The 144,179-nt window shown below is 37.0% G+C and overlaps 1 protein-coding gene across 15 annotated transcripts; it reads right to left on the bottom strand.

Annotated features, from left to right (window-relative positions):
* Positions 1 to 31,872: 31,872 nt before the first annotated feature.
* Positions 31,873 to 96,437, bottom strand: LOC131151654 (uncharacterized). 15 transcript variants are annotated; one of them, XR_009135744.1, is made up of 10 exons: positions 95,637 to 96,409; positions 94,896 to 95,300; positions 94,670 to 94,801; positions 94,254 to 94,435; positions 94,033 to 94,144; positions 59,744 to 59,887; positions 34,014 to 34,123; positions 33,031 to 33,291; positions 32,717 to 32,907; positions 32,377 to 32,607 (listed from the first exon to the last, which is right to left on the bottom strand). XR_009135744.1 is itself a non-coding variant. In XM_058102942.1 (9 exons), the coding sequence occupies exons 1-8, from the start codon at positions 96,258 to 96,260 to the stop codon at positions 33,407 to 33,409; spliced, it is 1,749 nt and encodes a 582-aa protein (XP_057958925.1). In that variant the 5' UTR covers positions 96,261 to 96,409; the 3' UTR covers positions 32,624 to 32,910. The 15 variants fall into 15 exon arrangements, 9 of the variants coding, with proteins under 9 accessions (XP_057958929.1, XP_057958928.1, XP_057958923.1 ...); XR_009135739.1 differs by having other exon boundaries at positions 32,377 to 32,907; positions 33,031 to 33,446; XR_009135743.1 differs by having other exon boundaries at positions 32,377 to 32,907.
* Between the last annotated feature and the right edge of the window lie 47,742 nt (positions 96,438 to 144,179).

Below are 144,179 nucleotides of genomic sequence, written 5' to 3'. Positions count from 1 at the left end.
AACTGTAAAATTGGCTTAACATAATGCGATATGCGTAAAATAATATTCATGTCACACAATACTAAATAAAGTTATATATTCTGTTCAGAAATCATATTTCCTGACATTTCATATTAAAATATACATTCCTGTATAACAGCAGTATTTTCCCAAATATACATTTTCTTAATAATACTCATATATAATACATGCTTTTTGAACATAAATCTGCTAATAAATAATAATATTTTTCATGGAAAATTTTTGCTTTAGTTTACTTCCTTACCTAATTACTGAACAACCCCTACACCCCTGAACAAAACCTCAGTATTTCTTGGAGTACTACATTTTATACAACTGTAGGAAAGGCAAATACTAAATAAAGAACCTTACCTTGAATTTGGGATGAAGTCCAAGTTAACCTCATTGACGATCCACTTTTGCAGACTTGAAGAGAACTTTCCCAAGAGTGTTGTGGTAGCCTCGGATCATTGAACCGGTGAGAATTTGGCTCGAAATCTTTGAGAGAAGGGGGAAGGTATAACGTCCCAACCCCCTATGTGTGCCCGGAGTGCTACTAATCCATTCATTTACCTGATAATCCACATTCTAATATCATTTATCTAGTGGAAAACATAACTATAATCTTCCAACAAAAATAATACCAGAGTTTTCTAAATTTATCTACACACCATAATAAACCATGCTTCCACCTGTATTCATATATATACATATCTTTAAAACAAAACCTACACTTCCAATATTTACAAACACTAGTATGTTTCACAACTACCCATTTCTCCGAAGACTTTAAACATGAAATATAAAACATAAAATATTTACATCCCAAAATATTATCAAAATTATACCATTTTCCTCAAAAGTGATATAACAGCTTGAGCTCTCTAAGCTTAATCTCGTGGAGGTCCTGAAAAAGATTAGTTCGTATTTGGGTGAGACACATTTTAGTAAGGGAAGAAACAATATATTAAAACATTGTGTGGTCAACACGAGGTTTGTGTATACCATATTATTCATCATTTACAAATCATTGACATAATTTCTAAAATCATTTTTTGATCCTATTCAAACACATGCAAGGTATTTTGCTCACGAGATTACCTAAGGATAGGGGTGATTACCCGGCCATACAAGACTCTGATACATTAGGCAACCCAAAGATCATAGTTAAAGTATATTAGAGCACTCACCTTACTCAGTAAGCCCTCAAGTGATAGATTAATCTCGTACTCACATAGTTCATACAAAATTTTACCGGCAAAGGCTCCCAAGAATAGGGAATTCTACCCGCCCATACAAGTAGTTTTCCTTTGCCTTAGCACGTTATGCAGCCTACTGTTACACCTGATACAACTAGGGCACTTGCCTTTCTCAACAAGCCCTCGGGCGAAGAGTTTGTGTTGAATTAGGTGTATTCCCAATAGGGAGGTGAATTGGGTATTTTAAAAATTCTTTGAATCTATCTACCACTTAATCCCTACTTGTATATTTGGCAAACCAATCTTAGGGATTTATAACAAACAACATATTCAATTTACCAATGAGTTCTTATTAGGCAATTAATTGTGTGCAATGTTATTCAACTTATACATGCAATATGAATAGTTTAAATGTAGTGCTGAAAGTAAAGAGTAAAGGAAGAGAGAAGAAAAATGCAGTTTTTATAAGGTTCAACCAACTCAGCCTACGTTTTCGCCTTGAGCAACCACTCAATGATTTCATTAAAATCTCTGCTCCTTAAATTGGGATGGAGCTTCCCTTACAATCCGCTGCTTACACGAGGTGCAGCTCCCTCCTACTCCGCTACTTACAAGAGGTACAACTCCCTTCTACTCTGCTACTTACAAGAGATACAGCTCTCTTCTCAAACACCGGTTCACACACCGAACCATGTATACAATAGAATCTGTAAAAACACTCAAAAATGCTTCCAAACAAAAGCTTGTGAGTACAATTCAAATTCCTAATACATTTAACATATGATATAACTTGAAGCTCATAATGTATGAAATGATACAATCGTTTATGTATGATATGCTTCGACACACAATTTTCTTTTTATCAAATCTCCAAAAATGTTTGTATGAATCAATACTTTGGAGAAACTTAGGTTAAATCTTTGAATACAAAAATAGTTTTGAAGATTGCAAAGATTTGACACATACTTTTTCAAAAATAATATTTCTCTCAAGAGTTCAATCTCAATGTGATCTTGGTAATATTTGACTTAAAGTATATATCTATATATCTATATGATGAGAATACCAAAGATCAACAAACTTAATATTTGATTTTCAGAAACTATCCTTCAATATATATAGAAAGTTACAAACATAAATGATCTTCAAATAAGTAGATTTGTTATATTGAAATATCAACTCTTTGAATGAAATCTCACTTGAATCAAAAGTGTTTATTCAATACCTAAAGCTCTTCTCAAGTGGTAATCTTCTTAATGAAATGATTTGTTATATGCACACACAAGATCAACTTCTTAACAAGAATTTAAAAGTAGATTTTGCAATGATATGCTCTATGAAAAAATGGATATCAACAAGTAGATAAGCTTTTATAAGAAGAACTCTATCCAACTAACTCTTTAAAAAAAAATATGATTTATCAAACCTCAATAATATAATGAAGAACTAGAAGAGTAACTGAGTTCCACTTAGATATTCTGAGGTAGATTTGCCCAAAGTAGATGAATGTAGAGTGAAGAGCAGGCAATCGTATATCAATTAGCTCAAGTCTTTTCAACGAGATGTGTTCTACGCTTTACATTGATCTTCTTCTTGTTTTCTCTCGTACTAGGGTTTAGATATGAAGTATAAATAGTGTCTTACCCTTAAAATTGATCTCAACCATTGGATCAATGAGATAGCTCGCGTGTTTGATCAATAAAAATTACACTTTTAATCTTTCCCGCAAGTTCAGATGACTGAGGTCAAGAGCCCAGACGACTGAAGTCATTTTATCTTTCGAAAAAATAGCCTGGACACAGGGTCATATGACCGAGGTCAGGGTTCAGTCATCTAAGGTGCTTCTTCCAATTTCTGTTTTTCACCCATAATCTTTAGACAACTAAGCTTATTCTTCAAGCGTCTGAGGAAATTCTTCAGTTAACCGAACTTAAGGTTCAGTCATCCGAAGTTCCCAACTTTTGCAAATTAATTTTCCAGTTCAAAAATATGTTTTGCTTTCTTTCTTGGCTCTTTTATAAAAACATTTTTCAGGGTTTTGACATTAATTCTAAGTCCATGAATGTCCCCTAATGATGTTCATGAAATGCATGATTCCTAAAGTCATTCTAAGGTATATGTTGAGCCTTAAATTAAATCATACGATAATGTAAATACATGATATCTAAGTACCCATTCCCAAGATGTTCTTGAACTTTGCCGCTTGTATCTTGATTCTCGTACTCTTTGAGTTCCTTGGATCTTGCCAAGATATGTATGTTTTACTTTAAGGCTTTCATGACTCGTTATTCTTCCGTGCATGCCTAATATAAGTCATGTTCACAAACTTAATGCACAAATCAAATACTAAGTGATTTGTCATTATCAAAACCGGATTAGACTCGTAGAGTCAACAATCTCCCTTTTTTTTATGATGACAAATGCACTAGCAAAAATATATATAATGGCTTACACCAAATAAGGCTCCCCCTCAATTAATGCATCAAATATTCAATGAATGACAATATGCTCATGATGTTTTAACAATTTTTGTTATTATACTTCTCACCCTTTTACACAACTAGTTTTGCCAATAGTTTTTGCTCCTAATATGTCTCCCCAATAAAAAGTTTTAATTTTTGCTCCAAACAAAAAATTTCTCTTATTTATGCTTTTTCTCCTAATTTCTATTATTTTTGCTCCCAATTTTATCCCCTTTTTTGACATCAACAAAAAGGTGTAAAATAATAAAACATGAGTAGACGTACCCTTATGTTTTTCGCCCCTTAGAAATCTTAAGGTTTTAAACGTGTTCAACCATTAGGTAAAAAAAAAAAAATCCTTCTCATGCTTTTTGACATCAACTATCCCCCTTACTAATGCATAAATTTCAAAGATTACATAAGGATACCAAATGTTGATTAAATGTTATGTCAAATTTTTTATACCAATTGTGGATTAATGTAATACCGAAAATTTGATAAATATGATACCAAGTGATTACATTATAAGTGACGTTGCTCCCCCTGAATTATATCATCTAACATAATTCTAGGCAACCTCTCGACTATGCATGAGACCTAATTCACGCCTAATTTGGATAAACCTATCATTCGTAAGTGGTTTCGTGAATATATCTACCCATTGTTCATCCGTGCATACAAAATCTAGTGTCATATCCCCTTTTTATACATGATCACGAAGAAAGTGATGTCGTATTTCTATGTGCTTAGTTCGTGAATGTAATATGAGATTCTTTGAAATATTTATTGCACTCGCATTGTCATATCTAATAGGGATTGTTTCATAACTTAATCCAAAATCCTTTAGTTGTTACTTCATGTAAAGCGATTGAGCACAAAAACTACCTGCCGCTATGTATTCAGCCTCAGCTGTGGAAAAAGCAACTGAATTTTGCTTCTTGGGAAACCAAGAGACTAAGGAATTTCCTAAGAAATGACAAGTACCACTCGTGCTCTTCCTATCCACTTTGCTACCCGCAAAATATGCATCTGAATAGTTGAGAATCTCAAAAGATGTGTACTTAGGATACCATAATCCAATTTCCACAGTTCCTATAAGGTATCTAAGTATTCGTTTAATGACTAACAAATGTGACTCTTTTGGTGCAAACTGAAATCTTGCGCACAAACATACGCTAAACATTATATCAGGTCTACTAGCAGTCAGGTATAATAAGCTACCAATCATTCCACGATAAAGTTTGACATCTACTGGTATACCTTGTTCATCTTTGTCTAATTTCAATGAAGTGCTCATAGGTGTACCTAGTATTTTTCCATCTTCCATATTAAAATTTTTGAGCAGTTCTCTAATATACTTTGATTGATTTATGAATATTCTAAGTTTTGCTTGTTTGATATGAAGTCCTAGGAAGAAATTTAGTTCACTCATCATGCTCATCTCAAATTCATTTTGCATGGTATTGGCAAATTCATCACACAGTTCTTTATTTGAAGCGCCAACTATGATGTCATCAACATATACTTGCACTAGGAGAATATCATCTTTCTTGGACTTAATGAACACGGTTGTATCTATCTTTCCTCTTATAAATCCATTTTCTAATAGAAAATCGCTTAGCCTTTCATACCAAGCTCTAGGAACTTGCTTTAAACCGTGATCAACTCTAGCCACCGCCTCTGCCTCATATTCAACTCCTTCTGCATGAAAAAATACCTGAGGCTCTTATGGTCGGTGAAGATCTCACACTACACCCCGTACAAATAGTGTCGCTAGATCTTCAGTGCATATACCACAGCAGCCAATTCCATATCATATGTTGGGTAATTCTTCTCGTACTCTTTCAATTACCGAGAAGCATACGCCACTACCTTTCCTTGCTGCATAAGCACACATCCCAGACCTTTCAGAGACGCGTTGCTATAAATTACAAACCCCCCATCCCCCGAAGGAATGGTCAACACTGGAGCAGTAACCAACCGGTGCTTCCTAAAAGCATTGCTCGCAATCACTAGTCCACTCAAACTGAACTCCCTTCCTGGTCAACCGTGTCAGAGGTCCAGACAGTTTAGAGAAACCCTCTATGAACCGATGATAATAATCTGCCAGTCCTAGAAAACTCCGAACCTCCTGCACATTCTTCGGCCTCACCCAGTCAACCACAACTTCAATCTTGCGAAAATAAACTGATATACCATCCCCAGTAGCCACGTGGCCTAAGAATGCAATCTGACTCAACCAGAATTCACATTTTTTCAACTTAGCATACAACTTCTTCTCCTGCAGAATCTGTAACACTAACCTCAAATGTTCCACGTGCTCTTCCATACTCCTTGAGTATACCAGAATGTCGTCAATGAATACCACCACGAATCGATCCAGGTACTCATGGAAAACCCTATTCATTAGATCCATGAACACTGTCGGAGCATTCGTCAACCCAAATGGCATGTCCAAGAACTCGTAGTGGCCATATCTGGTTCGGAAAGTAGTCTTCGCTACATCCTCCACTCTAACCCTCACCTGATGATATCCTGACCGCAAGTCGATCTTCTAAAAGACCCGCGTTCCCTGCAATTGGTCAAAGAGATCATCTATACGAGGTAAAGGATAGAGATTTTTCACAGTCACCTTGTTAATCTCAAGGTAATCAATGCACATCCGCATCGACTCGTCCTTCTTCTTCACAAAAAATATTGGAGCTCCATAGGGCGAAACACTAGGTCAAATGAAACCTTTGTCCAGTAATTCCTGCAATTACTCCTTCAACTCCCAAAGTTCCACTGGAGCCATCCGGTACGGAGCTTTAGAGATTGGTGCCTTACCAGGCAGCAACTCTATCACCAACTCCATCTCACGATCTGGAGGTAAACTAGGTAAATCATCTAGAAACACATCCGGGAACTCACTGACTACCCGAATATCCTCGAGCCTCAACTCATCCCGCGGCAGTTCCTTCATACAAGCTAGGTACCCCTGACATCCGTCCAAGAGTAGCGTCTTCGCCTACAATGCCGATAGAATCTGTGGCGTCGAACGCACACACGATCCCACGAATTCATATTCCTGCTCCCTAGGTGGTCTAAACACTACTACCTTCGTACAACAGTCGATCACCGTGTAATTGGAGAACAACCAATCCATCCCCAGAATGATATCGAACCCCGACATGTCGTATACCACAAGGTCCGCCGGTAGCAATTTTCCCTAAATCACCGCTGGGTAGTCTTCCAACATCTTCCTACAGAATGATACACTCCCAGATGGCGTAGTAACAGATAACACCTCGTTCATGACTCGGGTCTCAAACCCACACCATCCCGCAAAATTCATTGATACAAAATAATGGGTCGCACCTGAATTAAACAAAACAGAAGCCTTATTTGAAAGCAATAATAAGGTACCTGTCACCATATTCCCTGCATGCTCAGCGTCCGTTGGAGTAAGAGAATATACTCTGGCCGGAGTTGTATTCATTGGAACGGTTCCCCAAGGTATCTGATTGCTCCTTTGGTTCCCACTGAGTGCAGGCACAACTCGCTTCGATGCACGACAATCACGAGCCATGTGACCAGGTCAACCACAGTTGTAGCAGTTACCTTCAAAAGACCAACACTCACCCTCGTGCCATCTGAGGCACCTGGTACAACGACCACTGGTCTGGTTCCCCTGAGAATCCTAGTGCTCGAAATTCTGGTGGTAGCCCGAGCCCTTGTTCCTCTTCTTCCACAATCCCTGACGAGATCCTGTCTGAGAACCAGAAAGTAATTTCCTCTTCCTTGATTCTTGATCCACCTTGTCCTGATACCAGTTTCAATCACTGTGGCTTTATCCACCAACACCGAGAACTCACGGATCTAAAGCATACCCACTAGTCTGTAGATATCCTTCCTTAAGCTCTTCTCGAACCTCCGAGTCTTCTTATACTCGCTCGAGATCAAACATGGTGCAAAGCGAGATAGCTCTATGTACCGATCCGCATACCCCTACACCGTCATACTCCCCTGAGTCAGAGCAGAAAACTCATTTGCCTTCGCATCACATATAGAAGCTGGGAAGTATCTGTCGAAAAACACCTCCTTGAAATGGCTCCACGTCATCTCCTTTGAACCAGCTCTCTGCTTGTCCAGCAGACCCACCATAGTCCACCATCGCCCCGCCTCCCCAGACAGCTGGAAAGTAGCATAGGGAACTCGCTGCCTATACGTGCAGTGCAGGACTTCCAAAATCCTCTTAGTGTTCTCCATCTAGTCCTCTCAGTGTTCTCCATCTAACCTGTCCCTGTATCCATTAAAACATCCAAAGATACAGTACAGAGGATGAGGGTCTGACCTCATGGGGTTCCCAAGCACCCTAAACACATCCAACATAACAGAATATACGCAGTGGAAGAATTCATTCTATATATATATAGTGCCATACCAGAGTCTATACAAGAGCAAAACACGGCTCTATAAAAAACGTACAAACGGGTGCCTAAATACATCTCAAAATGGCAACCCACCAAAAATACAGTCCTAGCACTTACCCAAACACTAACCGCAGTACGCCGGCCGCTACGCTCCCTACACTAGGACGCTAGTTCCGGTTACTCGAAGGACCTGTAAAAATGTATGTACAACAGGGGTGAGACACCTCTTAGTAAGGAAGAACATATGTTGTATCAGTGTGTGGCATTTGAGTGTTATCATGATGCAACATACACGCAGTTAAATGCAGTCCAGTACTAGTTCACACAGTGCATACACGCACACATACACATGATCAGCAATCCTGGTGTCGTCACATCCTTCGGCCTGAAGCCGGCCCATGACATACGGCGTTGGCTCGTAGCCAACCCGCGAACATGGCTCCCCCGGCACATGGCTAGTCCCCGACTCTCATGGCATCGTATCGGCGCTAACTGGTGGATCCACACCCTTCGTCCTAATCTGCCGGTATAGGCTAGCGCCCTTGGATATAGAGCCGAAAACTCTCAGTACCTGGAACAATTTGGAACCTCGTTCCTACTAGCATTTCAATAGTCACACACACATGCATGCTCATATAACCAAACAAACCACACCCATTTGGTAATCTAAATCATGGTTTTCCAAACAAATACAGTTTAAACAAGTTAAGGCACGACCATCCCAATAACACAGTATAAATGTAGCGACCTGCTTAATAAATTGATTTTTTTTCCACTGAAGTAATTAACATACTCTGATACCATAGTATTAACCTAAGCAGCAAGAAGTAGAATCATATAAACATAACCATAACCATTACATACAATACCAGAGTTCTGAAATGTTTTCCAATATCTATAAACATAACTACATTCCCAAAATATCCTCAATTGGTGAGGGCTATACAAAACGTTCCCAAAAATGATACTCACTCTCTGACAGGGCACTACAGACGCCCCTCTATTTGCGAGCCTGATCTGTTCGCCTACCTGGATCACCTGAAAAATGTTTCAACACTGGGATGAGCCAACATTCAGTAAGAAGAAATATGCTATTACTAGTGTGTGGCAAATGAGCTACTATATATCATGAAATCTGTGTTCATATAAACATGAATAACTGAATGTAAAAGTGCAATATAAATGCTTGAATACACCACCCCTTCTCATGTTGCTTAACATAGTAGTATTTTAGGTTATAATTCAAAATACTTCTAGTGTACATAAGTAGGGTCCTTGTTTCTGTAAATTTGTTCGTATGTACTAGTAACTGAAACTGTTTCTTGTGGCTATCTGTGTCATGACATGCCCCTCATGACGAGGTTGTGCAGCTCATAGGCTGGATTTACCTTGGCTGGCCAACTAGGAATAAATCACTGAACTCCGTCAGTCAACCTGCCCACCTCAACCCATATCTAGATGGGGAGCCTAACCTCTTCAAGGGCTTAGGTGGTCGACTTTACCACGTATTATCTAAATAGGTGGTTGCACTGATAATGTAACATAGTATCTGTAGCAACGGTACCGTGCTTTGTAGATGCAAGTCCAACAGGGTCTGATATCGTATAATATATTTCTATATACATGTCTATATGATTTACCATGATTTTGAAGTACTGAAATAACCATGATGCTGCATAACGTACTGAAATCTGAATAATCAAAACATGGAACTGCATATTCGTAATACTGGAATTCGTATAATCATGGTACTGAGATTCGTATAATCATGGTACTAAAATCCGTAAAATCATGGTACTGAAGTTCACATAATCATAGTACGTAAATCCGTAAAATCATGGTATTGAAATTCATAAAAATCATGAAACTAGCATTTGTAAAACATATCCCCGTACTACATACATATTCACAAGCCACACCATACTTTAATACATAATTTTCATAAATAAATAAACTGTATAATATTTAAAAATATCCTAGCATAGCATATTTCCCTTACCATATCTCTGAAAAGCCCCTCCTGTACTCTAGCCTGATACCTGTAGGGCCTCCTACAAAACACCCTGAAACCAACATATGCCAGAACTAAACATCAGTATTTTTCTGTCTATATCATTTCCTATAACTACCACAAGGCAAAAAGGATACTAAAAGGCCTTACCCTGAATTTCAGATGAAATTCAACTCTATTTTCTTGATGATCCGCTCTGGCAGACTTGTGGAGAACTCCGCCAGGAGCGTCGTGGTAGCTTCGGATTGTTGATCTGGCGACTGGTGGGGCCAAAAATTAAGAGAGAAGGGAGAGAGAGTCATAGGAGAAAGAGAGAGGAGAGAGAGAGAGGCGCGGTGAAAATGAAAAATATCACGATTTTTCTCCTTATATACTGCCAGATTCATCGACGAGGCCCGACACTTCGTCGACGAATCCTTCAGTAAATTTGTTGACGAAGCCCTATATTCATCGATAAAATTTAGACCGCCCCCAAACCCTCTCTCGGTATTTTCTTGTCGACGAAGACCTGTGTTCGTCAACGAAATTCTGAAGACCTTCGTCGACGAAGCTTGACAATTTTATGAAATTTTGATTATTTGATATTATCTTCAAAATGCAATGTCGTCGACGAACGCTACGGCCTCCTTCTGTTTCTGTATCTATTTTCTCTCCCCTTTATCATAAAAATGCTATTATTCTTTAGGACATTACATTCTCCCCTCCTTATAAAATTTCGTCCTCAAAATTTACTATCTGAATCTCTATCTTTACTCTTCATCATCCAATAAAGAAAAAGGGTCTTCTTATTTTATTACCTGCCCTCACTTATGGCGAAGGAATACCGTGGTTACATGAGTAGTTCTAAGAGATTACAACCATAAAAGAAAATATCTCCCAAAACCAAAATACTATCTACTAACCATAATCAGTACATGTACCTGCAAAAGAAAAACTTATCTAACCATTATACTTTACCTGAATATCTCTATACCTCTTGGAACAACTGTGGGTATCTCTGTATAATCTGCTCCTCAAGCTCCCAAGAAGCTTCCTCTATGTCGTGATTCCTCCACAAAACTTTAACTAATTGTATCTCTTTAGTGCGTAAAATTTGTACTAGAGCTTCCTCATATGCCAATGAATCCTTGAGCTCTATCTCTGCATAGCTCATGATGTGGGATGGGTCTGGGACGTATTTTCGTAACATGGCAACATGAAACATGTCATGAATATGAGCCAAAGCTGGCAGCAAAGCTAGCCTGTAGGCAACTGACCCAATTCTCTCAAGTATCTCAAAAGGACCAATATACCTAGGGTTCAACTTGCCCTTTTTTCCAAACCTCATAACTCTTTTCAGAGGAGCTATTCTCAGAAAAACATGATCGCCTACTTCAAATTCTAGTTCCCGGTGGCGAGTATCTACATAACTTTTTTGCCGACTCTGTGCTGCACTGATCCTGTCTCGAATAAGTTGAACTTTATCACATGCTTGCTGAATTATTTCCGGACCCAAAACTCGCCTTTCGCCAACCTCATCCCAAAAAAGAGGAGATTTACATCTCCTACCATACAATGCCTCATAGGGTGCCATGCCGATGCTAGCCTGATAACTTTTATTATAAGCAAATTCAACTAGTGACAAAAACTGAATCCAGCTACCCCCAAAATCGAAAACACACGCTCGTAACATATCCTCAAGTACTTGAATGGTCCTCTCTGTCTGACCGTCAGTCTGAGGGTGAAAAGCCGTGCTGAATGCTAGCTGTGTCCCTAGTGCCTCCTGCAAACTCCTCCAGAACCGCGATGTAAAACGTGGATCACGGTCTGAGACTATGGATACTGGCACTCCAAGGGATCGAACAATCTCCTGTATATATATCTCTACTAACCTATTCATAGGGTAGCTGACCTTAATAGGTAGAAAATGCGTTGTCTTCGTCAATCTATCAACTATCACCCAGATGACATTATGTCCATGCAACGCTGGTGGCAGCCCAGTAACAAAATCCATAGATGTATGGTCCCACTTCCACTCGGGAATGAAAAGTGGCTGCAATTGACCAGCCGGTCTCTGGTGCTCAGCCTTAACCTGCTGGCACGTCAAACACTGTCGCACAAACTCTGTTATTTCCCTCTTCATGCCACTCCACCAGAAAGAATCTCGTAGATCCCTATACATTTTCGTACTGTTAGGATGAACAGTGTATAGAGATCTGTGTGCCTCCTCTAAAATCGTCCTCTTGAGGCTATCATCTGCAGGCATACACAATTTGGTGCGAAATCTCAAAGCCCCATCATTAGAAATACTGAACTCCTCCCCTTGACCATCTTGAACTCTGGCTATCACCTCCACTAACTCTAGATCATCTCTCTAAGCAGCTTTAATCTTCTCATATAATGTGGGTTGTACAACTAAAGTGGCCATAAATGCCTGAGGATCATCCTCCACTAACTCTACACCAAGTCTCTCTAAGTCCATCTGAATCGGATGCTGAACTATCACTGCTAACTGTGTTGTGTCTCCTGATTTACGGTTCAGAGCATCAGCCACCACATTTGCTTTACCTGGGTGGTAACTGATGGTGCAGTCATAATCCTTAATGAGTTCCAACCATCTCCTCTGTCGCATGTTCAGCTCTTTCTGAGTAAAAATGTACTTTAAGCTCTTATGATTAGAGAATATTTCACATCTTTCACCATAAAGATAATGCCTCTAGATCTTCAATGCATGTACCACCGCAGCCAACTCTAGATCATGAGTAGGGTAGTTCTTCTCATATTCTTTCAACTGTTGGGACGCATATGCTACCACCCTACCGTGTTGCATCAGCACACAACCGAACCCTTTCAAGAACGCATCACTGTAAATAACGTAACCATCGCCTCCCGATGGAATCGTCAAAACTGGTGCAGTGACGAGCAGCTGCTTTAGTTCCTGGAAGCTCTGTTCACATTCCTCATCCCACATAAATCTGGCATTTTTCCTGGTCAACTATGTAAGAGGACCTGACAAGGTTGAAAACCCCTCAACAAAATGACGGTAATAACCTGCCAGTCCTTGGAAACTCCTGACTTCCTGTACATTTCTAGGCCTAGCCCAATTTACCACTGCGTCAATATTGCTGGGATCCACTGGAATACCGTCCCTTAAGATCACATGGCCTAAAAATGCCACCTTCTTCAGCCAGAACTCACACTTGCTAAATTTAGCATAAAGCTTCTCCTCCCTAAGAGTTTGCAACACCTGCCTCAAATGCACCTCATGATCCTCAAAACTCCTCGAGCACACCAGTATATCATCAATGAAAACTACTACAAACTGATCTAGATACTGGTGAAAAACTCTGTTCATCAAGTCCATAAACACGGCTGGGGCATTCGTCAAACCAAAAGGCATAACGAGAAATTCATAGTGCCCATACTTGGTCTTGAAGGCTATTTTCGCGACGTCCTCCGCTTTTACTCTCACTTGATGATACCCGGATCTGAGGTCGATCTTGGAATATACTCGTGTACCCTGTAGCTGATCAAACAAATCATCTATACGGGATAGAGGATATTTATTTTTAATAGTAACTTTGTTGATTTCCCTGTAATCAATGCACATCCTCATGGAAAATGAGCATATGGTATTTTTCCGTAAAGTTATTATGCTATAAATGTTAGATAAATTGTGTGGCATTTGAGTAATATTAAATATATTATGAATATTAGATGAAAATTGTGTGGCACATAACATGTATTGAAAAATGTGAAATATAACGATGGGTATTTTTTGAGAAAATATTGAAATGAGAATGATTCATGTGATTCGTGGAAAATAATGAAATGTGGTATTTATATGTGAGTAGAAATTATTTGCATGAAAAATGAGATTTTACAAATTACTGATTTGAGCATTTTAGGAAATGTGGAAATACGTGAAATATAGTATGTACTATTATGAGATGATGGAATGTGCACAGAAAATGATGAGAACATTTATATTTAAATAAATTGAGATATAGTGATATGTGACTAATGATGTATATTGATATGGAAATAATGAAATGTGGAAATGGGAAATATGAATACTGCGATATGGAATTGAAATATGATTGATGAAATGACAATACTGCAAAATGATTGCGGGTATGTGGTAGTGAACCCTGATGGATGGTTGTGATATTGAGCACGGTACTGTTGCTAGTGGTGTAGTGCAACCACACGGACTCTTAGAGCAGTGGCGTGACAGTCAACTAAGCCATTTTGTAGGGTTGATGGGCCCCCAGAGTCTGGATCAAGGCTATAGATCGGCCAATCGTACTACAGACACGATATGTGATATGATATTTTGATCTAAGTGGGTCGGCCAACCGCAGTTAGATCCTGCCTTCGGGGCGCACAACCTTGACCATGGGGGGAAGCATGGCTTGAAAGAAAGGTCCTGAGGGTAGCCATTAGTTACAGATGCGATGTTGGTGCTAGGTACCAAGGATACTCATGAGTTGGATAGTAAAATGGAAATGGAAAGTGAAAAATGATAAAATTGGCTAAAATGAGAAATGAAAGAAATAATGGTAATTGAGAAATAGAGAATGGTAAAATTGAGAAATGGAACTATGTGAGTTAATAACATAAATAATTGAGGCGAAATGAAACTCTCCACCTGAGGGCTTACTGAGTAAGGTGAGTGCCCTTATAGGTATCAGATGTGACCATACCTGGCTGCATAACGTGCTAGGGAAAAGGGAAGCTACCTGTATGGGCGGGTAATCTTCCCTATTCTCAAGAACTTCGCAGGTAAATATGTGTTGGAAATCATTGAATTTGAGCAATGATTTTAAAGCTTATAAAAGCTTGTGTTGTATATCTATATGATTATGAGAGTATGTATATCAACATATTTTCTCAGATGAAATGATGATTTGAAAAGTAAGGTGTATTATAACTGAACTCTTATGGCCACACACTATAAATAATTTATTCCTTCTTATTAAGGTGTGTCTCAGGCAAATTATCTAAAATTTTCAGGAAACAGGGATAGGCCAGGTGATAGAACTCCAAGACCATAGGGAGCTGGGACCCTGACACACAGGGTGAGTTTTTGGACTAGGGGAGGTGTAATTCCCCTAGAGTTAAGTTGTTTTTGAGTATGGGGTGGTGATGTTTATACATATGTATGTTGATGCTCTGGGTATTGTATTCTGACTGATATATATATATACTGTCTTCTGCTGTTAGGTTGTATAATGAAATAACTTTTAAACCGATACCCAATGCGGGTCGAGTCATATGAATGGTAATAGGGTGGTTGACATGGTTGATTTGTGGATGTTGTCGATGATGTGTAATAATTTATTTATTATTGTAAAAAAATAATTGTACAAAAATCGGGGCATCACATCTATACGGGGTAGAGGATATTTGTTCTTAATAGTTACCTTATTTATCTCCCTATAATCAATACACATCCTCATAGTCCCGTTTTCTTCTTAACAAACAATACTGGAGCTCCCCACCACCATACACTGGGTCAAATAAATCCCTTATTCAGCAAGTCTTGCAACTAATCATTTATTTCTTTAGATTCAATTGGAGTCATACGGTAAGGAACCTTAGATATTGGCACTGCTCCTGGAGGTAAATTTATAGAAAAATCTATCTCGCGATTTAGAGGTAACCTAGGCAAATCTTCTAGAAAAACCTTCGTAAATTACCTTACTACCAGTGTACTGTGAAGTTTTAATTCATTTTCTGACACCTCCTTTAGAAAAGCCATAAACCCTCGACTTCCGTCTAAGAGCAATCTGCTCGCCTGCACGGCTGACACTAATAGTGATGAAGTAGGAACACGTGAACCAACGAATCTGTATTCTTGCTCACCAGGGGGTCTAAAAATTACTTCCTTCTAATGACAATCAATACTTGCGTGATTAACTGCCAACCAATCCATACCCAGTACTACATCAAATCCATACATATCTAATACGATCAGGTCAGCTAGTAACACCCTCCCCTGAATTTCTATTGGATAATCCCTGAGCACTCTTTGTTACCTCATCAGTGACCCCGACGATGTAGCTACTAACAATTCTACTTCGAATAACTGGGTCTCATTTCCAGACAATTTGACATAGGTCGCAGAGATAAAGGAATGAGTAGCACCTGAATCAAATAAAACAATAACTTGATATGGTAGAACAGTAAAAGTACCTGTCACTACATTTGCAGCAGTCTCAGCATCACTTGGCGTCAAGGCATAAACCCTCTCTGGGGCTACATTCCTCTGATGGCCTCCACGAGGCGCCTGATAACCTCCTCGATAGGGTCTGGGACCTGGGACTTGGATCGGCGGTCTTGGGTGTAATGACCCGAAATTTAAAATAATTAGGAAATATAATAAATGAAATGGGTTAATGGGTAATAAGGGAAAAATGATGGATTTTAGAAGGAAAAGCAGGTCTTGTCGACGAATGTCGTGTCTTCGTCGACGAGTATCCTTCTAAAGCTCGTCGATGAATCCAGTTCGTCGTTGACGAAGGAATCCCGAGAGAGTATATTTTGAAACTCTGAATTTTGGCGATGAAGTCTCTACCGTGCCTCATCGACGAACCCACATGTCTCATCGATGAAGCCCTACCTATAAAAAGAGTTTTCTTCATTTTCAGCGTGAAATTTACGAACCTTCTTCACTCTCTCTCTATAAAAACGGTATCCCAGCCTTCTCTCTTCAATTTCGGGCCAGATTTGACCCGATTTAACGACCTGGAACCAGCACGAGGTTCATAGGATCGTTCTTTATAAGGTTGTGGGAGTTGATCGTTGGTTTGAGAGGTTGGGAAACATCCCAAAATCAGGGTAAGTGAGTTATTTTGAAATTTTCTTAAGGAATAATGTTATTTGGAGCCTAGGAAGTAGTAAATAGGTGTTTTTCTTTAGATCTGAGTTAATTGGAATTTATTTAATTAAATAGGATTTTTGGATTCAGGGTCTAAGTGAACGCTGTGGGTATCGGTTTGGGGATCCTATTAGCATGGTTCGAAACTCAGGTAAGGGGGAAATTTATGTATTAAATCAGATTTTTCATGAATTAAAATGGATTATGTTTTATTTAAGTATATATATGTTTCCATGTGGGTATAAATTGCCAACCATATAAAAATATGTTTTCTAAGCTCAGGAATGTTTATATAGCTATGTATATGTGAAAGTAAACGAATGAAAGTGATAGGTATTTTTTGAGGAATTATGTAAGAAATGAAATGTATTTTCAGTATGTAAATGTTAAATGTGGGTTGGCCTACTTTATATGAATATGTATGAATTTACTGTTAAATTGTGTGGCATGAGATTCTTTGTAAATATGTGTTAAATGTATGAGATGTAGGCTAAGCAAGTAAAGTATTGAGAATAAAATATGATATGGACAATGTTGTTTGTGTATGTTAAACGCAATCATGTAAATGTAAGATAACTGAAAGACATCCATGTTAGCAAATTCTAGCGCATTTCTATGTGGACTAACAAATGATGGCTAAAGAGCAGTTGTAGTACGAAGAAATAAAATGAAAATGTTATGCAATGAAATTACAATGGAATGACCATGGAATGAAATGACAAATGTGAACGATACAAATGAGAAAGAGTCACTTAAAGAGAAATGAAATGCACTGTTTAAAGTTATAAACATGAATTGATGTGTATGAATGAATAATGACAGAAAGAAATAAAATATTATGTTATTAGAAGTATTTATGTATGTAGAACATGTTACGATTAGGCAAGGCGAACTCTTCGCCTCAGGGTTTGTTGAGAAAGACGAGTGTACTAGTAGCTTCAGATGTGGTAGTAGTTGCATAACGTACTAGGGCAGAGGGAAACTACTTGTTTGGGCGGGTAGAATTTCCTATCCTTAGGGCCTTTGTCGGTAAACTATTGTTGAACGCGTGAGAGCGAGATCAAGTTAACACTTGAGGGTTTACTTAGTAAGGTGAGCACCCTGATATGCTTTAGTCGTGGCCTTAGGGTTACCTAAGTATCAAAGCAGAGGGGTGCTACTTGTATAGGCCGGTAATCACCCCAATCCTTGGGCAATCTCGTGGGCTAAATCTCTGCATGTGTTTTATTAGGCTTAGAAAATGATTTCAGAGTTATGTTAATGATTTGGAAATGTATTAAAATGATATCTTTATACCTCATGTTAGCTATACACTATTTTAATATATATGTTTCTTCCCTTACTGAGATGTGTCTCACCCGAATATGAATATTTCTTTCTTAGGACATCCTCGAGGTCGGTCTTAGGGAGCTCGAGGGTACTTAGTTTTGAGGAATATTAAGAAATAGGGTATAGTTGATACTATTTTGGGGATGTTAATATTTATGTTTTATGTTTTATTTTGTTATGATTTAAGGATGTTGTGAGAGAAATGGTTGTGAATATACTGAAATGTGTTGGAGATGTATGTATCTATGGAAAATGCAGGTGATGGATAAATTTTATGGATTTATAGTTAGGATATAGCAAACTATGGTATTATGGAATGTTGGTATTATAAAACTATGTTTATGGAGATTATGTTTATGTTTTCCGCTACATATGTATTGAATTATGGATTATCAGGATTTTATCAGGTATAACGCACCGAACCTGGGTTTAATGGTTCGGGGCATTACATTGGGCATGCTCGTGCCATGTGGCCAGGTCTCCCACAGCGATAGCAAACATCTCTCCCTACTCGGCACTCCCCCAAATGTTGTCTCCCACACGTCTGCCACATTGGGTAGGTCTGCATACCCTGATTCTCACGAGGTCCCATCATCTATCTCTGATATCCCCTATAACGGTCTCCTCTCTATGGATCCCAACTGGAACCTACTTGAAACCCTAAGGCGTGGGCCTCTTTCTCCGATTCTGAGCTGCGATGTCTTTTTGCATGCCACTCTCAATAATCGCAGCCCTATCTACGACCTTTGCAAATGTCTGAGTTTGGAAACCGATAACATGCTCAAACAAGTTCAGCCTTAAGCCTTCTTCAAACTTCCTTGCCTTTTTCTCTTCATCTGGTGCCAAATGTGGGGCAAACCGAGACAACTTAATGAATTGAGCTGCATACTAAGATACTATCATTTTCCCCTGAGCTAAGTGCATAAACTCTGCTGCCTTTGCGCTTTGAATGATAGCAGGGAAATATCGCTCGAAGAACAGCTCCTTGAATCGAGTGCATGTCACCGACACTGGATCCGGTCTCTACTCCTTAATCAGTTGCGCTGATCTCCATCAGCGCTTTACCTCTCTTATCAATTTAAAGGTCGCAAATACCACCTTCTGCTCATCCGTACATGGAAGTACTGCCAATGTCTCCTCAATTTCTTGGACCTAATTTTTAGCCATAATCAGGTTGGCTCCTCCAGCCAAAGATGGGGACTTCATCCGCGTATACTGCTCAATCATGCAGCTACGCTCCCTTGAGTTCTTGGCCTTTTCCGTCATTACCTGCTGGGTAACACTACCCAATACTGCATCAGTATCTGCACCTCCTATACTGGAAGGTCCTGCTCCATCTCCCTCAGTGTTCGTACCACTGCTTCCCTAGTCCATCCTGAAAAAAACAAAAGAACACACTTTAAAGACCCTATCTCCCGTGCAAACCTATTCTATTTCATTCAACTGAAATCTCATATTCACACTTAAGTATTCACCTGTTCTAAATTCAAAATCAAATCCTATAATCCTGACACACGACCCAATAATAGTTTACTATGGCTTTCCTGAAATCGTCACCCCAAGAAAGACAGAGAAACCACCCCATAAATCCTGTACCCAGACTACATAATTGGAACGACCTACTTATTTTCCATATATATATTTTTTATATCATAGTATAATAAAACCAATATCACACAATCAGCAGATCATAATCAACCTGAACCCGTGGGTACTAGGGATACACTAAAAGTACAGTACGGAAGCCTAAGCAGTAGGAAACATAAAATTATATACATTCCATCATACTATTTAACACAATATCAGAGTTACTATAACCATCATATACATCTCAATACTCAAAAACCAGTCTTAGGGTCATCGCCCAAATTCCATCTGACCCTATCAAAACACTTACCCTTTAGAAAGGGTAGATCAGTTGTATCTATCTCAACGGCGCTTTATTCGCTCTCCTATCAGGGCTCCTGAAATGTTCACATAACTTTGGGGTGAGACACCTCTCAGTAAGGGAAATAAATTAATACTCGTGTGTGGCAACATAAGTTTTTCTGTGATATACATATAATCAAATACATAAGCATAACCAGTAAAACTGTATGAATCACTTATGGGAAAAACAGGTATAATCATAGCATATAGTGAAATTGTGATACATGGATATTTCATACTATTAATTTCCAAATCAATATCATCACATCATTTCATATATATATATATATATATATACATCATGAAAATCATCGGACCATATGCCAGCATTTCATATTTTACCATAGCTCAGTCCATACGCCGGCAAAATATATCCGTAGCTCAACTCGTACGCCGGTAAAACATATCCATAACTCGGCCTGTATGCAAGCAAATCATATCCATAGCTCGGCCTATACGCCGGCAAATCATATCCATAGCTCGGCCCGTACGCTAGCAAATCATACACATAGCTCGCCCTGTATGCCGGCAAAACATATAAAACCCTTGGCCCATATGTCGGTTTTCCATTATAAAAATCCATAATATTATCATGTTCCTAGAAAACGGTAATTTTATCATAAAGTCTACTCATGCCACACAAAAATAGGTATTATATATATATATCCAGAACATATCATCATTTTCAGCAGTATTTCCCAACATAATATTCATATATATATATATATATATATTTATATACATATATTTTCCTGAAATCAAATGCTATACAATTCTACTTATAATTTTCATAAAACAACTAGTTTAGTTTATCCCCTTACCTGATTCCTGAGAAGCCCCTAAAATAAATAGTCCAACACCCTGCACCCGCAGGGTTTCCTGTTCAACATCCTGAAAATAATATTTTTTAGAACTAAATTTTAGTATTTCTATGCGTACTACACTTTCTACAACTGCCAAGAAGTCAAATAGTGAGTAGAAAGCCTTACCTGAATCTGGGATGGATTCTGAACCAGCCTCATCAATGATCCACTCTAGTAGATATGCAGAGAACTTTCCCAGGAGTGTCGTGGTGGCTTTGGATCGTCGATCCGGCGGTGAACGGACCCAGAAACTAAGAGAGAAGAGAGAGAAACCGAAATAAATAACACCTACTAATTAAACTATTACATGTACCTGCAAAAGAAATATTAGAATACCTAATTAAATTAATTAGAATACCATGGTTGTCCTGGGAGATTACATAAATAAAATTCTCCCAAACCTGAAATATCACCTTCTAATTAAACTATTACATGTACCTGCAAAAGAAATATTACCTAATTATTTACATTTTACTTGTCAAATCTTTTATAATAACTGCAGATATTTCTGTTTCATCTCCTCCTCGGACTCCCAAGAAGCTTCTTCCATTGCATGATTCCTCCACAAAACTTTTACCAAAGGAATCTTCTTGTTACGTAACTCCTGCACTTTCTTATCTAGAATTTGTACTGGCACCTCCTCATACACAAGTGAATCACTAAGCTTTAATTCACCATAACTGATAATATGAGAAGGGTTTGGGACGTATTTCCTCAACATGGAAACGTGGAATACGTCGCGCATCTTGGATAATGTAGGTGGCAAAGCTAACCTGTAGGCAACCGATCCCACTTTCTTTAGAATCTCAAACGGACTGATAAACTTAGGGCTAAGTTTACCCTTCCTTCTAAACCTCATAACCCCTTTTAACGAAACTATCTTCAAAAATATATGGTCACCAGCATCAAATTCCAAATTCCTGCGGCGATTATCGGCATAACTCTTTTGTTGGCTCTAAGCTGCAATAATTCTATCCCCGATGAGCCGAATCTTATCGTACGCCTGCTGCACAAGCTCTGGTCCCACTACTTGCCGCTCACCCACTTTATCCCAAAATAAAGGAGAAGGACATCTCCTACCATATAGAGCCTCAAACGGTGCCGTGCCAATGCTGGTTTGATAACTGTTATTATGTGCAAATTCTACCAGCAGCATGAACTGAGTCCAACTACCCCCAAAATCTAATACGCACGCTCGAAGCATATCTTCCAATATCATGTCAAATATTTTGTAAATGGCTGAATAAATTGACCTTGAGTTCTGTATATTATATATAGACTTTACAAGAATGCTATACATGGAAAGTAAATAAGGTCTAACATGATTCTAGCTTTATACAAGTAAACTATAATTTGTCAAGTCCTATACATGTAAAATAAATATATGCAACAGTACAAAATAATGAATTGAAATATAAGGAAATAAATATGGGCTGAAGCAAGGAAAGAAATCTTTTGCTTTGCTGTTTCAGTGACAACATCATCTTTTTAATAAAACATGGTGCCATAGTCCCATATTGGATGTGTACTAGGGAGATCTTAGGCCTATAAGTTTGGCTTGGGTTCTAACTACGTGAGGCGCCTTTTATAGGACAAATCTGTGAGACCAGTGGGCCAAAGTGTACAATACCTCACGGAGCTAGGTCTGGGACTGCTACATTTGGTATTAGAGCCACCTCTTAGGGTACTATCATGTGGGTGGATCTTACATAGAGGTATAAGTCTACTCTGATGAGGACGTCAGAGATCGGATGGGACATCCTGTTATGGTCTCACATCGGATGTGTACAAGCAATATTTTAAGCTTATAAGGTTGGTTTGAGTTTCAACTATGTGAGGCGTCTTTTATAGGACAAACCCGGGACGCTAGTGTGCCAAGCAGACAATACCCCACTGGAGTTGGGCCCAGGACCGTTACTTATGACTTTTACAATTTAAGCCTTGAGGTAAGGAATGAATTGAAAAATGATTATGATAAAATATCTATCTACTCAAATTTCACTCCATTAGATTCGAAATTACAAAATATCTAGTATTAAGAACACAATTCTAATATACATAGCACTAACAGAGAGTGCTTTATATTACAGTTGTGGCTTTATCATTGTTGTTATATGACTTTCAATATTGAAGGCAAAAACGCACATACTCATATTATTTAATTTGTATTTTTTTGGATCCAACATTGTTCATATTTTGTTGAAAGTTTTGCTTTTAATTCTATTAATCAAAAGCAGCAACCAAATTATATAGTGAATTTACTTGAATTTTTTTCTTCTTTTGTCTATCAGGTATAATTGAGTTTTGATTGTATACATGCAAGATGGCTCTATAGTCATCCATTTGCACGAGGCTCTTTAGGCTGAAGATATGATGAAGATTTGTGCGCATATATATATATATATATATATATATATATATTTGGGCCCAAATCATATTTTGACATTTTTATGTTTTTGGAGATTACGTATAAACAGATTTGAGTTGTTAATATTAGTTGGGATTGAGTTATGAATTTGTACATTTTTTGGGCTTTGGATCGCAAGGAAACAGATGTGATGTGCAACATTTTGATGATTTTATTGATTTTGTGCATGTTTTTTTATTCGGATTATCCACAGACAGACACACACACACATTTTTACAGGCCACTAGTGAATCGAATTGCTGGGTGGTTTAAGGGGTGGCCTTGCAACACCCTTACTTATGCTGGCAGATTTGAAATAATCAATTCGATTGTCCAAGGCTTTGAATGTTTTTGGCTTGCTATTTTCCCTATTCCACTGAATGTCCTAGACCATATAATTAAACTTTGTAGAGTATTTTTGTGGGGTGGTAGGAGGAAGCCTTTGGTTGCCTGGAGTGAAGTCTGTAAACCAAAAGATGAAGGAGGTTTAGGAGTTTTTGACCTCAAGTCTTGGAACAGAGCACTTTTGACAAAAGCATTATGGAATATACAAGCTAAGAAGGATAGTCTTTGGACAAAATGGATTCACCAATGTTACTTGAAGGATACTGGAATTTGGTATGCTGAAACCAAAAAAGAAGACTCTCCCCTCTTCAAAAGATTAGTTGAAATTAAAGATCAACTTGTCCAAAGAGCTGGAAGTGTGGCTGTAGCTATTGAAAAGATGCAAAAAATGGGGAATTAACGAGTTTTGGAGGGAGACGAGCCATAAAATGCCTTGGATAAAATCTGTATGGCTGAATGGAATTACCCCGAAGTACGCTTTCTGTTTGTGGCTGGGTTGGAAAGGAAGACTTCCAACATGTGACAAGGTGTATGGTGATGGGATTGACTCAAGATGCACATTCTGTAATAGGGACATGGAGACATTGGATCATATCTTCTTTGGCTGTAAATACTCGGCGGAAGTTTGGGATAATATAAGGAATTGGCTTGGAATTAAAAGGGCTATGACAATAATCAAGGTAGCGGTTAAATGGCCACATAAAGAAGCAAAAGGATTTGGAATGCACTCTGGTGGAAAGAAAATTGGATTGACCACTACTGTTTATCTCATTTGGCATTCTAGAAATAGGAAAAGATTTGAAAATCATATAATCCCTCCTATAGATCTATGTAAATTCATACAAAGACATATCTATAGGGTGATGTTTGATAAATTTGATATGTTCTTAACTTGAATTTTGTAATGCTTGGCTTATTGACTATTTGAGTCAATGAGGGTGGCTTTTTGGATTTGGCCCCAGGTATGCCTGGTTTTTGATGTATTTCCTTTGGTATCCTGGGTATGCCCAATGTTGCTGTATATATTCAGTTGATCAATATATTTACCCAATTGATCCAACAAAAAAAAAAGCACGAGGTTCCTAGTCCAATATAGGATTTACTAGCAAGTTTTATGGTTTTTACTAGCTGTTATGCAACCACGACTAAAGGTAGATTTGCTATTATGGTTTTTGAAATTGCAGGTATATTGGGGATGTGACTTATTTTCAGAGTGGGTCACATATACCGGAGATAGTTACATGACGTGAGGGACAAAGGGACAGAAGCAAGGTGTTTTATTCTACCCCAAACCGTTGACGATTTTCGTTGGCGCAGATTACGTATTTGAATTCGGGGGCTTGTAGATTGGGCTTATCTGGAAGATTTTCCACCAGGGGATAGCAATAGATGTAGTTTAGGTTTATTAGAACTCTTCTATAGACATTAGATGGTTATATAAATAATATTTGTAACCCAAAAGTGTGAGCTTTGACATTGATCATAGTGAAAACTCAAGTGTTGCTCCCGTGGACATAGGCTATTGCTGAACCACGTAAATCTTGTGTATTCTAGTTGTGTTTTTGATTCTTCTTATTATTGTTTGCTTGCTTATTCAGTATATTTCACAATCGAGTGATTGCATTAGTGGAAGTTGATTGTTTCGTGTGTGATTGTGTGCTTTTGCTATGTGTGTTCAAGTTGAACGAACGTCAACAAGTTGTATCAGAGCCATTGGTTCAACAATGGCTGGAGTCTCTTCGATTAAGTTTGATGTGAACAAGTTTGATGAAACTGTAATTTCGGGCGTTGGCAACAAAGGGTGAAGAACTTGCTAGTGCAGCAAGGGATGGTGAAGGCATTTTATGGAAAAAGCGGGACGACATGAATGATGCAAGTTGGAAGGAGCTTGAAGCAAAGGCGGTTTCCACAATTAGGTTATGTCTGGTCGATGACGCGTTATATAACGTCATGGATGAGGACTCGTCAATGACGGTTTCGTTGAAGCTGGAGCGTCGATACATGTTCAAGTCAATTTCGAACAAGCTGTATCTTAAGTAAAAACTTTATTGACTTAAGATGACAAAAACTTCGAACTTGACTCAACACATCAACATATTTAATCAAATCATTAGTGATTTGGGGCGAGTTGATGTGAAGTTTGAGGAGGAGGACAAAGCGTTGATGCTGCTAAATTCCATTCCTATGTCGCCCACATATGAGAATTTGGTTAGGACACTGACTTGGGGGAAAGAAACCTTAGAGTTAGAGGACATCACAAGTGCATTGCTAGGGTTCCACCAAAGGAAGAAGGCCAGTAATGAGGGTTCACATGGTCAAGGGCTCTTGGCAAAGGGTAATCAACATCGTGGGAGAGACAAGTCTTGAAGTGGATCGAGTGGTGATAAAACTCAGTGCAAGAGAAAGAAGGATGTTTGCTGTTTTAAGTGCGAGAAAGTGGGGTACATAAAATCGAAATGTCAGGAGTGGGAGAAGGGAAAGGCAAAAGCTTAAGAGGGTTTGTCAAAATCTGCAAATATAGTGGAATGAAGGGACTTAGGGAGCAGTGATAGTGAGATACTTTCTGTTTCATCAGGTTCAAAACGCCTGACGGGTTCTTGGATCCTAGACACGGGGTGTTCTTTTCACATGACGCCCAACAAAGTCTGGTTCACCACTTACAGATTGGTGAGTCTTGGTTTCGTTCTGATGGGAAATGGTGTTGTTTTCAAAGTTATCAGAATGAGGGATATCATGATCAAGATGTATGACGGTGTGGCAAGGACGTTATATGGGGTAAGGCATGTACCCGATCTATGGAATAATGTGATATTATTGGGTGCTTTGGATTGTGAAGGGTATAATTACAAGTCCACAGGCGGGACGATGATGGTGTGTGATGGTGTATTGATGGTGATAAGGGACAACGGATAGTAGGGAATCTCTATGCACTACAGGGTAACACAGTTGTAGGTGGAGCTGCAATTAAGAGTTCTGAGTTAGGAAATACCGTTTTGTGTAATGTAACAACACATAAAACGGTGGCTATTCTTAACTACATTGGTACGGATGTTTGGGGATCAGCGAGGGTAGCATCACGGATTGGACATAGGTATTTCGTGAGGTTCTCATGAAAAGTCTAGGGGTATCTCATGCGGCAAAAGTTGGAGTTGTTTGTTAGGTGTAACTTGTGGTTGAGATGGAGTACCAGACCAGGAGAGAGTTCCTCAGGTCATATATTGTTGCCGAGTACGCTGGTATTCAAGGAGTTTTGTGAGTAAGGCATGGTGTATACAGGGTTTGCAAGGGACTTCTTGGTGAAGTTCACGAGTATGACATGTTTCTCAGTTAATCGATCGCTAAAGGAATCACTAGATGGAAGAGTTGAAGGAGAGGTTTGGACTGGTTATGTGGTAGACTTTGGAGGTCCAGCTATGCACGTTTCTAGTGAGATTATATCTAGGCTTGGTGTTATGTCTGGACAGTACATCTTTCTCGTATATAAGAAAGATGTGTTCAAGTTGGGTGATCCAATGACAAACATGGTGGCGATTGGTGGAAACATGATTTTAGGTGTTAAAACTATAGGACAACGTATTTAGGTAGATGAAGAGAAATGGGTGCCAGAAAGCTGCAGTAGCAGCAATGAGCATGTTGTGCAGGTGGAGTTAGACTTAGGGCAGGAGTACATGGAGTTCTAACTCAAGAGACTTGTAGTATCACAGGATAAATTGGAACATAAAGGAGATTGTAATGCAGGTGGAGTTTCAGACTTAAGGTAGAGATGATGTTGGTCATAATGCAGGGAGTTCGAGTTCGGGAGACCAGCAGGTTCACAATGGGCTAAAAGACACTATCAGGCCACCACTCAGGTGTGATATGATGTCTTATGCAACCATTATTACCAAGAAGGATCCTACTACCCTTTAGGAGGTAGTGCACGATCAAGAGAAGGGTAGGTGGACAGGTGTCATGGTGGAGGAGATGAATGTATTATATAAGAATCAGACTAGGGGGGTTACTGGAGCTCCCAGAGGGGGAGAGGGAGATAAGATGCAAGTGGGTAATAATTTTGTGGTTTTATGTAAGTGGCATGCCGATTGCTGGAAAGGTTCTGACTAAGGTAAATCAGTCCGAGACTTTCTTAAGAATGGAAGTTGACATGAAGGTTTTGAGTGCTGCCAAAAGTGTTCTTCAGTAGGAGATTTGCAAGGTTAAAGTTACAATAAGATTGAGATTATCTTATGGTGACTTTGTAGCTGCGGGGAGATTTGTGTTATCTCAGGGCGGCTCTGTGGACAAAACTACATGGAGATTGTGGTTATCTCAAGGTGGTTTTGGGGATCAGGTGTTGGTGAGGTTTAGCATGGTTAGTGTTAAATTGATTACCGGTACACTGTTGGCGAATCTAAGTAAATAGTCTACCGCTCAGTACTCAGGGACGGACAGTGATGTTCGGGTTATGTCAAAGGGTTCTTACGCCAGTACAATTGGGTACTTTGGCGGGCAATAAAGGGTTTCGTCAGTTGTGAGGTTCGTAAAGGGAGACTACACATGAGGGTTTGGATGGCAGGAGGCTTGCAACAGGGTACGTTGTGGGAAGGCCTAATTGTTGGAAGTCCAGGATACAATCTCAGGGTGCGTTGGCTACAATTGGATTGGAGTTCTTGGCAGTGAGTAAGGCTGCCAAGGTAGTATTGTGGTTCGGAGGATCGTTCAAGGAGCTGGATATTCAGTTAGGTGGAATTCTTGTTACCACGATCAAGTTCAAGAGTGGCTTGGACTTGGTTTACGTCTTCAAATGTTAAAGGGGAGGCAGGACCCAATCTACAGGCCCAAGTGGAGCAACGATTATGCTTTCAGATTTACAAGGTGGTAAATATTCGTCAAGGTGGAGATTATTGTGGATGTGGCTCATATTTAGAGTGAAACACATGTACTGGAGAAAGTTACGTGACGCGAGGGACAAAGGGACAGAAGCAAGGTGTTTTATTCTACCCCAAACAGTCGATGGTTTCCGTTAGCACAGATGACGTAATTTGAATTCAGAGGCTTGTAGATTGGGCTTATCTAGAGGATTTTCCTATAGGGGATAGTTATAGATGTAGTTTAGGTTTACTAGAACTCTTCTATAGGCATTAGATGGTTATATAAACAATATTTGTGACCCAAAAGTGTGAGCTTTGACATTTATCATAGTGAAAACTCAAGTGTTGTTCCCATGGACATAGGCTATTGCTAAATCACGTAAATCTTGTGTATTCTAGTAGTGTTTTTGATTCTTCTTATTATTGTTTGCTTGTTTATTCAGTATATTTCATCATTGAGTGATTACATTAGTAATTGTTGATTGTTTCGTGTGTGATTGTGTGCTTCTACTGCACGTGTTCAAGTTGAATGAATGTCAACAAGGTACAAGTATTTAGTGGTGGTAGGCTAGTGATTGCTATACCTTTACCAACAATTATCGTAACCATTAGTATAGTCTATACCTATGGTTTGATTTGAGTTCCCTATACCATCAATTATGACCATTGGTAAATCCCTTATTTTTTGCAGTGAAAGGAATGACAAAGTTAATACATCAACTTACATTTGTAATTGCTTAAACCACTTTTGATAACACATGTTTTTAAATATATATGTTTAAAATTTTAAAAATTTTAGATTACATTACATTCACCATAGCATGTAATCATTTTGCCCAAATTGCTTTGCACCTAAAAGCGGGAGTCTAAAATTCCTAGTTCTCTTAGTTTTTTTTTTTGGATGTTTTAGCTATTTTTTTGCCAATTTTAATTGCATTGGGTGACCTAGTATAGTCTAAAATGGTAAGGAGGGGCTCAATAGTGATTTTGACCTTGTATATAAAAATTGAGGTACAATCCCTATCATCTTGAGATTTTTTGCAGTCTTTTTGTAAATTCTGATTACATTGAGTGATTTGGAAGAGTCTGAAATGGTAAGGAGGGGTTTGATGGTGATTTGACCTAATGAATGGGAATTGAGACAAAATCCCTCTCATCCCAAGCTTTTTGATTATCTTTTTGCCAATTCTTGCTAGATTAAGTGATTGGGGCAATCCAAAATGGTATGGGGGAGTTTGACAATAATTTTGACATTGTGCATGAAAATCAAGGTGAAATTCCTATCATTTCTTACAACTATATTGTTTGTCAATTTTAAATGCACCGGGTGATATGAGATAATTTAAAATGTTAAGGGTATGATAGTGATTTTAATCTCGTGTACGAAAATTGAGAAAATCCCTATCATCCAAGGCTTTTTGACTCTTTTTTTGTCAGGTCTAATTGCACTGGGTGATATAGGATAATTTGAAATGGTGAGGAGGAGTTTGACATTGATTTTGACCTCATGCATGAAAATCAAGGTAAAACCCTTATTATTTTTGACTTTTTAGATTTGTTTTTTAGCCAAATCTTGTCACATTGGGTGATTTGAGGTAGTTCGAAATGGCAAAGAGGGGCTTGACAGAGATTTTAGCCGTTTGCATAAAAATCGAGGCAAAATCTATCTTTTCTGTATTTTTTTTTTTGTTATTTATACACTTCAAAAATTTTTGACAATTTTTGGTAGGCCCCACTTACCATTATCTTTATTTTAATAAAATATTTTTTTCAAATAAGAATAATATAATAATATAATATTATTTATTTAAATAAAATAAATATATTAAATATTCAAAAAAAATTAAAAATTAAAAATTTTAAAAAATAGGCTATCACATGTATGCTCATTGGGCATGTTTGAAATGACGCTGTTTTGATTTTTAAATTAAAAATATAAAAAAATATATTTAAGAAGACAAAGGTGTGGATGCATGTGCCCGTGCATGGGGACCATGTTCTTGCCCTTTAGTGGAAGGGCGATACTTTCACTTTTTTTTTTTTTTTTTTTTTTTTTTTTTATAAAAAAAAACATACTTAAATGACAGGTGTTTTCGCTCTGTCTTCTTTCTCAAGAATCCAGCAGATCTCTGGTGTTGGAGACCACCACTAACGTCAATGAGACTTCTTTTCTCTCCCTTTATTCTTGTCAGGTTAACAATCTTTGGAATCTATAAACTTTAAAATAAATAGAAATAAGATGGAATATATGAAACGTAATTTCAACAATGACAAGAGAAATATTGGAGATAAAATTAAACTTGATAATGAAGAAATAAATAACACTTGTAAATTTTGATACGTTGAATCTATTGTGCAAGATAGAGAAGAAATTGAAGACAATATAATTCATAAAGTTAAAGCAGGTTGGGTAAAATAGAGAAGTGTTTCAAATGTACTTTGTGATCTAAGAATACCCTTAAAATTAAAAGGGAAGTTTTATAAAATGACTATAATGTTATATGAATCAAAATATTGGGCCATGAAGAAACAAAATATCCTAAAAGTAAAAGTTGCCGAGATGAGAATGCTTAAATGGATGAGTGGTGTAACACTGAAAGTTAAATTAAAGAATGAACATATTCGTGGTAGGTAAGGTATAACTTCTATAGAAGATAAGGAAGGAATGACTAAGATGGTATGGATACTTGTAATGCAGCCCACATAATGAACTAGTGAGGAAGAATGAGTTAATTATTGTGGGAGGTAATAGAAATGATAGGAATAGACCTAAAATAACTTGAAAGAAAATAGTGAGTAATAATTTAATAGCCCTGAATTTGCCAAAAAAAATAATACATGATCACATAAATTGGAGGAAAAGGAATCACATAACCAACCCCATCTAGTGAAACTTAAAGCTTAAATTTTTTTTTTGTTGTGTTTATTTCAAGAATAATGAGAAAAAAAATAGATTTAAGTATTTCCTCTTTTAAATAATAAGTTTAGGTATTTTAGAAACAATGAGAAAAAATAGATTGAGAAGTATTTTCTCCTTTTTGAATTAATAAGAGGTAATAAAATTATTTGACTAAAATTTTCTCTTCCATCCATCACAAATACGAAGTTATGGAGGTTCATGGTCATGGGTTTACATTTTTATTATTAGCAAAGATTAAAAATTCAAAATAAAGAATCAGTCTCCACAACTATAAAAATACTGTATTGAGAGCTCTGTGCACTGCACATAACCATTTTATTATTACTGTTGTTTTTATTATTTACAAAGAAAAGGTAATATTCCTTTCGTGCAGTGTGCAGTTTGCGTACGCACCACAAACATGTTGAGAAGGACAAGGTGAGTCGTCGAAATTACAAACTCAGATATGTATAAAGCTGGTATTGTTAAAGTTCTCCACCAAATAAAAAACCAATAGTTAATTTCATATCGAATGTGCTACATACTAAAACGAAGAGTTGATATTGCTTATTTTTGTTTTTTAATGAGAACTTAAAAGGATGTGTACAACACTTTGTCTAAGTGAGATGCGATGGAATGTCATGATGACAAGTTTGTTTCTGCTTCTTGCCAAGGTTCATGTGTCACCTGCCATGGACTACAAGCATAAGTCACGAGTCCCAAAATGGGGAGGCAATGTCTCAACTAACATAGTAGCAAACAATCATGAGCGCACATAAAAAATACAAATTATAAAACACAGTAAGCACCATGATATAATGAAATATGAATTAGACATGATAGAAGAAATACACGCATGTATGATAAAGGATCATAGGTGGAACGGGGCAACAATAAATCCACGTGTTTGAGAAATCATATTACAATGTAAAATTTGAGCTAGCACACAGAATTTGACTCTCTCCTTGAGCAGCTAATTCAGATGGTTACTTCATATAAACCTCCTCTTTAAGATCACCATTCAAAAAGACATTCTTCACATCTAATTGATGCAAAAACCAATGACAAATAGTAGCCAAGGAAATAAACAAATGTACATATATAAGTTTGGTAATTGAGAAAAAAAAATTGGAATAATCCAAGTAGTACACCTGAGTATACCCCTTAGCACTGCCTTCAGATGAGTCAGAGGACCATCAGGATTGACTTTCACAATGTTTACCCAACGACAACCAATCATAGACTTGTCAGAAAGAAGAGATACCAAGGTCCCAATTATCATTGTCTTGTAAAACATTCATCTCTTCAATCATAACATTCCTCCACCCAGAGTGGGCTAAGGCTTCTGAAACAAATTTAGAAAGGGTAGCAGATAATAGAATAGTAACAAAACAATAATAGGAGGGTGATGTGAAGTCATAGAAAACATAGTTGGAGATGGGATGTCTCATACATGTGCATTTACCTTTGTGGACAGCAATGAGGAAACCAAAAAAACTTTGCTTCTCTAGATATTCATAATTATCAATCAGCATATCATCAAATATAGTTCTCACGCTGCATTCGTGAGCATTGATTTCAGTCTTGAATTTAGATTGGGATGGATTTGGATAAATTACAATACAATTTTATATTGCATCTCATCCAAATCCAAATCTAAAACCTCTCCAAGCGTAGGGTCAGAATTTCTAAGAATATGCTTCAAATGTTCCAGTATATGTATCCACTGAAAAGTAAAGAAGATAAATCTTTGTCTCACCGCCCATAACAAAAAATAATAGAAGGAAGCTGGAAAGAGAGGCAAATATCTAAGACAGATAATATTCCAGCAAATGCCGCACCTAGAGAACCCCTCCCACCTGGTCCAGATTCTTCCTGCTCCTGGTTCAAAGGAATCAAAATTATGGGCAGGAGGAATATGCAAACAGTATGCTCTCAAATTTGGAATTGTGTGAAATTTGATAAAATTTAATGCAACTACACAATCCCAACCTAGAACTCAAGCTTCGTGCTCTCAAATAAATCATTTTGGATTTTTTTGTTTTTTGTTTTTGTTTTCTCTAATCTACCATTACAACCCATGAATCACTGCATTTTTAAAAATTTTTATTTTTTGTTATCTCAACTTTCAAGCTACCCATGTTCATCTTGAAGTTTCACAACATTTAATGTGCATTTTTCTTCTTTTTTGGGGAAAAGTAAATGAAACACCTAAAACAACCCTAAGTAGACAAAAAATCCTAGAATCTCCAAATTTCCAAGCAAAAAATCCCTAATTGCTAAATCTTAAGTAGAATATGGTTGCCTGGAATCATCCATCAAACTCACTCAGTTTCATGAAAGTTGACCCTGAGTTTTGTAAGAGATTAGAAAGCTACAATTAAGGCCTAACTGCAGATCCTTGAACAGCCTCAGGTGGAAGTAGAAAAGCCACATAACGCAACTTACAAAGATGGTATGCCATCCAACAATGGTCCAGACACCACGAGGTGTCCTGGAAGGCGCTGCTTTATCTCCTTAAAAGCACACAAAGTTTCTGGATCAAACCCCCCGGCAAACTGCAGACAACACATTGCAGGGAACCAAATTAGAATTTAAGAAAAAGCATAAGCAGAATTTATCAGTAAGTGAATGACAAGCCTCAATAAGTAGATGTTGCTGGAAGCTATTAATGGTTGTCAGATCATTATACTTGAAATCATCGAACATTTAAACCAAAAACAAGATTAGACTATACTAATTTCATTCTTTGCCTTCATGTAAACTGTTGAGATTTTGATTAATGAATGACCTAACTCAAAGATAGGTCTCTCCCTCTATTTATAGTATAAATCAAATACATGCTAATGACCATAATATTTTTATGAAATCATCAAACATTTAAACCAAAAGAAAGATTAGAATATACTAATTTCATTCTTTGCCTTCATGTAAACTATTGAGATTTTGATTAATGAATGGCCTAACTCAAAAGATAGATCTCTCCATCTATTTATAATATAAATCAAATACATTCTAATGATCATAATAGTAATACCCTTACAAACTCGCACTAACAAACATAATAATAATACAAAAAAACTAGAATAATCATTAACACTCTCCCTTAAGCTGGAGCATAAATATCATATGCTCCTATCTTGTTACAAAGAAACTTAACACAAGCACTCCCAAAGCTTTGGTAACAAATTAGGAAGCAATATATCGGACTTCTCATAAGTGGTAGCAATGAGCGCACAAGTTTCTCCCAAACAAAATGACAATCAAGTTCAATGTGTTTCGTTCACTCATGGAAGGCTGGGTTGAAGGCAACATGAAGAGCAACTTGATTATCACACATCAACCCCAACATGTTCTTCAACCAAAGAAGTTCACTAGTAGTGTGAGCCATAGTTCTATACTCTGACTCAACACTGGACTTGGCCACCACAGTTTGCTTCGTACTCTTCCAAGAAACAAAATTACCACCAACCAAGATATAGCACCCAGTTGTTGATCTTCATTTTGGAAGGCAACCCGATCCAATCTGGATCTGTATATACTTGAATATAAGTATGACACTGATCTTGATATAAAATACCTCTCCCTGGTGCACCTTTAAGATATCTCAAGATGCCAATTACTACGTCGCTTTTAGAGGTTATATGTATCTTTTAGTACTATTATTATTATTGTCGAGTGTGTTAGTATGTTAATTAATGAGAGTTAGTGAGGGTACTATTGTCATTAGAATGTATTTAATTTGTATTATAAATTGAGGGAGAGACCTAGCTTCAAGTTAGGTCATTCATTTTAATCAAATCTTAACATGGTATCAAATCGTGATCGACCCTAAACCCTATTCCCCCTAGCCATTGCTGGAAAACACCATTCCTGTAGCTGTTCTTTCAAGATCCACCTCCATCACATATTATTTCATACATCCAACCATATACCCATAAACAGACCCACCCCCCCCCCCCCCCCAACCGACAACCCACCCCACAAAACCCCATCGCCAGAGGACACTCCACGCATCCTCATGCGTTGGCCAAATGTTGGCAGTGCTGGAACGTAGGCACGTGAGTGAAGTTCTGGCCACTTTTTTCTTCTTTTTTCCTTTGCCATGCTCTGATTCCTTCTTTAGGCTATATTATCAAGCTGTTAGACCAGCTTATTGCTAAAAAATTCAACCTTTTTCGACCATGCACTCGCAGTGTTCCGTTCATTTCTGTTCAGGGTTTGTGAAGATTTCTTTGTGAGTTTTTTGGAGCCGTGGCAGCGTTCGTATGTTCAGTTGAGAGGCTGTGGCAGTCCTATATCCGTCAATAAGTTGTTCACCTGGTCAGTGGTTGTGTTGGTGCTTCACATAGTTTGTGATTGTCCTAATTATTGATTGTTCTTCTTGTTTTTGGTGTGGTTGCTGATTTGTGAGTGCTGTGGCAGTGCTATATCCGTCAGTGAGTTATTCACCTCGTCTGTTGTGTCAATGCTTCAGATAGTTTGGGATTATCCCGATTAGTTTTGATTGTTCTTCTTGTTTTTGGTGTGATTGCTGATTTGCGAGTGTTGGGATGGAATCTATGAATCCCAAAAATTTGTTTCCTACATAGCTGCCACAAATAATGACTCAAAAATTGGATGGAAAGAACTATGTTCAATGGTCTAAAGCTGTTTGAATTTATTTAGGAGGATTAGAGAAATCTGACCACTTGCTCCAATATGATTCTTCCCATGAGAAGAGAAAAGACTTGTGGGTACAGGAAGATGCCATGATTGTTTCTCTTCTATGGAATTCAATGGAGCCACATATTGCACGGATGTGTATGCATCTAGATACGTGCAAGGAGATTTGGGATTATGTCAAACTTCTATACTCCAGTAACATTACAAGTATGTATGATTTATCCCAGGAATACTACCAGTTACAACAAGAAGATAGGACTATTGCAGATTATTTTGGAGAGATGAAACGTATTCATGAGGAACTTAACGTCGTGCAACCTATAACTGCTAACGTTCGTGAGATGCAGAAGCAAAGGGAGCAAATGATGGTTCTTCGTGTTCTAGCAGGCTTGAGACTTGAGTTTGAGGCAGTTTGGTTTTAGATACTTAGTAGTGCTGAGCTGCCATAATTTGCTGATGTTTATTCTCCTGTTCTTCGTGCTTCCTTTAGCACGCATTTTCCTACTCTTGCATCTGGCTTTGAAAGGACAGCCTTTGCTACATAGGGCGATTCTAGTTTTCTACCAAATAACCTCAAAAGTTATCATGGTGGTTCGAATGGCCGTAGTGGTAGAGACATACGAGGTAGAGGTGCTCCTAGCAAGTGCACTCATTGTGGACGGAATAATCATACCATTAAGTAGTGTTGGGATCTTCACGGCAAACCTTCACATGTTGCCAATGCAGCCACCACCGACTCCTCACCCTCGGGGTCGAGTTGGGGGGCAACATATTGTATCTATCTCAGAGGAAGAGTATTCCAAGTTCCAGCAGTATCGAGCGTCACAATAGGCTTCTGTTCATCTCTTGCCCAAATAGGTAATCACACAGTATGCCTGTCGTCTAGTACTTCTTATTCTAGTCCTTGGGTCACAGACTTTGTTGCCACTAATCATAAAACAGGCATACCTAGCTTTTTTTTTTTTCACTCTTCATTATCCTACAAATTTACCTTGTGTTACTATTGCTAATGGATCCACTACTACAGTCAAGGGAATTGGTACTGTAAATCCCACTTCTTCTACTTCTCTTCCTTCGGTTTTACATATTCCCAAATTTCCTTTCAACCTTATGTTCATTAGCAGAATTACTAAATCCATGAATTTTTCAAAGACATTAATCCTTAATTCTCTGGTTATTCACGATTGGAAGAAGAGGAAGACGATTGGCGGAGGGCGTGAAGCTAGTGGACTCTCACTTTGAGCTGCTATCTCCTTCTACCGCTTGCACTACTGTTGCCACATATTTTCAAATTCATTGTCGCTTGGATCATCCTTTAGTGGAAAAGTTAAAGAATCTTGTTCCTAGTTTGAGTTATGTTTCTAGCCTCACTTGTGAATCTTGTCAGTTAGGAAAATACCGTCGTGTTTCTTTCACTTCCCAAGTCAATAAATAGGTAGCAAGCCCTTTTATGTTAGTTCATTTAGATATCTGGGGTCCTAGTAGGGTCTTGTCCAAGTTGGGTTTCTGATACTTTGTAACTTTTGACTCGGTTATATTTAATAAACAGTTGTTCTAAGTTAATTCATGCATTTTGTGCCTTTTGTTATGAAATAAAGACTCAATTTGGTTTGCCAGTAGAATGCTTTGAAGCAATATTGCTAAAGACCTTTTCAGTGCACAATTCACTACTTATATGACTTAGTTTGGTATTGTTCATCAATCATCTTGTGCCCACACTTCTCAATAAAATGGGGTTGCGGAGCAAAAAAAATAGACATCTTCTTGAAATCACTCGCACCTTACTTTATCAAATGCATGTATCTAAAGTGTTTTAGAGTGATGCTGCACTTATTGCTTGTTATCTGATCAACAAAATGCCATCCTCTGTTTTTAGTGGCAAAATTCCCAACTCCATTCTCTTTCCTAATTCACCTTTATTTTCGCTTCCTCTTTGTATATTTGGGTGTGTCATATGTTCATCAACCAACTCTTGAGGTGGATAAGTTGGATCCTCCTGCTATAAAATGCGTCTTTTTAGGCTACTCATATACTCAAAAGGGTTACCATTGTTACAATCTTGTGCTACATCGCTTCTTTCTTTCTGCCGATGTTACCTTCTTTGAGTCTACATCTTACTACACCCAGTCACTGAGCTTCTGAGCTCAATGAGTATTTTCCTTTGCTTAATCTTCCAGATTCTACGTTGCTGTCCTTGCCCAACCAACCATCTGAGTCTCCATGTAGTTTGAATCCTTTTCATTGTCTTGATCATCCTAATTTGCAGGTGTATTCACAATGGCGGCTCCAAGGAGGAGAGTCCCCTTTAGCTTCTACTACAACACCTTTGGTTTTCTTGTCTGATGGTCATACTTCCCATGATGTTGATCCTCCTATTGCTGTTTGGAAAGGTAAAAACACATGTACTCAACACCCCATTTCCAACTATGTTTCTTATGACTCCTTATCACCCTTTTATTATTGTTTTGTTATTGCTCTATCATCTACTACCCTTCCTAAATTTGTTTTGGAAGCCTTAGCCCATTCTAGGTGGAGGGATGCTATGGTTGAAGAGATGAACGCTTTACATGACAATGGTACTTAGGTCTTGGTATCTCTTCCTCTTGACAAGTCCATGGTTGGTTGTTGGTGGGTTTACATTGTAAAAGTCAACCCTGATGGTTCTATAGCTCGTCTAAAGGCCTGTCTTGTTGGTAAGGGATACATTCAAGTGTATGTTTTGGAATATTTTCAAACTTTTTCTCCGGTTGCCAAAATTACATCAGTACGTCTATTTATCTCCTTGGCTATTACTTGTCACTGGCCTCTGCATCAGCTAGATGTGAAAAATGCTTTCTTGCATGGTGACCTCGAGGAGGAGGTTTATATGAAGCAACCACCTCGGTTTGTTGCTCAGGGGGATTCAAGCTTAGTGTGTCAGTTCAAGAAGGCTTTATATGGTTCAAAACAATCTCCCAAAGTATGGTTTGGTCATTTCAGTGATGTAGTACTTGAATTTGGTCTTTGATAGTGTGTTGTGGATCATTCCATGTTTTATCATCGTACTTCGTCAAGTAGAATCCTTCTTGTTGTTTATGTGGATGATATTGTTATTATAGGTGATGATGATAAAGCCTATGAAGTTGAGGTGTGATAATCAAGCAATTCTTCATATTGCCACCAACCCGGTCTTACACGAGTGGTGAAGCACATAGGAGCTCATTACAACCGCTTATGTGAAGTCGGACAAACAACTTGTTGATTTGTTTACTAAAGTGTTGTGGGGTGCTCAGGTTAAATTTATTTGTAACAAGCTAGAAGCATATGACATTTATGGTCCAGCTTGAGGGGGAGAGTTTGAGGTTATATATGTCTTTTAGTATTATTTTTATGGATTGTGTTAGTATGTTAATTAGTGAGAGTTAGTAAGGGTATTATTGTCATTAGAATGTATTTAATTTGTATTATAAATTATTGAAAAGTTTCAAAAATTTATCCAGTCAACTCTCCTTGATTATAGGAGAAATTTCTGTAATTATGTAAATAATCTTAGGAGATATTCTAGGATATATTTTTAGGAGATATTCTAGGAGATTTGTTAGCAATTTTCATTCCTTCCTTTTTTCTATTCTTTCCTTTATTATTCTTTCCTTTAAGATTATCCTTGTAGTCTATAAGATAGTCAGATTGTACCTAATTTTATAATAAGAAGAAACACTATTTCAATTCTTCTCCACTTCTAGATAGTATCAGAGCCTGGTTTTCTTTTCCTTTCGGCAGTCATAGCCTCTAAAACCTAGGCCTCACTGCCTTAACTCTGTTCTGCCTCCATTATGTCTGAAATTTCTGAAACTTCCACCATGGCTAGACCTGAACCTGTGGTCAACACCAAAACTGAAACCAAGGTAGCCCATACTGAACCCCATTCAGTCCAAATCACAAATATCCGTATCAATGAAGCCAACTTCTTGAGATGGTCTCAATCAGTTCGAATGTATATCCGTGGGAGAGGTAAGATTGGGTACCTTACTGGTGAAACCAAGGCCCCTGACAGAGCAGACCCATCATATGCTATATGGGATGCTAAAAATTCCATGATTATGACTTGGCTTGTGAATGCAACAGATGAAGATATTAGTGCTAATTACATGTGTTATCTTACTGCAAAAGAACTCTAGGATAATGTTAGTCAAATGCATTCTAACCTTGGAAATTATTCCCAAATTTATGAATTGCAGCAAAAAATTGGCAAGACCCAACAAGGGGAGGATAGTGTGACAAAGTATTTCAATGTCCTTAAGGGACTGTGGCAGGTTTTGGATCTATTCAATGATTATGAATGGAAGAGCCTTGATGATTGCAACTACAACAAGAAGATGGTGGAAAATGCAAGAATTTTTAAATTCTCGGCTGGACTCTATGATGAGTTTGACGAGGTCAGGGGAAGGATTCTTGGTAGACAGCCTCTGCCTCCAATCGGAGAGGTATTTTCTGAAGTGAGACGTGAAGATTGTTGCTGGAATGCTATGCTAAAGAAAAAAGGGGCTGATGGAACAGTTGAGAACTCAACTGTGGTTGCTACTAATCCTACTGTTTTGGCTGCTACTAATGCCTCCGTACAATGGTCATATCCTAATCAAAAATCTTGAGTATGGTGTGACTATTGTAATAAGCCACGCCATACCTGAGAAACCTGTTGGAAACTACATGGAAAAGCAGCAAATTGGAAGAGTAGCAAACCTGGACGTGGAAACAACCAAGTGATTCCTAGAGCAAATGAAGCCCGGACCAATGTTCTAAGTTCAAAGCAGATGGATTAGCTTCTTCAATTGCTGAAATCCAATCTGATATCTGGTACATCTATTGATTCCTTGGCCCAAACAAGTAATATGTCGAGCGCCTATTCCAACTCTTTAGCCTTTGCACCATGGATTATTGATTTAGGTGCATCCGACCATATGACTAGTATATCTCAATTGTTTTAATCTTATTATCCTTGTCTGGGTAATAAAAAGGTTAGGATTGCAGATGGGAGTCTTTCATCCATTGTAGGAGCAAGTTCAATTAGATTTTTTGGGAAAATAGAATTAAAATTTGTCCTTCATGTTCCTAAACTTACTTGCAATCTTCTGTTTGTTAGTAGATTATCCCATGATTCTAACTGTCGTATCATATTCTTTGATTCTCATTATGAATTTCAGGACAAGAACTCGGGGGCGATGATTGGCAGTGCTAGGATGATCGATGGCCTTTATTATTTTGATGATACCCTATTCAGCAATAAACAAGCTCAAGGCTTGAGTGGTAGTATTAGTTCAATCCTTGTGCGTGATCAAATAATGCTTTGGCATCTTAGATTAGGGCATCCTAGTTTTTCTTATTTAAAATATTTGTTGACTAATCTGTTTAAAATTTGAATTGTACTTCTCTTCATTGTGACGTGCGCCATTTATCAAAAAATCATCGAGTTTCTTATATTTCAAAAAGTTACCGTGCATCAAAACCTTTTTATTTGATTCATAGTGATGTTTGGGGTCCCTCTAAGGTTACTACCTTATACGGAAAAAAATGGTTTGTGACTTTTATAGATGATCATACTCAGATTTGTTGGGTATATTTTATGAATGGAAAATCTGAAGTTGAAATATTATTCAAGAATTTTTATAGTATGATCGAAAACCAATTTCACACAAAAACAAGCATACTTTGTATGGATTATGGTACATAATATTTCAACCAAGTTTTGGGAAATTTTTTGAAAGATATAGGGATTCAACATCAATCCACTTGTCGTGACACGCCACAACAAAATGGCATCGTTAAAAGAAAAAATCGTTATTTACTTGAGGTTGCATGGGCTATAATGTTTTCAATGCATATTCCAAAATATTTGTGGGGGGATGCTATTCTAACTGCTTGTTACCTTATTAATAGAATGCCTACCCGTGTGCTGCATTATATCACTCCTTTGGCATGCCTGAAAAAATCCTTTCCTGATAATAGGATAATTTCTGATCTGCCTCTAAAAGTATTTGGATGCACTGTTTTTGTTCATATTCCAGCTCACCTTAGATCTAAACTTGATCCTAGGGCTGAAAAATGTGTGTTTCTTGGATATGCTCCCAATAAGAGAGGGTATAAATGTTTGAATCCAGAAACAAAAAAAATTCACATCAGTATGGATGTCGTTTTTGTTGAAAATCAGTCTTACTTTAACCAAACTTGTCTTCAGGAGGAGAAAGAGAGTAGTGAAGATCAGTTTTGGCAAACTTCTATACCAATGCCTATCGTTTTCCTAGGCATTGACACCCCTATACAAAACATTCAAGGAACTGAAATTTTAAATAATAAAAAAAATGGAAATCCCAATCTGCCTATACAAAGCATAAGGGAATCACAAACAGGGGGAGAATTGCTACAGAATAATCCCTCTTCTGAGCTTATTGTTTATACTAGAGGTAGGTAGCGTTCTAATACTAAGGATCATCCCACAATTTCATTGTATGGGCTCAAGCAATCTCCGAGAGCTTGGTTTGAACACTTTGGGAAGGCTGTAATGGGTCATGGTTACAGCCAACGTCAAGCTGATCACAGCATGTTCTATAAGCACTCAAGTGAAGGGAAGGTTGCTATTCTAATTGTCTATGTTGACGAAATTATTTTGACAGGCAATGACAGCAAGAAACCTGAGAAATTAAAAAAGATTCTTGTTAATGAATTTGAGATTAAAGACTTGGGTGACATGAAGTATTTTCTTGGTATGGAATTTGCAAGGTTAAGAAAAGGTATTTTTGTTTCACAAAGAAAATATGTGCTTGACTTGCTTGGCGAAACAGGTTTACTAGGGTGTAAAGCAGCTGAGACACCTATAGAGACTAATCTTAAACTACAACCTGACAAGCCTGAGGAAGTAACCAATAGAGACTAGTACCAAAGATTGGTAAGAAGGCTACTTTATCTATCACATACACGTCCTGACAGAGCCTTTGCTGTCAATATGGTAAGCCAATTCATGTACTCACCAGGGCCTGACCACTTTGATGCAGTTTATAGGATCCTGAGATGTTTAAAGGGAACTCCAGGAAAAGGTCTATTGTTTGAAGACCATAGACATCTACAAGTTTAGGTATACACTGATGCAGATTGGGCTGGGAGTATAACCGATCGAAGATCAACTTCTGGTTATTGTGCCTTTGTTGGTGGAAATTTGGTTACATGACGAAAAGAAAAAAAAAATGTGGTAGCTAGGAGTGCAGAGGCAGAATTTAGAGCAGTTGCTCATGGAGTGTGTGAAGTGTAGTGGATTAAAAAATTATTGGAAGAATTGAAAGTCACTAATCCGCTACCTATGCGACTGTATTGCGATAACAAATCTGCCATAGCCATTGCTCACAATCCAAGTGCTTTATGATAGAACAAAACATGTTGAGGTCAACAAGCATTTTATAAAGGAGAAGCTGGACAGTGGATTGATTTGTTTACCCTATATCTTTACTACTGAACAAGTAGTAGATATACTTACAAAAGGACTATCAAAGAAGCAATTTGAAAATTTGATCGACAAGCTGACTATGGAAGAAATCTTCAAACCAGCTTGAGGGGGAGTGTTGGAAAGTTTCAAAAATTTATCCAGTCAACTCTCCTTGATTATAGGAGAAATTTCTGTAATTATGTAAATAATCTTAGGAGATATTCTAGGAGATTTGTTAGCAATTGTCCTTCTAGATTATCCTTGTAGTCTATAAGACATTCAGATTGTACCTAATTTTATAATAAGAAGAAATACTATTTCAATTCTTCTCCACTTCTAGATAAATAGAAAAAGAGACCTATCTTCAAGTTAGGTCATTCATTTTAATCAAATCTTAACACAGTGACTTGTCCCCGAAGAATCCACAAATTGACTCACAACACTTGTTACAAAAGATATGTTTGGCCGAGTGACTGTGAGATAAATCAACTTTCCAACTAGTCTCCGGTATAGTACATGATTACGCAATAAATCACCCATATCTAACACTAACTTGCTGTCAGGAGCAATGGGCGTATCAACCGATTTAGACTCAAACAACATAGTCTCATCCAATAGATCAAGAATATACTTCCTTAGTGACAAAAAGTTCCCATACGATATTTGGATACTTCTATATCCAAGAAGTATTTCAATGGTCCCAAATCTTTAGTTTGAAACTTAGTTTATAAAAAAATGTTAGGCCTTGAACATCATCACCTGTAATTACAATATCATCTACATACACAATAAGAAGGATCCTACCTAATGAATTATGATGATAAAATACAAAGTGATCCACTGCACAATGTCAAAGGCCAAACTCAAGCACTACAACACTGAATCGACCAAGCCATGCTCTTGGAGACTGTTTTACTCCACATAGTGCCTTTTTGAGCCGACACACTAAGTCTGACTTCTCCTAAACAAAAAAACCAAATAGTTGCTCCATACAGACCTCCTCTCAAGATCACCATGCAAGAAGGAATTCTTCACATCTAATTGATGCAGAGGTTAGTGACACGTGGTAACTAAAGGGATGAATAGACGTACTAGTGTAAGTTTGGCAACTAGGGAAAAAGTGTCAAAATAATCCAAACCATAAACCTGAGTATACCCATGAGCAACAAGATGTGCCTTCAGATGAGCCACAAAACCATCAAGGTTGACTTTCACAGTGTATACCAAATGACAACCAATCACAGACTCTTCAGGAAGAAGAGATGCAAAGTTCCAAGTATCATTGTCTTGTAAAACATTCATCTCTTCAACCATGACATTCCTCTAACCAGAGTGAGCTACAGCTTCCAAAACAGATTTAGGAAGGGTAGCAAATGATAGAATAGTAACTAAACGATAATAGGAGGGCGATTAGAAGTCGTAGCAAACACAATTGGTGAAGGGATGTTGTGCACATTTGCATCTACCTTTCTGAATAGCAATGGGAGAATCAACATCATGGAAAATATGATCATCAGAAGAGGAAATCAAAAGAGTGGTAGTAAAAGCTAGAGGGGGCTCTCTTCCTTTGAGCTGTTACCATGAATACATCTACAAATTAGGACAATCGAGAAAGAAACGCATCGAGATCAGAAACACTTAGCGACTGAGTGTAGTAAGGTGTAGACTCAAAGAAGGTAACATCTATAGAAAAATGAAGCGATGCAACATGGACTAGTAGCCGAGAAGGACACATTTTATAGCACAAGGATCCAACTTATTCACCTCGGGAGTGAGTCAATGAATAAAGGACACACACCTGAATATATGAGGAGGTAGAGAGAATAGAGGTGAATTATGAAAGAGAACGGAATAAAGAATTTTTCTACTAAGAATAGAGGATGTCATCCTATTGATAAGATAGCACGTAGTAAGTACAACATCACTCCAAAATACTTTAGGTACATGCATTTGATAAAGTAAGGTGTGATTGATTTCAAGGATATATCTATTTTTCCTCTTTGCAACCCCATTTTGTTGAGTGTGGGCATAGGATGTTTAATGAACAATAACAAACTGAGTCATATATGGAGTGAATTGAGTACTGAAATACTCTTTAGCATTATCACTCCAAAGGATTCAATAGGCAAACCAAATTGAGTATTTATTAAATAACAAAAGGCACAAAATATATGAAATAACTTGGAACTATCACAAAATATATGAAATAACTTGGAACTATCTTTTATTAAATATAGCCAAGTCATCCTTGAATAATCATCGACAAAGGTAATAAAGTACCAGAAACCCAACTTGGACACAACATTACTAGAACCCCAAACATTAGAATGGACTAACATTAAGGGCTTGCATTCCGTTTATTGACTCAGAAAGCAAAAGTGACATGATGATGCTTCATCAACTACAAGATTCACAATCAAGACTAAACACAGATCTTAAATCACGAACTAGACGTTTGAACTTTTCGAATGAAGGATGACAAAAGAGACAATGGAATTGAGAGGTGTGGCACCGGTACTACAGATAGTAGAAGGAGACAGCACTTTAAAGTGATAAAGCCCACCAACTTCACCAACTCTGCCAATCGTCTTCCTCATCTTCAAATCCTAAATAACCACAAAATCAAGGAATAATGCTACTGAACAATTAATGGATTTGGTAATCTTGCTAATAGACATAATATTGGAAGGAAACTTGGAAATATACAAAATTGAAGGAAGAGAAATAATGAAGTGGGAATTATAGTCCTAATTCCCTTAACAACAGTGGTGGATCCATCAGCAAGAGTAACAAAGGTAAGTTTTCAGGATACTGAAGAGTAGAGAAGAAATTAAGTATACCTATAATATGATTAGTGACAACAAAATCTATAAACCAAGAACTAGATGACAAGCATGCTGTGGGATTACCTATTTGGGCAAGAGATGCAATGGGAAGAGAAGCTTGTTGTGACGCTTGATACTACTGGAACTTGGAATACTCTTCCTTTGACATAGATACATTATGTTGCCCCCCATTTGGCCCCAAAGGTCTGGAATCAGTAGTCGCTGCATGGGCTACTCCCAAAAATGTGTGGTCGATGGTGGCTACATTGCTAACACGTGAAGGTTTTCTGTGGAGATTCTAACACTACTCAATAGTATGATTACCTCATCCACAATGAACGCACTTGCGAGGAGTGCCTCAACCTCGTCCATCTCTACCACCACGACTGCTCAAACCACATTGATAGCTTCTGTGATTGTTTGATAGAGAACTAGAATTACCATACATGGAAAAGACTATTGTCTCAGAATTAGATGCAAAATCAAGAGAATGTGTGCTAAAGGAAGCACAAAATACATGAGAAAAAACATAAGCAAATGATGGCAACTCTGCACTACTAAGTATCTAGGATTGGACTGCTTCAAACTCTGGTTTCAAACCCACTAAAACCTGAAGACCAACATCTGCTCCTTTTGCTTCTGCATCTCACAAACATTGGGGTTTACCACAAGTGCATGGTCGAAAAAGGTTGGATCTTTGCACAAAAAAAATGCCTAATAGCTTTATAATATGTTCTAGGGAAGGAATCAGAACATGCTGGAGGAAAAATTTAGAAAAAGGTAGCCAAAATCACTCTCACACACCGGTATGTGAGGTTGATACTGCCAGCGGGTGGCTAGTGCATGCGGAGGTTTTCGACAACGAGATTTTGTGCTTATGAACTTGAAACCCTAACTTCCACAAACCAAACCACAATATTTCCCTTACCACCAAAATCAAGCACCCTCGAAACACCCCCAATTGAAGTTTCATCGTTGTCCGACCACCGAAGAAGCCTCATGCTTCACTTGAAAATTTTCCAGCCTACTCCCCTCTCTAAATCCCCAATTTCTTGAAGCTTCCTTGATACACTACCACCCCACTGGTCTACCCAGCCCCTGATCTGCCTCCATCTAGAAAATCATCATTAGAGAAGCCCTACCAGCGATGCATGCACCCCAGCTTTCTTGTTTCCCTTTTTAAAAAATAAAAAAAAATCTACCCTGTGTCAAAGTCCCCTATTAACTCATCATTACATGTTCATACCTATACCTAGTTTATTCCTTTTTGCCATGTCAAGTGAGACTACATCCATTCATATGCATTATGTTCCTTAGCTTCATGTGTGTGCATTATAGTAATTTAGGATTCATATCATTTGTAGTCAAGTTTAGTCTTCCTCGGCATCATGCACCACATTGAATTCACCATGGTTACCAACAAAGATATCGACCGCAATCCCACTAAACTTGCACCAAATGACACCCAATCCTTGTCTATGCGAGTAGACACTCTTCAAGAGTCCGTGGACCAAAAGTTTGAGCACCTCACACAACAGTAGTCTTGAAGATGTTACGTGAATGCCCTGTTGTAGATGGCTCTGTCAGTTACACACCCTAACAAGTCCCTATATTCAGTAGGGTCAGTCTAGGGTATCCTTACTACTCCAGTGGTTCCTCTAGCACCTAACAATATGAGTCAGGCTCCAAAATAGACTAGTAAGCCAGTTCAGCCCCTCCAGCCTTAGGCCAATCTAGAGTCAAGGTTTGAGAAAGGTAACCTTGAGGAGTTTAATGATGTAAGGAACCAACCTAGCCCTAGGCATGCTCCACATTCCCCTAGGCAAGGTTGGAGGATTGTGCAGATGTTACGAAAGGTGTCAACGTGGATGTGCGTGCTTATGATGGGAAACTAGACCCAAGCTCCTTTTTGGACTGGGTATTAGAGATGGACGATCTCTTTAATTGGGAAATTAGACCCAAGATGAAACTTGTAGGACCAGCAAACAAGTAATGAAAAACTATGCAACAAATCCTGGAACAATTGGGTGAACCTCCTATTACCTAGTGGTAAGCGATGAGACAATGGTTCAAAGAAAAATGCATCCTTCCTTCTTTTAAGAGCCAATTATTTAGTGAGCTTTTAAACCATAAACAACATACCACCACTATAGCCAGCTACATTGATCAATTTGATAAGCTAATGCTTAGGAGTGATATTAGGTCACACACCCCACTATGGCTAGGTTTGTGGATGGTATTATGGAGGATGTTAAGCAAGAGGTTGAGTTGTTTCTCTCCAGTCTCTTTAGAGACTGTTCATTAGAAAGCTCTTGCCATTGAAAAGTACCTCAAGAGCTATCGTAGGTCTTCGTTTCCAGTGACTGAGTCACGTTACTCCAAATCCTTTCCTTATCCTAGGCCTACCATCCATTCCTCAAGCTAATACCTCATTTGTGCAGTGTCATCATTGCCACTAGAGGTCATATCACGGCCTATTGTCCCGAACAAACCTTAACTTTAGACCATGAGACTGATGATTTGCCTGATTGTGAGGATTAGGTCGTAGATTTTGTTGCCCACTCGGGAAATGAGGGTGAGCTTGTAGATGATTTTGTGGAGGATGACCACCATGTTAGTGTGGTTAGGTGTGTCTTGTCCACTATCATGGATAGTGAGAAGTGGAAAAGGACCACTAGTTTCCACACTTTCATTTGTTGTGGACGTAGAACATGTAAGCTAGTTATTGATGGGAGTAGTAAAGCATGAATGCGATCTCCAACGCTTCTCTAGGAAGATTGAACCTTAAGGGAAAGCCACACCCTCAACCTTTTAGGGTGAATTTGGAAAATATGCCAAATCTACCAGTTACCGAGAAGTCTCTTGTACCCATCTAAATGGGAGATTGTAAGGATAGGGTCTATGGCATTGTACTCTCGATGGATGTGGCCCATGTCCTATTAGGGCAATCATGGTTATTTGATCATGGTGTAACCAATTATGACAGGAAAAACACTTATGTGTTTAGGCACAAAGAATAAGAATATCATTTTAACCACAACCAAGTCCACTCCCAAAGATCCTTAGTTAAGGGAACAAGGTAGTTTGTCAAGTCACGGTCCAAAGAAACATTCACTTGCTTGATCACAAGGCTTTTGAGCAAGAAAGCTAAGAAAATAGGGGCATTCTAGCAATTATTGCTCAAGAAGTTCCTTATGAGGATCGAGAATTTTCATGTGAGTACCCACTTGAGGTAGGAGAGTCGCTAGTTGAGTTCTCTGATGTAGTGCTTAGAGAGTTACCTAGCGAGCTACCACCTACACGAGACATTCAGCATGCCATAAATCTCATTCTAGGTTCATATTACCTAACTTGCCACATTATAGGATGAACCCTAAAGAGCGTGTTGAATTGAATAAGCAGGTAGAACTCCTTGACAAGGGCTTGTAATACATATCCTTAGTCCATGTTAGGGGTTTAATCGGGTCAAATCAGTTTGGTTTTGGACAAAACCAGTAATTGAACCCAAAAAAAATTAGTCTTTTAAAACCTCAAACTAAAACCAAACCATACACGATGGTCTAGATTAACCATAAATCAAATTTTTACGGCTTAATTCAGTTTTGTCTTGATTTTTAATACAATATTTTTTATTTTTTAAAAAATATTAAAAGACTAGGCCACAACCAGTTTAAAATATTCAAATGCAAAGGGTTTGCAAGCCCAAAAGAGCGCAAGCTAGAAAAAGCCCATTTGAAATGCAGACCAGCTTGGCCCATCAATATAGATGATTGAAGGGGCTAATTGATGAAGGAGACAGATGATCCAAACAGACTATTATAAGAGGGGAAGAGACCCTCAATTCTTCCTCCAGGCGATGTGGGACAAAAAAACTGGGATCTTATATTCTCCACTCCTCTCTTGTCCCACATCACTAAGTTAAAGAATCTTAGGGGCCTTGCTTCTTATAAAACCCCTTCCTAGTCCTCCTTTCTCATCCTAGAACAAGTTAAATGAAAATTCAAATTTAATAAGACAAAAAAATAATTAATAAAACCAAATGTGAAATGTTTTTAATTACTTAATTAAATAAATTTTACATATATATATATATATATATATATATATACAATTTAAAAATAAGCATTTTATATTAATAATTGGTTTTTAGAGTTTTCCAGTTCGATTTTTTAGTGAAATTGAACCCGAAACAACAACAAAAAAACCAAGCCTTAGTCCCACTAGGTGGGGTCGGCTAAATGAATAATTTTCTGCCAATTTAGGCGATCATGAACCATTTCTTTTGATAGATTCAAGGATATTAAATCCTTACTCACTATCAAATCGAACCCAAAACTGAAATTCAATTTTTATGAAATTCAAAACTACCAAAATAGTGAATCAAAGTATCAAATGGTTCGATTTCAATCCGATTTTCGATTTTCAATAAATTTGGTACACCCCTAGTCAATGTGTTGTACAAGTTCTCTATGAAAAAAAGGATAGATCTTGGAGTATGTGTGTGAATAGTAGAACCATCAACAAAATCACCATCAAGTATAGGTTCCTTATCCCTAGACTTGAGGATATGCTTGACATGCTAGCTAGGTCCAGTTGGTGGTCCAAGATAAATTTATGTAGTGGGTATCACCAAATTAGAATTAGACCAGGAGATGAGTGGAAAACAACCTTTTAAGACTTTTAAGTGGTTGGTCATGCCCCTTGGACTTTCTAATGCCCCTAGCACTTTTATGAGGGTCATGACACATGTTTTGCAGCCATTCATAAAGAAGTTCCTAGTGGTCTACTTTGATGATGTATTCATCTGTAGTAAGTTTAGGGAGGAGCACTTGATACATCTTTATGAGGTATTTGTCACCTTGAGGGAAGTGAAGTTGTTTGCTTACCTGAAAAAGTACAGCTTGTGCAACTTCTTATAGTCTAGTGTGCTCTCTCTTCGTTTTATGATCTCCGAGTAGGGAATAGCCACTGATCCAAAAAAGTTAGAACTATTAGAGAGTGGCTTGTACCTAGGACTATTATTGAGGTTCATAAATTTCATGGCTTCGCTATTTTCTATAGATGATTCATATGGCATTTGGCACCATCATGGCTCCTATCATTTAGAGTTTGAACTTTGAAGAAAGGAGAGTTTCATTGGACCCCACCAACTGCTAGAGCTTTTATAGAGGTCAAATAGAAATGGCTGAAGCACCTATACTTAGGTATCTAGACTTTAGTAGTTTTTGAGGTGGCTTGTGATGCCTTTAGGATAAGTATAGGTAGGGTCTTGAGTCAAGAGGGACATCGTCTAGCATTTTTCAATGAAAAACTCTCAAATTCCAAACAAAGATATAGCACCAATTGCTAGAGCTTTTAGAGAGGTCAAATAGAAATGACTGAAGCACCTATACTTAGGTATCTAGACTTTACTAGTTTTTGAGGTGGCTTGTGATGCCTTTAGGATAAGTATAGGTAGGGTCTTGAGTCAAGAGGGACATCGTCTAGCATTGTTCAATGAAAAACTCTCAAATTCCAAACAAAGATATAGCACATATGATTAAGAAATTTATGTTGTAGTGAGATCTCTCCAACATTGAACATACCACTTGTTACCCCAAGAGTTTGTCCTCTTCTCTGACCACTTTGCTTTGCGATATTTGAGCTTGCAAAAGAAGTTGAGTGCAAAGCATGCCATTTTGGTAGAATTCCTCAACGAGTATACTTTTGTCCTTAAGCACTGTTTCGATGTTGAGAATAAAGTGGTTGATGGCCCTAGTAGGGTAGCAACTATTCTCCATATCTTGAGAGCCGAGGTCATTACATTTGATCATTTGAAGGACGAGTACTCCACTTATCCTAATTTTGGGATTTTCTTTTAGGAGGTGAGTGAGGGCCACTATAGGGATTTTGTAGATTTCATCATCCAGGAGGGATACCTCTTTAGAGGAACTAGGTTATTCATTCCCTGTACTTCCTTTAGAGATCTTTTAGTTTGGGAATTGTATGCCAGAAGGTTAGCTAGTCACCTTCGGTTTGGTTATTAGTAAAACCAAACACCCAACCAGAATTTTCAGTTTTAAAATTTCATCAACCGATACCAAATCGTAAACTGCCGGTTTATAAAAAACTAAACTGCCAGTTTTCCTGTTCAGTTCAGTTAAATTTCGGTTTTTAAAATTTTAAATTATAATAAACTTTGCATCGGCCCAATGGCCCAAATGAGAACCATTTCTGGACTATGTGGACTTAGCATCAGCCAACTAAGGACTGAAGACGTCATTGGCCTACATGGACCTGCAGCCCAAGCCCAACATATGGGCTCAATTTGTAAAGCTGAAGCCTGAAGAAAAAGTGGGGTGGAGTTGGTATTTATAGTAAGGGAAACTAATTCCCTTCCTATGTGCAACCGATGTGGGAAAAGAGATGGTGTAGCCGTGTAGGATTCTGGAACTGGAAGGCAAGGCGGGCGGGCAGCCTTTTCAATTTGCTTGAGAAATTTGATTGCCCCACATTGGCAATCTTACAAATGGGGTTGGGGCAGCCTCATATATAATCCCACATTGCCATCCCAAGATTCTTATACTAACAATTATAAACTCGCGGTGCTGAAGTATTACATTAGTAAGGGTATTAGCCATTTTGATTTGTAATTAAAATATTAAATAATAAATATGAGTAATGAGTGTACGACACCTCTAAATATTAGTATTATGTAAAATTATACAACTTTAACTTATTAATTCGGTTCTTGGTTTTTGGTCAGTTTTGTACCAAAACTGAAACCGAAACCGAAATTTTTTATCTTTAAAAATTGAAACCGAAACTGCAAACTGAAAGACCGAACTGAGATGTGTTTCGGTTAAGTTTTCTATTTTTCGGTAATTTTTGTACACCCCTACTTGGGGAGGGATAAAACCATTGCCTTTAGTTGAGGATAGGTTTTATTGGCCTTCCTTAAAAGAGGGATGTTGCTATGATAGTGTCTCAATATCGCACCTATCAATTAGCCTAACCCAAGAGACCCAACATTGGCCTTTATACCCCTTTGCCATTGCCACACATGCCTTGGCGAGACCTAAGTATGGATTTTGTTCTTGGACTCCCCAAAATAGCCCAAGGACATGATTCCATATTTGTTGTTGTTGATAGATTCTCCAAGATGGCACATTTCATTCCATGTAATAAGACTTCTAATGTCTTTAAAGAGATCGTCAAATTGCATGGGTTGCCAACCTCCATAGCGTTTAATAGGGATACCAAGTTCTCCAACTATTTTTGGAAGACACTTTGGAAAATGTGTCAGACTTGCTGTTTTCTTTCATTTGCCACCCCCAAATTGATGGACATACTAAGGTTGTGAATCATTGTCTTGGTGACCACTTGTCATAGGGTCTAAGCTCACTGCACACAACTTGACACTATAATGGTACCAAGTGACACGCTTGGTTAAGCCAATGTGTCACACATACACAAATTCTTTGGTCAAGCCCTGCAAGTGTATAATTGTTGAAACAACATTCACAAGGCAACAAGATTTACAGGAACCACACCTCCCAACCTTTTTCTCTTATTCAAAGACAAGGAATACACTCTAACATGTGTAGGAACACACACAACTCATCCCTCAATGTCACATGCCACCCACATGTTAAATTGATACACAGTTAACGCCCCCAACTACCTAGGGTCTGCAACTCCCAACTATGTAGGTTGTGTTGGACATAACCAACAATTGCCAACAAGGCTAAAACTAGTTATGCTTACAAGTAAATGCCTAAAAACATGCCCAAATGTCAACCCACGAGTTTACCCACAAGCAAATGACATTGACACTATATACTCCCGCGAGTCAACACTAGGGTCTAGCATGGTTTTCCCTTAACCATGACTTCTTTGACGTCCCAACAACAACAAATGTCATAGAGGCACTTGGTGTAACCAAGCTAACCATTCAACCATGTCAATTGAAACCAACCACCAAAAGCAACCTTGTCAAGGACCATAGCCCTAACCATGACCATCCTTAACCATGCCAAATAGGCAACTCACATTGATGTGTCCCCCCTTTAGAAACATAGATTAACCAACCAACAAGTATCAAGACAACCGATGACAGGCCATCTTACGTTGCTGCCTTGGCACATGGTTTGCCCATGCGGTGTGCCTTGACAATGTCAAGCTACTCAAGGGAACCTAAATGTAATAGTCTTGAGCCCAACTTCAGTGAGGTATTGTCCGCTTTAGCACATTAGTCTCATGAGTTTGTATTATAAAAGGCGCCTCACATAGCTTAGCCCAAACCATCCTTATAATTCCAAGATTTCCCTAGTACACATCTGATGTGGGATTATGACATTCTCCCCTATCTAATCCCTGACGTCCTAGTTAGAGTGCCTCCAAGCAATGTCCCACATGATAGCACCCCTAGGGTGGCTTTGATACCAAATATAATAGTTTTGGGCCTAGCTCCAGTGATTTATTGACCACTTTGGCCCACTGTATCATAGGTTTGTCTTCTAAAAGGCGCCTCATATAGTTGAACCCAAACCATCCTTATCAGCCCAATATTTCCCTAATATATATCCAATGCGGGACTGACACCTACTTAGGTGTGTTGTGGGAGAAGAACAGAGCAAATGGGACTTGGTGTTACCTATTGTTGAGTTTTCTTATAACAATTCTGTGAATAGGTCCATGGATTAGAGTACTTTTGAGTGTGTATTCAGTTACAAATCCCATGCACCCATTGATCATGTTCCTTTGCCACCAAATGCATGTATTTCTAAGTCTCCTAAGTCTTTTGCCCATCATATTCATGAGTTGCATGCTGAGGTTAGGAGAAACCTTGCTATAAGTAATATGGATTATAAACTTGCCACAAATGTGCATCATAGAGCTACAGATTTTAATGCAAGTGATAGTGTCATGGTTCGCGTAAGACCTTAACACTACCCTAGAAAGTCATTTAAAAAGCTCCATGCTCCAGCCATTGGCCCTTTCTTCATCTAAGAAACTTGGACCTAATGTATATTTATTTGATTTACCTACTCATAGGACCATTAGTCCAATTTTTAATGCAGAGGATTTGACACCTTACCGAGGCACTTTTGAGCCTCTTGGTTTGCATTTGAAAGTCATGTAGGTTCAGCAGCTCCTAAGCTCCCTCTATTTCTCAACCACAGCAAACAGTGTAGTCTATCTTGGATGATGAGTTTGTGACATCTCCTAATAGTAATAACAGTTTTCATCGCTGCTTGGTTCAGAAGCTACATGGCTTGCCGAGGATGATGTGACACCTTACCAAGGCACTTTGGAGCCTCTTGGTTTGCATTTGATAGTCAAGCAGGTTCAGCAGCTCCTACGCCTCCCTCCCTCTATTTCCCAACCCATGAAACAGTGTAGTTTCTTCTTCTCTAAATTCTAATAGTGTCCTACATCAAAGAGTACAATTTCCAAATGGAAAATCCAAAAGAGAAAAATACGGTGTATATTGAAGTGATATGCAGCTAAAAATATGTTCAAGAAATGGGATATTGTATTAGCTTTAATTCTTTGAAAATGCATTCCTTTGAATAAGAATATTCATCTTAATTGGCTCTGGTCAAGTTTTACTGCCATTTTGACATGGTTTATTAAATGGCTATTTTTTGGTCTTCCAAATACTTCTTTGTCTTGTATTCCAAATTGTCTAGTAAGGCCACGTTTCTCACTTGTCCCAACTTACCTCACTTCATAAATATGACTAACTTGTATATTATCAGTTTTTGGATACCTATTGCTGCTTTAGTACATTTCTGTTCATTAAGACAGGCTTTGTTGGCCATGATAAATTTTATTTACATTTGTTCTGAATAAAATTATGTTCAATATGTTATGGTGCAGCATTATTTATTTTTATAGCAAAAGAAAATTTTATTCATAGGAAGAGAATTTACACAAGGGAGAATAAGACATCTCCCAAAAAAAGACCTGGAATTATTCAGTAAAAAGAAGCTTAAAAATACCAAAAAATAATAAATCAGCATTCCAAAATGCTCCTCCAATATCTATGTAACTTGTGGAAACTAACTCTGAAAAAAATCTAAACCAGCGCACCACAATGAGGCCAAATATTGAATTGCTCCCCAAACCAGCACCCTCTTTAATTTCTTCCCATTGATTATCCTTGCATTACGCTCCAACATAATCCCCATAAAACTGCGAGTATTCCACACTTCCATAGGACTGCCTTGTAGCATTATTATTACTGTTATCTTCTGATGCAGAAGGTTGGTCATCTTCAGAACTAAACAGGTTATCTGATTCTGAACATTTTTCAGATCATCACAATTTGTCCCTTTTATTGACGGAAAAATTATACAGCAGAAAAGAGCCAAGTTGTGTAAGTTTTATTCATTCCCCTTTTCAGCTCACCACGCTTCAGATTTCAGAATACACATGTTTCCTCTTCCTTGATTATTGATGGGGAATGTATTTCCTGGAATTTCCACTTTTACAGGAATCTTAATCAAAGGGAGGCCAATGATACTTCCTTTGCTTCTTAGTTTGTTGAACTCTCACCAGCCTTCTTCTAGAAAGGGATTTTGGGAATATTGACTTTGGATGATTCCCTGTGTTCTCTCGTAAATCTTTTCATTCTCATTTGATTCATTCCTCTAATCCCTTCCCTCTTGCCAAACACTTATGGAAAGCAAAGGTACTTCTAAGGTTGAGCCTTTTGTGTGGTTATCTTTAAAGAGTCGACACCAACAATCTGCTGCAGTCTTCCGATTAGGGGACCATACAAGCTTTGTCTCCTGACTTCTGTGTGATGTGTTATGCCAGTGATAGTCTCATGCTCACTTGTTTTCACATTGCTTTGAAGGTATGGAATAATCTTCTTGGTTTATTTGGTGAATGTTGGGTGTGCTTGAGCTCCTCGAAGGCTTTCTTGTTGATATCTTTTAAAGGTTTTCGGAAGTGTAAGGATGCGACAAGGTTGTGATTGTAGCCATTTTTCAGTGTTTTGAGTCATTTGATTGGAGAGAAATGCTCGTACTTTTCATTATTAATGTTTGCTTAAGCTTACGGTTTGGATATGGTCATTTTCTTTGCTTTTTTGTGGACATTAACTTCTGGCTGTTTTAGCAGTTTTTGTTCTCTGATCTTCAACGTGTTTGAATGACACTGCTAGCTTGATTATTTGGTTGTAACTAGCATCACATTTTTCTCCTAATTTTTTATTTGTTTCTTCTTAGGAGGATATTTTATCATCCTCCTTGCACATTGTTCTTTCTCTTCACAAGGTTTCTTTTACTATAAATAAATAAATTGATAATTTCAGGGTAAGTGAAACCAGTTTAACACCATTCAGATTAGCTTCCAAATGGAGTGTTAATTTTTAGTATCTTCCAATACAATTAATTAGCATCTTCGTGCGGTTTGCGTGAAGGGGACCCCATCTGGTTATAGAAGTTTTGAGCCATATGTTAGCCAAACCAACGAAGGTGGCCTGCTTAATGGGCTCAGCATCAGAAGGAATGGCGAGATGTTTGTGGTCTCCCACCTGCTTTTTGCAAATGATACTACAATTTTTTGCGATGATGACCATGTTCAAATCCTTGACCTCAGATGCATTCTTCTTGGTTTTGAGGTAGTTACAGGTCTAAAGGTGATTTTGGGAAGATAAAAATCATCCCAATGGGGCCTAGCGAGAGTGTACCTTTTCTTGCAAGCATCTTATTGTAATCTTGGGAGCTTTCCCATTTCTTACCTAGGCCTCTCCCTGGGTGCCAGATTCAAAGACGTTTGGGATCCCATAATTGGCAGATTTGAAAGAAAACTGGCAGGATGGACAAGGAATTCGGTTGCAAACTCACGCTCATCAAAGCACCCTTAGCGAATCTCCCAGTCTACTTTATGTCTTTGTTCCCCATCCCTAGATTTGTTGCCAAAAGACTGGAAGGGATTCAAAGAAGATTCCTTTGGGGGCACACAGGAGAGAAGTTCAGGTATCATCTCGTAAAATGGGGGCTTGTCAAAACAAGCTATGCAAAACGGAGGGCCCAGCCTTAGATCCCTCCTCACCTTCAACAAGGCTCTTTTTTCGGAAAATGGTTGTGGAGGTTCATGTCCAAGAGAAATTATTTCTGGAGGGATGTTATGGCAACTAAATATGGCCTTCATCACAACAGTTGGATTTCTTAAGAGGTTACTGAAGGCTATGGCACAGGTGTTTGGAAATTCATTCATAGAGAGGGTGGGAGAATTTCTTCTCTAACATACACTTTTGTGTTGGTAATGGGGAGGATATATTTTTTTGGCATGACATTTTGTGTGGCATATCCCAGCTTAGCTCTTCCTTCCCTACCATTTATAGGCTTACCTGCAATAAAAAGGTCCTCATTTGCCACCATTGGGAAAGCACTAATAATGGGACCTTCTAGAGCATTCCCATGATCAGGAATATTTATGATTGGGAGACCTACAGCAGCTTTTTTATCATGTTTAGTTCAGGCCTCTTCCAATGAGTCCATTTGTTTCCTGAGCAAGAAGAGTAATTTTATGGTCAAGTCTTATTATAATCACCTTTGCAAGCTGGCGTAGTGTGTGACCAGATTTCCTTCGAAGCTTGTTTGGAAACTAGCAGCCCCTGTAGCTTTTTTTCACTTGGGAGGCTGCACAGGGGCCTTACCTTAGATAATCTCCAAAAGAAAGGCTTAACTACTGTGAATAGATGTTATTTGTGCCTTGAAGAAGTGGAATTGGTGAACCAAATCCTTCTCCACTGCTCTTGGACCAGGAATCTCTGGAGCTAAGCCCTTTCCATGGTCAAGCAGAAATGGGACATGGCAGCTTCGGTTGAGGATGAGATTTGGACTTGGAAAGGGATCTGCTCCAACAAGTCCAGTAGGAAGGATATTTCCCTTACAGGTCTATTTTTTGGGCTATTTGGAAAGAGAGGAATAGGAGGGTTTTCGAGGAAAGGTTTCTTCTATGTAGACCGTCTTGGATAGCTGGATATTTTTTATCTTTATTTGGCACAATGGGTCGCCTGGGGCAGACTTGTCTGTAATTCTTGATTTCCTTGATGTACTCCTTTGATTGGGGTTATTTCTGTTCCTTTTCTGTTCTCTCTATATTGTTCGGCCTCCCCTTGATGCCCTGTTTTCTCTAATAAAATCCCTTTTCTTCGCCAATTTTTTTTTTTAAAGATAATTAATTTTATCACACAATCATTGACGTGACAGTAACAGCCACCTCAAATTATCAACCACCTGGTGAGCCCTGTATGCAAAATGCACACCCTGAAGCAGCAGAGCTTCCTGTACTGATTCCTTTTCTGAATTATGAAATGATCCAAGCTCCATCATCACTCTATTCATGTACATCTTGGCCAGCTTCATAGCAGCCAGCTTTATCTGCACAAAATTATAAGTAAGTCTTAGTTCACAATAATCAAGATGAGATGGGGATGTGGGAAAATAGCCATCATTATAATGTTAAGATGAAAAAATCCATGATATTAAGAACTTCATGGTGCTTATAGTTATTCAGGTATTATCAGTTATCAAAGACCAATTTAGAAATTATAGAAAAAGAAAGTTATTACACCACTTTTTCATTCTTGCTTGGAAAGTCTAAAACCAATATTCCACAGTACCATGGCAGCCTTGGTAATGCTAGAGTACTATGAGAAGTTGCATAGTATTACATATGCCAAGGCATGATATATATTGTTGGCCCACCACCTAACAACTTAGCTTTTAAGGAAGGTGGTAATCTAACATGGTATCAAAGTCATGGTTGCCAGGAGGTCCTGGGTTCAAGTCTTGTTGCCCACATATAACGTAAGTTTGTGAAAAATATATCTTCCTCGATATGGGCATTATTCATCATTTGTTTATCTCTCCATGTGCAATCAGGCTACACGTGAGTGTTGAGGCTTGATATACTTTGTTGGCCCACAACCTATTATAGTGGTTGTTTAACAACTTATATTTTCAATTTCCACAACATCCTAAGAACAAGGCTTTTGTACTAGCTTGCAAAGTCTGTGAGTTCAAGCGGATTGAGTTTACACACACGCTTGGTGGTATCCAAACCATTTTCTACATAGAATTGAGCAAAATGTGTAGCCGCAGAAATCAAGGATCGGAATTGCCCAATGATCACGTGAAGTTCTTTTTATACCAATTAGAAGTCAGAGAAAAAAAAAAAACCCACTAATGCCTGATACATCACTGAAGGATAGATGGCTGAAAGCTCTAACTGGTTTAGTGGCTTGTATATGTTAGATATTTTTCCTATTTTGGACCTTTTGGATACTATACATTATTGGTGATTCATGTTTTGTTTTTGTTGTTGTTGTCGATCATTTTTAACCTTCCAAAATAAAGGCCAATTTGAGTGTACAAAAGGTTAAGGCAAAGTAACAGCAACAACAACAAAACCAAGCCTCAAGTCCCACTAGGTGGGGTCGGCTATATGAATCTTTTTCCGCCAATTTATGCGATCATGGACCATTTCTTTTGACATATTCAGGACTATTAAATCCTTCCTCACTATCTCCTTCCAAATTATTTTAGGTCTAACCCTAACCCTTCTACTGCCCCCCACAGTAACTAACTCACTCTTCCTCATTAGCGCATTATGTGGCCTACGTTGCAAGTGTCCAAACCATCTGAGTCGTCCCTACTTTATCTTATCTTCTATAAGAGCTACACCTAACTTCTTATCTTCTATAAGAGCTACACCTAACTTACCGCAAATATGTTAATTCCTTAATTTATCTTTCAGTGTTATATCACTCATCCATCTAAGCATTTTTATCTCAGCAACTTTTACTTTTTGGATATACTGTTTCTTTGTCACCCAACATTCTGATCCATATAGCATATCTAGTCTTATAGCTGTCCTATAAAACTATCCTTTTAATTTTAAGGGTATTCTACGATCACAAAACAAACTTGAAGCACTTCTCCATTTTACCCAACTTGCTTTAACTCTATGCATTACATCATCTTCAACTTCTCCTTCAACTTGCCTAATAGATCCAAGGTATCGAAATCTACAAGTGCTATTTATTTCTTCATCATCAAGTTTAACTTTGTCTCTAATATTATTCCTACCATTACTGAAATTACATTTCATATATTCTGTCTTATTTCTACTTATCCTAAAGCCTCTAGATTCCAAAGCTTATTTCCATAATTCTAACTTATCCTCTACTTCGTCCCTAGTTTCATCAATTGATACAATATCATCTACAAACAACATACACCATGGAACCTCATTTTGAATACTCTTAGTCAGTTGGTCTATCACTAAAGCAAAAAGATAGGGGCTCAAAGTAGATCCTTGATGTACACCTATGGTGATTGGAAATTCTCTAGTTTTTCCATTTATTGTCCTTACACTAGTCATTACTCCATCGTATATATCCGTAATGACCTTAGTATACCTACTACATACACCTTTTTTTTTTTCTAAAACCCACCATAGAACTTCCCTAGGTATCCTATCATATGCTTTCTCTAGGTCAATAAATACCATATGCAAGTCCCACTTCTTTTCCCTTAACTTTTCCATTTATCTTCTTAAAAGATATATAGCTTCTGTGGTAGATATCCCAGGCATAAAACCAAATTGATTTTCTAAGACCTTCGTTCCTAACCTTAATCTCTGTTCAACTACCCTTTCCCATAGTTTCATCTTATGACTAATAAGTTTAATTCCACGATAGTTATTACAATTTTGAATATCTCCTTTATTTTTGTATATAGGTAAGTGTTTTTCCTCCATTCATCTGAATTTTTCTTAGTTTTTATAATTATATTAAATAAATTAGTTAACCATATAATTACGTTATCACCTAAGCATTTCCAAACTTCAATTGGAATGTTATCCAGTCCTATAGCTTTCCCATTTTTCATCTTTTTAAGTGCAAACTTAACTTCATTAACTCTAATTTCACGAATAAATATCATTTTTTTTAGTCTTTTCCTCATTTGACAATTCTAAGTTTAAGCCTTCTATTTGGTTTTCATTAAACAACTTACTAAAGTAACATTGCCATCTTTATTTAATGTCTTTGTCCTTAACCAAGACAATATCATCCTCACTTTTTATACATTTTACATTTCCTAAGTCCTTACTCTTCCTTTCTCTAGCTTTAGCAAGTTTAAATATATCTCTTTCCACTTCTTTTGTATCTAATCTATCATATAAACTAGTAAATGATCTGTATTTAGCTTCACTAACGGTCTTTTTTACATCTTTTCTCGCCTCCTTATACTTTTTAAAGTTATCCATGTTTCTAAAATTTTTGCCACGTTTTATACCAAATTCTTTTTGTCTTTACGGCTTTTTGGACATCTTTATCCCACCACCAACTTTCTTTACTATTCGAGAATCTTCCCCTTGATTCACCTAAAATCTCTTTTGCTATATTTTTAATAGAGCGAGCTAATCTACTCCAAAGAGTATTTGTATTTATCCCATCCTCTATAGTCCAATCCCCATCTTTGATAATTTTTTCTTTAAATTTTATTATATTTTCTCCCTTTAGGTTCCACCACCTAATTCTCTTATACTAGTTTATTTTCTCATTTTTCTTCCATTTTTTAATACATAAATCCAACACTAAGACTCTATGTTGTGTGGTTAAGGCAAAATTAAAAAAATTAAAAAATTAAAAAAAAAAATGAAGAAAATTTATTTAAGGCGGTCAACTAGCCTTCCCTCCAAAACTACTCGTTGGCACCACCCATAGACGGTTGACTCATCTTGCCAATTTTTGAAATTTTGAGTTATTGTCTAATTGGCAAAGAATTTTGGGCTTGCCATGTGTCCCTTTGATGGCACCTGCCAACTGTCGACAATGGCAATTAGTGGTTTTTAATAATTAATTATTGAATTTGAATTTTCAAAATTCAAATTCAAATAGGCTTCCCTCCAATCCATGAAAGGTCTATAAAAGTACCCCTAGTGGGAAAGTTTAAGGCATGTCCAAGTGAAGGTAGGGTGAAGATTTTTTCGAAGGGTTCTGAAAGGGATTGTTGTTTGAAAGAAACAAGAAAGAAATTCTCATTCCTTCATTCTTTGAAAAGACTTTATGGGGAATGTTCTTAAAAGAAAGGGGTCTTCATTTGATCTATAGAGTGATTTTACATCACAAGTTCAGTGTCTAACCATTTCTTTTGATGAATTTCATTTGTTTATGTGATTTGGCATGCATATTCCTTAGGAGCATGTACTTAGGTTTAGTTGCGATCTAGATCACTTCTTATGTGTTTTCCTGTTGTAAGTTATGCCATTCCATTGCTTGAGTTTTTATCTTTATAATGTATGAAAAGATACATGCAAAAGTATAAAAAATGACACGAAATGGAACTTTTACGATTCAAGCGGTCAACCGGCCTTCACTTTTTTGAAAAGGTAGCCAAAGGCTACCAAATAGTGGATTGACCCTACGAAATTCTCCAAAAGTGGTTGAGTGCCAAATCCCGAGAAGAGCTTTTTTGCATCTTTTCTACACTTTTCTCTAGGATTTGGCCTTATTTCGAGTCTCTAGACTCGTGTGAGTGCAGTTGGTTAGAGTACTTTACTGATTATATAAAGGTTTTCATGGTTTTTTAATCCATTAAAAACCGAGTTTTCATGTGATTTAAATATGTTCATCCATGGCTTTTCAAAGATGTTCAATTGTTCATCACGATTTCTTCAAAACCTTGGAGTCATACCACCATGATATGATTTTTGGATGTTCTCCAAGTTTCAAATCATGTTTTTAAGGCAGGTTTGTGGTTCTCCCACCAAAAATCCACAACATATTTCAAGTTTTTACAAGTTAAAATCATTTTTCAAATCAATCAGCCATGAAGTGGCTTGAAGGTGAAAAAAATGATTTTCAAAATGTAAAAAACTTATTCTAAATCTCTATTTAACAGAGAGCCCATTGGCAAATATGTTTCTAATAAAAAAATGAAAGGTTTTTCAATGAAGGTTTCAAGTAATCTCAAGAGTTTTCAAGTTTTCTCAAGGATTGTTTTTTGCAAAACACCCACTAAAAATGCTTTCCAAACATGTTTTGAAAAATGTTTTTAAGAATGACAAATGGCTTGATTCCTCTTTTGAGGATATGTAGGTAATTTACTTGGTAGATTTAGTCATACCAAAAACTTAAATCTTTTCTTCATTGTTTGTTATTTGTATGTGTTTGTATGTTCAATATGATTAGGCACTCAAGTAGTGGGATTCTTATGAGGTTTAGACCTCTACACAAGTTCTATGAAAGCCTCTTCAAAAGGGTTAAGGGCTAGATAGTTTTCTAAAATAACAAACCAAGGAAATGAATATTTGTAGGGGGTGGTCAACCAGCCTCTGCAGGCAGTTGACCTCCTGGTTTTCAAAAATAGATTTCCATATTTTCCCAAATTCAAACGTTTGCTATTAGAAATTATTTTTATAAATGGGAGATACCCACACACACACACACACGAGATAAGCACGGAATCATTCAAAGGAATGGGTGTTTTAGGGAGCTAATACTTAGTCCCAATTAAAAGGAATTTAAAGCATTACCCTCCCTATTCACAAATATGCTCCCAAACCTAATATCTTTTCAAAGGTTTTCTTTTATTTTTCCTTTTCAAAAATTGAAATAAAGTGGCGAATCTGCTTTTCTAAATGAATATGGACAAGTTAAAGAACCAATAGTTTGGTTATCTAATACTTAGTCCCAATTAAAAGGAATTTAAAGCATTACCCTCCCTATTCACAAATATGCTCCCAAACCTAATATCTTTTCAAAGGTTTTCTTTTATTTTTCCTTTTCAAAAATTAAAATAAAGTGGCGAATCTGCTTTTCTAAATGAAAATGGACAAGTTAAAGAACCAATAGTTTGGTTATCTATACTTGTTTGCTTTGTAAATGTTCACCAAATGTTGGCAATCCAAAATACGTCCTTAAAACCCAATGTCGATAGCTTCGACGACTTTGCCGAGTACACTTGAGAGTCAGGCCGCCTCTTGTGTGTGTTTTTGTGGTTTTAATGTATATGTAATTGCATGTCTTTGTTCCTTCCATTCCATGTTATATATGTTTGTGTTTGTGATGTTGTGTTGCTGTTGCATGCCATGTGTATATGTCTTTCCATGTTCCTGCATTTGCATTTTACATAAGTGCTTACACACCCTCACTACGCCACACAAGTCCTATATCCGGACTTTCTACCTTGTAGAATATAGGAGAAAGAAGTTGTAAGGACCTTCGTGGGGCCTTGTCTCCCATATAGACCTTATAAAAATTCCTTCACTTGGTTTTTTCTTTTTGAAAACAATTTGGGAGCCTTTAAAGTTGTTCTATATGGTCTTACCACATACTAGATAACTGTTATCTTTTACTATAGGATAGAGACTTTCACCTCGTGTATGGTGTTGAAGACACGAGTCATAGACATGGTCCCTGAGAAAATGCTAACATGTCATACCATTTTGCATGTTTCTTTACTTATCATAGAATTGATATGCATAGGTATACAACATGCTGGTGAGACCAATCAACATAATAGAAGAGGCATACCATTCTGAAAAAAAAAAAAAAAAAAGCATGCCATTGAAAATGATATTATTTCACACGACTTTCAAAGTACATTACTGGATTAGGATGAATTTGTGGGTGAAGAAACAAGATGTGGCTAGAATTTTGAGTTGTTGGAATTGTTTATTAAAGGAAGACCAAAGGAGGTTTACATTGTCTTTTATGGTTGAATCATGGATGTTCTAAAGGTAGATGTGGATTGGAAGGTATTGGATTTCATGGTCCAACATTGGGATCCTATCTACCGGTGCTTCACATTCAGACCAACTGACATGGGCCCCCTCATTGAAGAGTATGAAGAATTGCTCCAAATTCTAATATGGGTTAGTTCTCTTGCCTTCAACGACTCATATTATTGATCATGGAGCTGCCATGGTCTTTGCAAAGATGGAACACAAGGGGCACGAACTGGTTCCCGCCATCATAGCCAAAACTCTCGCTTCACTTAACTTTTATTGGGAGAAAGGTAAAGAAGCTCTACTTTGTCGCAAGCAGCTGTTATATAGTTGATTCCTTCGCCATGTAGCTCCCCATCTCTTCTAGAGTGCTTTCATAGGGGGAGGGAATCCTTTACTCAATTATGCAACTGGTCATCAAAAGGTAGACATAACTACAGTTCTCAAAAGCTTGGATGGGAAGACAGTTCGGTGGTTGGAAAAGTAGACGCCCATTTGTTCCATGCTATTACGATGTAGAGATATGCCTTGGATTCCTCTATTTGGAGCGAGGGGATGCACTAGCTATGCACCTACCTTAGCTATACGTTAGCTTGGGCATTTTTAGTACATAACGTAGACCATGGGACTTCATCAATTCCACTACCAATATTGGAAAAGCACAACCAGCATTTTCATCAAGCAAACAAAGAGGGCTAAACTAAGTTCTAGAATTTTGGAGATGGAAAGGAACTATTGTTCGCACCTCCTTGGGTTACCCTTTATGGTAGAAGTGTAGAGGCAAAGGGTTATAAGGTCCTATGTGCTTCGGGACAAGATAAGCCTATCTTTAACCCTGACGAGCTGGAAGGTTACTATGAAGAATTTTGGTTAGGCAGCAACACTACCATCAAAAGTGGAAAGGGAAGGTGAATTGGCTCAAGGAATCAAAGAGAAAGAAGGCTTACATACTAAGGAGGTTAGCTGAAAAAGGAGAAGCTCTGCGAGCTCAAATCTTCGAGCTAAATGCATTAGCTGAAGAACTAGAAAGGGATTGAGAGACAGCTAAAACAAAGAAAATGAAGTACAAGACGGCCAAGAGAAAGCTTCAAGCTGAAGTGAATGAACCAAGGAGAACCAAAAGCTAAAGAGATAGAAGACCAAATAGGAAGTCGAGAGAGCTGAGTTAGTTAAGAAGGCATTCAAGATAAAAGACTCAAAAAGGCAGATTTGTCAACTCTTAGCTTTGAACCAAGACTTGGGAAACAAGCTATGGGAAGCAAAGGCAAATATCCATGGGCAAAGTGAGGAGATAGTAGCTTAACAGATCCATATGCAAGAGTTAAGAGAGGATTACCATGCACAAGGAAAAGCAATTATCTCAGTTTTTGTCATACGAGGAGGAGTCATAGGATAAGCTTTAGATTATTATCCCAGTCTACCATGCCATGCAAGAGAGACTTCTTGCCTTAAACCCCATCCTCTAGCAAGCTAGCAAGTCAACTCACGAGCTGTACCCCATGGTCAAGGAAGTACTGAATAGGTTGATTCCAACTAAGTGCTCATAGGCCTATGATGTATTAACTCGAATGTTAGCCTATTTTAAGACTGCTGTATATGAGGAGGATGAGGCAAAATCTCTCTCCTCGAATGATTGTACTTTGATCTTCTAATGGAATGAAAGAATGGTATTTTGTCTCTCGCTAAAGCACGCACCCACATGGCATGTTGTCTCCAGGTTGTATTTTCTCTCTTTGCATTCGCCTAAATTATGACATATATTCAATAAATGTCTATCAAAATTCAATGAAGAAAGAAAAATTATCAAGCAACCCATGATCCATTCATTACAAAAGCTTAGTCACAAAGCATGGAAATGCCAGAAGCAAGCCAACCTAAAGAGTTTCCAATGGACAATAGATGCTTTGGAAGAATCTGTAGCGGATCTAATCTAACTCATCAAGGGAAAGGCACCCCTTGTTAATGAAACTCAACCAACTAAACCAATTCCACAAGAACCAATATTCATCAACATAATGGGGCAAAGAACCAACACTGAATCATCAAAGCTAACTAAGGAAGAGGAGAATAAGTCAAAGGGAGATAAGGACCAAGTGACTTACATCAAAGAGCAAGAAGATCCATCCAAGGAATATAGGATGGAGGAGTTAGTGATTTCAAATATCTGTCTCTTTACTGATGTTGTGCTTCCATAAAAGTTCAAAGTTCCTGACTATGACAACTATAATGGCACAGGTTGTCCCAAGATACATCTACAGACGTATGCAAGAAAGATGACACCATATGTGACGAACTATGAGTTACTCATGCATATTTTCAATGAGCCTACCAGCTTTGAGGTGGTACACCTCGTTGGACAAAAGTAGGGTCTAGAAGTAGACAGACTTTGGCTAATCTATTCCTGAATCAAATACAATTTAATACTGATGTGGAAATTGACCTAAGTCTGCAAAATATGGAGAAGAAAAGCTCTGAAACCTTTAAAGACTGCATAGAGATGGAGAGAGACAGCGGTACAGGTGAACCCACCATTATCCAACACGAAGATGGGTGAGCACCTATGTCGGAACCTTGAAAGGAATGTACTATGATAAGCTAATTCTACAAAGCTTATCTAATTTTGCAACTGTAATAGCAATTGGCGAAAGAATTGAAAGTGGTTTTAAATCAGACAAACTAACTGACTATACCACACTAAAGACGGCTGAACAAGTTACTACAAAGAAGACTTTCATTAAAAAGGAGAAGGAAGGAGAATCAATGTAGTAGCTCAAGGAAATGCACAAAACCAAACTACTCAAGCCATTTGCACCTACACCACTCAACTAATTACCAATAAACTAGCCAACACCTCAAACACACCCAATTTCAATTCCAATCAAAATAATGTCAATCCTAGACCTAGAAGATTGTTCACCACTTTGTCGATGCCTTTGGTTGACCTATACCATCAATTTATATCCTAAATGAATTGTCCTTGTGCCAATGAAATCGAGCAGAATATGAGATTCCTCAATCCAAATGTATCATGTGAATATCACATGAATGCATCCGATCATGCCACAAATGCATGTCTAGCACTAAAACACAAGGTATAAGATTTAATCGATGCCAACATATTGATATTCCAACCAGTTAAAGATGTTGCTAATCCCAATATCCAAACCAATTCACCACCTGACCATAATAATTCCATCAATGCCTTGGAAATCTGCAAAGTCCAAAACTCCACACATTCCATCACCATCACTTATACCCAGTGTACATTCAATATCATGTACACAAGTTATTCTCATTCATGGATACCTTCACCATTTCCTTATACTTCAAATCAAGTTGTACCATGGAAGTACCAAGCTAAGATAACAAAGGAAGAAACTAATATAGCTAACTTGTCAGGAGTAGGAGGCATAACAAGAAGCAGAAGATGCTATACGTTGAAAGAACTTGAATGAAGGAGAAAAGGGAAAGAAAAAGTTGTTGAAGACAAAGAAAGGGAGTAGAAAAAGAAAAAAATACAAGAAGTTAGTGATGATGAAGTGGTCAAGTTCTTACAACAACTCAAAATTTGTGACTACAACATCGTGGAGCAATTAAACAAGACTCCAGCCAAGATCTCTATACTCAACTTGCTCACATACTCTAAAAGTTACAGAAATGCCTTAACAAAAGTCTTGAAGGATGCTCATGTGCCTCAGAACATACCATTGGAACAATTTGAGCAATTGGTCAATACCATCATGACAGTCAACAATATTGCATATATAGATGATGAAATACTAGAGGAAGAAAAAGGCCATGTGAATCCTCTCCACATTGCTGTGAAACATGGACAAAAGATCATACCAACAGTACTAATCAGCAATGGATCAACATTGACTGTATGTCCTTATTCGACATTGGTAAAGTTGGGAATTGATAAATCAATAAAGAACAATAACTTGACAGTCAAAGCCTTTGATGGAACTATGAGAGAGATAATTGGGGATGTGGAGCTTAACATTGAAATTGGACCTAGTATATTTGAGGAACCATTTTAGGTGTTGGAGATTACATCCTCATTTAACATATTATTGGGAAGACCCTAGATTCATACAGCAAGGCAGTGCCATCATCGCTACATCAGAAATTGAAGTTCAGAGATCATCTGATTACTTTAAAAGGGAAGAATGTATTGGAACAATCAAGCTTGGAATTGTACCATACATCAGAGTTGAAACCGATCGTCCTTCTAACTTGGCATAAATAACATCTCCTATGACTGTAGGAGACAATAAGTTTACTAAAGTATAATGATTGCGATAATAATGTTGAAACAAGAGTATGAACCTAAAAAAGGATTGGGAAAGTATTTGCAAGGAATTACAGAACCAATCATGCTGAAGAATTATTAGGATACATATGGATTGGGTTTCCACCCAACCAAGAAAGACAAAGTAGAAGCATACTTCTGACGCAAGGAGAGAAAGTTGGCTAAAATTGAAGGAAGGGATCCCAATGAGCCTGAATTAGTGATCCCTCACATCCGCTACACATTTCCAAAGCCATCATGTGTGATGCACCACAAATTGGAGACAATACTAGAAGAAGAGATTGAACGAGCAAAATTGTTTTAGGACCAACTATACATCAACATGGTTGATCAAGAAAAGCATCAACTGGATGCTCCTTAATTTGCATGAGGGTCGCTTGATAATTGGACCATTGAGGTCCTACCCATGTACACATAATTTTCTGAACAAAACTCTATCTTTGGTTTGACCTGTGGCCAAAGATAGATAATTCATTAACAAGCTTATCTTTCTTGCTTTTCCCTTTAGTAGTTCATTTTATCACTACAAAAACCCATCTTGAGCCTAAAGAACATAGTTTATTGCAATAAAAATACCTTGCCAAACTTTGGTGAAGGAGATGAGAAGTTAGGACTTTCAAAAGAACTTTTAAGAATGTAGGAGTAAAAGGAAGAACATATCAAGCCACGCTCAGATGGAATAGAGGTGGTGAACCTGAGAATAGAGTAGACTCCACAAGAAGTAAAAATTGGTACTTTGATGAGTTCATAGATCAAACAAGTAGTAGTAAATCTACTCCATAAGTACAAGAATATATTCGCATGATCTTATCAAGACATGCCAGGATTGGATACTGATATAGTAACTCATCAAATACCAATGTGGCCAAATTGTAAGCCAGTGAAACAAAAGATCAAAAGAATGCATCCAAAATGGCAGACAAAAATAAAAAAAGGAAGTCTAGAAACAGTTTGATGTAGGTTTCCTAGAGGTATGCAATTATACAAAATGGGTAACAAACATTGATCCAGATCTCAAAAAGGATGTAGAAGTACGAATGTGTGTTGACTATCGAGATCCAAACAAAGCTAGCCCAAAGGATGATTTTCCATTATCCCACATTGACATGTTGGTAGATAACACAGGCGGACACAAGTTATTCTCATTCATGGATGGTTTCTTTAGATATAATTAGATCTAGATAGCAAAAGAGGACAAAGCGAAAACCATGTTCATTACTCAATGAGGCACATTCTGCTACAAAGTAATGCCTTTTGGGATAAAAAACGTTGATGCTACATAATAGCTTTGTGTATAAAAGCTTATTAAAGTGTGTAATCTCATCTTTAATATGCTTGTCATCCCTTACACTCCCCGAATCTAATTTCAACTCCGTAACAAAAATTCTCCTCCTCCCACTAGTCACCCTTTGAGATAAACCTAAATTATAATCCCCCTAATTCACCCACTTTATCTTCAACTTCCATTTTTCACCCCTAACCCATATCCAGTCTCAACAAAAGGCCCTTTTATCCAACCCAACAATCTCATAAACAATATTATTTCTCTTGCTCTTTGATATTCCCAAACACCTCTGTATTCCATTGTTTCAATTTATTTTTCACAAATTTAAACTTTTTCATCAATTAATAAACCTACCAACCCCAAACCTTAACACTTTGTCTACCAAACCTTCACATTGTCCTGGAAAAAAGGGTGCAACAGCCACATATTCTCAAATATGAACAAGGAATGACCCCACTAAATAGAATTGGAATATAAAAGCACTAGACAATGGTTGGTTAGAGATAAACCTAACAGAATCACGTCCACAACACTCGAAGAAACATCTTCCTAAATATTAGTAAATGGAAATCTATCAATACAAGAAGAGGCTATTTATCTCTTGAAGTCACCCAAGTAAAATTACCATTGTTCAAAGGAACATCCCTAACCAACAGTTTCAAATTGAAAAGAAAAAAAAAAAAATTATAGTATTAGTCACCCTCAATCCCCGTAGCTATCGTACAAACTCCTTATACCTTTACAGTCTCTCCCTACCACTTAGTGAGAAAATGGAGCCCAAAGAGAATGGCTAGCTCATCAAAGAATGCACTACACAAAAAAAACTTGTCTAGATCTATAGACTGACGTAAACCACCACTCCCCCAAGACCCCTAACTTCTAACAAGACCCATAGAGAAACAATCCAATAAGACAGTGTCTAAGCGAAGCAACCCTAGTATCCCAAGCAACTATTTGATCATGGATGCCCTAAGAGAAGGGAAAGACACCTAAATCTTTGAATCTAGAATCCCAAATGCTACCAAAAATAGAAGGCATCTATCCCTCCTAATTTAGACTCATGCAAGATATCTGCACTGACTTTATTAACCATCTTCTTAATTATTCTCCTCTAATTATCACTCCCTAGCCCTGTGTATATTCCAAGAAAGAAGCCTCATTTATTCCCGCTACTAATGCCCAAAGACCTACCAACCCCCTTTGTCATATGTGATTGAAGAAGCAACCCTAACCAACTCCCTACTTATTTCTTTCTTTTTTATTCTCTAGATCTCAATTTAAGCCTAAGCTTTTCTTTGCTAGGATTTACCAAGCTAAGACCCATTTCATCAAGAAGTTATGATAATTTGGGGGTGGAATATGTACGACTCCCCAACAGATATTCAAGAGTCCACTTACTGGAAAGAGCGCTTGCAAATCTTTAAAAAGAAAAAAATCTACTATGAGCCAAGAGTGAACTACTTCAACAGTTGCTAAGTTGCAATTAATCACATACCATTTGGTAGGGTTGAGCAAAAAGAGTTTATTGTTGGAGGAGATGTCTGTGAAGAAGCAAATTGCAACCAGTTGTATTAGAAACTCACTCTGAGTGCACAAAGGACGTGCCAAACTTGAAATAAAAGTCCAAAGGATCTATGAAGGAATTTGAGGTTGAAACTGCAAAGATTAAGTCATTTGCAGAGGGTAAACAAGTTCAATTTAAGGTTAAAAACATTAGAAAGATTGAATATCTGGAATTTACCATTCCTGCTAAATTTGTCTCAAATGACTTCACCTATTAGCATTCATATTTATTTTTGAAGCCTAAGGATTACATTGTTCATCTACAAGTTTGCTTGATTCTTCAGTTCATCATCCTTCAAATGTTTCAAATTGGAGGTCGGATTTTTAGCAATTAGGGAAGAAAGGTGTAAGGTGAAGCATTGAGGTTCAAAATTTAAATTCACCACCTTTGGAATTTTTGTTATATTTTAGAAATATTGAAATTTTATTATATTTTGGAATTTTTTCATATTTTTGCAGCATTTTTATAATATTATTTTCTTAGGCAATATTATAGTAGGTTCTAGGGTTTTACTTGCTAGGGAAGAAGTACCCTAGCAGTATTTTGGTTTCCTGATTTTATTTGCTTGATTCCCAAGCATATTAGTCCAACAATTGTATGATTATAAGAGCTTTTAGTCAAATTTGGATATAATGAATTGAATTTGAGTTATTATTAAAGATAAGCATGTTGTTTGTACAGCCTTTGAGCGTATTTTAACGGGTGAAATGTGTCAAGTTTATCAACGCAGTTTTCATGTTGCATGAAGGAACAAATTTGTCTTGTTTCCTTGCTAAAGAATTGACTCTGACTCATTTGGGTCATTATTGCCAGGTTACTATATACAAGATTATTTGAAAATAAATAAATATGACAAAATGTTAAAGAATAGATATTCATGTGCATATATGCAGGGCAAAGTGATCACTGGCCATAGCAGGAAGAGTTCTTGAAACATTAGACACACCACCAAGATAGGTGGCGATCACTCTCAGCAAGAACTTCATATCTGCCAGGCATAGACATAATATAGGGTCCGTACAAATATCTAGGGTCTTTATGATTATCTAGGGTTTTATGATACAAATATTTGACAATTATGTGTTTGTCTAATTTGAGGAATTTCATACTATGTTTCATTGATTACGATTTGATATTAATTGCCTAGAGATTGTACTAAATTCCAACAGATTCTTTACTTAATTAGTCTTAGGAGATAGCATATATAAAGGCTTTATTTGTAACCATGAAGGCATATGGGAATATAGAGCATTCATCCTTCAGTTTTGTCTCCATTTTTATTTTCTCTTTTAATTTCCTGTTTATACTCGTATCATTTTCTCTATTTTTCTTGCATCACTCTCTTGTGCCAATCAGTACTGCATCAATTTGGTATCATAGCCTGATCTCAATCCCTCATCACAGCTTCACCACAGCCACTAGTCAGTCACCAGCAACCAGCCACTCTCTGCCTTCCAGAGTCCTAGCCCTGCCACCATCATTCTCCTCAGCAATCGACATATATCTTCTCAAGCGATCACTGCCCTAGCGTCAGCAACAAGAAATCCTTTCCATCCATCATACATAAACCAATACCCCTTTGAAAATCCTTGCTGAACCCAAGCTTTACCTATTAACACATCCAAAGCCCAATTCCTCTTTGTCAAACAATTACGTAGAAACATAAATCACCAAACAATCCATCACATCTAGAGAACACATTAGATTTGGAGCATTGTGAGTGAAAAAAATAAAAGCGGTCATGAGGTGGTTAAGAAGAAAAAGGAAACATTGCTGCTGGCCACTGTCAGAACTGAGCAGATGTAGAAGAAAGCAAGGGGAAAAAAAGAACTGCCGTTGCATCACCACCATCTTCACCCTCAACTGATAAGCCCAACGAGCAGATCTTCCATGCTGAGTCCTGAAATCATCCACCAGAATCACTTTTCCCTTCATCATAGGCCACAAAGCAGAGCACCAGGGTCTTTGAAGCTTCACCAATTTGCAAGCTGCCCGCTGTGCATCCCCACCAACGCAGATTTTTGGCTCTGCCACCTTTTGTCTGAATGTACCACTAAATGTAACAACTGTCCAAATCCCAAAACCACATAAGGCCCTATCCTCACATCTTACTTTCTTTTTAACTTTATTCCCTCCCTACAAAGAGCAACTGACCAGCCCATAACTGCATAAAGCAATCATATTTATTATATTATACCCAACCTACCAATGTAAAACCCAATTCTGGTTGCATGGCCTACACCCAAAGCAGGACCAACCCAACTTTATATCAGTTCATCTGTAGTTCACCTGATCCATGGTTGTTTCAAATGGTTCACCTCGTTTGTGGTGTTAATGGTTATTTTAATCTATTAGTATTATTAAGTGTGTTAGTGTTATGTTAATTAGTGAGATTTAGCAAGGGTATTATGGTCATTAGAAATAGAGGGAGAGACCTATATTTGAGTTAGGTCATTCATTTAAATCTAAATTCTCAACATGGTATCAGAGTATGATCCAACTGAAACTCAGCCACTGCAGAAAAACACCCTCCCATCTCTACCCTTCACAGAACCATGACAACCCTTCATTATTTCACAAAACCAACCACATAGCCAAAAACAGAACCATAACCCTACAAAATCCCATTGCTGGAAACCTCCCCACGTGACCCTACACACCTGACTGTCAGCAATCCCATGAGCTTGTTTTAGGGAACTTCTATGATTTTTCCCTCCAGCATGTTCTGATCCCTTCCCTAGACCATATGATCATGCTATTGGGCATGTTTTTTGCTCAAAGATCCAACCTTTTTCAATCATGCAATCATGCTAATCTGTTAGTTGTTGTTCAGAGTTTGAAAAGGCTATTTGTGAGTTTCTTGGAGCGGTGGCAGTGTTCATAAGTTGATTTGTGAGGCTGTGGCAGTGTTATATCAGTTTGTAAGAGGTTCACATCATCCGTGATTGTTTTGGTGGTTCACCTCGTTTGTTGTCGTCCCGGTTAGTTTTGATTGTTCATTTTGTTTGACAGTGGTGTGGCTGCTGGTTTGCGAGTGTTGGGATGGAGTCTATGAATACCAAAATCATGTTTCGTTCATGGCTGCCATAGATAACAACTAAAAAGTTTGATGGAAAGAATCATGTTCAGTGATCTAAGGTTGTTCAGGTTTATATAGTAGGATTAGGAAAATCTGAGCACTTGCTCCAATCTAGTCCTTCTGATGAGAAGATAAAAGAAGTGTGGATTTAGGAAGATGCCTTGATTGTTTCCCTCTTGCAGAATTTGATGGAGCCCCAAATTGCACAATTGTGCATGCATCTAGATACATGCAAGAAGATTTGGGATTATACCAAGCTTCTGTACTCTAATAACATTACACGTATGTATGATTTATCCCAGGAATACTTTCAGTTACAGCAAGTAGATAGGAGCATTACAGATTATTTTCGAGAGATGAAATGTATTCATGAGGACCATAACATTGTGCAACCTATAATCGTCGATGTTCATGAGATGCAGAAGCAAAGGGGCATATGATAGTTCTTAGAGTCCCAGTGGGTTTGAAACCCGAGTTTGAGGCAGTCTGGTCCCATATACCAAGTAGTGCAGAGTTGCCATCATTTGCGGATGTTTATTCTCCCATCCTTCGTGCTTCCTCCAGCACACATTATCCTGCCCTTGCATCTGGTTCTAAGAGGACAACCTTTGCTAGGCATGGGGATTCTAGTTTTCAGCCAAGCAAACACAGAAGTTACCGAGATGGTTCGAGCAATCATTGTGGCAGACATGGGGAGGTAGAGGCACTCCTCACAAGTGCACTCATTGTGGACAAGGTAATAATACTATTGAGCAGTGTTGGGATCACCGCAATAAACCTTCATGTGTTTCCAATGCAGCCACCACAGACTCATCACCCTTGGGGGCAGCCGATGCAGCCACCACCCACCCCAAACCTTTGGGGCCAAGTGCGGGGCAACGCACTATATCAATGTCAACGGAAGATAATTTCAAGTTCCAACAGTATCAAGCATCACAACAAGCTTCTCTGCCCATTGCATCTCTTGCCTAAAAAGGTAATCCCACAGCATGCCTGTCATCTGGTACTTCTTGTCCTAGTCCTTGGGTTATAGACTTCACTGCCACTGATCATTATCACATGCATAACTACTTTCTTCTCTACTCTTGAATATCTAAAAACTTACCTTGTGTTAATCTTGCCGATGGATCCACCACTGCTGTTAAGGGAATTTGGACTGTAAATCCCACTTCTTCTATTTCTCTTCCTTCAGTTTTATATATTCCCAAGTTTCCTTTCAATCTAATGTCAGTTAGCAAGATTACCAAATCCATGAATTGTTCAATTACATTCTTCCTTGATTATGTGGTCATTCAGGACTTCAAGATGAGAAAGACGGTTAGTAGAGGGCATGAAGCTAGTGGACTTTGTCACTTTGAGTCACTATCTCCTTCTACCACCTGCACTGCAGCTGTCACACCTCTCCAAAATCATTGTCACCTTGGTCATCTTTTGTTGGAAAAGTTGAAACATCTAGTTCCCGATTTGAGTTATGTGTCTAGTCTTGATTGTGAGTCTTGTCAGTTGGGAAAGCATCATTGTCTCCCTTTTGTTTCCTGAGTCAATAAACGGGCTGGAGTATGCCCTTTCATGTTAGTTCATTTTGATGGTTAGGGTCCTAGTAAACTTGTGCCCAAGTTGGGTTTCCAGTACTTTGTAACCTTTGTGCATGATTATTCAAGGATGAGTTGGTGGTATTTAATAAAAGATCAATCTGAATTATTTAATATATTTTGCGCATTTTGTTCTGAAATAAAGGGCAAATACTTCACAATGATAATGCTACTTAAGTACTCAATTCATTACTTATATGACTCAGTTTGGTATTGTTTATCAATCATCTTGTGCCCACACTCCTCAACAAAATGGGGTTGCATAATGGAAAAATAGACATATTCTTGAAATTACTTGCACCTTACTTTTTCAAATGCATGTATCTAAAATGTTTTGGAGTGATATTGTACTTATTGCTCACTATCTTGTCAACAAGATGTCGTCCTCTATTCTTAGTGGTAAAATTCCCTACTAAACTCTCTTTACTAATTCACCTCTATTCTCTCTATGTCCTCATATATTCAGGTGTGTGTCCCTTGTTCATCAACTAACTCCCGAGGTGGATAAGTTGGATACTTGTGCTAAAAAATGTGTCTTTCTAGGCTACTCATATATTCAAAAGGGATATTGCTGTTATAGTCCTACTCTACATTGCTTCTTTGTTTTGATGTTACCTTCTTTGAGTCTACACCATAGTACACTTAGTCCCTAATTACTTTTCATCTAAATGAGTCTCTTCCTCTGCAACCTTCCATACTCTAGTTGCTTGTCCCTACCCAATCAACCACCTGTGTCTCCATGTAGTTCTCATCATCTCAATCATCCTAATTTGCGAGTGTATTCATGACAACGACTCAGGAAAAGAGTCATGTTGGCTTTTTGAGCCTGATCCTGTTTTGATAATGACAAACCAAAGCCTCTCATTTGTGCTTTAAGTATGTGAACAAGAATGACCTTGAAAAACCACAATGACCAATGCAAAATGGAAGCCATGAAGCACTCAAAGACGACACATTACCGGGCATATTCCATGAAGTATTTGAAGAGCAAGAACTAATGACTTAAGAGAATTTTCATTGGTATTGCATTTAGTATTGATTGTAAGTACACATTTTAATGAATTTGAAGTGAAGCTCATACCTGACCGTAGATGGACCTTAAGGACTTCAATTTTTCATGGAAAATTATTTTATTAAAATGATAAACTATTTCAAAAGGTCTTAAATGAGTTTGAACATGAAAAAGCCCGAAATCTCAAAAATATAAGGCAGTCGGGCGACCAGATGTATAGCCCGGTCGATCTAAGTTCATCAAGTATAATTCGGAGGACAAGACCATAGGGTCAGGCGACCGAAAATCGCTATTCTGGAAATCACCCTCAGTTCGAGAGATCGAACCTCAATCCGGTCGACTAGATCTCTAGGGAAAAGCCCAGAACAGCTAGAAAAAGGTCATATTTTTTTAAATAAAATATATATTAAACACTCCAACAGCCATAAAACGGATATATTTCAAATTTTCCTATAAATACTAGGCCTAAAGAGTTGGAGAACCATGATTGAACATTTTGAATATCCATGAATCTTTGAGCAACATTTATACACATCATTCACTTCATTTTCAAGTTCTCTCATTCTTGTTTTTCATAATGCATTAGAGAACACCATCCTACTCTATTGAGCTTCAAATCTTATTCATTGAGAGTGTATTAGATTGCTTTGATTTTGTACTCATCAGCTCTTGAAGGAGCATTCTATTGTACACAACCATTATATTCTCATTCAACTTTGCGGTTCCATTTTGAATCGTGCCAAGAAAAGGGATATTGCTTGGAGAGGTATCTCCGCCTACAAGGAGAGATTGTAAGGGTATCTCCGCCCGAGTGAAGGAGGGATTGTAAGAGGTAGCTCCGCCTTGTTGAAAGGAGTGAATAGTGAAAATCCTCAAGTGGCTGTCTTGAGGCAAGGACGTAGGCAGGTATAGCCAAGCCTTGTAAAATCGCGGTCTTGTTTTCTCTATCCCTACACTCTTTAAATTTCCACACTTGTATGTTTATGTTTATATTTATGCATTATTTGTGATTGTCTTACATACGCTAAACTCAAGTTCGATTTAGGATAATTAATCGATTAAATATTTGACCAAAATTTTTAAATTTTCAATTCAACCCACTCTTGGGATATCACCAATTCTAACAAGTCCCCTCTAGCTTCTACTACCACGCATTTGGTTTCCTCTTCTGATGATCATATTCCCCACGGTGTTAATCCTCATATTGTTGTCCAGAAAGGTAAACAAACATGCACACAACATCCCATCTCCAATTATTTTGCTATGACTTCTTATCACCCTCCTATTATTGTTTTGTTACTACTTTATCAAATGTTGCCTTTCCTAATTCTATTTCGAAAGCCTTAGCCCACTCTAGGTGGAGGAATGCCAGGGTTGAAGAGGTGAATGCTTTAAAGGTCGATGATACTTGAGAATTGGTATCTCTTCCACCTGACAAATCAGTGGTTGGTTGTCGTTGGGTATACTATGAAAGTCAACCCCAATGGTCATATGGCTTGTCTAAAGGCACGCCTTGTTGCTAAAGTGTATAGTTTGGATTATTCCGACACTTTTTCTCCAGTTGCCAAAGTTGCATTAGTATGTTTGTTCATCTCCTTGGGCACCACTTGCCACTAGCCTCTACATCAGTTAGACGTGAAGAATGCCTTCTTGTATGGTGATCTTGAGGAGGAGCCGAGGAGGTCTATATGGAGCTACCACGTGGGTTTGTTGCTTAGGGGAAATAAGGTTTAGTGTGTTAGCGCACTATATGGTTTAAAAAAGTCTCCTAGAGCAAGGTTTGGTCGATTCAATGTTGTAGTACTTAATTTCAGCCTTCAACAGTGTGCAGTGGATCACTCTACGTTTTATCATCATACTTCATCAGGTAGGATCCTTTTTATTGTCTATGTGGACAATATTACAATTATAAGTGATGATAATCAAGGTATTCAGAGCTTTAAACATTTTCTACACACTAAGTTTCAAACCAAAGATTTGAGACCATTGAAATACTTTTGAGTATAGAAGTATCCAAATCTTGTATGGGAACTGTTTTGTCATGAGGAAGTATGTTCTTAATTTGTGGGATGAGACCGGGTTGTTAGGATCCAAACTAATTGGTACACCCATATATCCTAACAAGAAGCTAGTGTTGGATATGGGTGATTTGTTGCCTAATCCTGCACAATGCTGGAGACTTGTTGAAAAGTTCAATTATCTCACAGCCACTTGACAGACATATCTTTTGCAACAAGTATTGTGAGTCAATTCCTATATTCTCTAAGGCAAGTCATTAAAATGCAATAATTCGCACCTTGAGATATCTCAAAGGTGCAACTAGGAGAGGTCTCTTATATCGAGATCATCTAAACGCTTGGACACTCTCTCCACCATTGGATCCCAAAAACTAACTGATCTAGGATTATCTCCCCTAAATAGGACAACAATCATTCCAACATAAGGCACCCTACTTCCAAATCTAATTCCCTAACACTCTTTGCTGAATGTATTTATCATTGTGCTTGTTGTTTTGTGTATCAATATATGCCTGTCATTTAGAATTGATTTTGAAATTTGTATCGAGTCTAGTGATTCGATTCGATTCTCAATTCCTAAATTGGAATTTTGATTCACGATTTGAATCTCAATTTGACTACTATTGAAGGGGTACACTAGGCCTAGTCTTAGTCCTTGTCTTACCCCAACTCTTTTGGCTCACAAAAAAGGTGGCACTTGGAGAATGTGTGTTAGCAGTCAATCCATCAACAAAATCATAGTGAAGCATAGCCATCCCATTCTCTAATTGGACGAGGAGTTAGATCAATTAGCAGGTTCCAAGTTGCTCATGAGCGACTAGGGAGCTTAACTCAATAAAAGCTTGTTTGGGTCCGTTTATTATTCAAATGATCAATTCCCAAGCTCATTTTTCTAGCTCGTTTAGAAAACCAGTCGAGCTTGAACGCAAATGGACTCGGCTCGTTTCGGATTGTGAACAGCTCAATTAGGCTCAGTAATAAGCTCATTTTTAGGTTTAGTACTTGATGTTTTATTCATTTAATTTAAGTTAGTAAATTAACTATTGCTTCACACACAAATCATCTAATCAATAGACTTCCAAAATAACTAGCACTACTAGTTCATTAATCACATAAATGGGAAAAGGTTCTTATATAGAAGAGGGGAGACCAAGGGAAGACTTTCATCTTCCGATGCGAAAAATAGAAATCACGAGTTGAAGTGGAGGAGAAAGGAAGGGAGTTGGGATTCAGTGGGGCAAGGGAGAGAGCTGCAGCTGTATGTTTGGGAGACAATTGTTGTCCTACATCGGAAAAACAAGAAAAAGTTGCCTCCTCTAATGCTTATAAAATCCATTGCCCCACACAATTTTTCTTCATTAGCTCTCAATGTTGCGGGCCTGCTCTAGTGTGGGCCTACTTGAATTTAACTTAAGTAATGGGCCTTTATCCTTTTATATTATTTGTAAGCCTATGTTCTTGCGGGCTTTTGATATACTCTTTTAAGCCTAGAAAATGGGCTTGAGTATTGGTTGGTTTTGATTCAGATTGGTTCTTGGTCTAGAACCAACCAAGCTCAATTCAAGCCTAACACATAAATTAAAATTTCGAGTTGAGCTCGAGCTTGATTTTATGAGCTTAAATTGAACCAAGCTTGAGCCCGAGCCCAAGCCTGAGCCAAGCAAGCCTGAACATGCTCAAGCTCACTCAACAAGACTCCTTTGCAGCACTAGTTCCAGGGTTTATTCGTAATAGGATCTACTAGCACGTAATTAGGATTCAACTAGACGATGAGCAAAAACCGCTTTCAAGACCCAAGATGATCCTTGCAAGTGGTTTGTCATGCCTTTTGGATTTTCTAACACACCCAGCACATTTATAAGAGACATGATAAAACTTCGTCCCTTTTCTAGGTAAATTTCTTGTTGTCTATTTTGATGACATCTTCATCTACCTAAACGAGGAAAACTTAGACGATCTTCATGCAATTTTCCTTACTATTCAATTTGCGAATATGTATGTTAACCTTAAGAAAGGTTCCTTCCATTAAATTCACATCTTTTTATAAGGGTATGTTGTCTCATCACTTGGCATTTCTACTAAACCTGATCAGGTGAAAACCAAATTGGATTAGCCAAAGCCCAATCCATTTTTTATGTGCATAGTTTCGTGGGCTAGCCATCTTTTACAAGTGGTTCATTAGGAACTTTAGCACCATCATGGCTCCCATCACTATTTGTTTGAAGAAAGGAGAGCTCCATTGGTCTACAACTACTGCTAGAGCTTCCAAGGAGATACAACTCAACATGCCTAAGGCATATGTTTTATCACAACCAAACTTCTCTGAAGTCTTTAAGGTAGTCTATGATGCATCTAGAGGTATTGGCTGAGAGTTTAAGTCAAGAGCGTCACCCTTTAGCCTACTTAAGCAACAAATTCAATGATGCAAAGTTGAAAAAATACCACAGATGACAAGAGTTCTACCCTGTGGTACAGGCACTTAGGCATAGTAGGTATTATTAGTTATTCACCACCCCAAGAGTTTGTTATATATTCTGATCACCTTGCACTTAAGTGTCCACACTCACAAAAGAATCTCACAGCATGTTTGATTTGTAAAATGGAATGGAATGGAATGGAAAAGGAATGGAATGGAATCAAAATTTGAATGGTGTCATAATGAAATCAAGTGAAAAATTCAATTTCATTGCTACAGATTCCTTTCTGTTCCTACATACCAAATGTGCACTTTTGCAGTCGGTGAATGTTTGCACAGCGAGTTTTAAGCATATCTTGTCTTGTCTTTGGTGTCATTTTCAAAAAGGTGCAAAATGTTACTATCATGCTTATATTGATTTGATGCTTAGGACTGATTATTTACCAAGAGGGATAACACATTCCTCACACTTCCCTGCGTGACTTTTTGGTTGGGGAGTTGCATGTTGGCTGTCTTGCTGACCATTTTGGTAGGGATAAGACAACTCTTCTGGTGGAAGATAGGTTTTATTGGCCATCTTTAAAGAAAGATGTCGCTAGGATCGTATCCAAATTTCGCATCTACCAATTAGACAATGCTTGGAAGTAGAACATTGGTATGTTCTCCTCTCCCACTTCCTCATACATCTTGGAATGGTCTTGCCATGGACTTTATTTTAGGGTTGTCTATAACTATTAGGGGTCATTATTCCATTCTTGTTGTCTTCGATAGGTATTCAAAAATGTATCATTTCATTCCATGCAATAAAACTAGTGAGCATCACAGGGCAGCATCAAGGTTCTCCAGCCATGGGAGAATTTAGAAGAAATAGAATAGAGGAAGGAAAGGGATGCAAGGAAAGAGGGGGGAACTCACGTTCAGTTCCGATTCACATTCATTAATTACTGCCTACATCATGGCTTTCAAACACTATTTATAAGAAAGCCTCTAAACACATGAAATTACACACATACCTCTAAAACTACATTGCATTACAAACATAACCCTAGAAAACACAATTACTACAAACAAGCCCCCAATATAAATAATCCTAATACAAGCAAGCTACACACACATACTTAAACAACTAACTAACTAAGCACATTTGGGTTTCGGATCCAATAAACCATTCACCCTATTCTTTGATGTAGGCCTCCTAATTGGGTCAAAATGATCCATCCAAATAGTCATTTCTTGTCCTATATCAATTCCCTCCTTCTGAAAAGAACTCGACTATGTTGAGTTGGGGAAAGTACCAACGAGTCCATCACCATGAATAGAGTCGGCTTGTTTCATAAGAAAGAAACCAGTAGTACACTTCGAGTTGGTGAGTGGAAGAATTCGTGATGTCATCAACTTATACTTCTTTTTGTCAATGGAGAGGGAATAAGAATTCCCATATTCATCATGCTTCACCTTCCTACCAAATAACCATGGTTGGCCCACAAGGATATGACAAATTTTGAGAGGAAAGATATCACATTGCACTGTCTCCATACTGGAACCAATTTTGAAGGTAAGAAAGCAGCAATCATGTACCTTCACGTTGGTATTATTCACCCAAGCAATTTGTGTGATTCGAGATGAGCCTCAACTTCCAAATTTAACTTCTTCATAGCTTCTTCAAAAACCACATTTGTGCAATTATATGAAGCAAATCACAAACTTCACTTTCAATTATTTAAGAACAATCTTCAAGTCACCTTTAATCTGGATTATCACACAGAAATGAAACAAATTCATGAGCAAAACTCACAAATGCAGCTAAAAAAACCTGACTTTTTTATGTTGGCAGCTGCAATTTCAAGGTTTCATGCCAAAATTATCGAGCTTTCTTGCAATATGTACTTTCCACAAAAAAATATCTCCTTGTAGGTCAAAATATAGTGCAGAAAATCCAAAATCTCAGGGCTGAAGCAATATTTTGCGAGACCAGAAATTACAGAAACTGTGGAAGTTTCCTAGTTGCAGTTCACCGGTGAGGCACCTCCGGCGATGAAACTTAGATCAAGGGGAGATCATGGAATGATGAGTTTGGTGGTGGCAGTGTGGTGAGAAAAGCACAGGAGATCAAGGTTCTAGAAGTGCCAATGATTGGAGAAGTTATGGTTGGAGAAGTTTTGGCCAGTGCGTGGGGTGTCCTCCGATTGTCGGACAGCAACGAAAATTGGAGGGGAAGGGTTTCAGGGTGTTCTGTTTTCAATGGGATGGGTGGCGTTTGAAGAAATGGGGACACAGCTGGAATTTCCTGAAAAGTTCAAGACTGCAAAAACTGTTTTCTGATTTTTTTTTTTTAAGAAGAAGAAGAATAGAGAAGGGAGGATAAATATAAAACAGAGGGTGAGAGAACACAAACTCCGCCTGTGATGCACTTAATGTCCTAATTTTTTCACATATAGCTGGTCCCAAGCCCAGGTAAAGGAGGACGGTTGCGTTAAGTAGCTGACAATCAGCGTAAAATTTGTCAGATCATTATGATTAAAAATCCTTACCGAATATTTCATGAGGCGTCCCCTACGAGCAACGCATTGCACTTGTACCACCCGGGTGTAGCGAAAAGTGGGCAAGGGTAGACTAGGTCGTCTCCCCGAAGCGACGCGCCTTGTCAGCGCCCAAGTACGGTGTCAAATATGCGAGCATTCCTACATCATTCTAGACGTGGTAAAGAAGCTAGTTTAGGAAACTAAGATTAGATTAGCAACTTGGAATATAAGGACACTTACGGGTAAAAGCATGAAAATTGTGGACACAATGAATAGAAGAAAAATTAACATAATTTGCCTTCAAGAAACTAAGTGGATAGGGGAGAAAACTAGAGAAATTGATAAATCAGGATTTAAACTTCGGTATACTGGAAAGGAAAGCATAAGAATGGAGTAGGAGTTATTGTAGACAAAAACTTAAAAGATAGCATTATTGATGTAAACAAAGTAGGGAATAGAATTATAAAATTCAAGATGGTAATAGGCCAAGAGATAATAAATATCATTAGTGTTTATGCTCCTCAAGTAAGCTTAGCATAAAATCTTAAGAGACAATTTTGGGAAGATATGGATAGTATTATATGAGGCATATCAGGGACTGAGAAAATATTCATAGGAGGAGATCTGAATGGACACATTGGAAGGGATAAAAACGGTTATGAGAAGATACATAAAGGATAGGGATATGGAGTCAAAAATGAGCTAGGGGAGATGATCTTAGACTTTGCTATGTCATATGATTTTATTACAATGAATACTACCTTTAAGAAGAGAGAAAAACACTTAATAACCTTTAAAAGTGGCAAAATAGAAGTCAAATAGATTTTTTTTAACTAGAAGGGTAGATCGTTTATCATGCAAAGATTGTAAAGTTATTATAGGTGAAAGCCTAACCACACAACATTAAGTCTTAGTGTTAGATACATGTATTAAAAAATGGAAGAAAAATGATAAAATAAATCAGTGTAAGAGAATTAGGTGGTGGAACGTAAAGGGAGAAAATATGATAAAATTTAAAGATAAAATGATCAAAATTTGGAAATTGGACTATAGAGAATGGGATAAATATAAACACTCTTTGGAGTAGATTAGCTAGCTCTATTAAAAAGATAGCAAAAGATATTTTAGGTGTATCAAGAAGAAGATTCTCGAATGACAAAGAAAGTTGGTCGCTGGATAAAGATGACCAAAAAGTCGTAAAGACAAAAACAATTTGGTATAAAACATGACAAAAATGTAGAAACATGGATAATTTTGAAAAGTATAAAGAGGCAAGAAAAGATGCAAAAAAGACCATTTGTGAAGCTAAACACAGATCATCTAATAGTTTGTATGAAAGATTAGATACAAAAGAAAAGGAAAGAGATATATTTAAACTTTCTAAAGCTAGAGAAAGGAAGAGTGAGGACTTAGGAAATGTAAAATGTATAAAAGTGAGGATGATATTGTCTTGGTTAAGGACGAAGACATAAAAGATAGATGGCGAAGTTATTTTAGTAAGTTGTTTAATGAAAACCAAATAGAAGGTTTAAACTTAGAATTGACAAATGAGGAAAAGACTAAAAATATGAGATTTACTTGCAAAATTATAGTTAATGAAGTTAAGTTTGCACTAAAAAAGATGAAAAATGAAAAAGGTATAGGACCAAATAACATCCCAATTGAATTTTGGAAATGCTTAGTTGATAACAGAATTATATGGTTAACTAATTTATTTGACACAATTATAAAAACTAAGAAAATATCATATGAATGAAGGAAAAGTACTTTAATACCTATATTCAAAAATAAAGGAGATATTCAAAATTGTAATAACTATCGTGGAATTAAACTTATGTCATACGATGAAAATACGGGAAAAGGTAGTTGAACAAAGATTAAGGCTAGAAACGAAGGTCTCAGAAATCAATTTGAATTTATGCATGGAAGATCTACCACAGAAGCTATATATCTTTTAAGAAGATTAATGGAAAAGTTTAAGAAAAAGAAGAGGAACTTGCATATGGTATTTATTGACTTAGAGAAAACATATGTTAGGGTACCTAGGGAAGTTCTATAGTGGGTTTTAGAAAAGAAAGGTGTATGTAGTAGGTATACTGATGTCATTAAGGATATGTCCGATGGAGTAATGACTAGTGTAATGATTATAGATAGAGAAATTAGAGAATTTCCAATCACCATAGGTGTACATCAAGGATCTGCTTTGAGCCCTTATCTTTTTGCTTTAGAGATGGACCAGCTGATTAAGATCATTTAAAATGAGGTTCCATGGTGTATGTTATTTGTAGATGATATTGTATTGATTGATGAAATTAGGGGCGGAGTAGAGACTAAGTTAGAATTATGGAGAGAAGTTTTGGAATCTAGAGGCTTTATGATAATTAGAAATAAGACAGAATATATGAAATGTAATTTTAGTAATGGTAGAAGGAATATTGGAGACAAAGTTAAACTTGGTGATGAAAAAATAAAGAGCACTTGTATATTTCGATACCTTGAATCTATTATGCAAGCTGAAGGAGAAATTGAAGATGATGTTATAGAGTTAAAGCAAGTTTGTAAAATGTAGAAGTGCTTCAAGTGTACTTTATGATTGTAGAATACCCTCAAAATTAAAAGGGAATTTTTATAGGACAGTTATAAGATCAGTTATGCTATATGGATCAGAATGTTGGGCAACGAAGAAACAAAATATCCAAAAAGTAAAAGTTGCCGAGATGAGAATGCTTAGATGGATGAATGGTATAACACTGAAAGATAAATTAAGGAATGAACATATTTGCAGTAAGTTAGGTATAGCTCCTATAGAAGATAAAAAAGGGAGGGACGACTCAGATGGTTTAGGCACTTGTAATGTAGGCCACATAATGCGCTAGTGAGGAATAGTGAGTTAGTTATTGCCAAGGGGGCAATAGAAGGGGTAGGGGTAGACTTGAAATAACTTGGAATAAGATAGTAAGGATTTAATAGCCCTGAATTTGTTAAAAGAAATTGTCCATGATCGCTTAAATTGGCGGAAAAGGATTTATATAGTCGACCCCACCTAGTGGGACTTAAGACTTGGTGTTGTTGTTGTTAGAGGGTGAGAGAACACAACAAAGAAAAGAAAGAAGAAAAGGAAAAGGAAGAAGAGAAAAGGAAAAAAGTGAGGGAGAATGGGGGGACTGAAAGCTAGAGAACAAAAAGAGAAGAAAGAAGAAGAAGCAACAAATATGGAGCAAGAAGTATACAAAACGGAGGAGAGAAGGAAAGAAGAAGAATAGAGGGAGAAGAACAGGGCGGAAGAGAGGGGATGATGGGGAATTGAAATGGAAGAATGGAGATCATAGTTGGGCTCTAATACCAAATGATGTAAGGGCAGCATCAAGGTTCTTCAACCATGGGAGAATTTAGAAGAAATATAAGAGAGGAAGGTAAGGGAATGGAGGAGAGAGGAGATACTAGGGGGGGACTCACGTTCAATTTCAATTCTACATGATGGCTTTCACACGCTATTTATAAGAAAGCCCCGAAACACATGAAACTACACACATACCTCTAAAACTAAATTGCATTACAAACATACCCCTAGAATACACACTTACTAATTTACTACAAACAAGCCCCCAACATAAATAATCCTAATACAAGCAAACTACACACACATACTTAAACAACTAACTAACTAAGAACATTTGGGTTTCGGAGCCAATAAACCATTCACCCTATTCTTTGACATAGGCCTCCTAATTGGGTCGAAATGATCCATTCAAATAGTCATTTCTCGTCCTACGTCATCAAGCTCTTCTTTATAGGCATGTACATTTCTTAGCAATTTTTGGAGCTAATGGAAATTGTTTGGCACCCAACTAAAATTTTCTTCTATTTTCCATCCTCAGACCAAAATGAGGTCATTAATCATTGCTTGAGTGACTTAGGTGAAGAGTAGGGGATAGGCTTGGAACATTGGATTTGATTGCAGTATTTACATACAATAATTCTAAATTGGTGACCTAGAAAGAATCCTTATGAAATTCTCCATGGTTATTCTCCTCGGCCACCCTGTTGACCTTATCCCCTAACGCCCCATCTATATAAACCAAATCTTTTGCCCAACTCTCTTATATTACCACTTCCCTTAAAATCTTAAGCTATTAGGTTGGACCAACAATGTATATCAAGCTTCAAAACTCCCCCGCACATGCAGCTCAACAGCACATGGAGAGATAAACACATGATAAACATCACCCATTACAAAGAAACAATAATTTTTCAAACACCATACAATAAACTAGGGCAAGGAGACTAGAACCCAAGACCTCTTGGTGACAAGCTTTTATACCATGTTAGATTACCACTTTACCTAAAAGCTTAAGTTATTAAGTTGTGGACCAACAATATATATCAAGCTTTAGCAATATCCATTACCTTCATGCGGATGTTAGAGAAAAGATTGCTATAAGAATTGCACAATATAAGCTAATCGTTGATGCTCACCATGTGATGGTGCGTATTTGTCCTCAATGTTACCCAAAGCATTTTTTAAGAAGTTATATCCATGTGTTTGGGGTCCTTTTTGCATTCTTCTTCATTTGGCCCGAATGATTTTGTACTTGAACTACCACCTTATATGAGCATTAGTGCATTTTCAATGTTGAGGACTTAAGTCCTTATAGGGGCACATTTGGCCTCCTTTTATGCATAGAACTATTTCACCTTCTAAAGCAGTTTCTCCATGAATTCCACTTCAATGCTTTCATCTCCTCCACCCTCTTCTACAAATCATGTTGGGAGCATCCTAAAAGAGAAGCATGTTGCATTAACAGAAGGAGGATATGGATGATACCCTGTGAAGTGGACCCACTAGACAGGATCACCAAGGATGAGTTGCCTTGCCTAGATCCAGATCTATTGGAGTAATATATCCATCTTTCATTGCCAGCTGCAAATTCTTCTCACCATGGGGGAATCACGGGAATTACACTCAGCAACAGCTTTGTGCCTACAGTCTTACCATAGACATAGTTATAATATAGGATCTATATGTATGATACAAATTTTTTTTAATTATGTGTCAATCTAATTTTAATGATTTCATATTATGTTTCATTTATTAGGATTTGATACTAAATTCCTAGAGGTTGTATATTAAATTCCTTTTTGTTTACTTAATTAGTATTAGGAGAAAGCCTATATAAAGGCTTGATGTGCAACCATAAAGGCAGATTGGAACATTGAGAAATTCAGCTTTATTGAGTTATGTCTTCATTTTTAGTTTCTCTTTTGATTTCCAATTTAGCTTTCAGCTGTTTTCTCCATTTTCCTACATCCCTCTCTGTGTGCCAAGTCCTGCGTCACTCTTAACAATAATTCTTCTAACTCGGGTAGCATTTGCATTTGTTAAAGGTAAATGCATATCCAAGCTACTTTAGTACCATTTGGATCCAACTAATCAAAGACTTGCATGTTGATGAGAAAGCTTAACTACTGATGTAATAAACCAAAAAAAAAAAATTTTTTAAATTAATTAATTAAAATTATTAATTAGTTAAATATTATTAAATTAATGTATTAAATAAACAAATAAAAAGAAATAGTATGAAAAAAAAATAAAACTAATTATTAATTAATTAATTATTATTAAATTAATTAATTAAATAAATAAAATTAAAAATTAAAAATTAAAATTAATTTTTTAAAAAAAATTAAATTAATTAAACTATTATAATAATTATTAATTAAATAATAATAATATATTATAAGATTATATATGTATAGATAAGATTAGATTGTAAATTTAAAAGTGTCAGCTCTCTCTTCTCTCACTGTCTCCGTCACTCTCTCCGTCATTCTCCTCTTTCTCCTCAATTTTGTCGGCTTAACGAGCGCCAATCGAAAAACGGAAAGTGTCATTGGATTCCTAATTCCGCCACCGACATTTCTACTGGAGTGAATTTATCGTGGGAGCGGCGTAGGCACCACTCCTGGGGAAAGGTATATTTCCCCTAATTTCTTAATTTCTTGTTAAATCTTCAGTTAAATCGACGATCAGGTACCACCAAGTGGTCGTAGTCGTGATCGTCGTCAATTTGACATAAGTAAAGTTTCAATTGGGGTTTTCTAGGCCCTACTCCAAAGCGGGAGTGGGATTTGAGAAATTTGATAATTTGGCTATATTTAAGGGTATATTTATTTATTTAGAATTTATGGGCTTAGAAAATATTAAAATAATATTTTATTTAAGGTTGATTTAATGGAATTAGGATTTTTGATATAGGATCCGGGTGAGCGCCGCAGGTATTTTTCAGGGTCCTTGTTAGCGTAATTCAAGAAACCAGGTAAAGGGTAAAATATATATTAAATCAGAATTTTTACAAATTTAATGAAAAATAAATTATGTTATATATACGTGTATATATTTCGGTATGGGTTTATGTCAATCATTTAAATTATATTTTTTCGAGTTTAGGGCTATTTATTATATATGTATATGCGAAAATGAACTGATGAAAGTAGAAAATATTTTCAGGGTAATTATGTAAGGAATGAAAGGTATTTTCGGTATATAAACGTTAAATGTTGGTTGGCTTATTTTACAAGCAATGTATGAATTTTATTACTAAACTGTGTGGCATGAGATTCTGTACAAATATATATTAAATATATGAGATGCAGGTTAAGTAAGTAATGCATTGTGAATAAAACATAATATGAACTATGTTACTTGTGTGTGTTAATGCAACCATGTAAATAGCTGAAAAATGTTGGGTAAAACAACTAAAAGATGTTAGGTAAAACAGCTAAAAAATGTTAGGTAACAGCTAAAAGATGCTGGATAAAACAACTGAAAGATGCTAGGTATGAAATGAAATGAAATGAAAAGGAAAATGAATAGAATGGAAATAAAATGTGAAATGTGAACAATGTAAAATGGGAAAGAATCACTTAGAGTGAAATGAAATGCAATGTTTAAACTATGAACATGAACGGATGTGTATGATTGAATAATGACAGAAAATAATAATGTATTCTGATATTAGAAGTATTTATGTATGTAGAACATGTTATGTTTAGGCGGGGCACACTTTTCGCTTGAGGGCTTGCTGAGTAAGGTGAATGCACTAGTAGCTTCAGATGTGGCAGTAGCTGCATAACGTACTAGGGCAGAGGGAACCTACTTGTATGGGTGGGTAGATTTCCCTATCTTTAGGGCCTTTGCCGATAAGCTATTGTTGAACGATGTGAGTACAAGATCAATCTAACACTTGAGAGCTTACTAAGTAAGGTGAGTGTCCTGGTATGCTTTATTAGTGACCTTAGTGTTACCTAAATATTAGAGCAGAGGGGTGTTAATTATATGGGCGGATAATCACCCCTATCCTTGGGTAATCTCGTGGGTTAAATCTTTGCATGTGATTGATTAGGTTCAGAGAATGATTTCAGTGATATGTTAATAATTTGCAAATATTTTTAAAATGATATCTACTTACCTCATGTTAGCCACACACTATTTTAATATATTATTTATTCCCTTACTGAGATGTGTCTCACTCAAATATGAATTTATCTTTTTCAGGATTTCCTTGAGATCGAGCTTTGAGAGCTCGAGATTTTTATAGCAGTTTTGGGAGATATAAGAAAAAAAGTATAAACATTTTAATGATATTTTTGGGAATGTAGATATTTTATGTTTTATATTTTAAGTCTTTTAGATATTATGAATGGTTGTGAAAATACTGAAATGTTTTGGGAGTTATATAGATTTATGGAAATGCAGATGATGGATGATTAATTATGGATTATAGTTACAATTAGTAAACTCTGGTATTATGTTATATGGAGATTATGTTTATGTTTTCCACTGCTTATATTATGGATTATGGATTATCGGGATTTTATCAGGTTTAATGTGCCAGACCCGGGTTTAAGGGTTTGGGGTGTTACAACTGAAACATCATTCTTTAGATCTTAAAACCACCCAAAAAAAAAATCTTGTAAAAGAGAATACCTTACTAACAATCCCTGAATCAAGCATCCAATCTGTTGGAATTTTCAAGTCCTTGTAAGAAAACATAACTGAGTCACGTAACTTAATCAACCTCTGTATGCCCCGCTCCGACCTTAGACCATGAGAGCAAACCAAATAATTTTTTTGCCAAATCAGAAGCCAGTCTTCTAGCCTAATAAGAAAATACATGCTTATACATCATCATTTCTTACACTTCATACCTATCTTGCAAACTACCCATTTTCTTCAAGGCAGCTCCACAAACAATATTAGCATTGTCCTCATAGCAAGAAACTTCACTTTCTAATAGTTTAAGGCAACGATATTCAATAGCAGCTTCTCGCATGGCATCTGCTTTCCTCTCAGGCCACTTGAAATGCTTTAACACAGCCCGCTCATCAGCCTGTAAAAGACAGCACACAATGCAAAAAATACTAAGTAAAAAAAACAGATTAGGTAACCTGAATTACCAAATTGCAATTCTTACACAACAAACCATGGCAATACTACAAATTTCAATCCTTCGTGAATCATGGACTAAACTCACATCAGTTGAAACAAAATATCTTCTCTTTCCAAGAGATATTCTAGCATTTCCAATGAAACTGCACCAAAAATGCGTAAAATTCAAAATTACCAATAATAAGAGTTCTCTATCAAGCCAATCCACAAAGTTCAGGACATCTTCCATATCTGTATATGCTGCAGTCAGCACTTTCTGAATTAGACCATTGATGAAGTCTCCTTTTGTTTCAATGTCGGCTTTTATCTGAGAGAAAATTTCAGTTGATAATAGTTCAAACAGAGGCACATCAAAACTGAAAGCTTTCAGCAAACTTGAGCAAATTTCTTTTAGCACTTACTGCTAACAGATGTGCTGATCGATTTTGAATTTCTCCAACTAAGCAACTGTGTGCACTAGTAACTGCAGGCATATTGTGATTCCCTGGTCCAATAGATTGTTTCTTCCCCTCTCGCTTAGTTAATGGGTGATAAAAATCTACGAGTGATGAAGCCTTCTTGGTGTTTCCTGCTCTGGCTATAGGATGAAGTGGAGGTGGTGGTGGAGGTGGTGGAGGGCAGGTGTGTGGTGGAATTTCAGCTTGTACAACTGCAACTTTGGAAGTTGACTGTATTAGCCCCGCTGTTGTAACAGTTTCAGTGTCATTATTTGCCTCTTTTTCCACTTTTGGTTTTTCCAACTTGTTGGCAATGAGCCTCTGGATGTCTTTAAATTTGGGACTCTGGTAATCTGCCACTAAATCCCTCTTCATGCAAAATTGGAATTGAAAATCAACATGCTAATTAAGAGTCCAAGATTTACAGCATTTAATATAATTGCTCCCCACCCCCAGCCCCCCAACTTTTTTTTTTGAGGTCTAGGATGTAGTGAAGGAAAACATAATGTGAAACAACTAGACCAGTCGATCAGTTGGAAATATAAGTACATAATGGTAAAAAAATAAAAATAAAAATAAAAATTAAGAGAACAAGAGAAAGAAAAAGCTGAATTTTCAAATGCAGTTATTTTAAAGCATTCAAAAATCCAAATAATGATAATAACAATAACAATCATGAGTGGAGATGGGGCCCTAATTTTTAACCTGGTCACGAGCAGTAAGAGCAGCAATATTTGCTTGAGCAGCAGCGAGATCCTGAATGAGCTTCTGGTTCTGAAAGCGGAGGTCCACATTCAAGCTCTGCGCCTTATCCAAATTGGTCTTCAGCACCAACACCTCAGCCTGCAAATCCTTGATCAAAGTATCGTTGAGATCGAGCTTCTCCTGCAGTAGTAGCAGTTCATTCTTCTTTTCGTCGCTCTTGCTGTGTGAGTCATCTCCAATTTTTCTTCGTTCGCTTTGTGGCTCCGTACGACGCCGAGGGCAAGCGAATTGTTCGACGGGGGGTCTCCATAGGCCTTTTTGAGGTGCGGCGACGACGCCATCTCTAGATTTGGGTTTGTTGAGGGCTAAAGACCTTTTACTGCTGGTTTGACCGTTGCCCAATTGAGGGGGAACTGGCCTTCCTCCTCCTACTGCTTTCCGAGCGGATGCCGGCGATAGTGATGGTGATGGTGACGGCGATGGCGATGATGATGATGTCCCGCCGTCAACATGTGCGGTTGAGGCGGTTCTGGGTGAATCCCCGGGGCTTTTATTTGAGAGAGTGAGCTTAAGGCGAGAGAAGCTTGGCCTGCCTTGGGTTTTCGTCGGGGTCTCTTGCTTCATGACTCGGTTCTAATTGAATGCAGCTAGCTGAGTTCTTCTTCTTCTTCTTCTTCTTTCTAAGGAACGGAAGAATGACAGGGTGATTGGGGAGGTAAAAATCTATTTCGGCTCCCTTTCACTGCCGGAAGAAGAACAAAGAAGAAAGGAAATTCCCAACTTTCTTTTCGTCCACTTTCTATTTTATAAGTTTTTTTTTTTGTATAAAATATTAATCAAATACTCCAATTATTAATAATAATTATCTATATTGAAAGAATATGCAATTTTCAACTTGCAATTTTTTTTTCGGTCTTATTCTCCCAAAAATGGCATTCTTACTGTTGGAGTGTCAAGCTTACTTGAAGGAGAAACAATCCAGGCCGTCTATTTTTAAGGAGATCAAACGGCTACTGTTGGGTTTTTTTTTTCTGGGGCAGTGATGTAATTTTTCCTAAACTAAATTGTAAATAAAAGAAAGAACAGCAGGTGGTGGGGGGTTCAACTTGACTTTTGTTTTGACAGCAGCGCAGAGGAGAGTTTTTTCCAACCGTGAGAGACGTCTTCACTTGCAGCCGCGTGAGAGAGCACCTGCGACCTGAGGAAGCCATCACCGCTAAGAGAGATCCTTTAGCCGCAGCGCACGGGAGAGGGAGACGGCAGGAGGTGGGTGTGGCGTTGGGTATCTCCAACCTCCAGCGGAGGTTAACGCAAGGGTAAGGCAAGGTAAGCTCAGATTTGGTTTCTTGGGGAGGGTTTCTTTTAGGGAAATCAGGGAGAACAATATGAAAAAACCTAGGATTATTCGCAAGTGCGAAGAGGGGGTTTCTTGGGTTGTTCTTGGGTTGATTTTCAGAGGAGATTGGTAAGCCCCAAAAAGATAAATCTGTGTATATGTATATTTATTTCCACCGATTTAATATAGTGTCTCTAAAGGTGAGTTTCTACCGTGGATGCAGGCCAATTTTTGGGTCGAACCACATAAATGTGTTCTTGTGATTGTGCGATTGGCATGTTTAGATTTTTCTGCATTTATTGAGGCTTTGCTGAATTTTGAAGTGGTGAACATATATTTTTCTTGATTAGGCTTAGCACACACACGCGCATCAAAATAAACAGGTTTAAGTTTAAGTGTGATTGTGGTTGATGCTTGGACAAAATCATATTGTTATTGTGGTTTATTTGGAATTAATTAAAATCTGAAAATAGAATTAGCAATCAGCTAAATTACACACAACAAGTGGTATCAGAGCATGGCTATGTGATGGGGACCGCTAGGTTTGAAATAGAAAAATTCATCGGAAAAAATGACTTTGGTTTGTGGAGGATTAAAATGCGTGCCATCTTGGTACAGCAGGGGCTTGAGGAGGCTCTTCTTGGAGAAAAGAAGGGAGCCTCCACTTCACAAGAGAGGAAACTAAGTTTACCCTCCGCCGACAAAATGAAGCCCAAAATCCTCCAAAAGGCACATAGTGCCATTATCTTGTCCTTAGGAGACAAAGTGCTTAGAGAAGTTGCCAATGAGGATACGGTAGCTGGAGTGTGGTCAAAACTAGAAAGTTTGTACATGACAAAATCCCTAGCAAATAGACTCCATAAGAAGACTAGACTCTACACCTTTAGAATGACCCCTGGAACATCAATTGATGAACATTTAGATGATTTTAATAAAATTCTTTTAGATCTTGCTAATATTGATATTAGTATAGATGAAGAAGACCAGGAAATTCTTTTATTGAGTTCTCTTGACTCCACATATGAAAATATTAAAGAAACTATGATGTATGGGAGAGAGAGGTTGACTTTAGAAGATGTGCAAGCCGTTTTGCACTCTAGGGAATTGCACACTAAGTTTGAGTCTAAATCAGGGTTAGGGGAAGGGTTAAATGTGAGAGGTAGGTCTGAAAAGAATAACAAGAAAGGAAAAGACAAGAGGTCTAGATCAAAGTCTAAGAGTAAAGCACTAAAGTGTTTTGCATGTCACAAGAAATGACATTTTAAGAGGGACTGCCCTGAGAGGAAAAATGGTGCAAATGCCACCACCTCTGAATCAAAGGGTAAGGCAGTTGTAGTTTTAGATGGGTATGATAGTGCGGAAGTGTTGAACGTCTCTGATAAAGATTCGGGAAAAGAATGGATATTAAATTCTGGATGTTCCTTCCACATGTGTCCATTAAAAAACTGGTTTGAGTCTTTTACATGCTTAGAAGGAGGTCATGTTATCCTAGGAAACAATAAGTCATGTATAATACAGGGTATTGGGACTGTGAGACTTCTAATGCATGATGGGATTGAAAGAGTGCTAAGAGATGTGAGGTACATACCTGAGCTGAAGAGAAACTTGATTTCTCCGGGTAGCTTAGATAAAACAGGGTACACGTTTAAGTCTGAAGGAGGTAGCCTAAGAGTTTGTAGAGGTTCACTAATACTGATGAAAGGGGTGCTAAAGAATGGGTTGTACACCTTGGTATGAAAGACAGTGATTGGTGAGGCTTCACCTATCAATCACAGGGTAGAAAATCAGGTTTCCTTATGGCATAAGAGGCTAGGACATGTTAGCCAACACGGTCTAAAGGAGCTGGAGAAACAGGGGCTCCTTGGAGATAGGAAACTTGAGGAATTATCATTATGTGAGGAGTGTGTCTTGGGTAAGTCTGCTAGGGTTAGTTTTAAGAAATCCACTCACACCACGAAATAGACTCTTGATTACATACATTCAGACTTGTGGGGAGCCTGCTACGGTTAGTTATCACGGTGGTTCTAGGTATTTTCTATCAATTATAAATGACTTTCATAGGAAAGTATGGGTTTATATTCTAAAACATAAAAGTGATACTTTTGAAAAGTATAAAGAATGGAAAACCTTAGTTGAAAATCAAGTTGGCAAAAAAGTTAAAACACTAAGAACAGACAATGGATTAGAATACTTTTCAATTGAATTTTTTTGAATTTTGTAAAGTTGAGGGCATAGTTAGACATAAGACTGTTAGGGATACTCCCCAACAGAATGGATTAGCTGAAAGGATGAATAGGACTATTTTGGAAAGGGTAAGATGCATATTAGCCACTTCAGGTCTGCCCAAGACCTTTTGGGTAGAGACGGTGACCACTGCTATATACCTTATTAATAGGTGTCCTTCCATAGCTTTAAATTATAAAACCCTTCAAGAAATCTGGTCGGGTAAGCCTACTGATTATCAGGGTTTAAAAGTTTTTGGGTGCGTAGCCTATGCCCACATTAGAACTGATAAATTAGAACCTAGGGCTATTAAATGCATTTTTGTGGGATACCCAGAGGGGGTTAAAGGCTATAAGCTCTGGGTTGTAGAACCTGGAAAACAAAAATGTATTATTAGCAGGGATGTAGTTTTTAATGAAACTAAAATGGGAGGAAAACCAGAAAATTCAGATGAAAGTGTTAGGCACTTTGATACTAGTGACCTGCAGCTTAAGGTGAAGCAACCCTCCACTTCTCATAGCCATTTAGAAACAGATGTTGCTGATTTCGAGGAGTAAAACTCAGAAACAGAAACCTATGAATTAAGTAAAACTTACCTTCTAGCACGGGATAGGGAGAGGAGGGTCATAAGACCTCCTTAAAGGTATGGGGAAGCTGATATGACAGTTTTTGCTCTTTTTGTTGCTAAAAAAGAAGTTGAGGTGGAGCTTAGGACTTTTAGAGGGGCCATGGATAGTAAAGAGGCTGAAAAATGGATTCTTACAATGCAAGAAGAAATGGAGTCTCTAAACAAAAATAAGACATGGGTGATGGTACCTAGACCGGAAAAACAGAAACTCATAGGATCCAAGTGGATCTTTAAGAGGAAAGAGGGAATCCCTGGGGTTGAACCACCTAGGTATAAAACTAGGTTAGTGACTAAGGGATTTACATAAAGGGAAGGGGTAGACTATAATGAAATATTTTCCCCTGTTGTGAGGCATAGTTCAATTAGAATTCTATTATCTTTTGTTGTTGTACATGACTTGCATTTGAAACAACTTGATGTTAAAACTGATTTCTTGCATGATACTTTAAAAGAAACAGTTTATATGCAACCTCCCGAGGGCTTTGATACGGAAATGAATAAAAATCATGCATGTTTATTAAAGAAATCTTTATATGGGTCAAAACAATCACCTAGACGATGGTATAAACGATTTGATTCTTACATGATTCAAAATGATTTTTGTAGAAGCAATTATGATGGCTTTGTTTATTTTAAATCATGTGATAAATGTCATATATATTTGCTATTATATGTTGATGACATGTTGGTTGCTTGTGGAGACATGGATATGTTACATCAAGTTAAGTGCATGCTTAAATCTGAATTTGAAATGAAAGACTTAGGACCTGTTCAAAGAATACTTGGTATGGAAATAACTAGAGAAAGGAATAAAAAGCTTCTCTACTTGTCTCAAAAGTCTTATATTTCAAAGGTATTAAAAAAATTTGGAATGAGTCATGTTAAATCTACTTCTATTCCTGTTACACAGCATGTTAAATTATCTAGAAAACAGTGTCCTGAAACTGAAAATGAGTCACTATTTATGAATAGAATACCTTATGCTAGTATGATTGGTAGTGTAATGTATGCTATGGTATGTTCTAGACCTGATCTATCTTATGTTGTAAGTCAAGTGAGTAGATTTATGAGCAAACCTGGAAAACCACATTGGCATGCTTTGAAACAAAAATTTCAATACTTGTCTGGAACAAAGCAGCAAGGATTAATATTTGGTAAAAAGGATATGCATTGTGAAATAGGATTAAAAGGAGATGTAGATTCTGACTATGCTGGAAATCTAGATACCAGGAAGTCTTTGTCTGGTATGGTCTTTTCTTTTTTAGGTAGTGCTATTAGTTGGAAATCTCACATGCAGTCGGTGGTAGCCTTGTCTACCACAGAGACTGAATATATTGTCATGACTGAAGCCTTTAAGGAGGCTATATGGATAAAAGAACTATGCCTAGAGTTAGGAATGTATAATGGAACCATTACAATTTATTGTGACAATCAAAGCACTATTTATTTGGCTAGAAATAATGTTTATCATGATAGGTCCAAACATATAGATGTTAGGCTGCATTTTGTGAGAGATATTATTTCTAGTGGAGAAATAGAAGTAAGAAAAATTCCAACGAAGGATAATCCTTCGAATTTGATGACTAAAGCAGTACCTAAATCCAAGTTTGAACGTTGTTCGAACTTGGTTAACCTTGGAAGTTTCTAGTGTTTGTTTTGCAGGAACTGCCATAGGAGATGCTAAGGAGGTGCAAGGATCACAACCTTGCCAAGGTGGAGAATTGTTGGAGTGTCAAGCTTGCTTGAAGGAGAAACAATCCAGGCCGTCCATTTCTAAGGAGATCAAACGGCTGCTGTTGGGTTTTTTTTTTTTTTTTTCTGGGGCAATGATGTAATTTTGCCTGAACTAAATTGTAAATAAAAGCAAGAATAGCAGGGGGCGGGGGGTTTACTTGACTTCTGTTTTGACAGCAGCACAGAGGAGAGTTTTTTCCAACCGTGAGAGACGTCTTCACTTGCAGCCGCGTGAGAGAGCACCTGCGACCCGAGGAAGCCATCATCGCCAAGAGAGATCCTTCAGCTGCAGTCCACGGGAGAGGGAGACGGCAGGAGGTGGGTGCGGAGTTGGGTATCTCCAACCTCCAGTAGAGGTTAATGCAAGGGTAAGGCAAGGTAAGCTCAGATTTGGTTTATTGGGGAGGGTTTCTTTTAGGGAAATCAGGGAGAACAATAGGAAGAAACCTAGGGTTATTCACAGGTGTGAAGAGGGGGTTTCTTGGGCTGATTTCCAGAGGAGATTGGTAAGCCCCAAAAAGATAAATCTGTGTATATGTATATTTATTTCCACCGATTTAATATAGTGTCTCTAGAGGTGAGTTTCTGTCGTGGATGTAGGCCAATCTTTGGACCGAACCATGTAAATGTGTTCTTGTGATTGTGTGATTGACATGTTTATATTTTGTTGGATTTATTAAGGCTTTGCTGAATATTGGATTGGTGAACATATATTTTTCTTGATCAGGCTTAGCACACATACACGCGTCAAAATAAACAAGTTTAAGTTTAGGTGTGATTGTGGTTGATGCTTGGACAAAATCAGATTGTTATTGTGGTTTGTTTGGAATTAATTAAAATCTGAAAATAGAATTAGCAATCAGCTGAATTACACACAACACTTACAAATTATAACTAATAGAGAAAATAATTTTCATTTTTAGCTCAAATTGATAAAATAGTAATTGTATGTTTTATTTAGAAACTAACTTAAAATTTTTAATTTTATTTTGAACAAAAGATGTTGACTTCTTTTAAGATTAGGTCAAATAATTTAAACCTACAATAAGATTTTAAATATTCCCCAAATCTCGTCATAATTTTGTAATAAGTGAGCTTTTGCTGAGGTTCAATAATTATAAAAATCCCTCCTAACATTTGAGACTTTTGTTCCTAAATTAATATTATTTTATTATAGATTATTTAAAACGCCATTCAAATTGAACTTTTTTCTTAAATTGATGGGTCATCAAATCTTGTTGGATCATTAATTTTTAATGAAATATTGTTGGTTGTTCCAGAAAGTTTTGCATGATATCCATTTGCGTACTTGCTCTAATTTGATGAAGTGGTAATAAAAAATCATCATTTGATTTAGCGAGTTTTAATAGAATCTCATTGGATGAACCAACGAGTTTTGTGTAACTTATAATCGTCTCCTTCTTTCCCTGTTTATGGATGCATGAAGAGAAGAGAGCAAAGGCAAGTGAGGCGCAAGGACAAGTAACAAAGCAAAACAGGTGACCGTTGGTGAGTCAGACGTAGCTCTGCCACGTACGAGTATAAGTGGACAGTGAACGTTGAGGGAGGTTTTTATTTAAGCATCAAACATGAGGTAATTTTTTTTTCTACTTTGCATTCCTTAAAAACCATAATTTCTTGTTGCATTTGCAAACCTTAAATAAAATTGTCGTTAGTTGATGATTTGAAATCATATTCGTGGAACTCCTAAATTTTTTAGGTTAGAGTTTTTATTCAATTTCATGTTTATTTGAATGTTTAATTGTTAAATAATTTTGTAAATTTTATTGTATTGAATTTCGTGTATTTTTCAATTAGCAATTTCACCAATTTTGAGTTTTAATTTGTATTTACATATTGAATAATAGATATTTTTTAATTTATGAAACATGAAATGCTTACAACTCAATATTGAAGTTTTAAAAATAAAAATGGGGGATACGTAAATTATAACACATCAAAATAAGAATAAATATATAAATTTTAGTGTACCGTTATAAAATGATGCAAAAATTAATAATAAAATAAATAAAGATAAGTAGAAAATAAATGGAGACGAGACCAAATTTTACGTGGTTCGGATATACCTACTCCACAGGGCGGATTGGATCAAGGTTTCACTATTTCGGGAGGAATTACAAAGTGATATGGAACTAGCCTTGTACAAGATATCTCTCTCACTTTCTTTTATATCTCTCATTTTCTTTCAACTAAAATCTTTTTCTCTTCTTTTTCTTTTCTTTATCTACTCCACTTTTCTTTTTCGCATACAATTACTTATTCTCACACCCTGCTCCTCCTTTTATAGGCATGTGGAGGAGCAGATAAGGTTTCATTTAATAAGAGATAAGAGAAAAGATGGAGATAAGATGGATGGGATAGGGACAGTCACATGATGATAATCATTCATTTATAACACTCCATCTTAGTTGTCACTCATATACTGCTAAGATCTTTAAGATGCCCCATTCTGATAAGATGAACTAATTTATTGAATGTTGTAATAGGTAAAGCTTTGGTGAACAAATCTGTTAGATTATCTCATGATCGGATCTACTGAACATCTATATTACCATTCTTCTGGAGTTCATGTGTATAGAAGAATTTTTTAGAGATATGCTTTGTTCCGTCACCCTTTATGTATCCTCTTCTTAGTTGTGCTATACATACAACATTGTTTTTATATAAAATTGTTGGAATATCCTTGATTGATTGAAGACCACAATTTGCTTGGATATGAGAAATCATTGACCCGAGCCACACGCATTCTCTACTGGCTTCATGGATAGTTAGAATCTCATAATGATTGGAGGATGTTGATGTAATTGTCTGCTTTACTGATTTCTAAGATATAGCAGTTTTTCTATAAAAAAAATACATATCTAGTTTGAGATTTAGTATTGTGAGGATCGGATAGATATTCAGCATCTACATATCCTACTAATTGAGATTTTGAATCAAATGAGTAGAATAAACCCAAATCAAATGTACCTCTCAAATAGCATAGAATGTGCTTAATTACATTCCAATGCCGCCGAGTAGGAGCAGAGTTGTATCTAGCTAATAGATTTATAGCAAATGCAATGTCGGGTCTTGTACAATTGGTCAGATACATTAGAGAGCTGATAGCACTTAAATATGGTACTTTAGAACCAAGTAATTCTCCCCCCTCATCATGAGGTTGAAATGGATCTTTTTTAATATCAAGTGTTCGCACCATCATTAAAGATCCCAAAGGATGAACTTTGTCCATATAGAATTGTCTTAATACCTTTTCAGTATATTTAGATTGATGAACAATAATCCGTCATTTACATGTTCAATTTGTAAGCAAAGACAATATTTTGTCTTTCCTAAATCTTTCATCTCAAGTTCCACCATTAAATAATTAGCACCTTTAGTGAGCTATTCAGGAATCCTAACTAAATTCAAATCATCAACACAAACAACAATTATAGTAAATCCAGATTCTAATCTTTTAATAAAAATGCATAGACAAATTGGATCATTTATGAATCCCTCTTTCATAAGGTACTCACTTAATCGATTGTACCACATGCGTCCAGATTGCTTTAGTCCATATAAAGACCGTTGGAATTTAATCGAATATAAATTTCTAGGTTTTGTTTTAGGTAATTTAAATCCTTCATGGATTTTTATATAAATTTCATTATCCAACGATCCATATAGGTATGTTGCTACTACGTCCATAAGACGCATGCTCGGTTGTTCAGCAACTGCTAGCCCAATTAAGAATTTGAAAGTGATTCCATCCATTACGGGAGAATATGTCTCTTCATAATCAATTATGGGTTTTTGCGAGAAACCTTGTACCACAAGTCTTACTTTATATCAAGTAATTTCATTATTTTCATTTCACTTGGCAATAAATACCCATTTGTATCCAACGGGCTGGACATCTTCTGGTGTTTGGACTACAGGTCCAAAAACTTCTCTTTTTGATAGAGTTTAATTTTGATGTGATAGTCTCTTTCATTTTGGCCAATCACTTTTATATCGACATTCATTAATAGATTTACATTCAGGATTCTCATTACTTTTGGTAATGTCAATGGCTACTGCATATGCAAATGTGTTGTTAACAACAACTTTATTTCTATCACACATTTATCTTGTCTAATGAATTGAGATCTCATTATTATTTTTAGGTACCTGTCCCTTTTTCAAAGGATGTCTCTTTGGGAGTTTTCTCTTCAGGAGATTCCTCTTCAGGAAGTTCCACAATAGGAATTTCATTTTCAGGAGAAACGGGTATGTGAATGTCGAATGGATTATTCATCTCTGTAACCTCTCATGGAGTGTTTACAGATTTTAATTTTCTCCTTCTGAGAGTTTTTTTTATTTTGCACCAACAGACCTTCCATGTTTAACTTACGGCTTAGGTTTATTAACTGGATGTTGTCCTTTAGGGACATCAATATGTGCTGGAATATTTGCAGCAAGTATATGAGATTTTAATATGATCTTGGTATCTGCAAAAGAATCTGATAATTAATTTGAAACCCCTTACAAATGTATTATCTTATGAACTTCAAGTTCACTTTGATTTGTGCGAGAATCTAAATAAGTTAAACTCATGGCATTCCATGTGATTTCATGTTGTGCTTTAGGGACTAATTTTTCTCCCCCTAATGTAGGGAATATTGCTTTATTAAAATGACAATTAATTCCCTTTGAGAACAAGCAATACACATGAAATCAGTTAATAAAAAAATCTTCTGATTCTTTAGTGGATGACCATGTGAATTTTCAATAATTCATCGCATCATTACATCTCCAAGTTGTCAAAGATATTCAAGCCAAAGTGTAAATTAATTTAAGTCATTACACTTCTAGTGCAAGATATTATATAATTTTACTACTTTAATCTTTGTATAATACAAATTAGATAATAAAGTTGACAATTTTTCTAAAATTTGTTTGTAGTGATCCTAAAAAAAGAATTAATTAAAAAAATTAAATAAAAATAAAATAAATAACAAATAAATAAAAATTAAAATTAAATAATAATTATTAATTAAATACTAATATAATGTAATATATATATATATATATATATATTTAGGATATTATATAATATATATAAAAGTAACTCTCCTGAAGCTGATTGAATTTGAAACTGAATTGCTGCTGAGCAGAGAGGCCGTCCCCCCCCCCCTCCTGATTTCATTCATTCACGCCACTCGTCCGTTCTTCTTTCTCTCTCTACCCATTTCTTGGTAGATTTTTGGTTGATCGGGAAATGGAAGGTATCGTTGGGTTCCTAACTACGCTACCAACATTTCTATCGGAGCGGATTTGTTATGGGAGCGGCATAGGCATCATTACTGGGGTAAGGTAACTTTTTCCTATTTTCTCAATTTCTCCTTAAATCTACCGCTAAATCAACGATCGAGCACCACCACGGGGTCCTAGTAGCGACCGTCGTCATTTTGGTTGAAGTAAATTTCCAATTTTGATTTCCTAAGCCCACTCCAAAGTGAGAGTTAGATTTAGGGAATTAAGTAAATTGGTTATATTTGAAGGTATACCTATTTATTTGGAATTTATAGGTTTAGGAAATCTTAAAATAATATTTTATTTAAGGTTAATTTAATGGAATTAGGATTTTTTATTCAGGATCCGGGTGAGCGCTGTAGGTATCGTTTCCGGGTCCCTGTTGGCGTAGTTCAAGAAATCTGGTCTTCTGAGCCTAGGGCAGTTTTATTAGATACGTGTATGTGAAATTGAACTGATGAAAGTAATATATATTTTCAAGATAATTATGTAAGAAAAGAAAAGTATATTTTCAGCATATAAATATTAAATGTATGTTGACTTATTTTACAGGAAATATATATGAATTTTATTGCTAAATAGTGTGGCATGAGTAAATAGAAATTCTGTGTGAAAATATGTTATATGTATGAGATGCATGCTATATAGGAAATGAACTAAGTATGAAAATACTATATGAAATATGCTGCATGTGTGTAATGACCCCAAAAATTGTATGCATGGAAATCTAAAAAAAAAATTAAAATTAAAATAAATAAATAGATAAATAAAAATAAATATTTAGGATTTATTATTAATTAATTAACTATTATTAAATTGAATTAATTAAATTAAGTAATATGGTGGTTATATATATATATATATAAGTATATAATATATGATTATTATAATATAATATATTAAAATAACTTTAACCTTCGGGAAGGATCTTTCCTTCATGAAGTCTGAATTGCAGAAGGGGACGCATGTAATAACCTAGAGAATTAAATAGGGTCTCGTTGACGAACACAGGGAATTCGTCAACGAGAACATATGAGGGCCTCGTCAACGAGGACATGTTTCGTTGACGAGAAGATTACGAGAGGGGGTTTGTGGCAGTTTGAAATTCGTCGACAAGGGGTGAAGGTTTGTCAATGAACTTCTTTAAGGACTCGTCGACGAGATGACATGTCTCGTTGACGAATCGGTGGTTATAAATAGGTAAAACCCGGATTAATTTGCAGAATTTGGCACAAGAAACACACACACACACACTCTCTTTCTCTCTCTCTCTCTCTCTCTCTCTCTAAAACGACCCTCTCCCCTTCTCTTTTGGATCTTGGCTCCGTCTCTCGCTGGATTGATGATCTGAGGCTACCACGATGCGCCTGGGGAATTTCTCTGCAAGACTGCCGGAGCGGATCGTTGGTGGAGCTGGTTTGAATTTTGTCCCCATTTTAGGGTAAGACATTTTATTCAGTATTTGTCTTTCCCACAGTTATAATAAGCATAGTATATGAAGAAATAACAATATTTTGTTTTGGGAGATGTGGTTTTCAGGGTGTTGAGTGGAGAATCCTGCGTGTGTAGGGGCAGAGTACAGTTAGTGTAACGCCCCGAACCCATAAACTTGGGTCCAGTGCGTTATACCTGATAATATCCTAATAAATCATAATCCATCACATATGCAGCAGAAACTATAACCATAATCTCCATAAACATAATTCTACAATACCAACATTCCATAATATCTGAGTTTGCTATATCCTAACTAAAAATCCATAAAATTTATCCATCACCTGCATTTCCATATATACATATCCCCTAAAATATTTCAGTATTTTCACAATCATTCATCCCTCAACATCCTTAAAATATAACGACATAAAACATAGACATATACATCCCCAAAATATGCTCAACATATAACCTCTCTTTTATAGTCCTCAAAAATGCTAAAATACCCTCAAGCACCTAAGCCCGACCTCTAGGATATCCTGAAAAAGAAACATTCATATTTGGGTGAGACACATCTCAATAAGGGAAGAAACATACATATTAAAACAGCGTGTGGCTAATATGAGGTATATAGATATGATTTTAATACATTTGCAAATCATTTACATAACACTGAAATCATTTTCTGAACCTAAACAATCACATGCAAATATTTAACCCACGAGATTACCCAAGGATAGTGGTGATTACCCGCCCATACAAGTAGCACCCCTCTGCTCTGACACTTAGGTAACCCTAAGGTCACAACTAAAACATACCAGGGCACTCACCTTACTCAATAAGCCCTCAAGTGTTAACTTGATCTCGTACTCACGCATTCAACAATAGTTTACCAGCAAAAACCCTAAGGATAGGGAATTATACCCGCCCATACAAGTAGGTTCCCTCTGCCCTAGTACGTTATGTAGCTACTACCACATCTGAAGCTACTAGTGCACTTGCCTTTCTCAGCAAGCCCTCAGGCGAATAGTTTGCCTCGCCCAATCATAACATGTTCTACATACATAAATACTTCTAATATCATAATACTTTATTCCTTTTTGTCATTATTCATTCATACACATTTGTTCATGTTCATAGTTTTAAACATTGCATTTCATTTCACTTTAAGTGACTCCTTCCCATTTGTATCATTCACATTTGTCATTTCATTCAATGGTCATTCCATTGTCATTTCATTGTACAACATTTTAATTTCATTCTTTCATACTACAGTTGGTCTTTAACCATAATCAGTTAGTCTACAGCTTTTTTTAGCTGTCATTACTACAACTCCTTTCAGCTGTCATTAGTTAGTTTACGTAGAAACGTGCTAGATCTGCTAACATGACTGTCTTTCAGTTGTTTTACATTTACATGGTTGCATTTAGCATATAAAAATAACATTGTCCAAATCATATTTTATTCTCAATACTTTACTTATTTAGCCCATATTTCATACATTTAACATATATTTGCATAGAATCTCATGCCATACGGTTTAACAATAAAATTCATATACATTCCTTAAAAAATAAGTCAACCCATAATTAACATTTATATGCTGAAAATACATTTCATTTCATACTTAATTCCTTAGGAAATTCCTTTCATTTTCATTCGTTTACTTTCACATATACATAGCTATATAGACAATCCTACGCTCAGAAAACATAAATTTCATGGTTATCATTTTTAACTCACATAAAAACATATATACATAAATAACACATAATCCTTTTTAATTCATGAAAAACCTAATTTAATACATAAATTTCCCCCTTACCTAACTTCAAACTACGCTGGCAGGATCCTCGGACCGATACCCACAGCGTTCACTTGGACCCTGAATCGATAAATCCTAACTTAATTAAAATAAATTCCAATCAACTCAAATCTTAATAAAAATACTTATTTACTACTTCATAGACTCTAAATAACAATATTCGTTAAGGAAATCCCAAAATAACTTACTTACCCTGATTTTGGGATATTTCCCAAACCCCTCAATCTAACGATCAGCTCCTACAGCCTCGTAGAGAACAATCTTACGAACCTCCTGACAGTTCTGGATTGTCAAACCGAGTCAAATCCGGCCTGAGATCGAAAGGAGAAGGTGGGAAAACCATCCTAGAGAGAGAGAGGTCGCGATTTTTTGCTGAAAAAATGAAGAACTCTCTATTTATAGGCAGGGCTTCGTCAAGGAGACACGTGGATTCATCGACGAGGCACTATAGAGACTTTGTTGATGAGAAGATACCTTTGTCAAAGAAATTCAGAGTTCCAAAATATACTCTTTCGGGATTCCTTCGTCGACGAGGAACTGGATCCGTCGACGATCTTAGAAGGACACTCGTCGACGAAGACAGGACATTTGTCGACAAGGCCTGTTATTTCTTCTAAAAATCCAATCTTTTCCCTTATTATCCTTTAATCCATTCTATATATTATATTTTCTAATTATTTTAAATTATCAGGTCATTACATTCTCCCCTCCTTAAGAAATTTCATCCTTGAAGTTTTACTAACTAATCATCCGTTTACATGACTTAATTCATTTACTAACTACCATTATAAGAACTTAACATACATATCATCATATAAATCATTCAATTATTATTCATTAAATTAAATCATCTCATACCTGCTTCTCTGATGGCATCCTCCTCAGCTTGAAGTGTGTACAGTCGGGGTGGACCACCTCTTCCAAGCAGTATCTACTGTTTCCCCCTGTCCTAATCCTGAACAGATACCATAGGTAATGGTTCCAAGCAATCCTTCTTAATATGACCTGGCTTGCCGCACCTATAGCAATTCGGAGTGCCAAACCAGCATTCGCCCCTATGCCTTTTATTACACTTCGGGCATACAAGGCCCACAACTTCCTTTCCTTTCTTCGCTGATCCTGGACTGGCCTCAAACTGAAAACCAGATGGTGCAGGTCTCTTCTTCTGCTCTACAGACTCAGTGCTGCCTAGATACTCTTTTCCAGCACCAAAGTCTTACCAACCAATTCAAAAAAACTCTGAACCTGAAACCCGACCACTAGAACGTAAATCTTGCGCCTCGGGCCTTTCTCAAATTTCCTAGCTTTTCTTACTCCATTCAGGACCAGAAATGGAGCGAAACGCAACAGTTCCACAAATTTAGCAGCATATTCCACAACCGTCATATCCCCCTGGGTCAGATTGGTAAACTCTTCAATCTTTTCATCTTTGACAAATGAAGGAAAATATATGTCAAAGAATAGATCCTTGAATCTCTCCCAGGTAAGAACTATCTTTACGACCCTCTGATCTTCTAGCAGCTTCGCAGAAAGCCACCAGCCCTTCGCCTCTCCTGTCATCTTGAAAGTCGCATAATGGACATTCTGCTCGTCTGTGCAATCAAGTACAGTCATGATCTCCTCTATCTCCTGTACCCAATTGTAACGCCCTAACCCCTTATGTGGGCCCGGAGTGCTACTAATCAATTCATTTACCTAATAATCCACATTTTAATATCATTTATGCAACGGAAAACATAACTAAAATCTTTCAACAAATACAACACCAGATTTTTCTACATCCATCTACATTCTAACATACATCATACATCCACTTGTATTCACAAAAACACATATCTCCAAACATAATCCCCAAATATCAGTATGTTTCACAACCATCCATCACTCAGAAGACTTAAACATATTACATAAAATATTTACATTCCCAAAAACATCAAAATTATACCCTTTTCCTCAAAGGAGCTATAATTGCTCGAGCTCTCTAAGCTCGATCTCGTGAAGGTCTTGAAAAAAAATTAGTTCATATTCGGGTGAGACACATCTCAGTAAGGGAATGAATAATATATTAAAATAGTGTGTGCCAACATGAGTTTATAATCAACATAATATTTAACATTTGCAAATCTTTAACATAATTTCTGAAATCATTTTCTGATCCTATTCAAACACATGCAAAGATTTAACCTACGAGATTACCCAAGGATAGGGGTGATTACCCGCTCATACAAGTAGCACCCCTCTGCTCTGATATTTAGGTAACCCCAAGGTCACTACTAAAGCATATTGGGGCACTCACCTTACTCAGTAAGCCCTCAAGTGTTAGATTGATCTCGTACTCACACTGTTCAACAATAGCTTACCGGTGAAGGCCTTAAGGATAAGAAAATCTACCTACCCATACAAGTAGGTTCCCTCTGCCCTAGTACGTTATGCAACTACTGCCACATCTGAAGCTACTAGTGCACTCGCCTTACTCAGCAAGCTCTCAGGCGAAGAGTGCGCCCCGCCCAAACGTAACATGTTCTACGTACATAAATACTTCTAATATCATAATACATTATTCTTTTTGTCATTATTCATTCATACACATCTATTCATGTTCTCAGCTTTGACATTTCATAGCGCCTCACTTTATATGACTTTTTCCCATTTTGTATTGTTCACACATCACATTTCATTTCCATTTCGTTCATTTTCCATTTCATTTTCATTTCATACTCATTTTTATTTTAATTCATAAATACTCGGCATTTTTTAGCCGTGGTTGGTTAACTTTGGTATCCTTTTAGCCGTGATCGGTATCTTTTCAGCAGTGATTGGTTAGCTTCGGTATCCTTTTAGCCGTGGTCGGCATCTTTTCAGCCGTGGTCGGCATCTTTTCAGCCGTGGTTGGTTAGCTTCGACATTCTTTCAATCGTGGTTGGTTAGATTCGGTATCCTTTTAGCCGTGGTTGTTTCCATGATTGCATTAACACTCACATGCAGCATATTTCATATATCATTTTCATACTCATTTCATTTTTTGTATATCTTACATCTTGTATATATAACATAATTCCACACAAAATTCTATTTTACTCATGCCACACAATTTAGCAGTAAAATTCATACACATATATTTCTTATAAGATAAACCAACCTACATTTAACATTTATATTCTGAAAATGTACCTTTCATTTCTTATATAATTATCCTGAAAATATTTTTCCACTTTCATCAATTCATTTTCACATATACGTATATAATAAACAGCCCTAAACTCGAAAAAACATAATTTAAACAGCTGACATTTTAAACCCATACTGAGACATATACATATAATTATAACACAATTTATTTTTCATTAAATTTATAAAAATCCTGATTTAATATATATTTTTCCCCTTACCTGATTTCTTGCACTACGCCAACAGGGACCCCGAAAAGATGCCTGTGGCACTCACCCGGACCCTAAAATTAAATTCCTAGTTCTATTAAATTAATTCTAAATAAAATACTATTTAAATATTTTTTAGGGCCATAATTTTCAAATTAATAGTTATACCCGCAAATATAACCAATTTGTCGAATTTTCCCAAACCCCACTCTCGCTTTGGAGTGGGGCCTAGAAAACCCCAATTGAAAGTTTACCTACGTCAAAATGACGACAATCGCGACTAGGACCATGTGGTGGTGCCCGATCGTCGATTTAACGATAGATTTAATGAGAAATTGAGAAATTAGGAAAAATTTGTCTTACCCCATAAATGGTGCCTAAGCCACTTTCACGACAAATGTAACGACCCAAATTTTTAAATGAAATTTAAATAGTAAAGAGAGAGGGAAATAGAAACGGAAACAGAAGGAGGTCGTAGACTTTGTCGACGAACGCGGACAATGCAAAAGGGGAATGGAAACTGGAAAAAAATAATAATAAATAAATAAAATAGAAAGAAGTTGCCAAGCTTCGTCGACAAACACAGGGCTTCGTCGATGAAGGCTTTAAAGATTTTGTCGATGAACACAGGACTTCGTCGACGAGAAAATGCCGAGAGTGGTTTTTGAGCTGACTGAATTTCGTCGACGAGGAGTAGATTTCGTCGACGAAATTTGTGAAGGACTCGTTGACAAAGTTCGAGCTCGTCGACGAATCCTGCTGTCTATATATATGAAAAACTCGATTTTTTTATTCATTTGCAAGCTTCCTCTCTCTCTCCTCTTCGGCTCTCTAACTCTCTCTCTTCGATTTTGGGCTAGTTTTACGCCGGATCGAAGATCTGAGGCTACCATGACGCTCCTGGCGAAGTTCCTTACAAGTTTGCCGAAGCGGATCGTTGGGGAAACGAAGTTGGAAATCATCCTAGAGTTGAGGTAAGACTTTTTAAGGCAAATTAGACTTTGTGGTAGTTATAGAAATTGATGTACGCATGAAAATACGGATGTTTAATACTAGGAAGTGTTAGTTTCAGGGTATTGAATAGGAAATCCTAAGGGGGTCAGGCTAGGAATTTGAGGGGCTTTCTCAGTAGTCAGGTAAGGGAATAAACTAAAGCAGTAATTTTCCATGCATATTATTATTAATTATGAGCACATTTATTTTCAGAAAAGCCTATGCTATCTTTGTATATTACATATGAAATGTATGATTGGAAAATACTGCTATTGTGATGAAAATGTATATGTATGTATAAGATGCCGGAAATGATGATTTTAAAATATGAAGTAAGAATTAACAGCACATGTGTGGCATAAACATTATTTTTATGTTAAGCGAATCATGATATAAATGATTTTACGAGCAAAGCATATTTTCAGGTATTTTGAAAGGATGAATTATGCTATACTGAGTTTGATGAATATATGATAAATGAGTTATTTTCAGAATATAAATACCTGAAACGATTTTTGGCGCGAGGCCACATGTATGTTATTGCCACGAGGCCGTATTTATTATGTTATCGGCGCGAGGTCGTATTTATTATGATTTTGGCACGAGGCCATATGTATGATTTCGGCATGAGGCCGTATCTATGTTTTCGGCACAAGGCCGTGATGATATTACGTATGTTCATGTATTATATGTTATTACAGTCATGATGTTAGTTTAGTTCAGTTCAGGGCTTGGTACCGTAGCTATATGAGTAGATCAGATATCTACTTCAGATTAGTGCTAACAGTCCCACGAGAGGATGGGAGATGGATAGTCGATGTGACTTTCAGTAGAGTGTGGACGTCCACCTGGCAGTCCAGACCAGGGTGTGGCGGGCCCATCGTACTTACAGACATATTTGATCCGGCAATGGTCGGCCAGCCATTGTTGGGTCCCGCCTTCGGGTTGCACAACCCGTCATAGGGGGTAATACATGACATTAGCTAGCTATTCATCCTGGGTATATTTTCAGTACTACAGTTACAACAGATGTTTTTATGTATGTTATTACAGTGATAACAGATGCTTATATATGTTATGATCTATTAACGAATATGAAAGTACATGATCATCCAGTATAATATTATGATTATTTCTAGAGTTATGAAATGTACTGTATATGTATAAGCACTTTAAATGTTTATGTTGCTACACAACCGTATTTAGTTTACTTTCCCTTACTGAGAAGTGTCTCACCCCCAACATTAATTAACTTTTCAGGAAACCCAGAGAGACCGGCGGGTCAGGGCCGTCGTTAAGTGATTGGTGCTTCCCTACTAGAAGGGTAAGCGTCGAACCAGGATTAGGAGATTTTTGTTATATGGTCCTAGTGTCATTTTTGACTTTTTAAAAGATCGTAAATAAATACAATATTTTGGGAATGTAAATAACTCTGGTATTATGTTTCATGGTTGCATGATTGAGATTTTATTTTACTGCTGCTTAGGCTTCCGCTGTGATTGACAGATGTCCCCATTACCCACGGGTTCGGGTTGACCATTTTTATTTGTAATGTTGTATTTCATAGAGGGACGTTTCATTATCTGCTCTAGTAAAAATGTCGGCAACGGAACCAGAAATCGAACGACACCTTCCATTTCCTGATTCGCCGCAAATCCGTCGAGAAATTGAGAGAAGGAGAGAGACGGAGACGGAGGAACTTGAGCACGCAGTAGAATTTCACTGAGGGGGGGGGCGGCACTGCCTCTTCAGAAAAACAAACCTATAGCTTTAGGAGAGCTATCCTATCTATATATATTATATATTATAATCATATATTATATTATATTAATATATATTAATATGGTATGTTATATAATTTAATTAATGATTATCATTAATTAATTAATTACTTAATTTAGTTAATTATTTAATTCAATTTAGTTTAATTTTAAATGTTAAATTTTATTTATTTATTATTTTATTTTATTTTCCTTTATATTATTTCTCTTTATTTATTTATTTATTTAATTCATCAATTTAATAATATTTAACTAATTAATTGATTAATAATTTTAATTAACTAATTAATTTTATTTATTATTTTTTCCTAATTAATTTAATCATTTTAATTTTTTGGGTCTTTACATTCTTCCCTCCTTAAGAAATTTCGCCCTAGAAATTTTACTAACTAATCATCCCTTCATATTACTTAAATTTATTTGCTAACTACCATCATAAGAACTCAACATATATATCATCATATTAATCATTCAATCATTCATCATTAAATTAAATCATCACTATCTTAAATATATCTCATACCTGCTTCTCTGATGGCATCCTCCTCAGCTCGAAGTGTGTACAGCCGGGGTGAAGCACCTTTTCCAAGTTGTACCTGTTGTTTTCCCTTATCCTGATTCTGTGCAGGCACAATAGGTAACAGTTCCCGACAATTCTTCTTAACATGCCTTGGTTTACCGCACCTGAAACAGGTAAGAGTTTGAAACCAGCATTCTCCATTATGCCTCTTGTTACATGTCTGACATACGGGGTAAGACTGATTACCCTGATAACCGGGACCCACTACATCTTTTCCTTTCTTTGCTAACCCGTGACTGACCTCAGCATGGAAACTAGGTGGTGCAGGCCTCATCCTCTGCTCTGCAGACTCTATACTACCTTGGATGCTCTTTTCCAGTACCGAAACCTTATCAACTAAATCCAAAAAATTCTGAACCTGAAACCCGACCACTAGCTCATAAATTCTGCACCTTAGGCCTTTTTCAAATTTTTTGGCCTTCCTTACTTCATTTGGGATCAGAAACGGAGCAAAACACAACAATTCAACAAACTTGGCTGCATATTCGCCAACTGTCATATTCCCCTGTGTCAGATTAATAAATTCTTCAATCTTTTCCTCTCTAACAGACGAAGGAAAATATCTGTCAAAGAATAGTTCCTTGAATCTCTCGCAGGTAAGAGCTATCCTTACCACCCTCTGATCCTCTAGTAGCTTCGTAGAAAGCCACTAGCGCTTCGCCTCTCCAGTCATCTTGAAAGCGGCATATCGGACCTTCTGTTCGTCCGTGCAGTCAAGTACCTCTAATATTTCTTCTATCTGCTGAACCCAGTTCTCTGCAATCACCGGATCAGGTCCTCCCTAAAAAATAGGAGGGTTCAACCTCATAAATTCCTTGATGCTACCGCCCTAATCTGCAGGTGGATAGTTCTGTTCTTTAGGTTCCCTTTTCATCTCTGTCCTAACCTGGCGAAGTATACCTCGCAGCACCTTTGAGGTATCAATGTCCTCTTCTACACTAGAAGTCACCGAATCCTCTTTTCCTTTAGCCTCTACGTTCTCATCTCCAGAATCCATCCTAAAAATAGGGCAGAGAAGAGATAAGAATCATAACTTCAAACAACGTACTCATTATATTAAATCTAATAAAAATCCAAAATCTCCATATAAGGACCAATCTCACGACTAGGAAACATCACCGTCGATGGATTTGCCGTGGTTTTCTAAAACCGTCGACTGAATAAGAAAATCTCAGAAGTCTGCCAAGGGATTTTTGCCTCTAAGCTATAAGACAAAATCCTATACTTCCCTACACCATACCTACCTCTCAACACCTAACCTACTCATCTCCTATTCTCATCCTAACTTATTCCTATACTCTCGTATAAATCATCTCTAACCTAATACTCTAACATTTTCATATCCAGGCGATGTGAAATTAATCACACTTCTAACTGGACATTGCTCTGATACCACCTGTAACGCCTTGACCCCTTAAGTGGGTCCGGAGTGCTACTAATCAATTCATTTACCTAATAATCCACATTTTAATATCATTTATGCAGCGGAAAACATAACTAAAATCTTTCAACAAATACAACACCATAGTTTTCTAAATCCATCTACATTCTAACATACATCATACATCCACCTGTATTCACATAAACACATATCTCCAAAACATAATCCCTAAATATCAGTATGTTTCACAACCATCCATCACTCAGAAGACTTAAACATATTACATAAAATATTTACATTCCTAAAAACATCGAAATTATACCCTTTTCCTCAAAGGAGCTATAACAGCTCGAGCTTTTTAAGCTCAATCTCGTGGAGGTCCTGAAAAAAAATAGTTCATATTCGAGTAAGACACATCTCTGTAAGGGAATAAACAATATATTAAAATAGTGTGTGGTCAATATCAGTTTATAATCAACATAATATTTAACATTTGCAAATCTTTAACATAATTTCTGAAATCATTTTTTGATCCTATTCAAACACATGTAAAGATTTAACCCATGAGATTACCAAAGGATAGGGGTGATTACCCGCCCATGCAAGTAGCACCCCTCTGGTCTAATATTTAGGTAACCCTATGGTCACTACTAAAGCATACCGGGGCACTCACCTTACTCAGTAAGCCCTCAAGTGTTAGATTGATCTCATACTCACACCGTTCAACAATAGCTTACCGGTGAAGGCCCTAAGGATAGGAAAATCTACCTGCCCATACAAGTTGATTCCCTCTGCCCTAGTACGTTATGCAACTACTGCCACATCTGAAGCTATTAGTGCACTCACTTTACTCAGCAAGCTCTCAGGTGGAGAGTGCACCCCGCCCAAACGTAACATGTTCTATGTACATAAATACTTCTAATATTATAATACATTATTCTTTTTGTCATTATTCATTCATACACATCTGTTCATGTTCTTAGCTTTGAACTTTCATAGCGCCTCACTTTATATGACTTTTTCCCATTTTGCATTGTTCACACATCACATTTCATTTCCATTTCGTTCATTTTCCATTTCATTTTCATTCCATACTCATTTTTATTTTAATTCATAAATACTCGGCATCTTTTAAGTCGTGGTTGGTTAACTTCGGCATCCTTTCAGCCGTGGTCGACATCTTTTCAGCGGTGATTGGTTAGCTTCGGCATCCTTGTCGTGGTCGGCATCTTTTCAGCCGTGGTTGGTTAGTTTCGGCATCCTTTCAGTTGTGGTTGTTTCCATGATTGCATTAATACTCACATGCATCATATTTCATATATCATTTTCATACTCATTTTATTTTCTGTATATCTTGCATCTTGTATATATAACATAATTCCACATAAAATTCTATTTTACTCATGCCACACAATTTAGAAGTAAAATTCATACACATATATTTCTTATAAGATAAGTCAACCTACATTTAACATTTATATTTTGAAAATATACCTTTTATTTTTTATCTAATTATCGTGAAAATATTTTTCCACTTTCATCAGTTCATTTTCACATATACGTATATAATAAACAACCTTAAACTCGAAAAAACATAATTTAAACAGCTGGCATTTTAAACCCATACCGAAACATATACACGTACTTATAACATAATTTATTTTTCATTAAATTTATAAAAATTCTGATTTAATATATATTTTTTCCCTTACTTGATTTCTTGCACTACGCCAATAGGGACCCCGAAAAATGCCTGCGGCGCTCACCCGGACCCTGAAATTAAACTCTAGTTCCATTAAATTAACCCTAAATAAAATACTATTTAAATATTTTTTAGGGCCATAATTTTCAAATTAATAGTTATACCTGCAAATATAACCAATTTTTCAAATTTTTCCAAATCCCACTCTCGCTTTGGAGTGGGACCTAGAAAACCCCAATTGAATGTTTACCTACGTCAAAATGGCGACAATCGCGACTAGGGCCACGTGGTGGTGCCCGATCGTCGATTTAACAGCAGATTTAACCAGAAATTGAAAAATTAGGAAAAATTTGTCTTACCCCAGAAATAGTGCCTAAGCCGCTTTCACGACAAATCTGCTCAAATAGAAATGTTAACAGCAGAAGCAGGAATCCAATGACACATTCTGTTTCTCGATCCGCTGCAAATCCGTCGAGAAATTGAGAGAGGGAGAGAGACGGAGATGGAGGAACCTGAGCACGCAGTAGAATTTCATTGAGGCGGGGGGAGGGGGGGTGGCACTGCCTCTTCAGAAAAACAAACCTATCTCCTGAAGCTTAAGCTTTAGGAAGTTATCCTATCTATATATATATTATATATTATAATAATATATTATATTATATTAATATGGTATGTTATATAATTTAATTAATGATTATCATTATTTAATTAATTACTTAATTTAGTTAATTATTTAATTCAATTTAATTTAATTTTAAATGTTAAATTTTATTTATTTATTATTTTATTTTATTTTATTTTATTTTCCTTCATATTATTTCTCTTTATTTATTTATTTAATTCATAAATTTAATAATATTTAACTAATTAATTGATTAATAATTTTAATTAACTAATTAATTTTATTTATTATTTTTTCCTAATTATTTTAATCATTTTAATTTTTCGGGTCTTTACATTCTTCTCTCCTTCAGAAATTTCGCCCTCAAAATTTTATTAACTAATCATCCCTTCATATTACTTAAATTTATTTGCTAACTACCATCATAAGAACTCAACATACATATCATCATACTAATCATTTAATCATTCATCATTAAATTAAATCGTCACTATCTTAAATATATCTCATACCTACTTCTCTGATGGCATTCTCCTCAGCTCGAAGTGTGTATAGCTGGGGTGGAGCACCTCTTCCAAGCGGTACTTGTTGTTTTACTTATTTAGCTCATATCTCATACATTTAATATATATTTGCACAGAATCTCATGCCACACAGTTTAACAATAAAATTCATATACATTCCTTACAAAATGAGCCAACTCATAATTAACATTTATATGTTGAAAATACATTTCATTTCTTACTTAATTCCTCAGGAAATTTCTTTCACTTTCATTCGTTTACTTTCACATATACATAGCTATATAGACAATCCTAGGCTCATAAAACATAAATTTCATGGCTGGCATTTTTAACTCACATAAAAACATATATACATAAATAACATATAATCCTTTTTCATTCATGAAAAACCTGATTTAATACATAAATCTCCCCCTTACCTGACTTCAAACTATGCTGGCAGGATCCCTGAACCGACACCCGCAGCGTTCACTTGGACCCGAAATCGAAAAATCCTAGCTTAATTAAAATAAATTCCAATCAACTCAAATCTTAAGAAAAATACTTATTTACTACTTTATAGGCCCCAAATAACAATATTTGTTAAGGAAATCCCAAAATAACTTACTTACCTTTATTTTGGGATGTTTCCCAAACCCCTTAATCCAACGATCAGCTCCTATAGCTTTGTAGAGAACGAACCTACGAATCTCGTGGCAGTTCCAAAACCGGATCAAATTCGGTTTGAGATTGAAGGGAGAAGGTGGTAAAACCATCCTAGAGAGAGAGAGAGAGGTCACAATTTTTTGCTGAAAAAATGAAGAACTCTTTATTTATAGGTAGGGCTTTGTCGACGAGACAAGTGGATTTGTCGACGAGGCACTATAGAGACTTCGTCGATGAGAAGATACCTTCGTTGACGAAATTCAGAGTTCCAAAATATACTCTCTCGGAATTCTTTCGTTGACGAGGAGCTGGATTCGTCGACGATCTTAGAAGGACACTCGTCGATGAAGACAGGACATTCATCGACGAAGTCTGTTGTTTCTTCTAAAAATCCTTCCTTTTACCTTATTATCCTCTAATCCATTCTATTTATTATATTTTCTAATAATTTTTAGTTTTTGGGTCATTACAGTAAGGGCTTTTCAGAAACTAGATAAGGGAAATATGCTATGTTAGGAGTTTTAAAAATGTAACAGAGATTTCATAGATACATATATACCAATTTATTATATAGTTTTTACAAAATAAGCGTTTTTAATGTTTGTGTGGCCTGAGTAGATATTTATCTGATAAGGAACTTATATACAGCTTTTTCCGGCATGTCATATTATACAGAATATATAGATATTTATGCAGATCAATATAGATATATATACACAGATATTTATTCAGATAAGTGGATTACAGTTTTTATTGAGATCAGTATACTAGAGATGTTTATTCATATTAGTATATTACAATTTTTATTCAGATCAGTTATACAGTATTTATAGAGTACCATGTTTCCTAATACCATAACACTCATAATATACAGACAAATTATACAGATAAATTATAAAATCATATATACAGATATAGCATCAAGATGCTATAGTTGTATTATTCAGATATTACAGTATTTACAGTATAGAATTATGGTGTTATGGTTATTTTGGAAATATGATGAAAACAGTAGAAAGATTATAGTATTATATATATGGTATCAGATCCCTGTGAAATATTACAGATACAGATACAAATAACAAAGCATGGTACTATTGCTAATACAGATAGAGTGCAACCACATATCTTAGATAGTGTTAAGGTACCATCAAACCATGCTCAGAGAGGATGCAGCTCCCCAGTTCGCTGGGTTAAGGGGGCCGGATTGACGAGGTAGCAGTCCAGTTCCGCGCCTAGGAGTGGATGCAGTTTGGCCGAGTTGAGGAAGTGTAGAGTATAGTGACTTTCCTGGAGGTCCGACCAGCGTTAAGTCCCGCCTATGGGCCGCACAATCCTGTAATGAGGGGTCAAATCATGACATACAGAGTTCTAGGGAAAAAGCACAGTTATGTATATGTATACAATTTTACAGTATTTGATAAATATAGTATGATATTAGCAGTATGAAAAGTAGAAAATTTAGATGATACAATTATATTTTAATCTGAGATAAATGTAAGATATGTTTTACAGACTGATCATTTTATACAGTACAAATATTATTAAAATAGTGTGCAACTTAGCAGGCACACACTAGCAATAACATATTTCCCCTTACTGAGCGTCGTCTCACTCTATTACTTTAACATTTTTCAGGTGATCCAGTTAGGTAAGTAGACCAGGCTCGCAGATAGTGTGATTACTGAGTTGCCCTATTTGTAGGGTAAGTTTGTACAGAGTATTGCACTTTGGGGTAGATGGTACTAGAGAGAGATGTATTATGTATCTATGTTCTGGAAATACTGAATTCTGGTATTGTATGGTATATATGGTTGTGTGATTTATGTTTCTGCTGCATAGGTATGTTTATTGTATACGAGAATACCCCAGTACCCTCTGAGGCCTAAGGTTTCATAGCAGGAGTATCAGAGCAGTTCATATATGTGAAAAAAAAAAATAATGGCTTAATTTTTGAGGTTGTTACAATGCGCCCCAGGTGAGTTCCTGCGTTCCTTCTTTCTCTACGTCTCCATCTCTCTCTTTCCTCATTTCTCGGCGGATATTCAGCCGATCGGGAAACGAAAGATACCGTTGGGTTCCTAACTCCGCCACCGACATTTCTATTGGAGCAGATTTGTCGTGGGAGCGGCGTAGGTACCATTCTTGGGGTAAGACAACTTTTCATTATTTCTTCAATTTTTCCTTAAATTTGTCATTAAATTGACGATCGGGCACCACCACGGGGTCCTAGTCGCGATCGTCATCATTTTGCCGTGAGTAAATTTCCAATCCAAAGCGAGAGTGAGATTTAGGGAATTAAGTAAATTGGTTATATTTGAAGGTATAATTATTTATTTGAAATTTATGGGCATAGGAAATGTTGAAATAGTTTTTTATTTAGGATTGATTTAATGGAACTAAGATTTTTGATTCAGGGTTCGGGTGAGTGACGCATGTATTTTTCGGGGTCCCTGTTGGTGTAGTTCAAGAAATTAGGTAAGGGGAAATATATGTTAAACCAGGTTTTTATGAATTAATTGGGAAATGAAATATGTTATGAATATACAAGTATATGTTTTTGTATGGGTTTAAAATTCCAACCGTTTAAATTACATTTTTTTAGCCTAGAGCTGTTTATTTAGATACGTATATGTGAAAATGAAGTGATGTAAGTGAATGATATTTTCAGGATAACAATGTAAAAAGGAAAGGAATATTTTCAGTATATAAATGTTAAATGTATGTTGGATTATTTTACGGGAAATATATATATATATATATATATTACTGTTAAATAGTGTGGCATGAGTAAAATAGAATTTAGTGTGGTATTATGTTTTATGTATGAAATGCATGATATACATGAAATGAATTAAAATGAAAATGTTATATGAAATATGCTGCATATGAGTGTTAATGAAACCATGGAACGAAAAATAGTTGAAAGATGCTGGGACTAACACAAAAGTAACTGAAAGATGTTGGGACTAACACAAAAATAACTGAAAGATGCTGGGACTAACACAAAAATAGCTGAAAGATGCTGGGTATATTATGAAATGAAAATGAGAATGAAATGGAAATGAAATGTGAAATGTGAATAATGTGAAATGGGAAAAGCCATGTAAAGTGAAATGAAATCAAATGACAAAGATGAAAACATGAACAGTTAAGAAATGCAGAATAAATGACAGACAAAATAATGTATTATGGTAGTATCATTATTTATGCTTGTAGAACATGTTACGTTTGGGTGGGGCAAACACTTTGCCCGAGGGCTTGCTGAGAAAGGCAAGTGCCCTGGTTAGTGTGAAATGTAGCAGTAGGCTGTATAACGTACTAGGGCAGAGAAAATGTAGTAAACCGACCTGGAAAAAAAATAATAATAACAAAAAATAATAAATAAATAAATAAAGAGATATTTTGGAGAAGATATTTTGAAAAGAGATATTTTGAGATATTTATATATAAATATCTTTTGAGGAGATATTTATTTAGATTACTTAAAGGCTAAGTTAGGTTTTATTCTATAAATTCTCTTATTCTCTCTCTCTCTCTCTCTCTCTCTCTAAGATCCTTCACCATTCGTCGTCCGTTTCCAAAAACGGAGGGTACTGCGTGGATTAGAAGAGGAAACTCTACAATTTTAGCGGATCAGATCATCGTTTTGGAGATTTTCGTGTCTTTCCCAAAAATCGAGGTAGGGATCTGATCTTAGTTTTGATTGGATATTTGGATAGTAGTAAAAAATATAGTAAGATTATGTTTTGTGGTTTTAGGTTTTCGGGATTTTAGGTTGTCGGTTTGGATTGTTTCTGAACATAGTTTCGTTTCGAGTTTAAGGTACGGGGAATTTGATTACAACAGTATATTTGGAAAACTAAACCGCTAAAAAGCTAGTTTATACTTATATGTATGATTCAACTATTTATTTGCTAAATTCTATCGAGTAGAAATGCCGATTTTATAATTTTTCGATTTTTGGTAAAAACGAGGATTTTTGCTTATGATCTCGATATTTTACGAAAAACACTTATTTGCATTTATATTGTAATAGGAAATGCTTGAATTCTTTACTTTTCCTTTTAAACAATGTTTACTGGATTTATATTATTTAGCGGATTTTTGGATTAAACTCATGTGATATATGTTCAAAATGGAAATGCATGAATTTTCTATACTATTGATATAGATTATGGGAACGAAGTTCCAATATTGATATACTGATTATTTGAAAAACAGAGGCCGGTGTTACACCGAGTAGAATCAGTAAAGAGGGGTAAACTGAGTGGACAGGCACCGGTTTGAACCCAATGAGATTATCTGAAATTGTGAAAAATACTGGAATTGCACACGTTACTATATTTTTCTATAAATTGTATATATGATACTAGAACCACAGCTTGTGACCGAAAAGAAGTTGAAAGAAACTTCATTTGGAAAAGGGGTTGAAAAATACTCTAGTATGGGGGTTGAAATAAACTCCTAGGGCTAGGTACCGATGCCGACACATTAAGTGCAACCATACTTGAGAAAATCGGTATGGATAGTACAAGTGCAACCATACATGAGAAAATCAGTATGGGTACATGAGATGGTTGTCTTGCGAGGAGTTAGTAAGCTACTGGTAAAAATAAACCAGGGGGCGTTTGGACCATAAGATGTCCGACTTTGTCTGCACAAACAGGGCACTGTCGGAGGCAATCAATGCACAACCCGTGCCACGGGGTAAAATAGGCATTTTATCATATCAAGCCGGGGGTGTTCTAATAATCATATGCATGATTTAAATATTTTTTATGCAGATATATGTAATACGTTACAGTATTATAAAAAAATGTTTCAATTATATGAGTTTGTATGAAAATGTGCATATATGCAGTCACACACTACTGTAACACTTTCTTTTGTACTGAGATGTGTCTCACCCTGTTATATAACCCTTATTTTCAGGTCCATCAGGACGTTGGTCCTAGTAGTTAGAGGGACTTGGAAGATCGTTTTTGGATTATAGTATAAGTAAGTAAAATATGTGGATTAAATGTAGTTGGAACATTTTTCTTTAGGGGGTTGTATAAGCAGTTTTCGTTTTGAATATGGATGATTGTATATTGAGGATATAATAGTAAACTCTGGTATAAGTCTAGTCGAAATCCCAATGGATGTTTATGTTTTTCCGCAACATTTACATCGTAAATATGTATGATTTACACCCATATGTCCCTATTTAGGGCGGGTTGTTTATGTACCTTGAACAGGTACAGGTATATTTGTATGATTAGTAGCCACCTGGGCCCGCATAAAGGGTCGGGTCATTACAATTGGTATTAGAGCCCATAGCTAGTCGGAAGTATGATTTGATTCATGCTGCCTGGTTAGGGATATGTGCTAAACTAAGAAGTTGCTAGTTGTGATAGTCTAGAATATACCAGAGTATAGGACAACGATAATACCTTGGATTTTGCTTTGTATATCTGGAGACGAAAATTCATTGATAGACTTCTGTGTTTTTCTAGATCAGTCGAAAGGTTTAGAAAATCACGGCAATCCATTGACGATTTTGTTTCCTAGTAGAAGGGTGAAATTCGGGTTAGAATGAGGATGTCAAATTTATGGAGTATGTCAATGTTAAGAATGTGAACTTGGAGAATTGACCTTATATTGTGATAGTAGTAGTTGATGGGTAGGATATTACCTTTCTAATGGGTTCTCGTAGTTATTTTCAGGATGGAATCTAGGGATATCACGACCAACGTGGGTGGCAGTAGTAGTGAGGGTGTCGGCCTTGAGGCTGGTAATGACTCTACTAGTGTGTTGCGTGACTTCGCACAGCAGCTTATGGCTAAGGTAGTGGAGACAAATAGGGGGCAGGATTGTCCTATGACTAAGATAGGTTGCTTCATTAAGCAGTTCACCAGATTGAAGCCCTTAGCCTTTATGGGTAGTACAAATCCAGTTCGTACTGAGAATTGGATCCAGGAGATCAAGAAGATGCTAGATGTGTTGAACTGCACTAAAAGGCAGAAAGTCACCTTCGCCATGTTCAAGTTGGCAGGGGAGGCTGAAAGATGGTGGGTGTCTGTAAAGCAGATGGAAGAGCACCGACCAATGCCAATAGCGTTGACGTGGGCCTGATTCAAAGAGCTCTTATTTGAACGTTATTTTTCGAGCACAATTAGAAACGCGAAGATGGAGGAATTCGTAAATCTGATGCAGGGATCCCTGACAGTGCAGCAGTACGCTGCTAAATTCTAGGAGCTGTCTCGATTTGCTCCATTCATGATTCCTGATGAAGTAAAGAAGGCCTGGAAGTTTCAAAGGGGTCTGAGGAGCGAGATCCATAAGAAGACGGCGATCTTGCAGTTGCAAGACTTTGCTACACTGGTTGATAAAGCCACTGTGGCAGAGGAGAGTCTACTGGAGGACACAGAGGTTCAGGTCCCGAAGAAGAGGTCAGCACCTCCAAGTTCTTCATCTGGGATGAGGCAAGGTAACTGGAAGAAGAATAGTGGTGGTACGTCTCAGAACACCCGTACGTTTCCAACATTGCTCGTTATGTGGTAGGAGACACCCGAGACAGTGTTGGTTGGCTACGGGGCCTTGTATGCGGTGTGGTAAACAAGGACACTAGGCAAGAGACTGTAGTATGCAGGGAAATAGTGGAGCCCCGCAACAGCTATACATGAGAAATACTCAGGCGCAGCATGGTGGTCAGCAAGGGGGTACCGCCGAGGCTAGGGTGTATTCCCTGACACCTGGCGACGCAGAGAACGTTGGTGATGTAGTCACAGGTATCATTTACATGCTTTCTCATAAAGCTATAGTATTATTTGATTTTGGGGCAACACATTCTTTTATTTCCCGTGGTTTTGTTAAATTATGTGGATTAGAAGTGCAATTGTTAGATTATGAACTGGTGGTGGCTACACCGTCTGGATCTATAGTTGGGTGTAGCAAGGTAGTTCGGGACTTCCCGATTGAAATATAGGGGAGGATACTACCAGTTGATCTTGTGGTATATGACATGTATGGCTTTGATATTATCATAAGGATGGACTGGTTGTTTGCCAGTTATGCCAGTATTGATTGCCACAGAAGAGAGGTGTTGTTTAGACTGCCAAGAAAGCAAGAATTTCAGTTCCTTGGATCGTGTGTGCGTTGTACACCATGTATCCTTTCTGCTATGCAAGCTAGAAGACTACTCCTTAAAGGGTGCCAAGGATATCTGGAATTTGTGAAAGACACGCCAACAGAAGAACGGGAATTGGAGATGATTGCTGTAGTGCGCGAGTTCCCCGATGTGTTTCCAGAGGACTTACTAGGATTACCTCCGGACCGTGAGGTGGAATTTTTCATAGAATTAGTTCCAGGTACGACACCGATATCGAAAGCTCCATATCGAATGGCTCTAGCTGAATTGAGAGAATTGGAGGAACAACTCTAAGAGCTGCTTGACAAGGGGTACATTAGATCTAGTGTTTCTCCTTGGGGAGCACCAGTGTTATTTGTGAAGAAGAAGGATGGGTTGATGAGGATGTGCATCAACTACCGAGAACTGAATAAAGTAACAATAAAGAATAAATATCCGCTACCTAGGATCAATGATTTGTTTGAGCAACTTCAGGGCACACAGGTTCTCTCCAAGATTGACCTATGATCTGGGTATCACCAGTTGAAGGTGAAAGCGGAGGACGTCTCGAAAACTGCATTTCGAACCTGGTATGGCCATTTTGAATTTATGGTTATGTCTTTTGGTTTGACAAATGCACCTGCAGCATTTATGGATCTAATGAATAGGGTCTTTCATGAATATTTAGACCGGTTCGTCGTGGTATTTATTGACATTATCCTAGTGTATTCTGGGAGTGCTGCAGAGCATGAAGTTCATTTGAGGTTGGTTTTGCAAATGCTTAGGGATAAGAGATTATATGCCAAACTGAAGAAGTGTGAGTTCTGGTTAGAGCAGATTGCATTTCTTGGTCATGTAGTGTTCAAGGAAGGTGTATCGGTGGACCCGAGTAAGATAGAAGCAGTAGTGGACTAGGCGAGATCGAAGAATGTTCAGGAGATCATAAGTTTTCTAGGTTTTGCAGGTTATTACTGACGATTTGTGGAAGGGTTCTCTAGTTTAGCAGGACCTTTGACGAAACTTACACGAAAGCATGTGAGATATGATTGGACGGATGAGTACGAGTGGAGTTTTCAGGAGCTGAAACAGCGACTGGTCACTGCTCCAATTCTGACTCTTCCATTTAGTGATGGTAGTTTTGTTATTTATAGTGACGCTTCGAAAAAGGGTCTTGGTTGTGTTCTAATGTAGCAGGGCAAAGTAGTTGCTTACGCTTCTCGTCAACTCAAAGAATATGAGGAGAACTACCTGATGCGTAATTTAGAATTAGCAGCGGTAGTGTTTGCACTGAAAATTTGGAGGCACTACTTATACGGTGAAAGGTGTGAGATTTTTACCGACCATAAAAGTCTTAAGTACTCTTTCACCTAGAAAGAGCTGAACATGAGACAACGCAGGTGGCTCGAGTTGATAAAAGACTACGACTGTGTTATTAGCTATCACCCAGGAAAGGCTAATGTGGTGCCTAATGCTCTGAGTCGGAAATCTATTGATGCGTCGGTCTCAGCAGTAGGAGTTCAGCACCAAATTTGTATGGACTTGGAAAGGTTGGGCTTGGAAGTGGTAGAAGGATATCATCAGGCTGTTCTTGCCAGCTTGGTGGTGCAACTGACCTTACAGGAGAGGATTCGTGTAGCGCAGAAAGAGGATCCAGAATTAGTTGAGGTTATGCAAGGAGTTCGAAATGGTTTAAAATCGGACTTCAGTATTTTTGGTGATGGGATACCGAGATTCCGCAGTAGGGTTTGCGTTCCGAATGATGACGTGATTAAACGGGTTATTCTGGAGGAGGCACATTGTTCGCTCTACACTGTACATCCTGTGAAACACCCCGAACCCTTAAACCCGGGTTCGGCACGTTATACCTGATAAAATCTCTGATATTCCATATTTAAACCATACATACGCAGTGGAAAACACAACTATGAACCTCAATCATACAAATAGTACCAGAGTTTCCGAGTTCTATCCATAGACCATAATATCCTTCAACACCTGTAATTACATATATCTTCAAAACATTTAAGTATTTCACAAACTTTTTTTTCTCCACAGACTTAAAATATAAGGATGTAAAACATAAATATTTGCATCCCAAAATTAACATAGAAATATACCCTTTTCTTTTTCCATTTCCCAATAATGTCATCAAAATGACGACGACGACGACTAGGACCCCGTGGTGGTGTTCGTTCGTCGATTTAGCCACATATTAACGGCAAAATTAAGAAAATGGAAAAAAAATCATTTCCCCAGGAGCAGTGCCTAAGTTGTTCCCATGAAAAATCTGCTCCAGTAGAAATGTTGGCAACGGAACTAGGATTCCAACGACACCTTTCGTTTCCCGGTCCATCGCAAACTCACTGAGTAATTGAGAGAAGGAGAGAGACGGAGACAGACACAGGAAAGTTAAAAAAAAATTCAGAGAGGGGGGGGGGGTTGCGTGCAGCCTGTCTTCTTCTTCCTTCTTCTGTCTTCTTCTTCTTCTTTCTTCTTTCCTTTTCTTTCTATCAGATACTTTATATATAAATAAATATATATATATATATATATATATACATATATATCTTATTATATATATATATATATATATTATAATAACTTACTTATATATATCATTCTAATTAGTTTTTTTTTTAAATCCAATGTAAAAATATTTAATTTAATAACTAATTATTTAATTATTTAATTTATCTTAATTTAATTTAATTTATTTAATAATAATAATAATAATAATTATTATTATTATTATTATTTTTCCCACGCTATTCCTTTTATTTATTTATCTGTTATTTTATTTATTTATTTTTTTAAATTATTTTAATCCTTTTAAATTTCCGAGTCTTTACATTCACCCCTCCTTATGAAATTTCGTCCTCAAAATTTGTTACCTGGTCTTTCATTCCCATAATTCTACGATTTACCATATCCCACATCATAATCTCAACAACACAATTGTATACTTTAAATCTAATACACATCCAAGTTCTCCATATAAGGACTAGTCTTACGGTTAAGAAACATCACCGTCGATGGATTTACCGTGGTTTTCAGAAACTTTTGAATGAATCAGAAAATCACAGAAGTCCATCAAGGGATTTCCGCTTTCAAGCTATAAGACAAAATCCTATACTTCCCTACACCATAACTACTTCTCAACACCTAACCTAACCTATCCATCTAGCATCCTTACCCTAACTGTTTCCTATACTTTGGTATAAATCATCTCTAACCTAATACTCTAACATTTCCATATCCAGGCGATGTGAAATTAATCACACTTCCGACTGGACATTGCTCTGATACCAAAATTAAACGCCCCGAACCCTTAAACTCGCGTCCGGCACGTTATACTTGATAAAATCTCTGATATTCCATATTTAAACCATACATACGCAGCGGAAAACACAACTATGAACCTCAATCATACAAATAATACCAGAGTTTCCTAGTTCTATCCATAGACCATAATATTCTTCAACACCTATATTTCCATAATTACATATATCTCCAAAACATTTAAGTATTTCACAAACTTTTTTTTCTCCACAGACTTAAAATATAAGGATGTAAAACATAAATATTTGCATCCCAAAATTAACATAGAAATATACCCTTTTCTTTTTCCATTTCCCAATAATGTTATAAAAACCTCGAGCTCTCAAAGCTCGATCTCGAGGATGTCCTGAAAAAAAAATACATTTATATTCGGGTGAGACACATCTCAGTAAGGGAAGAAACAATATATTAAACTCAGCATGTGGCCAACATGAGATTATACATATCATTTTATAATATTTGCAAATCATTAATATAACACTGAAAGTCATTTTCTGAACCTAACAGTCACAAGCAAAGGTTTACCCACGAGATTACCCAAGGATAGGGGTGATTACCCGCCCATACAAGTAACACCCCTTTGCTCTGATACTTAGGTAACCTTAAGGTCACAATTAAAACATATCAGAGTACTCACCTTACTCAGTAAGCCCTCAAGTGGTAGATTAATCTCGTACTCACACAGTTCAACAATAGTTTACCGACAAAGGCCCTAAGGATAGGGAATTCTACCCGCCCATACAAGTTGGTTCCCTCTGCCCTAGCGCGTTATGTAGCTACTACCACATCTGAAGCTACTAGTGCACTCGCCTTACTCAACAAGCTCTCAGGCGAAGAGTGTGCCCCGCCCAAATGTAACATGTTCTACATACATAATTACTTCTAATATCATAATACACCATTCTTTATGTCATTATACATTCATACACATTCATTCATGTTCATAACTTAACTTTGCATTTCGTTTCATTTTAAGTGACTCTTTCTCATTTACATCATTTACCTTTGTCATTTAATTTCATTGCCATTTCATTGCATAACATTTCATTTCATTACTTCGTACTACAGCTGGTCTTTAGCCATCATCAGTTAGTCTACGTATAAACGTGCTAGATCTACTAACACAACTCCTTTTAGCTGTCATCAGTTAGTCTACACAGAAGTGTGCTAGATCTGCTAACATGACTATCTTTCAGCTGTCTTACATTTACATGGTTGCATTTAACATACACAAACATCATTGTCCATATCACATTTTATTCATAAGTTTTACTTACTTAACCTGCATCTCATATATTTAACATAGATTTGCACAGATTCTCATGCCACACAATTTAACAGTAAAATTCATACATTGCCTGTAAAATAAGCCAACTAACATTTAACATTTATATATTGAAAATACCTTTCATGTCTTACATAAATATTCTGAAAATATTTTTCCACTTTCATCAGTTCATTTTCACATATACATATATAATAAACAATCCTAAACTTGAAAAAAATATAATTTAAATAGTTGGCATTTTACCCATACCAAAACATATACACGTACATATAACACAATTTATTTTTTCATTAAATTCATAAAAATTATAATTTAATATATATTTTTTCCCTTACCTAGTTTCTTGAATTACGCCAACAGGAACTCTGAAAAAAAATACCTGCGGCACTCACCTGGACCCTGAAATTAGATTCCTAGTTCCAATAAATTATTTTTGAATAAAATATTATTTAAATATTTCCTAGGGCCATAATTCCTAAATAAATAATAATATCCTTAAATTTAGCCAAATTCTCAATTCCCACTCTCGCTATGGAGTAGAGCTTAGAAAATCCCAATTGAAAAATTACTTACATCAAAATGACGATGACGATGACGACGACTAGGACCCCGTGGTGGTGTCTGTTCGTCGATTTAACTACATATTAACGGCAAAATTGAGAAAATGAGAAAAAAATTACCTTTCCCCAAGAGCAGTGTCTAAGCCGTTCCCATGAAAAATCTGCTCTAGTAGAAATGTCGGCAGCGGAACTAGGATTCCAACAGCACCTTCCGTTTCCCGATCCGTCGCAAACTCGCCGAGTAATTGAGAGAAGGAGAGAGACGGAGACAGACGCAGGAAAGTTAAAAAAAATTTCAGAGAGGGGGGGGGGGTTGCGTGCAGCCTGTATTCTTCTTCCTTCTTTTTTTTTATTCTTCTTTCTTCTTTCTTCTTCTTTCTATCAGATACTTTATATATAAATATATATATATATATATTATAATAACTTACTTATATATATCATTCTAATTAGTTTTTTTTTTTAAATCCAATGTAAAAATATTTAATTTAATAACTAATTATTTAATTTATATTAATTTAATTTAATTTCTTTAATTATTATTATTATTATTATTATTTTTCCCACGCCATTCCTTTTATTTATTTATCTATTATTTTATTTTATTTTTTTTCCAAATTATTTTAATCCTTTTAAATTTTCGGGTCTTTACTCCTGGTAGTATGAAAATGTACCGGGATTTGAGGGAATCTTTCTGGTGATCCGGTATGAAAAGAGAGATCGCCTGTTTTGTAGAGCAATGCCTGACATGTCAGCAGGTTAAAGCAGAGCACTAGAGACTTGTAGGACCACTTCAGCCACTTGACATTCCTAAGTGGAAGTGGGAGCACATCTCAAGGATTTTGTATTGGGATTACCTGCGGCGGTGTATGGTCAGAATGCTATTTGGGTTACAGTAGATCGGCTGACAAAGACTGCACATTTCATTCCAATCAGAGTCAGCTATTCTCTGAATACGCTAGTAAAGCTATATGTGCAGGAGATTGTACGACTCCACGGTGTTCCTGTTTCGGTTGTTTCGGATCGAGATCCTCATTTTACGTTTCGTTTCTGGAAGAGTCTACAAGATGCCTTGGGATCACAACTGACGTTCAATACATCTTTCCACCTGCAGACGGATGGACAATCTGAGACGACTATTCAGACGTTGGAGAATATGTTGCGGGATTGTGTACTAGATTTTGGTGATAGTTGGATACGGTATCTACCGCTTGTCGAATTTGTGTATAACAACAGTTACCAGGCTAGCATAGAGATGGCACCTTATGAGGCACTGTATGGTCATCAGTGTCGATCTCCGTTGTTCTAGGATCAGGTAGGTGAGTGGCAGGTACTAAGTCCGGAATTGGTTCAGCAGGCCTCTACAAAGGTCGAGTTGATCAGGGAAAGAATCAAGGCAGCTCAGAGTCGGAAAAAGAGTTATGCTTATACTCGTCGTTGAGAGTTGGAATTTGAGGTATGGGATATAGTTTTTCTTAAGATTGCTCCGATGAAAGGGGTGATGAGGTTCGGAAAGAAGGGGAAGTTAAGTACTCGGTATATCGGGCCTTTTGAAGTCTTGAAAAGGATAGGTTCGGTTGCTTATCGAATGGCTTTACCTCCAGCATTATCCAGAGTTCATGACGTGTTTCACGTCTTGGTGCTGAGGAAGTACGTGTCGGATCCTTCGCACGTGTTGAGTTACGAACCTTTAGAGATCAGTGAGGCTTTATCATATGAGGAGGTACCAGTATTGACATTAGATCAAAAAGTTCAGCAATTATGGACTAGGGAAATACCGCTAGTGAATGTATTATGGCATAACCATGCGGTGGAGGAAGCTTCATGGGAGTTAGAGTCAGAAATACGCTAGAAGTACCCACAGTTATTTGCGGATGGTATGTAGTTATGTATAGTAGTATAGGTGGTATGGTCTTCGGGAGAATTTTGTGTGTGTGTGTGTAATCTTCCGAAGCATCACATTGTAACCACGGTATTCCTCCGCCGTAAGCGACGGTAGATAATAACTTCGGGCCGACTGCTTTGAGGGTGGCTGCCAATTCTTCTATAGGATCCGACGTAAGGTAGAGTATGCTTGGTATTAGTTGGTGAATTTTGAGGACGAAATTCTTATAAGGAGGGGAGATTGTAGTAAACCGACCCCGAAAATAATAATAATAATAATAATAATAATAATAATAAATAAATAAATAAATAAATAAATAAATAAATAAAGAGATATTTTGGAGAAGATATTTTGAAAAGAGATATTTTGAGATATTTATATATAAATATCTTGGAGGAGATATTTATTTAGATTACTTAAAGGCTAAGTTAGGTTTTATTCTATAAATTCTCTTATTCTCTCTCTCTCTCTCTCTCTCTCTCTCTCTCTCTCTCTCTCTCTCTCTCCCCCCCTTATTTTCTCTCTCTCTCTCTCTCTCTCTCTAAGATTCTTCGCCGTTCGTCATCCGTTTCCAAAAACGGAAGGTACTGCGTGGATCGGAAGAGGAAACTCTACAATTTTAGCAGATCGGATCGTCGTTTCGGAGATTTTCGTGTCTTTCCCAAAAATCGTGGTAGGGATCTAATCTTAGTTTTGATTGGATATTTGGATAGTAGTAAAAATATAGTAAAATTATGTTTTGTGGTTTTAGGTTTTCGGGATTTTGGGTTGTCGGTTTGGATCGTTTCCGAACGTAGTTTCGTTTCAAATTTAAGGTACGGGGAATTTGATTACAACAGTATATTTGGAAAACTATACCGCTAAAAAGCTAGTTATACTTATATGTATGATTCAATTGTTTATTTGCTAAATTCTACCGAGTAGAAATGCCGATTTTATAATTTTTTGGTTTTTGGTAAAAACGAGGATTTTTGCTTATGATCTCCAAATTTTACGAAAAACACTTATTTGCATTTAAATTGTAATAATAGATGCTTGAATTCTTTACTTTTCCTTTTAAACAATGTTTACTGGATTTATATCATTTAGCGGATTTTTAGATTAAACTCGTGTGATATATGTTGAAATGGAAATGTATGAATTTTCTATACTATTGATATAGATTATGGGAATGAAGTACCAATATTGATATACTGATTATGTGAAAAACAGAGGCCGGTGTTACACCGAGCAAAATCAGTAAAGAGGGGTAAACTGAGTGGATAGGCACCGGTTTGAACCCAATGAGATTATCTGAAATTGTGAAAAATACTGGAATTGCACATGTTACTATATTTTGCTATAAATTGTATATATGATACTGGAACCACAACTTGTGACCGAAAAGAAGTTGAAAGAAACTTCATTTGAAAAAGGGGTTGAAAAATACTCCAGTATGGGGGTTGAAATAAACTCCTAGGGTTAGGTGCTGATGCTGGCAGATTAAGTGCAACCATAGTTGAGAAAATCGGTATGGATAGTACAAGTGCAACCATATATGAGAAAATCAGTATGGGTACATGAGATGGTTGTCTTGCGAGGAGTTAGTAAGCTGCTGGTAAAAATATTCTAGGGGGCGACCGGACCATAAGATGCCCGACTTTGTCTGCAGGAACAGGGCACTGTCGGAGGCAATCAGTGCACAACCCGTGCCACGGGGTAAAATAGGCATTTTATCATATCAAGCTGGGGGTGTTCTAATAATCATATGCATGATTTAAATATTTTTTATGCAGATATATGTAATACGTTACAGTATTTATAAACAAATGTTTCAATTATATGAGTTTGTATGAAAATGTACATATATACAGTCACACATTGTTGTAACACTTTCTTCCGTACTAAGATGTGTCTCACCCTGGTATATAACCCTTATTTTTCAGGTCCATTAGGACGTCGGTCTTAGTTTCTAAAGGGACTTGGAAGATCGTTTTTGGATTATAGTATAAGTAAGTAAAATATGTGGATTAAATGTAGTTGGAACATTTTTTTTCTGGGGGTTCTATAAGCAATTTTTGTTTTGAATCTGGATGATTGTATATTAAGGATATAATAGTAAAATCTGGTATAAGTCTAGTAGAAATCCCAATGGATGTTTATGTTTTTCCGCAACATTTACATCGTAATTATGTATGATTTACACCCGCATGTCCCTGTTTAGGGCGGGTTGTTTATGTATCTTGAATAGGTACAGGTATATTTGTATGATTAGTAGCCACCTAGGCTCGTATAAAGGGTCGGGTCGTCACAGAAAAACTACTTGTATTATAGGCGAGTAGATTTCCCTATTCTCGGGAGCCTTCGTTGGTAAACCTTTAAATGAATTGTGTGAGTACGAGATTACTATTTCACCTGAGGGCTTACTGAGTAAGGTGAGTGCCTTGGTATGCTTCAGTTGTAACCTTTGGTTGCATAACGTATCAGAGCAGAGGGGTGCTACTTGTATAGGCGGGTAATCACCCATATCCTAGGATTTTTCTTAACCTAATCAATCAGAAGCAAGATATTTTACCCATGAGAAAAATCCTTGGATTGGGGTAATGGCTAGGGTGAGGAATTCAACATATCAGATGACGGAGCCCTGCGGTTCAGTACTAGGCTCTGTGTTCTTGCAGATACCGAGATCAGGAGAACTATATTAGAGGAGGCTCACAGATCCCTATACGTCGTACATTTAGGTAGTACTAAAATGTATCCGGATCTGCGGGAGTACTTCTGGTGGAGTGGAATGAAGAGAGAGATAGCTGAATTTGTACAACAGTGCTTGACATGCCATTATGTTAAAGTTAAGCACTAGAGACTAGTAGGGCAGTTACAACCATTGTTTATTCTAGAGTGGAAATGGGATCATGTTTCAATGGATTTCGTTACGAGATTACCACTAGCGCGATAGGGGTTGAATGCAATTTGGGTGGTTGTTGATTGTTTGACGAAAACCGCTCATTTCTTTCCGATTAAAGTCGGTTATTCCATGGACATATTGACAGAAATATATATTTAGGAGATAGTTTGCGTCCATGGTGTGCCAGTATCCATAGTCTCCGACCAAGATCCTCGGTTCACTTCATGATTTTGGATGAATTTTCAGGAGGCTATGGGTACATAGTTAGCATTCAACACTGCTTTCCATCCCCAGACAGATGGTCAGACCGAAAGGACAATTCAGACACTAGAGGATATGTTTCGTGCTTGTGTGCTTGATTTTGGAGGCAGTTGGATTCAATTTATGCCGTTAGTTGAATTTGCTTATAATAATAGCTATCAGGCTAGTATTAGCATGGCACCTTACGAAGCACTTGATGGTAGGAGGTGTTGATCTCCTATTTTCTGGAATTAAGTAGGAAAAAGGCAAGTTTTGGGTTCAGAAATAATTCAGTATGTATCCAACAAGGTCGAACTAATTAAAGAAAGAATCAATACAGCGCAGATTCAGCAGAAAAGTTACGCAGATACTCACCGTTGGAAACTAGAATTTGATGTGGGGAATCGTGTATTCTTGAGGATAGCTCCCCTGAAAGGAATTATGAGATTTGGAAAGAATGACAAGTTGAGCCCTAGGTATATTGGTCGTTTTGAGATACTAGAGAAAATAGGACCAGTTGCCTATAGGCTAGCTTTACCGCCAGCTCTGTCTAGAATACATGACGTATTTCATATTGTTATGCTAAGGAAATATGTTCCTGACCCATCCCACATAATTAGTCATGCAAAGATAGAGCTTAAAGATTCACTAGTTTATGAAGAAGCGCCAGTACATATTTTAGACAGAAAGACACATAATCAGTCATGTAGAGATAGAGCTTAGAGATTCACTAGTTTATGAAGAAGCACCAGTACAAATTTTAGATAGAAAGACACAGGAACTACGCACAAAAGAGATCCAGCTAGTGAAAGTTTTGTGGAGGAACCATGCTGTAGAAGAAGCTTTATGGGAACTCGAGGATGACATCAAGAGGAAATATCCGCGATTATTTCAAGAGATTTCGTGGCAAACAGGTAAAGTATGTGTAGATAGATAATAGTAATTTTATTTTGTTTAGCACAACGGAATTGTAATGTAATATATAGGATAGGTAGTATTTTAGCTTTGGGGAAATTTTATTTTATAGTTGTAATCTCCTAGAACTACCCATGTAACCATGGTATTCCTCCGCCATAAGTGAGGGTAGGTAATAAAATAAGTAGACCGTTTTGCTTTTAAAGAGTAATGAGTTATATGAATAGTAAATTTCGAGGAAGAAATTTTATAAGGAAGGGAGAATGTAATGACCTGAAGAATAATGGTATTTAAATAATAAAGAGGGAAGGAAATGGAACTAGAAACAAATGGAGGCAACAGGCTTCGCGTTCATCGACGATGTTGCACTTTGGATGTAATAACCCAGAAGATTTACACAGGGTCTCGTCAACGAACACAAGGAGTTCGTCGACGAGCACATAAGGCGACCTCGTCGATGAAACCATGTCTTGTCGACGAGAAGATACCGAGAGGGGTTTTGGGTAGTCTGAAATTCGTTGACAAGGAAGTAAGGTTCGTCAACGAATTCCTTAAGAGCTCATCAACGAGATGATGTGTCTCGTCGACGAATTTGAGCCTATAAATAGTGAAAAATCGGATTTTTCACGCAAAATTTGCGTAGGAAACCTCTATTTCTCTCTCTACGCCCCTCTCCCCTTCTCTCTTCGATCTCAGCTTCGTCTCTCGCAGGATCGATAATCTTATGCCACCACGACGCTCTTGGGGAAGTTCTTTGCATGTCTGCTGGAGTAGATCATTGGTGGAGGTGGTTTGAAATTCATCCCAAATTCAGGGTAAGGTATTTTATTGAGAATATGCTTTCCCTGCAGTTATAAGAAATGTTGTATGCAGGAAAATACTGATGTTTTGTTATGGGGGATGTCGTTTTCAGGATGTTGAGTGGAGAACCCTGTGGGTGTAGGGCTAGAGTATTGTTGGGGCTTTTCAGAAACTAGGTAAGGGAAATGTGCTATGCTAGGAGATTTGATTATATTAACAGGAATTTTACATATGTGCATGTATACCAGTTATTATGTAGTTTTTACAGAATATGAGATTCTAAAGTATGTGTGGCCTGAGTAGATATTATTTAATGTAGAATTTGATACAGTTTTTCCAGTATATGATGCTATACAAAATATACAGATATAGCAGCATATTCACTGATATTTTACAGGCAAATATAAATACATATACAATTTTTTATTCAGATAGCTTCATAGATATATATATACACACATACACACACACACAGATATTTATTCATATCAGTATACATAGTATTTACAGAATGTTATGTGTTCCTAAATGCCATACCACTCAAAGTATACAGACAGATTACACAGATAGAAAGTATAGACAGATTATATAGTTATAGCATCTAGATGCTACATATATTATAGTATTTATAGTTCAAATTAATTGTGTTATGGTTATTTGGAAACATAATGAAAACAGTAAAAAAAGTATAGTATATATGTATATAGCATCAGATCCCTGTGGAAAGATTATAGACAAATACAGTTACAGAGCACAGTACCGTTGCTATATACAGAATAAAGTGCAACCACATATCTTAGATAGTGTGTGGGTACTGTCAAATTGTGCTTGGAGAGGATGCAGCTCCCCAGTTCATTGGGTTGAGGGGGCCAGTTTGACAAAGTAGCAGCCAGTTCCGAGTTTAAGAGTGGATGCAATTTGGCTGGGCTGAGGTAGTATAGAGTATGATGACTTACCTGGAGGGCTGAACAGAGTTAAGTCCCACCTACGTGCCGCACAACCCTGTCATGAGGGGTCAAATCATGACATACATAATTCTAGGGAAAGAGCACAATTATGTATATGTATATGTATACAATTCTACATATTTTGTCGTATGTAGTATGATATAGCAGTATGAATGATAGAAAGTTCAAATGATACAAATATTTTAAGCTACTATACATGTGTTTTACAGATTTTCTAGATCATGCAGTTTTAAATACTATTATTATAATTTTTACGACTTGGTCACTACGCACTAGTAATAACATATTTTCACTTACTGAGCGTCGTCTCACCCCATTACTTTACCACTTTTCAGGTGAGCTAGCTAGGCGAGCAGATCAGACTCGCGGATAGAGAATTGACTTGGTTACCTTGGTTGTAGGGTAAGTTTGTGGCAGGATTTTTGTATTTTTGGGGTAGATTATATTGGAGGGAGTTATTGTATATGGCTATGGTCTGAATGTATTGAATTATGATATTGTTTGGTATATATGGTTGTATGAATTGTATATCCGCTGCGTAAATATGGTTATATATATATAAAAAAATGGTGAGAATTTTGAGGTCAGTTACAGTTTCTACATATATATACATCTCAAAACATAACCCAACATCTAGTATTCACAAATATCCATATACATCTCTGAAAACATAAGCAAACCCAAAAGTGAATATACATAACCAACAATCCATACCCTCTCTCTCTCGCTCTCTCTAAAAAATGTTACAACAACCCAAGCTCTCTAAGCTCGATCCCACGAAGGTCCTAAAAAGATGAAATTCAACTATCGGGTGAGACACATCTTAGTAAGGATGGAATACATTAAATTAGCGCGTGACAATCATGAGGTTAAAGTACAACATATATGTATATTCATTATTTTCAAATAAACCACAATTACGAAATCATTCTCTGTTCCTACTCATACACATGCAAGGTATTTTACTAATGAGAGTTCCCAAGGATAAGGGTGATTACCCGCCCATACAAGTAGCACCCCTCTGCTCTGATACCTTAACCAACCTACGGTCACAATTGAAGCATATCAAAGCACTTACCTTACTTAGTAAGCTCTCAGGAGGTCAGTTTATCTCGTACTCACACATTCATGCAAAGGTTTACTAGCAAAAGTTCCCGAGAATAGGGACGATTACCCGGCTATACAAGTAGCTTCTCTCTGCTTTATCATGTTATGCAGCCTACAACTACATCTTATACCTATCAGGGCACTCATCTTTCTCTACAAACCCTCGGGCGAAGAGTATACCCCGACCCAAATACATGTAATACTACTATATTTAATATTGATAATACCTTACTACATTACTCTTTATGTTGTTATCACTGTGCCATTCATTACATCCACTTTCATATTCTATATTCATGTGTCACATATTCAACATCTGTTTCTACATTCATGTCTGTTTTTACATATTCCATTTTCATGTCATTTTCATCTGCTATTCTTATATTCATTCTTTCCATAACTGCTATTTCCATGGGAGGAGATAGTGAGTAAAGATTTAATATCCTTGAATTGGTCAAAAGAAATTATCAATGATCACATAAAGCCAAAGCCGACTTCTAAAAAGGTAAATGACAATTTTTAAGATGATAACTAAGAACTTAATGGTTGAGTTGGAGGTGTTAAACCTTGTACGGACTTAAGTCACAATCCAAACTATTTGATTATTTTTACATTGCTTGGAGGTAAAAATTAGGGGTTTTAGCTTTATATAAGAAAAATATTATTTTTGCCATGAACGTTGTAGTTGAGGATAGTTGTATAATCTAAAAGATAAAAAGGTGGGATTCATGAGCTCTAGAGAGTTGAATTATAGACTTCTAGTTTGACAGTCATAAAAATTAATTACTTTATTGTGTTGAAACTAATGAGAGCCTTTTTCTTTTTGGGGAGTTAACTGCAAGCCCACAAAAAATGAGTCAATACTACCATAAAGGCAACACATTTTTCATGCTATATTCCTTCTAATCCCTCCCAAGATTTGAACTTAAGGCCCCCCGACCAATATGGAAGTTCTAATTAACCACTAAAGTAATTATAGATTCAATATGCAAATAAAGTATCTTATAAGTTACTTGACTTTCTGATAGAAGAACAACATCAAACACAACTTTATCTGACAACCAAACTAGTAATCCCTTTCATTGTTGTCTTATTTGAAAATACTTTTGCTCTTCTTGTTAATCAAGCTAAGAGATTTTAAAACTTAACTTGATATATATCCACAGATATACATGCGCGTGCTCGCACACACACACAAACTCATCATGTAATATGTCCAAACACATTGTAATATGATTGTAGCATTATAAATTAAACAAATAATTCTACATATAATGCTGATATGATTATCTCAAAATTAAATAATTAAAAATTGGTACATTTATAATTTAATTCAGTTACTTTTATGTTGAGTAAAAG

This window comes from Malania oleifera, chromosome 3 (assembly GCF_029873635.1).
Source record: "Malania oleifera isolate guangnan ecotype guangnan chromosome 3, ASM2987363v1, whole genome shotgun sequence".
Classification (NCBI taxonomy): domain Eukaryota; kingdom Viridiplantae; phylum Streptophyta; class Magnoliopsida; order Santalales; family Ximeniaceae; genus Malania; species Malania oleifera.
This window is presented reverse-complemented; position numbering and strand designations above follow the sequence as displayed.

Excerpts from the sequence above, each read along its gene's own strand:
- LOC131151654 (XM_058102940.1), bottom strand. The coding sequence starts at position 96,260 with ATGAAGCAAGAGACCCCGACGAAAACCCAAGGCAGGCCAAGCTTCTCT. Across the intron at positions 94,802-94,895 it reads GATCAGCACATCTGTTAGCA|ATAAAAGCCGACATTGAAAC; the intron begins GTAAGTGCTAAA and ends ATTTTCTCTCAG. Across the intron at positions 94,436-94,669 it reads ATAGAGAACTCTTATTATTG|GCTGATGAGCGGGCTGTGTT; the intron begins GTAATTTTGAAT and ends TGTCTTTTACAG.